Source organism: Cucumis sativus, chromosome 3 (assembly GCF_000004075.3).
Source record: "Cucumis sativus cultivar 9930 chromosome 3, Cucumber_9930_V3, whole genome shotgun sequence".
In the NCBI taxonomy this organism is placed as follows: Eukaryota; Viridiplantae; Streptophyta; class Magnoliopsida; order Cucurbitales; family Cucurbitaceae; genus Cucumis; species Cucumis sativus.
In genome coordinates this window covers 22838959-22983137 of record NC_026657.2, presented here as the reverse complement: position 1 = coordinate 22983137, position 144179 = coordinate 22838959, and the positions used below count along the sequence as shown (strand labels likewise).

Below are 144179 nucleotides of genomic sequence, written 5' to 3'. Positions count from 1 at the left end.
TTTTTTATATAATTAATGAAAATGTATTATCATGGAGTAAAAATCATATTAAAATAACAAAATATTAATGGTGCATTTTATAAAAATAAATTTTGTTAATTAAAATTTTTCAATTTTGTTTTATGAATTGTTCACCTTACAGCATTATTCAATAATATAAAGAGCAATAGGTTTGAATCCATTTATTAATTCTCCAACTCTACGATTGTTTGAAATTTTTTATTCAACTAATTTCAATAAAAACTTGCTTTAAAAAAACTATATAAATTAGACAAATTTATTAGAATTACATAGATTGAATTTAGATGATTGAAAGGATATTTTTTTTTTTCTGAAAAAACAAAAGTACTGTTTTAATGAGTTTTTTTAAAAGACGATTAAGATATCATTTTAGTACACGTACTTACAAATTTATTAGGATTCAATTTGAATGATCGTACTTTCAAATAAATTTCAAATTTAATTTCTGCATTAGTAAATCGATCCAAATCTCATTTTTTTTTTATAAACCTTCGAATTTGTTCTATTTTAATCTATAAATTCAAATCTCATTTTTTCAATAAACCTTCAAATTTGTTCTATTTTAATCTATAAACTTTTCAAAATGAGCATTTTTTTCCAATAAACTTGATTATTACCATCTAAACCTTGAAACTATTTGATTATACGAAGTCATAGTGATTTAAATTATAACCTCCATGGTCTTGACATCATTCACAATACAATAGAATTTACAAACGACCAGTTGAAGGTCATTGCAAAATAGCCGAAGTTGAAGGTCATTGCAAAATAGCCGAATGTACAATGTCAAGCAGAGGACAACTATGGTGGAGACATTGTGAATAATTTTAAAAAATTTGAAGTTTGAAACTTAATTTATAATATGAACGTAAGTAAAAAGCTTTTTTTTTCATTTGAAGTACCATATATATGCATGCAAACAAAAAATAGTAGTAAAAAACAAGATTGAAACTAAATTTATGAAATACACATACTAATTAATAAGATGAAATAAAATTATTTGAAGAAATTTTTTTATTACAAGTACCATATATATACATGAACAAAAAATAGGGAAGAATCTTTATCAAGACTAAATTTATTAAATAAATATTATAATTAGAAATATTTAAGAAAATCATTTAAGAAAAATATGTATTTAGATATACATGTAAAAAAGAAAAATAAAAACTCTGGATATAATAGTGTGCACCCAAATGCAGAGTATAATAACACAAAGTATAATAGTCTACGTCTCAAACACAAACTATTATAATCTTTAAACTATTATAAGTTAGTTGTCCTCCCAAGTGCCCCTAAAAATTCAACTAAAGATCCTAAATCATAATTGGGTAAATTGTTGTCACAAGTTTATAAAAATTAAGATTCTTAAAATATGAATGAAATGTAATTGATTTGATATTAAGAAAATATATTATCAAGCAAAAATGTTTTATCGTATAACCTAAAGGGCTTATTTTGGGGGGTTTTTAAAAATAATATAACAAATTCTAGAATATTTATAGAATAATTTCAAAACGGAAAAAGTTCACATGTCCATAATAGAAAATACTTTAAATTTGATCGTTAAACATTTTTTTTTCAAGATTCTTTATACACAATCGTTACATTTAGGTAATCAAATCTAAACGATCCTAAAAAAAATACCAAAATCTAAACTATCTTTTAAAAAAATAGTTTACATTTAATAGTTTAAATTTGGATAGCCAAATCTAAAAAAAAATTTAGTAGTCAAAACTCAATTATTTTTTTCAAAAAAAATTTATCTTTTACATTTGGTAGATTTGATCTTAAATTTGACTACCCAAATATTTTTTAAAGATTAATTGGTACATGATGATTTACCTATTTTCTAGGACATTTATTTTTCAACATCTCTTATATTTGGTAGACAATCTGAACAATCAATAGTTTGTAAAAAAATTTAAAAAGTAGATTTTTTATAATTAGTACACATTTTCAACCAAATAACTATTTAAAAAAAAATGACAGTAGAAGTAAAGAAAAAAAATGATAAAATGAATGACAAATTTGAAATACTTTGTAACAAATGTATAGCATAACCAACTCTTTAATCTTTTATGCTAATTGTTTTTAAAGTTACCTCCAAAACCTAAAAAGGGGTGTATTAATGAATTTTCTTGATAGTGAGAAAGAATTGTCACACAACACGTTATATTAAACAGAAATTCCTTTTTAACTTCTCAATTGATTTCTTTTCAAATATGTCATCAATATCTTTTTAAATATAATAATGCATAGTATTCTGAATTAAATTGGTGAGAGAGAAAAATCCCAACAACTTGTCAAATCTTTTTTCATATATTTTCTGATATCGTCAAAGATTTCTGAGATTGTCATAAGATTTGTGGCCTGACCATATGGAATGGGCAGAGAGGAGAGATTTTGATTTTATATACAACGTTAATAATATCCCTGAACAAAGCCCCCCATTTACCTAAAAGAAAAATCCCTTGGCCAACTAAGAAAATATGAATTTTGTGTTGTTAGTTATGTTAGAGCTCTATGAGTTGAGGGATGAGCTTCAAAAGGAATGAAAGCTCCCTCTCCGAGAACTGTGGTTTTTTATCCATTTCAACTTCTTCAACCTTCCCTTCTCCCTCCTCCTTCTTCCCTTCTTCTTCTTCTCCCTTCTCGATCGCCTTCGGCTTTATCATCATTTCCTCCATTGCTTCTGTGATTTCTTCCACAAGATCAACTATCACTCCCTCTACTCCCATCAAATGTTGCATGTAAACAGCTTCTGCCACATTACTGCATTTTTAAAACCAACCATTATCAATTAATGGAATTGAAATGGCTGTATTGATTCGAATCAAACATCACAACAGTTCATAATACTTACTTCAATCGTCCGTAGGTTAAGAGGGATAGTTCTGAGTCTCTAATCTTCTTAACAGTCCCTGGATTTCTAAATATTCCTTTCACTTCCGACACTATTCCCTGTAGTCCACCTTCCAGGCAAACTTTCAGAGCTTCCTCTAAAGAATTTCTCCTCACATCATCATACAATTCGGTTCCCCCATTTGTCAAGAAGAATACCTTCATCAAATACCACCCTCATTTATTAGATTATGTCATACAATATGTGATTTCTTTGAATCTTCCTACAAATTACTAGATTTGGGTAAAATGGAAAACCATGTAATTCAGCATCTCAAATAGAAAATCCAGGAAAACCTTTGTTACTCAAAGCGCTTACCGGATATGTCGCTTGTAACTTTCGGACAAGCAATGCTGCATCTGGTTGGAAAGTGGAGAAGATGATGGGTCTCTCTTTGGCATTCTCAAAGACCACCTGTAATGGATTCATAAAACAACATTAACCAAAGCTAAATTTCACTGAGAAATACGATAACAGGGGATATAATATAATCAAAGGAGAGATTCCCCCTACCTGTAATATAGTTTGAAGAACACAAGTAAGATAACCATGATCATAGACTATGTGGTCATCAAACTTTAACTCAATGTTGAACCCTATAGAAGTTTCAACTTTCTGAAAAGCTTCTTCTAAAGTGCAAAGACTATCATCTGCTTCAACATTCCAATTCACAATTTTCCCATCTTTAGTTTTTCTAAGCAAACAATTTCCCTCCTTCTGAGGATCTTGCTGGGGACCGTAATAAAGGAATTCTGAAAGGGTTAACTCTGTGATTCTTTTCTCAAAAACAGTGCCCTGAAATTCAAGATCACAACCAAACATACAAGGTTTAGCAAAAATAGAACATTTAATGGTGTAAACTAGATACAAATACTGAAGAAAATGGATAAAAGATGAGCTTACTTTGTCTACAGAGAGAATAACGTCGTCGTGAAATATAACAGGGCAATTGTCCTTTGTCACCTACAAAAATAACCACAATTCTTTAATCAAAAGCGAAAGAAAAACGAGCATATAATCAGAAGTGCATCGTAATTTGCATACGGAAAGACAGAAGTAAGAGGAATCCAATAGCATAGAGTCGACATTTCAACGGAAGAACGAGGATGAGAATATCAAGGGAAAAAAGAGAAGAAAGAGAAGAAAGAGAAGAAAGAGAAAATGGGTTAAATATGCCCCCACACAAAAGTCCCAAAAAGGCAATTGCAAGTCCAACCCGGCGGAATCGCACCGCATAAAAGACAAAACCAGAAAACTAGCGACAAACACGTAGCGCACAGATTGAGAGCAACTAATGGAAATTGTCACCGGAAAGAAACCCGACGGTCAAATCACGATGAAGACGACACAACAAGAAGGGAGATGAAAACCCAACCTGCACATCGAATTCAACGAAATCAATAGGGAATTTAGCGGCGGCATTAAACGACAAGATCGAATTCTCTTTAATGGCTCTCATTCTCCTATCCGAAGATTGCAACGCATTCATTCCGCTCCCTCTATGCCCAATCACCAAGAATTTCGAGGCTCTAAATGCTTTCTGTCCAAATTCCACACCTACCAGAAAGAAAACATGACTGGATCAACAACAAGAACGCAATAATAAAAAAAAAAAAAAAAAAAAGAAAGAAAGTAGAAGAAAATTACCTTTGGAGAATCGATTAGAGTAAAGGGCCAGAGAGGCATTGGCCGGCACCTGATCGAGGTTAGGAACGTCGGAAACATGGACGGCCTTAAGTGCCATTTTGGAAAAAGAGAGAGAGAAAGAGAGAGGAGGGACGCGGCGGCGGAGAAGGAGAAAATGAGTGGGTTGTATAGGCACAAGGCCTTTGCAATGAGCTTCAACAGTTTTGGCTATGGCGGATGAGAATGGAGAAATGAGGTATTTATGGGGATACAAACAACAAATGCAACGTTCTAAGGAAGCTGGAACTAAACGAATCTTCTTCACGAATATTCCTTCTTCCCCAACCTTTTTTTTTCTTTTTTTCTTTTTTTTAAAAAAATTATATCATTATTATTATATGCTCATTGGATATTCCACGTCCTCTAACCTCCTTCCTTCCTAAATAATTCCATGAAATTTCTTTTTTTATATTCAAATTAGTTTCAACGTCACCTTAGCATAACTATTTTATTTCATTTCATTATTTTGCATTGGATAAAGTTGAATCAACCAACAACTGAAAGCAGTTATTGTGTGTTATTAACTATCTAATCTATTTTTCTTACAAAAAATTAACTGTATAAACTATTTCTATTGGTAACAGCATTATCTAAAATATAAATCCACTCAATTAACTAATGTTATATTGTATCTAAAAAAACCAAAAAAACTAATGTCTTATTGTTCAAACCTAAACTTAGATCTACATACGTTCCTCTTTTTTTTCAAATTGTATCGAATGACCAAAACATTTAGAAAAAAGAACAGCTTATGGTATCATTTTTTTTTGCATATTGCGAATATGACAAAATTAATGATATCATACAGTTATCGTAAGACTATCATATGGTCGTTACTTTTAAATTTGATACTTTTTACAAATTTAAAAAATGTTGTAACATAGGTTCTATTATCACAACTTTTTTTATATTTTTGCAAAAGCCCTAAATAAATAATTAATGTTAAAACTTTTTATATAGGAAAATTGTCACGCCCACCCCAAATGCTACTCCTTGGTACTAGATGGGGGTGTGCACTCATCGCGCATCTCTCCATGAGATAACGTGCTACCTTACTTAGCTTGCTTCTCGTGAAGCCTTTGCCTCAACTTAGACTTTCTTGTTTTAGCGAAAATTTACAACTTTTGAACTTTGCTCCAACGACTAGTACTTTTACCTAACACCACGCAACTTTAACTCCTAGGTGAGAATCCATAAAAATAATAATGGAACATCTTACTAACATAACTACTTCTCTTTATTAACTTAACACTTTTATTAGGTTCATGTGTTTCAAATTACATTCATTTTCTCGCAGAACATAAAACTAAGGTTGACTTCTTGTCCACCTTTTCTCATACACTGCCTAACGTTGCTTTTTGTGGAGAGGTTCTCAGGAGTATAAGAACTCCAATTTTCATCCTTCTCTTTGATTCGCCAACAACTTGACTCAAGGACAATCTTTATTGCTTCCTTTTCCTGGCCCAATTCCTTCACACTAATTGTCTCCATCCCCACAACTGTGACACATCAGATGACATTTCTTGATCGGAGCTGAATCCCTCCATGTTAATGAGCACTGCGCTTATCAACCAATTTCCTAAACACAAGATAGGATGACACGACTTGCACACTGCACAAGTCACACAAGCACTCTTTTTCTTCTCACTTACTTAAGTTCTATTTCTGATTTTCATCCCTTACTTAGCTAACGCCTAACAACCAGGAGAGGAAGAACTTAAAATGTAAGTCAAAGACTTAGTGAGTGATGAGTTTAGGAAACACATTTTTGGGGAATACAACCAATCAAATATAGGTAATATCAATGCCAAATATGCAAGCATATATATATATATATCATCAACTCATCAATTCATAACACAAGCCTTTATCGCATCAAACACAACCACAACCATTATAAATAATTCCATACAATTTGCATCATCATCGAACAATCACTACTCATCATCGGGACCTGAGATTTTCCCCTGGCATGCATGGACCTAGCACACATCTCAACTAGCGTCTCGCAAGTTACTTGAAATTTCCACCAATGTCTTATAAATCATTTCTCGCCTCATTGGCTTGAGAATCTCCCCTCGCCTAGACTTTGGACACATCTCAACTAGCATCTCACGAGTTTCCTGAGATATCCACTATCGTCTTATAAATCATTTCTTGTCTCATCAATATGAGATATTCTCCCCTCGTCTAGACCTAGGACACGTCTCAACCAACGTCTCGCGAGTTTTCTGGAATATCCACCAACATCTCGTGATACATCTCATCACCACACAATACATGATCAGTATCATTACAACCGTTAGTCCAACAACACATAATGACATAACAACACAATACCATTTGAAACACAAGATTACGAAAGGATATAGTCGTACAATACTCAGCAAATACTTCTTACAAATATAAGGAACATAATATAGCACTTCAATCATTCATGAAAAATATTCACAAGGATATTCATTTCATGAAAATCATTCACCGAAATGCAATTTATTTAAATATGTGTGAGAACCACTCACAAACAAATTGTTTGTTTAACAGGATCATTAAAAAATAATCATTTATTTATAAGGATCACTCACAAATACTTGAGACTCCACTCTTTCCTTTTCTGCTTCCAGCTTCCTCTTTCAATTAGTGGCCCTCTTAATCAGCGGTTCAACCTTCAAAACTTCCTTTCGATTAATTATCAAAATGTTAGTATCTCATGCTCTTTTTTCTATTTGCCTTTGGTCCTATTTGTAGTGACATTTCATATCCATAGATCATTTTCCACACTTTACATGTGTAATCCTTTCGTTATGCCACATTATGCCGCCAACCCAAACTCCAAACTAGTCATGCAAGTCCAAAGTTAGCTACAAGTTTCTTTAAGACGCTAACCTTATCTCCTCCGAAAGCTAAAAGATAAAAATTAATTACAATAAATATTTTGTCTCTTTTCTATTTTTGATAAATTTCCTTTAATAATTATACATTCATAAAGTCAAGTAAATATAATAAAGTTTCAAAATTTTATATTTATTATTTTAAGTAGTTTGATTAATTAATTTTTTTAATACTTTAATGACTAATCAATTATAATTAATTCAAATATAAACCACACACTTCTATGATTATGGACTAAAACTACATTGGTTTTAACTTTTATCTATGAGATATTGAATTAACTTAAATATAAAAGTTTAGTTGACTATAACTCCAATTATTCGAGGAAATGCATTCAGATCAATTCATTGTATACCTTCTCTCTCGGTTGGATCAACATAAAATAAATAAATTTTAACATATGCTATCACAAAAGTAGTATAAAATATAAAGTTTAGGAATAACATTTCAACACTTTTCTCCACTAATTAAGAAAAATACTCGTGCACATAAAATTTTGTAGATTTACTTATTTTTTTAATAATGTTTTTATCATATAATAAATAAATAGTATACAATTTTTTTCTTTTTTTGTATTCATAAACTTTTAAATAGTGTAATATTTTTAAAATTTAAATGTTTTTATATTATCATCCTTTTAAGAAAAACAAATGTATAGTAGAAATAGAGAGAATTTTTGGGTGTTAGTAGTTAAATGGTCAAATGAGTATCTTATTATTGTAATATAGATAATATAACCATTTTTATTTTAAATGCTTCCTTGTACCTATCATTGATGTCACTCTCACACAAAAAAATTTATTTGTTAAAATTTTGTCTATACACTCTTTAATTTGAAACTTTAAGGAGTACGAATTTGATCATTGTATTTTACACAATCGGTAAACATTAATTTGACATCAAAATGTTGATCAAGTTTCTTACACATATATGAATAAACTAAAAAAATGGTTAATTTTGTTTATATACTAAAAAAAATTGATAATTAATTTTGATGTAATCTTTTACAATAGATTATTACATGGATTATTACAAGTGTAGAATTATTATTTTTATAAAAGTTAAAGAATGAAAAGGGATGTTTAGTGATGCATGGTTGAGAGTAATTGTAAAATGATATTAACCATTTTTGCACTAAAAAAAAAGTAATTAAACAACAATTTTAAGTGTAACATTTGGAAAGGAGATATAGAAAATGATAAAAATGATTTAATGAATTTGAAAATGACTCAGAATAATAGATCAGAAAGATGCACAAAATTTAGTAATAGAAAGTCAAAATGAATGGACATTAGAAGAGGGAAAGAATTAGGAGTAATGGGTTGATTTGGAGTTAGGTAGTAACATAAAAGAGGAGTGGATGGGGGGTGAGGCGTCGCCACGTAGGACACGACGATCACATATCCTAACGAAACGCTACTTTTTATTTAACAAGAAAACAAATAAATAAATGAATATAAATGAACGTGTACAGCAAAGCAACGACAAGGATCCAGCGCCCAATTTTGTTTTACAATTATTCCTTCTACAATATATTATCTTTCCACGTCATTATTAACGAAACCCAACGTGGCTTCCCATCCATCCTTCCTCTATCTATTCTTTTTATTCAAATATTCCAATTCATGCTTACCCTTTTTGTTTTAGAGTTTCTTCTACTGTTGAAATAATTTGGGAACATCTGGAAGAAAATCAACATATTTTTCTCTTTTTTTGTATGCATTCTCATCGGCATCCACACAGAATTTAGTATAGTTTTAAAAAGATAATTTGAGATTATAAAAAGTAACTTTTAAAAAAAAAAGAAAAAAGAAAGGGATTTTGAGGATACAGTTAGATTTGACTATTCTACCCGTCGGTGGTGAGAAAAAAGTGGCACACGAATAATAATAATTTTCTTTTAAAATAATAAAGTAACAATAAAATATGGAGTCACCTTCTTTTGAGGAAGAAAAATATAAGAGAAATCAACACGTGCTTTTGACTCCATTCATCCTTTGCTTCTCACATAAACAAAGTCCAAATTCCCTCTTTCACTTTTCAATTACTCTTCCACACCTTTACTGTTTTACATCGATTAGATGAGAGAATGTTCATGTATAAATAAGTGAGAACAACTATAATATTGATATTAGATCTTTTGGCATGATACTAAAAGTAGATAATATTATATAATTGTCAAAATATTTGGAGAGTTGTTGTTTATGAATCTATTACATTTAATGTTAGAGTTAATGAGTTATTTGTAATATTAAGAAATATGATTAAAGAAAAAACAATCAAACTATGTTACGCATTTGTAAATGTGGTCTAAGCTAAAGGAAGTTCATTTTTTTAATATGACCTCAAACTTGATCCATATCTTTTGTTCTTTGACCTAAATTAGAAGCATAACCGCAATGATAATTAAGACACATGATGATTGATAGCTTGAAGTTTGTCGTTGTTGATAGACGTCTCTTATAATTGATCAAATAAAACTTGTAAAATATCCAATGTATGCTACCTACATTACATTACATTGTAGTATAAGTGGCATGAGTGAGTTGGCTCGACAAGAAAACAAATTTAAAGGACAATATTTGGCAACGCTTCCATTCAAGAAGATCACCGGGAGGGTTGTGTAAGTTGCAATTAGTAAAATAGGATAAAAGTAAAGCGAGGTTGGGATTTGGATTAGTTCAAATTAAAGAGATATAGGCTTACGGAAATCAAATATCCACATTGTTCTTACTTGATCATAGAAGTTATTATTCGCTAAAGAGCCTCTTAGCTCATGAACTTGTGAAACCCCCAAGTTACATCCCATAATTAGTTGATTAATTACTTAATCAACCTAGATGCTCAACTAACTAGGTTGGATTAGTGTCCATATAATTAATTAAAAATTGCATTAAAGCAAGTTAATCTAGCTAAATTGATCCAACAAGTCCTAGATTACTGACCATTATTCTAAATTTGAGGGTGTGATAAAAAAATAAATAGAATAGTGAAGAAGAATTAATTGAGAGGAAAATGAGATAAAATATGATGAATTCCATAAAAAAGATGGATTACGCGATCCAAGAGTATCAAAAGACAAAGCGTTGGTTATTATGATATTTTCATGTTTTAGATGCATGATAAAGTGAAAAGAAAAAAATTGTAGAATAAAGAGCAAGCTCATGTCATTGTAAAATATTCCTCCGATGAGAATCACTATAAGACAGTCAAATTAGTGTAATATGTGAATATAAATGTCGTAAAGAAGTGCAACAACGCAATGATGTGAAGGAATTTAATGCCATTTCAGATCCCATTTACTGCTTCACACCCTCAAACTCAATGCCTATAAATAGGTATCAAGAGCTTCAGTTCAAACACAGACCTTTAGAGTTGGGACTATCTTCCCAAAGCTCCGCCAAATCTGTCATTGTCATCCTCTTTCCTTTCTCATTTCGTTGAGCTTTAGGTGAGAGATTGGAGTTTTGTGAGATCCTTTAATGGAGTTTGAAACTACCATTCCCCTAAACTTAGAATAGACAACCATGGAGCTAAAAAATGCAAGAGATTACATTATGTGAGTTAACATAGTTATCGTTCTTTCCATTTGTATTTCCTATTTTTATTGATTTATATTACAAAATTAAAGGTCAAGAGACCTAAAGTTTTAACTGTGCATGCAATTATCTTTCACTTCCATTCTAACATCTCTTTACTTATTCATATTTACGTTTTCTGTAGTATGATAGAAATGGATTTCCAAAATACTGTATTTGAAAAGTATTGAATGAATGAAATCATCATTTTGTTTAATTAGAGCCATCTTTTAACACCATAATTCTATTAGAGAGAAAGAACTAAGTATTGGTAGTTTATAACCCGTTGATAACCAAGTAACTAAAGACCTCGTCAAATAAGTCAAAAAATATTTTTAGAAATAAAATCAATTATGTCGTTTGAACTTTATCGTACATATTAGAAATACAAGTGTGTGTGACATTTAGGCGCTGAGAGGTTGTGTGTATCACCAATGCAATGAAGGTCTTGCGGTAGAGATGCTGTGGGAGGAGATTTCTGATAATAAATTGCATCTCGCGAAAGGATTATGAAATGGAAAATTCCTATGCAAGAAAGACTACGAGGCGAATGCCTACATAATTTGAGCTACTTCACCGAGAAACATTGATGTGACCCTGATGTCAGTGTTAAAATTTATGTTCTAAAACTCGTAGATTGTAAATATAATTCATTGACCGTTATTAATAAAGTGTTATTATTATATTTTCAATAAATGTTATTGATTATATTATTAGTTTTGTCATAATAACCCAAATTCAATAAACTAATATCCTAAACTGTTTGATGAGTCTTGAACAGTATGTAGAGACATACGGGGAATCGATATTTGAGATCGGCTTAAAGGGTCTATAGTATAGGGATAAAGTTGGGTACCTTATCCTGGTAACACTATGGATACGACTTTACTTTGTATTTGATACAAACACATTCGTGTAGTTGACATGTGACTGAGGGTATCTTATGCAAATGCAATAAGTTTGCATAAGATAGGACTGCGAAATAGTAACCACTGTAACTCCGTTAACTAGTTAGATTTCTATTTCATTAGGATGACCAAGGTAACTTAGTCTTAATTCTGAGTGTATTATGAACTCATGTTTGCAAGGAATTGTTCTTTGATTTATATGAGTGAGAGTGGTCAGATCGCCTATCATTTTGGGGACAGAATTGAGTGGGAAGCCGAGAACATAATTACACAAGATGGAATTCACTCATTTCGTACTTTAGGGTAAGTAGATGAGTGTTCCCTTAAATGATGTCTCCAAGACTTGAACAAATGGTCCTACCCTCTCTATGGCACGAGAGAGGTTTCTGTTTATTGCTTAGATCATAAATAGGTTGTTCATTAGAGAACCACTGATATTTAAGGATTAGAGGTAACCAAGGGGGTAAAACAGTAATTTGACCCAACTGATGTTACAAACACTCGTGAATGACTAACTTATTGTTATTGGTCTATATTCATGGACACATAAATATATCTATAGTGAGAAGAATTCAGTTGTGAGTCTTTGGTGTAGTGTACACACATTTAACGAATATTGATTAATGTGGTTAATGAGTTTAAGTCAATTAATCTCATATCATTATAACTTCTAATCTACAGAACTATTAAGTCCCCTTCCTAGCTCATAAAGGATAATGAGATTTGTTTATATTGGTTGTAATTTAAAATGTTCAAATTTACTTTGGGAATTAGTATAATGTATGGTGATACATTATAATATAAAATTTATATATTGTTATATAAATTTAATTTTGGTTATAATTTAAAATTAATTTATAGGAGATAACATATTTGAATGAATCCAAATATTAATTTAATGTGAATTGGATTCATATTAAAATTATTGGTTTTGAGAGAAACTTATATTTGAATATTCAAATTTAATTTAAGTTAAATATAAGATATTTAATTTAGCTATTAATTAATTGGAGAATTAATTAATAGTTTAGTTTTATTTTATTTTATTTTATTAAATTAATATAAAACTATAAAGATATTAGAGATATATTCATTAAATAAGATTTAAATGGAATATTAATTAAATATGATTTAATTAATTATTAACAAATTTAGGATAAGAGTTGGACAGAGATGCGTGACATTTTAAGATTGGGCCACTCCTCGTCGCCAACAAGGGTAATCATTCCGTCATGAAAAAATTTGTTGGGGAATACCTAGCTTATAAATAGAGGAGTTCAGGCTACTTAAAGTTGCTTTTTACCCTAAACTTGTTTAAGAAAGAGTTGAAGGAGTATCCAAGATCTTAAAACCTAGAATGAACTGATTCCCAGCAAATATTTCGAGGGAGCTTGGTTAAGGAACTGGCCAACAGTGAACTGTGAGTGGTTTTCCTCTTACAAATGTTTCCAAATTAAAATGATTTTCTAAAATGTGTTGAATCCTTAAATCTATCTCTTTTGAGACCATGATCATGTGGATCCTTATGCCTTCTGATTTCCAAAATACATGAAATTTTACAAAAGAATTTGACTTATGGTGAACTTCTAGACGAAAGAAATATTTTGAATACGATTCCTCTAAACCTTATGGTGCAATTGTGTTAAAATACGTGACGTGTCTTTGAGGATGTTGTCGTTGTGTGGAAAAATGGAGAACCCATGTTTCATGAAATAAGATCATCTTTGTACCCTATTGCGATGTAATGTCTTATATATCCTTGCAGTGTGATCTGGAATAAGATGATTTATTCTTGCCATGTGATCTAGAATAAAATGCCTCATTCATGTTGTGTGATCTTGAATGAGATGTCTGATACTTGTTGGGTGATCTGGTATAGAATGTCATTTGCTTACTATGTTGTTTGGCATTGGAGGGTGCATTAAGCGTAATGGAATTGATGGTATTTGCTAAATGTGTTGAGATTTCTCGACACAGTTGCAACTTGAAAAAAGAGTGACAAATACTTGAGTCGAGGAAAGGGTACAAGGACAATAGATCGAACATAATGATTTTGTGAGATGGAAATGTAGTATGAGAGAAGCATATGATGAGATATGAGTTGTGATGACTAATAAACAACATGATCTTGATAAATTGAGATGTTTAAAAATGTTTGATATTGTGAATAAATCTAAAATGCAATGGTTGACTCTTATTTTCTTAAACACTTGTTTTGACAATGGTTATTTTGCAATAGACAAATTTGATTTATCTAAAGCATTAAGAAAAGACCTTACTCACTAGACGATTAGTCTAACATTTCAAATGTTTTGTTCCCCCTTCCTTAGGTAGCTAGTGAAGGACATCCAACGTGGTAGTGACCGTTGCCTACTCGCATAGCATATAGTAGCTAGGCAAGGAAAGTTCGAGTATTGTTTGAATCATGTGTAATGATTTTGTACTAATTGTTGTAATCAATATTAAAAGTACTTGTATTGAAATATCAATAAAGCTCTTGCAATCCATCTAAGTTTAGAGTTTCGCGTTAATTTTTTTCTATTACATTTTAATTCCACTTATAAGGTTTTATATTCGTTACTTCATGGAGAACATCCCGTAGACTGCCTAGGTGATCACGTCCCCATTCCATTGCATAAAACGAACTGGGGCTGGACGTGTCAGGTTGTTTGCTTTAAGTAAAGGTTGAAACATGAATATTGCGTTTAAATTTACTTAGATAAAAGTCACATGTTTCTAACTTCAGTATTTATGTCCTAAATACTGAATAAATACGACGAAGGCATCGAGATGCTTTTGGTCTTAATTTGAAGTTAAATTTATATCACCTCCAAACAATCATTGAAATTTCATTTCACGTTATTACTATAAAATCTCGTTCCTCCCATTATTTCTAAATATGTACTAAGTTAAGTTAGTTCAATTTCATCCATACTCACTTACTATCATATCACTTGCTACAACCCACCTTAATGCACATAATAGTTTAAAAATAGGTACAGAATACTGTGAATATCATCAGATACTATACAAACATCGCATATGACAAAAGCTAAGTATTATAACCAAATTATCATAAAATTCCTATGATCAACCCAGACTTATCAAGAAAGCTGTCACACCTCGTTCCGCAAATCTGCTTGTTTATCTTGTGAAACGCGGTGCAACTTGAGCATCCCAAACGCAGTTAAATGTCAAAGACACTTGTCTTAACTTTCTTAACTTCACTTAAATGCCAAAACACATAACTTAACAACTAAACTTTAGGCGAATGGAACTTAACTCAAAACATATCAAACTTTAACTTTATTTACAAAAAGGCGTTTAATACATCAATAAACAGAAACAACTCTTAACCAAAATACAACAACAACACTTAAAACTTAAAACGCCTGACAACTTATCGCCTAACAAGCCCCAACTTCCTCTCCTCCTGACCTCAATGTTCAAATCCTAGAAGATAAATTTTGAAAGAATAATTCTAAAAGACTTAGTGAGGTTTTATTAAATCATTTTGCAATATCTTTTCGTAAACTTTATCGCATAAACAACATCAAATCATTTAATTTCGCATAAACATTTCTTTATACTTAACAAATACATTTATAACACAACAATTTCATATAAACACACAGTAGTTAACAGTCATTACTTTCGCCAAGGATCCCAAATCGTTCTCTACACTTGGTCTCATTACCTAGCGTTTGACTACTATATCAACAACGTCCGATAATAGACAAATTCGTCCTTGTTGCTCATACAACTAAGTTTTATACGTTCCTTTCAACACATAAGTCAACTTCTTCTTATCGTACACCCTATAGTGACATTGACTCTTTATGTACACATAAAAGTTAGCATTATCTCAATGAAGCAACTAATGGTTTAAAAACCAATTCATAACATTGAAATCATAATCATCAAATCAAGCTTAACATTAAAATTCATATTTGAACACATAAAATTTTCATAAAAATCTCTTTTTCAAACACATTTTCATTTGAAATCATCTTTCAAAATAGTGTAAAGAAAAATCGCAAGAAATACTCTCACTAATTGACAATCTTACATACATATATACGAATCCAATACAATTTATGTGAATAATTATAAATTGAATTAATAAATTTTTTATAAATAGTTTGAAATATAAAGAATTTGAAAATGTTAGAATTTATCTTGGTTATTATTTATCATCTAAATTTGTATTCAAAACGATAACTTTAATGAATATAAAATTTAAATTTAAATTGTTATTAAAAAAAAGATGTATTATATAACACATGTTTTATAAATATTATGAAATATAATAAATCAGAAAAAATATCTTACTAGTATTATCCAAAATTTGAATCAAAATTGTTATTATACGTATTTATTATGAATTATAAAAATAAATTATTAATTAATTGATTTCAATCTTAAAAATTTAAAAGTTATAGAAATAAATTGTCAATCAATACAAAAATTTGGTATAAATTAGATGGTGCAAATCTTATTCAACTCAAAATATCATATTTATGATATTTAGTTAATACTTTTTAAAATCCGAATGTTATTTACAAATACATTAGGTGTCAAAAACCATTGATTTCTTAAGATAATTTCCTAGCCATAAAGCATATATAAACCTCAAATACCTCACAACTAGTTGGATTTAGGTTGAGAAAGACATCTCATTTTAGGAGCTATTAGAAGCTAAAAATTTGCTAATCCATTTTCCTACTGAATTTTCCAAAAAGGATACCCAAACTCTTGATCTTTGCTACACACTCTTTCTCCTGTTGATACATTAATTAATTTAAAATAAAAACTGAACCTATTACAAATTCTCGTGTGGATGATTCTATCGTAATTCATAGTTCTATTTTTGTTTGTCACGAGGTTATTTAAGTTTATTCGAATATAATATCTAAGAGAAATTGGAAAGTAACGCAAGATTAACAATAAAATAAAATGAAAACAAAATAAATAAAATTAGCATAAATGGATAATCAGACAATTACTAATTAGCATTAGTAAACCAAATTAGTAAGATAGATCGATCATAATAAACGACTTACAAATGAAATTGAATTGAATTGCTTTTAATCACATTTAGTTACCCAACGAATATGTCACATTTCTATTATTATTTAATCCCCTAATGATAATTATTGGTTTTCAAAAGGTGGCCTTGTTTAACTTTGAAACCGAAGTATATAAACGTCGATTTCTTGAAGTGTATACGGAAAGGAAAGACTATAAACCTTGCTAGGGAAATTTACAAAGAAAGCTACCGATAAAATATGTAAATAGAAAAGTATCTGTTTTCATAGAACCTGAGCAGAAGCTTCTCTGTTGTCTGCATTTGGATTTTCACTAACTCTGTTCTCCACTCTTCTGAAAACAAGTTTTTGCTGAGGGAGTTGGCCGTTGGAGAATGCTGATACTTCCGTGTCTATTAAAATTGTGTCTTCATCTTTGAATTCTCCTTTCAATATGCCCTTCGCAATTTCGTTCTCCACATTCTGCTGTATCACACGCTTCACCGGCCTAGCCCCATAGTTCGGGTCATACCCAAGACTTCCAAGAAGTTGAATTGCTGCATCGCTCACCTCGATCTTCATCTTCTTGTCTGCAACTCTCTTTTGAACCCGTTGCAGCTGTACATGCAGGGAGATGTGGAATGATTATCGTGTAACACACAAGGAAAAAGGGAATGTAAGGCATTATCAATATGAAGAATTTACCTGTAACCGTACAATACTGCTGATTTGATCACGATCAAGAGGTTGGAAAACAATATATTCATCAACTCTGTTCATGAACTCGGGACGAAAAACCGATCTTGCAGCTTCCAGAACCCGTCGTTTTATGGTTTCGTATGTCGTTTCTGTTGTTTGTCCATCATCATCAGTGTTTAGAATATACTGTGAACCCACATTTGAAGTCATGATGATAACCGTGTTTGTAAAGCTCACAGTTCGACCTTGTGAGTCGGTTACTCGCCCGTCATCCAAAATCTGAAGGAACACATTGAACACATCAGAATGAGCCTTCTCTATCTCATCAAACAGAATGACTGCATAAGGCCTTCGGCGAACAGTCTCTGTCAACTGCCCCCCCTCCTCATAACCTACATACCCAGGTGGAGCTCCGATCAATCTTGAAACAGCGTGCTTTTCCATATATTCACTCATATCAATTCGCACAAGGGCTTCCTCTGTATTGAATAAATAGGAAGCAAGGGCCTTAGCTAGTTCTGTTTTCCCAACACCAGTTGGACCCATGAACATGAAACTAGCAATAGGACGGTTTGGATCAGAAAGACCAGCTCGTGATCTTTGAATAGCATCGGCAACAGATTTAACTGCAGGGTCCTGGCCGACAACACGTTTATGAAGTTCTTCCTCCAAATGTAGGAGCTTTTCCCTCTCGGATTGTTGAAGCTTAGATACAGGGATCCCAGTCCACTTGCTAACTATTTCAGCAATATCGCTTCCAGTTACTTCTTCTCTCAACATGGACTTTCCAGAATTCATATACTCATCTAGCTCCTTTTCTGCATCTGCAAGCTGCCGCTGCAATGAATTTAAGCTTCCGTACTTCAATTCAGCTGCTCGATTAAGATCATACTCCCTTTCAGCTTGCTGGATCTCCAAGTTTACCCTATCAATCTGCAACAATGAATGTAGAATTACTGAGCACATGAGAATCCAAAAAGAACAATTACACTTCTATAGAGTTACTGATACTTTCTTCAAACAACATACCTCCTCTTTGATTGACTGAAGACGAGTCATGACAGACTTTTCATGCTCCCATTGCTCTGTCAGCTGAGCTTGCTTCTCCTTTAAAAGAGACAACTCAGCTTCAAGGCGACTCAACCTATCTCTAGAAGCCCTGTCTGTATCATTTGTTAAAGAAAGTCTCTCCATCTCAAGCTTCAGCACTGCTCTATTGATCTCATCCAGGGCAGTAGGTTTCGAGGTAATTTCCATTTTCAGCTTGGCAGCAGCTTCATCAACAAGGTCAATGGCTGTATTTTGAAATAAATATTAGCAGCGATCATTCCACTAAACATTTTTCATGACAATATAACATGCTTGCTTACAACAATATAAAATTATTCCATTCCTCCTAAGGATTACCTTTGTCAGGTAGAAATCGTCCACTAATATATCGGTCTGAAAGAATTGCAGCTTCTACAAGGGCACTGTCGGATATGCGAACTCCATGATGCAACTCATATCTTTCGCGAAGCCCACGAAGGATAGAAATGGTATCTTCCACAGTTGGTTGATCAACATAAACCTGTTGGAATCGGCGCTCCAGTGCTGGATCCTTTTCAATGTACTTACGATACTCATCCAGTGTTGTGGCACCAATACACCGCAGCTCACCCCTACCAAGCATAGGCTTCAATAGATTGCCAGCGTCCATTGCACCGTTTGTAGCACCTAAAGGGACAACAGTTTTTTTAAGTTAAGAGAACAACCCAAAAGCTCATCTATTAAACTAGTTCCCACCATACTGGGGAAACACCATCAATACCCGAGACCCACAATAGCCTATAGCTTTCCAACTCCAAGTTCGTATAAACTACCTGCTCCAACTACAGTGTGAATTTCATCAATGAATAAGATAATCTGGCCATCTGATTCTGTAACTTCCTTCAGTACAGCCTTGAGCCTATCCTCAAATTCTCCACGATACTTTGCTCCAGCAATTAGAGCACCCATGTCAAGAGATATTAACTACAAGAAGAGAGCGAGTTATAAAGATTGAGGCAAACTGTGCCTAAGAGGAACAAAGCAATAGAACCCAAACTTATAGCAACATTAACCAAACTACACAATGAACCATCTGTGCTAAGTATTTGAACCCTCTCTATCCTAAGATCTTTCTCAGGCACTAAATCACTCACTAAAATATTGTCTTTCCTCTTCATTTCCCTTCCATTTATTTCATAACCTAATTCTATAACATGTTCCCAAACTAATTATTAATATACCCATCTAACATGTAAAATACCCTAGTAGCATTCCTAGATCTAAGAAGCACGAATGCCTTAGTTTGTTCATGTCTGACACGTGTCGAACATTTGTACACTCTGAAACTTGTTGGACCCATATCGGTCACAATAGTACACTAGATGTGTCAAACACTAGTTGTACAAAGTCAAAATAGGACCAATATTTAGTAGAAATGCATCAAACACTTCTTACATATATTAAATTAATACATATATGACAAAAATAATAAAGTCTAGAAGCAAAATAGATCAAACTAATCGCTCAAGCATATAAATGATAAATTCATTGACTATGAATTTTGTGCTTGTGTAAAAATGAAGTTTATTTTTAAAAATGTATGTTTTAATAAACACAGGGTCCTTTCTGTGTCCATATTCAACTTTCGTGTTGCCATGTCGATTTTGTGTTGTATCCATGTTTTGTGTTTGTATGATTGTATCCATCCTTCTTAGGGTCATTTTCCAACCCTTAAACACACCTTCCAATTTTCTTTTATATGCCGCAAAAGTAGGTTTGAATGATGACTACATGATGTGCAGTGGGAGAACTCGGTCCTCAGATGATGATGGATGGTAGTTTTGGCTAGTGACATGAGCTTGCCCGGTGCAGAAGGTCTCAGCATGTGCATTGGGTAAAACACAATGGCCACTACGGTTAGTTTCTTCACATGAGCCTACACCCATCTCGGATTGGGTCCCATATTTAAAACAAAGGACTGTTCAGCTTAAGACCCATCTTACAAAACCATCTGCTGCTTTACATAAAAAAGTGAGTCTCAACAAATTTCTCTGGCTTTTGTCACTTCGAAAACACATGGGCTTCAACAAATTTATTCAACCCCACCCCACCAAGTCTAAAACCCAACTTTATTCCAAAACCTTACTTCCTCTCACCATCCACGTGTCAAATAAAATACTCCATTCCCACAGGCACGCACCCAGTTCCTCATAACCTGTGCACTGGTGTCTTCACCAAATCTTCATCTCCATTTGCTAATGTGATTATCACCAGCCAAGACTTTCAGGCTTCATCTGCTACATTTCTTCTTCTATTTCCATTTTCTTCCAAACTTCCTATCCCTAGATCTCTGCCACCCTTTTCCAAACTTCAAACTTTGCATAGATGTTTATTCCACATTTTCATTTTCAGCCTCCAAATACATAATGATCAGTAATATTACCATGAAATCCCAACTTCAGCGCACTAAGTATCTTCCCTAAGCACTCATGCACGGTATGAAACTTCCAGTGGAACATTGATTGACGATCTCTCAATCAACGAATTCGCTGCTACTATTCTTTCACGCTTGAATCTGCTTTTTCCCATTCGTTCTCAGCTGAATCTGCTCCTTAGGGATTCATCTTTGATTGCATGTACAGCTGTTGTTGCAAGTAAATTAGTAATGGCCTCCGTCAGAGATTTCTCTTCTTTTTTCCATCACTCCTTGCAGTGTTTTTCTCATGTATTGGCTATCATTTCTTTGCATAAATTCAGCCTCCACTATTCTTTTCCCTTGTCCATTTGCATCCACCACTTAGTCATTGATAGGCCACAGATTACTAGAGTATACGTTCATAAGCGTGCGAAGGAGGGAGGAGGTAACACAAGTGTAATAATATAAATAATATGTAGAGACGAGTGTGTCGGCCCCATGTAATATTGTTAGTTAGATAGAAGGGGGGCTCAGGAATGAAGGTGAGGTATGTAAGCAGTTGAGGGGAGAGGGTAAGGATGTCTTTTTGCTCATTTTTGCTTGTAATTGTTCTCTGAATGAGATCCTGGAGAGGAAGGGAAGCTCTTGAGTTCCCCCTCTGTTAGTAAAATCAAGGATAAGGCCTATCAGTCGCCACCCCTTCCCCACCTAATGATCCTACAACCATTGAGAACGTCTCCACCTCTTCTCTTAATAGTGCCAATTGTCTTCTTGCTAACTTAGCAATATGGGAATTCATCATATAACCGCATTTTGATTGTTTCTCCACAATCTCCACCATTTTCTCTTCCAACAATGCAATTCTACGCTCCATCTTACCTACTGTTTTCCAAAATACTGCTCTGTACCAAAATGATAGAACCCAAATGTATCGTTCCAATTTTATCAGATGTCCCCGAAGGGGCAATAGAACCAAAATGTATAGAAAAATAAAATGATGTAAATGCTTCAAGAAAACTATGAGATTTTCTTTATTAGTTGACAAAAGAGAAGGCATGAAGCCTATTCATACACAGGACTGGTCAAATTAACTAACAGAAATAACAACCTGGACAGCTACTAATCAGCCACAAAAATAAAAATAAAAAACTTAAACATTGGCTTAACACTCCTAGAACGTTAAAGTTAAGATGTAATAATGAAAGACAAACCAAGTTTTCGAGGTACTAGGGACCTTACCCTATTGAAATCTCTCTCAAACTCTAAACCATTCGCTAAAATATTGCCAATCATCCTCGTTCCCTTTTCCTCTATTTCTAATCAAATTTTATTATTAAAAGAAAAAAAAAACTCCCTATCTAATTACAGATATACCCCTATAACAAAGAAATCTAGGGTTAGGACAATTAGGGTTTGCAATTCTGCCTTCCATCTCTACAAAAAACTAATCTACCCCTATAATATCCTCAAGAATACCCTAATATGATACCTATCACAAAGGTAATCACGAAGCCAAGAGAAAACCACCAGCATCCTTTCCCATCTAAAACAGCTATTTACTATGTGTGTGCATGTGTATGTGTATGTGTGAGGGAGAGAGGAAGAAAAAAGGTCATTTACTTACCCGCCTATTCATCAAAGCTTGAGGTACATCACCTTGAACAATTCTTTGTGCAAGCCTGTTAATATGAAATGAAAATAAATCATACAAATCCAGAAGCATATGCTGACAGGAAATTCTACACAAGCAACACAGCTTCCAATATACAATCTACAAGGAGATTAGAAGTCCAACAGAATTAAGGCTTGTGTTTCCTTTTGATACATGCTCAACTGGAAATCAAATTAATGCTAATGGTTACCCAAACAATATACCCACCCGAAGGATGAAATGCAAATACATAACTTCTAATCTACAAAAGTCAAACCAGGATTTCTTACGCCCTTATTTATTTAAAAGAAATTCTGTACAAGGTGAAACAATGCACTTACCCTTCTGAAATAGCAGTTTTTCCAACACCAGGTTCACCGATAAGCACAGGATTATTCTTTGTTCTTCTAGATAGAATCTGAATGCACCTTCTAATTTCATCATCTCTTCCAATTACAGGGTCAAGCTTACCTGATCTCGCCAATGCTGTCAGATCTTTTCCATATTTTTCAAGTGATTCATACTTGCCTTCAGGATCTGCAAGAAACCACTACCACTTTAAAACTATATACATTTTAAATCAGCGTATGCTCTTGACATGCCAACTGGTCGCCGAAAGGCACCTCGCACCATGGAACCTTTTATGAATGAGAAAAGGATATCCAATAGTATATCTTATCTAACTTCTCACTCGCATTCCAAAAGACAAAAAGAATAAGTATGCACTCACCAAGATTTATTTTTTTACAGGCTCAACTGGTATGCTAATTTCTGGTGAACAAAAGATCCCCCATTTCAATTAATCTTTCTTCAGTGATTATTTTAGTAAGCTAAAATAATCAATCCATTTTCCTATGTTTTCCTTATAGCATATTATTGAGGCTTGGTTTGCATGTAGACACAACACAACAAAAATTAAACATCAAGTTCAACAAACAACCAAGATATTTGGCATGCGCACAACAAGACCACATAAAAGTATTCAAAAGAAACTAAAAAGAGAGAGAGAAGGAAGGTGCAACCTTGGTCAATAACAGATTGGCGCCCCCTAATGGACTCAACTGCAGATTTCAAAGTTTGCAATGATATTTGAAAATCCTTAAACAATTGCTTCCCAAAGCGTTGATCATTAACGAACCCAAGAACCAAGTGCTCCACAGACACAAATGAGTCCCCATACTCTTTCTTGAATTCTCTGGCTCGCTGGATCAGTGCTTCCAAGTCACGTCCCAACATTGAACCAGCTGACTCGCCAAGGACCTAGAACAGTAAATTGAGATTCTTTAAAAATACCAACAACCTAAGCTCAAGATATTTTAGAATATAGCAACTAAAATCACATGAAAAATTCACAACCAAAAGTTAGAAGTTCACGTGTATACTCCAAGAGACCAAGACTAACATAGATATTAGATACTATAGGAATTAAGAGTTTGATACCACGATGCAATTACCTTTGGTTGGCGTTTGATGAATTTATCGGTAGCTTCCAACAGACGGGTATTGTCAACTCCAATCTTAGAAAATATCCTACGAGCCAGCCCATTCTTCTGCTCTAGTAGGGTCTTCATCAAATGCTCAGTCTCTACTATTTGATGCTTATTTTCCTTTGCTATTTCTGGTGAAGAAACAACAGCTTGCCAAGCCATTTCTGTAAATTCTTGCTGTGTAATCTGAAGTAAAACTAAACAGAATTAGTAAAGACTACAGGGTGCATCCCAACTACTCGTATAATGCATATACTGTATCAGTTTGCTATGAACAAAGCGAACTGTCAGTATTTCACGGCAACTAACGCGCTAAATAGACAACATCCACAAAACCAGTTCAGAAATGAGGCATCAGTACAAGTTCAAACCAATTAAACACCAGAAGAGGAAGTGACAAAGAATCAAATCGAATCACCACTAGAAATTATAAAAAAAAAATAATAATAATAAGTAAGGTAAAAAACTGAGCTGACCCTTCCATTTGAGGCGTCACAGCGAACAACAAGCCTCGAATTCCTCCCAAACCTCTGGCACCCAACATTTCTCTTCAACAGCAAGGGCGATTTAGGTTTCGCGGTGAGGGCAAGGGCAAGCGGCGACTTGAGAATGAGAGCGTTTGTAGTGGAAGAAATGGAAGAGGAAGAGGAATGTGAAGGAAAACGAATACCAATTGCATGAAACGGCGCAGTGGTGAAGGCCATTTCTAAAGATTAACCTCAACGACGAGAAGCGGTGCGTTGGCAGTGAAGTCCGTGGCAATAAATTTGAATTGAAGTGGAAGAGAAACAATCGCAATTGGTATTGTAGCTATGAGAATTTTGTTTCAGTTGATCATAGTGGTGAATGGGATTATTGGGGTATATGTAAGAAGAGAAGTGCAGAGCCAAGTTTGTTCGGGAAGTCTCGCGAAAACGTACTTGGACCCGAAGATTCATGAATTGAAAATATAACGCCTTTTATTGCCACAAAAATATATTATATGCATAATGCCTCTGCTTTGGAGAAAAAAAAAAAAGAAGAGGAAGATAATCAGATATATATTCTCAGCCTTCATTACGAGAATCCACCACGTGTCAAAGCAAAATGGATATGGTTGGAGCCTCGTATTGAAAAGGATTTTTCACATGAGAGTAATCTCAGGTACCGGCGAGCTTGGGGAGTGTCGAAACACTTGGGAGAAGAGGGGAAGAGAAGATGGAGATTGGGGAGTTTAAAACCAAGGTTGATGCTTCCATTCAGTACACCATGGAAAGAATGAGAATCCGAGTTGTCTTTCAACATTCTCAAGGGACACTAATGAAGGCTGTTGCAGAGGCCAAAGAGCTGACCATTGAGCTTATAGCAGCCCAACCTTACGACATTTTTGTTTGGGTTAAAAAGCGGTATATGTCATGGGGTGATCGAGAAGGATTCGAGATTCGATGCAATGAATTCTTGTTACGGAACTGTCCTATATTTTTCGTTAATGTAATACGGTAGTCCACGTTCTGGCTAATTTTCCTTCTAAGCATCGTGAGGGTGGAAGTTAGAATTGTAAATTCTTTACTTGGTTGCTTTTCGAGATTGAGCATGATGCTCATTTTTGTAACCCGATAGGTCTAAATTTGATAGACTTTTTATAACTTAATATTCTTGATACATCACTACTTATTCATTAAATCTTTAATTTTATAGAAAATAATTATTTAGACATCTCAACAAGTCCAATGCAATGAAAATTGCTTAATTTGGAGCTAAAACGAGCCAAAGCATGGAGAGTGGCAATTTTGCAATTTCTCATAAGTCAAGCGTTACCCAAACGGCAACAAAAGGGGGTAGCTACAAAGTTGGAGCAGCATTGCCGTGCCCGACTCAAAATTGTGATGCCCATGTCTATGAAGTCGAGCACCGCACGCCCGATCGTAGCACCATGATGTTAAGAACTGGCACACACGCCTTCCCTCTCTAGCCCAATCTCCTTTTGTAGTTTGAAAATTAGCACTTCATTTCTTGTTTTTACACAAACTTAGAGCCAAAATCTCTTTGTAAAATTCTTTCTACCAAATAAATAAATTTCTCTCAATTCTTCCTTAACAAATGACAACCTTCTTTGTTAATTTCTTTGGAGCTACTTTGAAATCAACCAGCAACTAAGGTACGTTCTTGGGAATGGATGTTATTGCTAATTTTTATTAAGAATGATCTTTTTGTTGCCTTTTTATTTGATTTTTGGTGGAATTCCTTTCATGCATTTGGTAAATAATTCATTATTATTGGCTTGATCACCCAATTGTGAATTGTTTTATGAATCTTTAGCATCTTATCTTATTGTCATGCATGTAGGTAATCTTGAGAAATGAGAGAAAAACAAACCTCTACCAACTCTATTACCCTTCTCAATTAGTTGTCATTCATGTAGGTAATCTCGATTCACTACTTTTTTTTCTCTGCCAAAGATGTGCGATATAATATTCATATCATATAATATTACCAAAGTGAACGTTGTTGGTTTTTTGGCCCTTAATCTCAAATTAATTTATTTTAATTATTCAATTAATTTATGTTTTGATGATAACAAATCTGATTTTTTTTATTGACAATTTTATTAATTTGAATAGACCATATCGTAGAGCTTGGAAAAATGATTCTAACGCCTCTTGAATCACCCAAATCGAAGTTCAAATGAAGAAAATATTGCTAAAAGAAGCTTAACGAAAAATACCCGAGATGGTGACGTGGCGACCAAGCATTCAATTTGAACCAATTAGAGAAAGCCACTTGGAGCAATGAAGGAGTAACAAATGTGGCTTTTTGTTATGTTTTATTGGCTTTTATAAAGAAAATGAATTTAAAAAAAAATGATTTTAATATTATTATTTTTCTTGTGTCTAACGGCTAGTTTTTTAAAAGATGAAGTTGCTTTATTGATTTCTTTTTAAACAAAGTATTTTGAAAAGACATATTATTATATTATTATTTGTATTGTGTCTAACGGCTAATTAAGTTTAAATCTCAACCATTCATTTTTCTTTTACTTATATCTAATGACCCAAATGATTTTGAATTTATCTTTCCTCTCTTTTTAAATACTTCACATTTACACAAGATCACAAAATCTTTACAATCCTCAAGCAAAAAGCCAACATTGTTATTCTCTCTAAAGCTTCCAATTTTTATTCTTTTCATCTTATTCTTGAGAGCTTCTTATTGTATTGTGAGGATTAAATTTGTGAGCTTCAAATTGTATACTCACTCTTTTAGAGAGTTTTCTTTTGTGTGATTTAAAAACTTCAACATATTGTAACGGTTGGATCCTAACCCGTGGAAAGGATCGGGTTTGCTCTTGAACCCGAAAAAGGAGCAAGAATCGGTTCGGCTCAAATCCGTGGAAAGAGTCCAAAGAAGATTTTCAATCAAAATCCCAAGAGGTGCTTGGGAAAGTGGATGTAGGTTGAGTTTAACCGAACCACTATAAAATTACGGTGTCTTCTTCTCTAACTCTTTTCTAATTATTTTTTAATTTAATTTTAGTTACATATTCTTATTGGTTGAGTTTGATTGCATACTTCCATTCATATCTTTTTATCAATCTTGTTATTTAACAAAGTTTACAAAGTTCTTTATTTAAATTTTAGAAAATATCTAATTAGTTGATTTTACTTTTTATTTGTCAAAAAGTTTATTTAAACCCTATTCACCCCCCTCTAGGGTTGCCATACCGATCCAACAAACGTAGCTTCTGTTAGCATGAGCCATAGAGCAAACTAGCATTAAATGAAGTTACTAAAAGTATTAACAGGAGTTGTTGATAAATTAGGTTATTCATCAAGAGTTAATGAAGAGGCAAGCACTTCAGGTCACTTTTGTCTTTCTCAACCGTTGAGAATGACTCGATGCAGTAGGAGGGTTGTATCACAACCTGATCATTATTAAGGATCCATTGTCCTATAAGCTGGCAAGAATGACGTAGACCAAGGACCTATGGGTCAAAGCCATGGACATATAAGGTGTAGATAGATTTGTAAGAGAAATAGAGATGCAACTGGTAAAGGCTTTTCAAGCTAGACTTGTAGCAAAATGTTCTACTCAAATAGAAGGGGTTGACTATGAGAAAGTTGCTACCACTACAAGAAAAAAGGCATCTCTTAATGCACAAAAGTGTCAACAGAAACCCCACAAAGAGTCGGCAAATTATCTGGAGATGCTTAAAGTAATTGTCGACAGAGTAGTTGGGAGAAATTCGTCAGAAGACAATCTACGGATGCCTAAAGTAGGTGTAACGACCAAACTTTCCTACTAAGTTGAAGTCATGGCCATTTAAATAAATGTAGATTTTTTTGAAATACAAGAAAATAATAAAATTAAAGGAGTTGCTTTAGATATTCGACTAAATTAAATAATCAAGTATATGAAGAGAGAATAAAATAAATAAATAAATAATTAAAATAACTACTTTGGGCTCCATATAATAAAATACTAAAAATATAATCATGGGTTCCGAAATAAAATTTTTAAAAATTGAATACTAAAAACATAAATAAAATAAGGAAGAAAACTGAACTATCTCCTATGGCGAACCACAATCACTTCTTGTCATTTGCCAGCTTACCTTTACCTTTACCTGTATAATTAAACATGTAAAAGAATGAGTATTAAATTTATACGCAGTAAGGGACCCACTATTAGTCGTGCTATGTGTTTGTTAACTAAAAATGTACCTTTTGAAAATTTATTGATCATGAAATACACATTCTTAAAAAGTCGTAGATTAAAAGGTTATATTTTGAAAACTCAACCATTAGACACACATAATATTATTCAAAATTTGAAGATTAAAAAAAAAAAGTGGTTTCCATGAGCTCCATTGTTGACATTATTAATACATCTTGAATATATTTTGTAGGTAAAAAATTCAACGACACATGTTTAGTTGATGAAATATAGGGCTCATCAAATTGTATCCAATCAATTAGTTCTATGCCTTTTAAAAATGGATAATTATAATTTAGGACTATTTTAAGAATAATAATTAAGGATATAGTGACATTTAAAAAATTGCAAATATAGCAAAACTATCGTTGTATTGTTGGCAGATTTGTATGATCTATTAATGATAGACCAATATTTACAACCTGACCTATCAATGATAGACTTCTATCATGGATAGAATTTGACAAATTTGGCTATATTTGCAATATTTTTAAAATATTGATATATACTTAATTATTTTTCATCTAACGGTTAAATTTGCAAATCCCTTTAAAATTTCTAGTTAGACTGTTTTAAAAGTAAATATTAAAATATTAATCGACAAAAAAGAAAAAATCTGACCGTTTTGACTTCGATTGTAAGTATCCTATCTTTTTTCATATTTTGTATAGCGAAATCCTTACAAAATAATGTAATAAGCACTCTAAAAAAAATATATAAAAAAAAAAGTGAAAGAAGTGAAAGAAGGAAAAAAAGTTAAATATTCTATTAGTTCTAAATTTATATTATTTAGAATGAATGAATGATAACTAATAATAGATTTTACAATAATATATATATATATATATATATATATATATATATATATATATTAATAGAAATCTATCACTTTGTATTGAAAACTACTTACAGACTTTTATTATGCATTTTAAAATTTCACCTCTAGTTGTTTTTAGTTGTTATAGTTGCTTTGGGGAAATAGATTGCATCATATTAATTTGAATTGTTTTGTTTAGTTATGGATACATCAGATGAGATGGGAGACAATAAAATAGGAGGAAGAAAGTGAGAAAATTGAGAAAGAAAAAGAAAAATATTTGTTTAAAATCCCTCTCTATATATATACAATGTTAGTTGTGTATTGTGAGTTTAATTGAATATTAATATAAAAATGTAATATCTATTAGTGTGATTGATGGCCATATAGCCACAGGTCTTTCTATTAATCATTCAACACTCATGTTATGTGTTTATAAGAAAATCACTTTTAGTTATTATGTAATCCATTTTATGTTGGTTAAAATATCTATAAATAGTGGTATTTGGTGGAGTTGGAAGATGTACCAAGGTTGGAGAAAAATGTAAAGACGTGGAGAATTAAGAGATATAAGATATAGTGTGTGTATATATATATTTATTATAATGTTGCTATTATTATTTATTTATGTTGGGCACATTTAATGCTAGCCACAACCAGCCCATTTGAAACAGAAGGGCCCAAGGCCCAACATCTACGCATGTGTAATTTGGCCCAAAATGCAAACCAGTAGACTAAACCGACAAAACCATAGAGTGGACCAAATAAAAACCGTTCACATGCCACATGAAAACATTTAAAAGGCAGTTGAAAAGAGAAGAATGAGTTAGAAGAGGTAGCAGTGGTTGAACATTAAAGAGGGCATTGAATAATAATGAGCTAAACAGAAATAGTAATGAAGCAGCTGGGATAGGCCATGAGCCATAGCTTTGCCCTTAAGGATAATAAACTACCAAAATAAAAAAGGCCATTTTTGCATTGAATAGATGATCAGATGATCAATAGCTCAGATCGAAGTTGAACGAAAATTGCAGCAATGGCGGTAGCAGCAGCAGCAGCAGCAGCACCTCAAGAACAGATGATGTCCTACTATGATCATGTCCAGAAGCGTAGGGAAGATAAGGGCTGCCTCTATGCTTTGTAAGTATATTATTTCCATTTATCTTTCTTCTAAATTCCTATCCATATATATACAAATATTTATATATAACCAAAATTTGAGATTGATTTCTTTATCAAGAAAAGAAAAATGTTATTTTGTTTCATCCCCATCCTTACCCAAAAAAAAAAAAAAAAAAGTTAAGTTTTACTTTTCTTTTTACATATTTAATGAAAAACTTCATGCCTCCTCCTAAACGTATATTCTTAAACTCTAAAAATATTTTAACTATAAACAATCAAAACTCAACTCACTGTCCCGAGAAAACCGGCCATAAGACTTTGAAAAATAAGAGAGAAATAATAGTATATATATTAGCTTATAATATATATATATATATGTTGGGTGAGTTACATTACTACCTACCGTGAAAAGTTGGGTTAATTTTGGGAGTGATTTTAACATCACAATGTTTACTTAGCCTAAACGATCTTCTACTCTTGTACCCAGCCTAAACAATCTTGTACCTATATACCTTGTCTAAACAATTTTGCTACACGATCAGTATAAACGATCTTGTACCCATGTACCCAATCTAGCTAAACGATCTTGTATCAAATCTAAACGCTCTACTAGTGATATGGATTTAAACAATGTATATACAATCGTTTAGATCATATACCAATATCGTTTAGATCATATACCGATATCGTTTAGATCTTGCGCCAAGAAGAGAAAAAGAAGATGAGAGGTGATAAAGAAGGAAGAAATTTTTGAAGAGGAAATGAAGAAATAGCAAACAAGAATAAGTGGAAAGATGAAAAAGGAAAAGTAATAATATGAAGAGGTGAATAATAAATCACAAAGAAGAAAAAAGAAAAGTGAAATGATGAATGGTCTCGCAATATTAAAATCCAACGAAGGGAAAATCTGGAATTTATAAAAAAACAATGGTGACTTCCTGGGCTTTAATTTTTTATTACACCGGTTGTCAATATTTTTTAATTTTGTTACATTTATGTAATTATCCAACCGATTTTTTAAAAATAAAAAAATCACTTTAAATTGATTTTTGAAATATGACTTTAAGTGATTTTTTTTTGTGAGGGTAAGGGAATCCCCTCTAACATTTTAAAAATAAATTAATAAAATTAGATATTTATTAAACAATTTCGACAACGTCAAACAACTTTCAATTTTTTTTGCTACTATTGTCAGCAAATTTTCGACGATCGCTTTCCGACAACCATCACCAGTAAACTCCTGACGACCATTTTTCAATGTTCGTCGTTGACAAATTTTCGATATAGTTTTTTGACGATACGATTACCTGTCAACCTCTGATCACATCTCTATTACTGTTTCTGATCACATCTCTATTACTGTTTCTTAGCCATTGCTGACGACCATTTTTTCCCTAACTGCTACCAGCCAACTACCACTTATCGAAATCATCACTGATCAATTTTCAACAACTATTGTTTAATGACAGTTGTCAAACAGCTTCCTGCAACCACTATTGCCAACCTTATATCAACCTATTTTGGCATTACCATTGATTAATTTTGGGCGATCACATTTCAGCAACTGTCGTTGAATAACTTCCAATGATCCTTTTTCAGGAAATGATTGTTTAACAATCCTTTAACAATAGTTTCTCAGCCACCTTTGACCATAATCTTTGATGACTTTTTTTCTGGCGACCTGACAGTAGCAACCTTCGACCAACCATTTTCTAGACAACAGTCGCACACAATTGTAGACAAACATTTTTTGATAGCTACCATTGACAAATATTTTTAAATCCTCTTTGTTTTGGCAACAATCATCAGACAACTTTCAACCACGTTTTTGTCAACCGTTTCTCGATGACCATTGACAACCAACTTCTAGCGACTATTTTCTCGGTAGCCGCTTCCAGCCAACCTCTAGTGATCGTTTTTTTTTTACAATCATCCTCAACCAACTTCAAATGGCTGTTTTTTGGCAATGGTGTTGATCAAATTATAGTGATTGCTTTTTGGCAATGATCGTCAATCAAATTATAGTGATTGTTTTTTACAATTGTTGTTGGTAGTGTTTGAACATTGTTTCTTGGTGACCATTCTCCAACCACTATCTTCAATGATTGTTTTCATGCGACTATCGATGGCTAACTTTGGGTGACCATATTTCCAACAATTGTTTTCGCTTCAACTGTTGAAAACTACGTTTTAGTGACTAGCGTTTGGCCAACTTCGACGACCACCTGCTAACCTATAATCACCAATTATCACCGACCACCACCGGCCACCGTTTCTAACTATAGTTTTTCAGCAATCGCTAATGGCCAATTAAAAACATGTTTAAAAACAAATGTTAAAACTAATTATAAAAAAAATATTATTATAATTAATTAGTTTAAATAGTTTTCAAATATAAAATATAATTTTAAAATTTTAAAATCAGTTTACAACCAAGCGTCTAATAATTCAAATCACTCCCAAAAGTTTAAAAACCAAACAAAAAAATAACGGTTAAAAGTCATTTCTACAAAATCTTTTGTATATAAATCTCTTCATCTAAAATCAGCTACTCCAAATATCACTTCCAAACATACCTCTTCTGATTGATGCAAAAAATTTTACTTTTATATTTCATCCACTTAATTATAGTTTAAAATATGTTTGAATTTGTTTTACAAATAATATCATCTCTACTTAATTATAGAGTTAAAAAACTTAATAATAATAATGAATATAATAGTGAAGGTTGTGACATCAAATAAATTTTAAATCAGCTATCTATATTTGTTTCGTGATGTAATTGTATAAATTGTTATACCTCTAAATTAAATATTACATTATCATTATCCTACCTAACAACCAAGTTGAGTATGACTCAATTATTGACAGCTATAATATTTGGTAACCCTCTCACTTAATATTTGACTCAACCATGAAAGAAAAAAAAGTTTAAAAAAGAAAAACTTACCTTTACATTTTATTTTCACTTTTAGTAATTTACTGTTATTATATTTTTTAAAAATTTTATATGTATTATATAAAAATCATAAAGTTGAGGACGTTGGAGTCTCTCCTTGATCTACACTAAGTCTGTTGGTTTAGTTTACCATGATTATAATTAGTATTTTCTTTCCTTGTTTGATTCATACAGTTTATTTACTTTGTGTTGCTGTTGTTGCTGCTACGAAACTTGTGAGTGTTGTGTGGATGGCGTATGTTGCTGCTGCTGATCTTAATGCATATACGTATGACCCTTTCTAACGCAGCTTAGTTCAAATCAAACAAAGTTCTTAATTTGAATTAGCCACGCATCGGTATGTTTTGTAAAATTTGTTAGATATTTTTTGGTACAATTACTTTCTAGATAGAAGATTGAACCTTCTATTTGAAAAGGAATAATGATAAGAACATGATTTTTTTTAATCTAATAAATGTTTTCAAAATGCTTAAACAAATTATATTAAACATGACTATGAGTGTTTGTGGGTTTTGTTTGGTTCGATTTTTTTATTCTAATATTTTAGATTATATTTGTCTAAAAACGACCCATTAATCAATGGAGTTTAATTAATAAGTATTTGTATAATACAATACAAAAGAAATAACAAAATTATAACAAAATTATAACAAAATTTAGATTCAAGTATAGATGAAACGTCGATATATTATTTTTACATTTTTAGTGTATTTATTATATAGTGTCTGGTGCTCCTGTATAAAATTTATAGATCCGTCACTCTTTTATACACTAATAAATTTACGAAATGACTTGTATGAAATTAGTTAGCACCTACAAATTTCAATCACATATGGCTAGCTAATTATAAACATTAGACCATTATATTAAACAAGTAACAAAACTATAAATTTACTTTTTTTTTTTTTTTTAAAGTTTTAGGAAAAATGAGAATCCATAGCTGGTTTTATAATGGTTGGTTCACCAAGGATAAAGGATATATTTTAAAATATGTCACTTCTCCTAAAACTAAAAAAATTACAAAACTAAATACCAATTTTCAAAACCTAACTCTAAATTAAGGAAATAAATAAGGGGAGGGTTGGAGAGATAATCGCTAAATTCAAACCCAATTTATTTTATTTGAGTTTATATCTGTTGTTCAAGTCTTCAAGATATATATAATTGGTATAGAACCAAAAATAGGCATATATTTTATTTTAGAGAGTTTTACGAGAGAGTATATATAAAGAGATATTCTTCAAATTGTTGTTTGACCTACCATAAATTGAAAATATGATTCATGCTCGTTTTGTTAAGTTTAATGTACAAACAAAGTAAAAATATGGTGGACCAAATAATTAACTCATTAATTGAATTAAGTTTAGTTCAAAAGAAATAATTAACACCCCCTTGTTCTAATTTGAGAACATATCATTACTTTGAACTTCTAAAGCTTTAATTTGAACATATCATTAATTTGAGTACACAAAACTATAAAGCTTTACAAAATTCTATTTGAAAATAAAATTAAAGTTCGCCACAATATAAGAAAAATATAATTATTTATTTAGTGACGTAAGTGAGCTTATAATAAAAATTCATTAATATTTTTCACCAACAAAGCATACATTTATATATATAATATCAATTGGCATATTATAAAGTGTCTCAAACTCCACAATAAGCATTGGCAGTTGAAGGGATTTTGTCACAATCATCAGTGGAAAAATAACCAAGTAATCCATAATGGTTAAAAGGGTTAAATCTCAAGGGATGTTTCTCATCCACCAATTCTTGTGGAATTTCAATAATTCCTTTGTGGTATGAAAATAGGCCAGTTGAATATCTCTCTTTGTTTCCCTCAATTATAACTCTATGAGTGGCTGAGTGAATTCTCCCATTGCTCCATGCCTAATTCATAAAATAACAATGTATATATATATTATTGATGAGATTCAACTTTATCAATTCTTACCATCCAAACAAAATATGAATTGAATTAGGAAACATTCTGCATGATACACTTTCAACTTGTTTATATTGACTTTTTATTTGATTTGATGTTTTGAACATTTAAACTTCTTGTAGTGTAATTTGGTTAATGCAGTCAGTAACTGTTGATCCAAAAACTTAATCTAGTAACTGAAGATAAATTTAACTAATAATAATATTATATCACTCAACACTATCTTCACTTGTGGGTTTAATATGAGAAGACCCCAATAAATGAAAATCAATTTTAATGAGAGAGGAAATAACATTGTCGGAGCCTAAATACATGATCTCTTTGGACAACTTACTCAGATATTGTCTTAAATAACTGATTAACTCAAAAGTTTAAAATAATGTTTAATATTATATCATTCAACCATAAGAAAAGAATTGAAGCCTAAAAAAAATGTTATTAAAATAGATATATAAAAAAAGAAAAGAAAAGAAAAAAGAAGATATTATTTAATTACCAAACAAGCATCTCCAGCCATGACCAAGAAGGAATTTGGAGAGAATTGAACTCCAAGCCATTGATCATAATTTTTTGGTTTGATTTGCAAGCCATTGACTCCATCAAATTGATGAAGAATAGTGAAGAAACTTTTGTCAGTGTGAGCTTCTGCACCAATATTCTCTTCACCCATTTTTGGAATTCTATATTTCATTGTTCTTAGGAGATAAGTGGTTGAAGCAATATGAGAATCATAGTATTTTCCCACTCCATAGCTTTCAAATACCATCCTCTTTACTAATTGCTCCATCTCTGATATCTTCTTTGAGTATGCAAATAATTTTTCACTGTCCAAATACAAATTTATTTTCATTTATGTACAAATTCAATAAACCCACATAGGAATAAAAGAAAATTTTACAAAATGGCATATGAGAAATTCTTTACAAATATATATATTAACTCTTTTTTTTCCTTTCTATTTTTTGTCTTTTTATTGTGTTTTGTTTTGAAAATTCAACTTTCAAACCCTACTTTCACTTCACTGATCTGTATTGTTTAGTCTACTTTCTACTGGCAACACTTTGAAAAACTCAAAAATTAGATTTTAAAAACTAATTTTTGTTTTTAAATTTTGATTAAGAATTTAAATATTTATTTTAGTATCAATTGAAAATGATCACATGGTTAAGAATTTGAAAGAAATCAAGAATAAATTTTGAAAAAAAAATTAAAAGCAAACTTTAAAATAATGGTTATTAAACATGATCTTAATTGATTTTCCAGAATAGAAAATCATGAGTGTATATTTAGTTTAAAAATTATTAAAGATGTAAATATACTCTAACATTAGCTGGAAAAACAGTAAAAGAGTAAAGATTCTATGATAAATAAATAAGAACAACATAATTTACACACGGCTAGAAATTAATATTTTGATCAGCAAAATCAAGAGAGTTTTTTTTTTTTATATATATATAAATTTAGTCCCAAAATAGAGAACTTTAATTTAACAAGAACAATTGAACTTAAATATATATTATATGATGAATGAATCAATGGGATGAAGAACAATTAAAAAAAAAAAAAAAACAAGAAAAAAATCAAAGATTATATAGAAAGAAAAAACATATAAGAATATCAAATACCATAAGTAATAATTACCAGAAGTGATGATTGCCAGAAGGCCATAAGAGGTTGACAAAAAACTGAACAGCTTCGTAAGATGAAGCATTTTCAATACCGAGGCTTTGATGAAGAGGAAGAACAAAGGGAGTTCTACAGTCCAAAAATCCATGGTATGGCTTATCAGAAACATTCTTTATTTTAGTTTCTAATGGCAAATCAAAAAGCTCTTTCAATCCCTTGAAAATTTCTTCATAATTATTACTATTAAGCTTTGGTGATGAAGATGAATTACAACTGCAGCTACTCTCATCATCGTCATACTCACCTAAAAAACACCCATATTCTTCAAGAGCATCTCTCACTTGCTTGCTTCTTTCTAACCATAATTTTCTGCTTTCAGGATCACTATCATCATCTTTTTTATCAACGTTGGACAATTTTATAATAGGAACTTCTAATTTTGCTAAACAATCAATTCCCATGGTATTGCCTGCCTTTGCGGCCTTTACCCAATATAGTGGTAGTATAGTTTTGTTCTTGATGGTCTCAACTAATTAGTTGCTTCTCAATTTATAACTTTTTTTTTCTTTTTTTCTTTTATTAAGTGTGACAAACTAATTATTAGAATAGATGATGAAAGGCACATTTGAAAAAACAAAATGAGATTTGATTTATTAACTTTCGATGAATCCAATTTTGGGGTTTTTTTTGGAGTTTTGCTAAAGGAATATATCCTAACTATCTATCTGAATCATAAATATTTCACAAATATTGTTTGATTGTATGAATGTTTTCAATATATGGAATTTAATGTTTGAGTTTTGATTTTTTTCTAGAATAAAAAAGATTTGTGTTTTACAATGTAAATAATTAATTGAATATCTAATTTTGTTTTACTATTAAAGGTATAAAACAAAATTAAATAATTGGAGAGAATAATAATGTAGTTGATACGAATTAAATTTGGTATTGTTTAATACTTTTTTTTGTATTAATTAATCTATCATTTAAAATTTTGTTTAAAATGATGAAACTAATGACTTTTCAACTAGTTATTCAACTTAGTACTACTCTCATTCAACCACACATAATTGCGAAGTTCTAATGAGATCGGTATGATCGCACCCTATCACATCAAATTTGGTTAAAAATTAGATATTTATATATTAAACATTATTTATTTTATTTTGTTTTAATAAGTATAAATTAATTTAGAATATTAAATAATTCTGAGTAAAATTTAATATTAAATAATTAAGATAATATAAAATATTAATGGTAAAGGTGTATTAGTTAAAAATTACTGTGTAAATAATATAAATATATTTCATTCCTTGTACTATTTATAAATTATAGCTTACTTTTAACCTATACACTTTCAACTTTGATTTTTAATTGAATACTTACTTTCATTTGCAGGCATTAGATTTCTAACACTAAAGACAAAGGGTATGATCAGATATGCAATGACTTATACGATCGTTCCATAAGAACTATGCAATTAAATGCAGTTGGAAAGAAGTATATGATAACAACAATTTAAAACCTAGAGAATAAATTGAAGCCAAATAAAAGTAAAACGTAGGGTAACAACATTTTGAAACCTATAAATCAAAAACCAATTTAGAGGGAAAAACCAATTCCTTCCAAATGACTTTTTTTTAATAGTGATTTAGAGCTAATAATAATAATAATAAAAAAGAAAAAGCTAAATGAATGAGTTAAAATCGTACCATTTAATTTATGATTTTATATATTTATATTTTGGAAAATATAAATGGTAAGAATAATAACAACAATAATACTAATATAGTAGTGTTTGTTATTATTATTGTAATTTAGTGATAATGCAGATGCTTCGAACATTATTTAATTTAATTAACTAGTTTTAAATGGAAAGGGCTATTTAAAGATGGATGATATATTACTAATTCTATAAATTTTAATTTTTGGTGGGTGTTGACTGCTGTCTTCTTTTAAAAATTTATAAATACCTGAAATTGTGCAAATTTAATTTTATATTCATTAATTATTTTAATATACCAATAGTTATCTTAAGATCAAATGAACCAACATATTCAAATCAACAAACGCTGCAACCCCGTCACTACTCAAATTAAACTAATTAGTATAATTATATGGACAAAAATATAGATCAAGCTATGAAAGTGATATATATTTCCTTCCTAATTTTTTAGATATTTTTTTATTTTAAAAAAATCAAATTAAAGACGTAAATACTTGGCAGTTTCTGGTTATAATCAATTTTTTTTTTCTTAGAGAAAATATTACTAGTCACATTGGTTGGTTGAATATAATGTTGATATATAATATGTTTTGTATATTTTTATTCGACTCTCTCACATTATTAAAAATAATGGTGGTCTTATTTTGTTTAGCATGAACTTGGTCAAAATTGGATGTGCAATTAGAAGTATCAAACACGATAATCCTGTTAAAGAAGATATGAAAGCTGCATGTTATTGGTGCTAACAAATATGGAGAGCACAATGCAATTGATCTTTGCAAACCTCTGCAAGATGGGTCTTAGAATTCAGGGAGAAAAAAGTAAGTAAGAAACACGGTTGTTGGTAGCCAAAAAATGATTAAAGGAGATAAAAGATACTGTTCATACTCAACCATATAGGGGAATTGACAAAAATAGGCCAAAAATGGGGTAGAAATAGAGTTTTAGGATTGATTGTAAAAAAGTTGAGATTTAGGATAAATTGGAGGTGAAATGACGAAAATACCCTCTTTTATTTTCCTTCCTCTTTTCTTCTTTTTCCTTTTCTTCTTTTTCCTTTTCTTCAACCCGAAGACAGAAGACTGTTCAAAAGAAAAACGTAAACTCGCATTTGAACTCTCCCGCGTTTGCAGTTACCCCCTTCAACTCTCTCCCGCCTCCGGTGAACGTTTTTCTCTTCGTCCATTTCTTCTCCACTTCCATCCATTTCTTCCACGACCCTCCGCTATATTTTCCGATTTCAACTTGTTCACCGAACGTCTCCATTTCTTCTGCACGAGTCTCTGTTTTACTTTCGACTTCATCTCCGGCGGACGCTTCTCCACTTCCATCCATTTCGATTTCAGGTTTGTTTTCACCGGACCTCTCCATTTCTTATCCACTCCTCTACATTGGCAGTGCCGTATCCATCATCTTTGAAGTCAAGTGAGTAATAAAATCTCAGTTTTTTTTTTAGAGTTAGTCTGTTGTAGCTTATTTATTATTACAGTATTCCATCTTGTTTGTTTAAGTTGTCTGTTGAGATGTGAGTTTTTTGTTTTTGGCACATTTTAGAGAAGAAATGCATGTCATATGCACACAGACATAGAGAACCGTGGGAGCCATTCTGTTTTTAGGAAGAAAAACCATTTCCTTTGCAATGTACTGTAATAATAGAAAAACCATACCTTGGAGTTTAGAACTTGAATTCGAACATATATTTGGTATCCCATATAAACTCTGCAAAGTTACCAGTACAATAGATATGTGCTAAACATGCATTCTAAAGATTGTATTCTAAAGACATTATCATAAGCTGCATTGTTGAAAGACCATTTCCTTTGCCTTGAATTTTTCCATCATCTCACACCTATCAGCACCTATCTCTCACCTTCCAAAATTTTGAGTAGAAGTCCCAATATAAGAGTGTTAACTTCCTAAACCGTTTAGAATGCATGTTTAGCTAGTCTACTAGGTGTTAAGGCTTAGGGTTAGCAATTGTATTAGACTTAGCAACTTTGCCTTGAAGTTTTCCATCATCTCTCACCTATCAGCACCTATCTCTCACCTTCCAAAATTTTGAGTAGAAGTCCCAATATAAGAGTGTAAACTTCCTAAACCGTTTAGAATGCATGTTTAGCTAGTCTACTAGGTGTTAAGGCTATAGGGTTAGCAATTGTATTAGACTTAGCAACTTTGCCTTGAAGTTTTCCATCATCTCTCACCTATCAGCACCTATCTCTCACCTTCCAAAATTTTGAGTAGAAGTCCCAATATAAGAGTGTAAACTTCCTAAACCGTTTAGAATGCATGTTTAGCTAGTCTACTAGGTGTTAAGGCTTAGGGTTAGCAATTGTATTAGACTTAGCAACTTTGCCTTGAAGTTTTCCATCATCTCTCACCTATCAGCACCTATCTCTCACCTTCCAAAATTTTGAGTAGAAGTCCCAAGATGCTAGTGCATCCATGTTAAGTAAGTCTCTTATGCAATTATATTTAATTAGTTTTTTTTTATGCAGGTTTCAGTATGGCTTCGACATCAACTAACGGTCCCATGTACAAGATTGACCCTGCTCATCATTTTCAGTCTATAGTAAGTAGTTTAGCACATTTAGAAAACAGTACGCGTACAATAAAGGCTAAATTGAAACCGGATCAATTAACCTTATTTAGAAATACAAAGTTCGGCCACTTTTTGGATCTGAATATAATCTTTAATGGGCCGCTCATCCACTACTTATTGTTAAGGGAGGTGGAAGATGAAAGGGTTGATCACATAAGTTTCAAGAAGGGGAAGTCGTGTGCAGTTTTGGAAGGAGAGAATTTAATATGATGACGGGTCTATGGAGTTCTCAACCAGAGCCTATTGATTTGGTTGGGAATAGTAGGTTGTTGGAGAAGTTCTTCGAACAAAAAAGTGTATTTATATAAGTGACTTAGAGGACACATTTGTGGAATACGAGGGGATGACGATGACGATGACATAGTTAAATTAGCTCTAGTTTACTTTATAGAGATGTCATTGTTAGGAAAAGATAGGCGGACGAAAGTGGACCGAACTTTATTTAGGATTGCAGATGATTGGACCACATTTAACAATTACGATTGGGGAGGGTTGGTTTTTGGACGTACACTTTCTGCCTTAAAACGAGCCTTGGACATGCAACATGCCAAGGGAAAGAATAAATCAACTAAGACAAAATATACTGTCATGGGATTTCCGCAGGCGTTACAGGTATGTTACTTTACTTCCTATGCACATATTTATATATACATATATCTTGGGACACTTGCTAAACTTGTTTTGTTGAACATGGAATAGGTTTGGGCATATGAGTCTATACCAACCATCACTGAATGTGGTGTACATAAAGTAAGCAACGATGCAATACCACGAATGCTGAGGTGGGTGTGCGAACTATCGCCGAAGTCTCATGTCCTACAGAGGCAGGTGTTTGACTCACCAATGGTAAGTATCAACAAACAGTAACTTACCGAATGCATGACTTTGTTCCTTTATGTTTTGACTAACTAACTACATTTCCACTTTGTAGTTCTTAATTAACGTGGTAATTGAGATGATGCCTGAAGAGGAGGAGCATCTAAGAATGTCTTCAGGGGAACTTGTTGAGAAAACTCATCCATATAACACCGTTTCTGAGAAAATGGTGATTCAAAACGACCAGGAGAAGCTAGTAATGATGACAATGACTGCAAAAAGAGTAAGAAAAAAGAAGTGGAAGTCTAAGATGAAAGAAGTTGTTCGAAAACTCAAATATCGAGTAGCGGTTCTCGAGAATGAACGTGGAAGCCTAAAATCAATGCTGTCGACTATATTGAAACACTTTAATGCCTTCTTCTCGACGCTCCCAAAACCAACGTTGTAGCAAAGCTCGAACATGTTCAAGGAATGAAGCAATAGGCAAATCTCTAGGTTCTTTCAGTATAGAATTCATGGACTCTGCTATATTTGTTGTCATCATATTATATCGTCTTCCTGGACAGTGAAAACGAGACCAACGTGTTATTCCAACATCGTTTAAATATTTTCCTGAATCATTAGGAAATGCAAGAATACTTCTCCACGCTTCTGAGAACGTTGATTCACGATATGTTCTAGATGCATTGTAAAACAAAGTAGCTATAGTGTCATTCTTGTATTTATCATTCAAATTTTGAGTCAAGTGTTGGACACAAAGTCCATGGAATGCGGAGGGAAAAACCGATGCAATACACTTAGAAAAACATGTTTTTCGATCTGTCACGAAGCCTAGATTAGGCACCTCTCCTATTGCACCTTTCAATTTCTCTAAGAACCACTGTATTGAAGCATCTGTTTCTCTGTCCACTCCAAAGGCAAGAGGATAAATTTGATTGTTACCATCCAAGCAAACAGCAACTATCAACTGACCCCGATATTTGTTCTTAAGGAATGTTCCATCCATGACTATAACCGGTCTAATGCAGTTTAAGAATCCTCGAACACATGGACCAACAGCCATAAAAAGATATTTGAAGAAACGATTATCTTCAAGTTCCATGTGAAATATTGTACCTACATTTGCAAGTTTGAGAGCTTCACCATATCTAAGCAATAGATTATATGACTCTTCAGGACACCCGCGCACTCGTTCATACGCATTTTCTCTAGCGCGCCATGCTTTTTCATAACTCATATTTATGCCATAGTCTTGCCTCATGTCTTCTATGATATCACGTGGTTTGTATAGACGACCGACTCCCTTGAACTTTGACTTTATTAATTCTCCAACAACCCAAGATTTTGCTTGCCTATGGTCACGATTCAAAACGTCAAGAGAACACGAATGAACTTTGACATACTTTTTAATCTTAAATATATTTGAATCCTTCAATCTCATCGCTCGCAGTCTCCAACCACACTTGTTGTCAATGCATCTAACAAAGAGAACCTCTTTTGTAGACTTTTTTACTACAAACTGAAAATTTTTTTTCATTGCCAAGACACTTAATCTCATTGACAAATCTTTTTTGGAAAAAAATATTTGTCCTACATCAAACTCCTCACTTGTAGAGCTTTCTTCGGACCAATCATTCATGTCTGTCTTCAACTTTTGGCTAGAAGAGCTGTAACGAACTTTAGATTTTCCTTTGCAATCTTTTGTAGGACCATCTCTATGTTGTGGGATGTCAAATGATTCACTATTCATCTCTACTGGCTCCCATGTAAAAGTCTCATCTTTCGAATCATATGACTCATATGATTCCCATATAGCCGAAGTGGTCCCTATCACGTTATCACACAAGCCAACTTCAACTTCACGAACATGACTTCATTCTCATTTAATGTATCCATTACAATTGGAGGATGAGGGTTTAAGTTATGAGCTTGGTTGCTGCCAGATACTGAATTGTAATCTTTGCTTAACACTTTTTTGCTTTGATTACTTTTAGGCTCAAATGAGACGTATAAAGGGACCTTTAATGGATTTTCACTAAGAAGATAAAACTTCAAATCACGGTCATTGCTTAACTCAAATGTAGGAGCTTCGTGTTCCACTTTTATCTCATATATGCATCTTATCATTACGTCGAACTTTGAAGGGTCAACTTCTGCAAGGTCATATAATTCTGCCTGTAAATCTTTATGTGTTATTTCTTTACTGACAACGATGCCTTTTAACATGCCTCCTTCGTATTTTCTTCGCCTCTCATCCCACATACCACCGTAACGCACTAACATGGGAATATGTGACATCCTTAAACCACCTTATACTTTTCAATTGCTGCAAAAAATGATTTGAAGTTAGCATTTGACATATCACATAAACAAAGTTTATTAAAAAACAGTAGGTAAATACTAAATAAAACGTGCATAGTCACACCCTACATGTTTACGATATTGACAGCTACAAAATGTTTAGGATATTGCGAGATACAAAAAACAATAGCTAAAAGTCACCCTAAATCAATTCATTTCAGATTAAACATTTCAATTTAAGAACCTGCAAGATGTCTGCGAGATGTTTGCGAGATGTCTACCAGATGTTTGCGAGATAAAATAATAATAATGATAAATTGCTAACATCATTTGAAACATCTATAAAGCAACCTTAAATCAACCCTAAATCAACTTGAAACAATAAAAATAATATTTGATTTATACATTTAAGATGCAAAAATATATATACATATAACACAACACAATTCAGATTCGGATTTAAAAATTAAAACAAACCACAATGCGTGAGATGTTCGCCGGAGTAGATGATGAACGACACCGGAGTAAAGCGGAAAGTTGACAAACTTTTGAGAGAGGAGAAGAATCGCAAATGAGTTTTTCTTTTTTTCTTTTCCTTTACATAATCTATGAGAAGGAGGAGAAATGCTTCTTTTTTCTTTACGTAATCTATGAGACTGCAAGAGAAGGATTCTTTTTTTTTTTTCCCTTTACGTAATCTATGAGGAGAGGAGAAAAGGCTGCCTTCGAAATTCTGTTTTTTTTCTTCAGGTGAATGACATTGAAGAGAGAGAGAGAGGGGTTGGAAAAGAAGAGAAGAGCAAATGTGAATTGAAATTAAAAGAGGGTATTTTCGTCATTTCACCTCCAATTTATCCTAAATCTCAACTTTTTTACAATCAATCCTAAAACTCTATTTCTACCCCATTTTTGGCCTATTTTTGTCAATTCCCCAACCATATACTGTTTAAAATTATGTGATAAGTTCATTTAAATTTATTTTAATGTATTTCTTTTAAGAAGATAAATTCAATCAAACATTCTACTTGTTTTCCTATTAAATCAATGGAAAACATCAAAATAAGTAATGAATTAAAGACATTAACTGAAGAGTCAACTTACCATTATCTTTTAGTAGAAATCAAATTAATATATTGTACCTTTAAATTTTGAGAGTGATTAAAGTTGATGATTAGAATCTGGACAATGAGAGAGAGGAGACCGTTCCACTCCCCGACGGCAATAAACCCATCGACGGCTAAGCATTTACACCACCTCAACAACTGATCATAACCATTTCACCTGCATTTACACATACATCTCCCTCCCACACACACACACACCTATCATCTTCTCCATATCCCATTCCTTAACTCACCTTCCTCTTTCCCCATTTTCATACAACGTAACCTTGACCAAAACCTCATTTACTATCTCTGCTTTCAACTATGTTTTCTTTCAAATAGTTTTTGCCTTACTGCCAAGTTGGAAAGCAAGAATTTACTCTGTCGCTTGATAAAAAAAAACAAGAAACATCATATTTCTGATCACTTAAATTTAGTCCCTACAAGTCATTTACAAGAGTGACAAAGATATATCAAAACCATTTTTTATATTAATGAACATAACCATCCTTTTCATCTCAATAATTGTAAGCATTGAAGTAATTGAAATGCATTTTAAAGTGAATATGAAGTTATTTAATTTACTATTAAAACAATGCAATAGTTTTGAATCATTTCCAATTTCATAACAAAAAAAAAAAAAAAATTAACATGGTCCATCATAACACACATTTTTTCATTGCCTTTAAATAGTTTGAGCATTTGTAAGAGATTGGTTTTATCTTTGACCATGACAATGACAATCATAATTGTGTCAAAGTGTTTGATCAAGTTACATTTCAATTTTCTGATTTTCTTAACAATAGTTTATTTTAAATTTTTATGGAGTGGTCATCTAGATTACCGTGTTTGTTTTGTCATATTGTAAGATACTCTAACATCTAAAGATTTTCAGATGCTTGAATGATGAAGTGCATTTTGAAACATTTGGATGTACACCTAAAACATGTATTTTAAAAAAATATTACATTTTTGTCCATTTTATTGTTTACTTCCCACACACATGTGCACATATATATATATATAATATACATTGATCTTGGTTTTGCATAATATAATTAAAATAAGTAGTGAACAAGATATTCAAATTTAAATTTAAATTAATATTTATTTTATAAAAAATGTTAAATCATGATATTATTTTGTTGACATAAATAACATATAAAAATAATAGAAAATGTATTAATTTAAATATAAAAAACTCAAATTGGTAAACAAAAAAGAATGTATATATATATATGGTCTTTTAGTTTCTATCATGAATATGTTCTTCATTTAATCTGTGTTTTCAAATTAGTCATTTTGGTATTTGAGGCTTGAATATTAGGTATGTTTAAATTAAAGGTCCTTCATTTTCATCATCTCTCTTTCCTTTCTGTTTTGCAATTTTTTTTTTCCATCCCCTTTTTCTTTTCTTTTCCTCTCTTTTTCTGTTGTTGTGTAGTTTTTTTTCAAACTGTTATTTGGTTTAAGATCGTATATCAAATATAAAAAATCTATTTTTTTCAAGCTATTATTTGTTTGTTTCAAATATAAAAGATCGTGAAAAAAATAGTTGGAATATTAGATTGCGAAATCTAAATGATCATCTACTAAAATAGCCAAATCTAAACAACCATGTTTCAAATATAAACGATCGTATATCAAATCTAAAGGATAGTTTTCCAAATATAAACGAGTACCCAAAAATTTTGAAAAAATTCGTTGAGATCTAACAACTCAAATATAAACAATCGTGTACCAAAAAATTATGAAAAAAATCGTTTAGATTTAGAATTGATCGTTTCTCAAATCTAAACAACCAAATCTAAACGACCGTATAGAAAAGAATAGTCAAATGTAAATGATCGTTTTCCAAATATTTTACGCACGACAATTAATCAGCATATTTTTTAAATTTCTCATTGTGGGCCTTTGGGCTTTTTTCATTTTTTGAAATTGTTTTATACAATGTAAATATTATGTCGTTATATTTTTTGAAAGACTCATTTTTTTTCTTCTGTTTTTTTTTCAAAAAACGAAATCTCTCACATTATCTCCCAACTCTCCCACCCTTTGTTTATTTATTTTATTCAAATTGGAATCGTGAGGGTATCAGAAAAGAACATCGAGTAGAATAAAAGAAATAAAATAAAATTCATGACAGATTGATGTTAACGTTCATGATAAGATAAGATAAAATAAACTAATAAAATAAAATAAGTACTATATATAAAAAAAATAAACTAAATGAAATGAAATTGTACATAAATATTTTTCCAATCATTCATAAATATTTTGGCAATCAATGGTAAACTACCCCAACTTTATTTGGGCCTTCCTCTTTAACATTGCTAAAGTTTTAGTATTATATTTTGTATATATTTCTAAACTGTGAGGCAAAATTATGTTTAACCCCTAGATTTTTTAATATAAAATCTTGAAACTAATGAAACAGATTAATATATATATATATATATATATGATTTCAAAAGATAACCTTTAGAATTAGATTCAATGAAATAATAATTATAAAATATTGTTTTACAAAAAAATATTACCTAAAAATTCATATGTATATTTTACAATAACTCAATCATGTGAACAAAGTGCTTGAACGGCCAATTTTGCATATGGGTATGCAACCTTGCTCAATTTGAATAAATTTGGAGATATATCAATTGAACAATTTTTCATACCAATGCAAGCCTTTTCCACTATTATAGTAGTACTCTTTGTCACATCCCACAAGCCTGACTGAAATGAACCACATTTTCCTTCTGGATGTCCATAGCTAGCAAATTGGATTTCGGAGATGACATGCCCTCCTTGGCATGATAACTCTAAGGTGCTTCCTTCATTAGCATTTCCACATATAGTTCCAATAGTGATGGTTTGAACTGACACCATTTGGGGATTTCCTCCAATTTCTTCAAATAAAATTAATGTGTTTATGCTATCATTCATAAACGATCGTGGAATGTGATACCATCTTTGAGAGGAATTTCCACAGTTTCTAACACATTTGTTAGGGTTATATGAACCTTTGTAGTCACAAGTTTCACTGCAACTATCGTTACTAGCAATGAAAGAAGGCCAAAATCGCCCTATGCTTCGTCCATTTACCCAAGCTTGACCTTTTCCCATTCCTTGCATGTCCAATACTACTGGGTCAGTTCCTGAAGGGGTTTTAAAGGTAGCTTTAAACCATGTCATTCTTCTTCCAATAGATTTTTTATTTAGTGTGCTCCATTTCGTTCTATTTGAGAACATTGGGTTATAAAGTTGCTTTCTTTCTCCATTTAATCCAACCTTATAAGACCATAAATTTGATGACAAATCAGTTGTAACATTTCCATCACCAATTAAATAAATAGGACCTCCATCAATTCCTGTTGGCACTGTGTCATAAAATGCATCATAATTCTTTAGTCCGACTGTGGCACTCAAAAGGGTTATAGTATTGGTTCCTAATTTCAATTGAATAGGTTTCTCAAACACAAAACTTTGTCCATTGCTCCCCCATTGTGATCCAATGTATCTTCTATTTATGAAAGCATGAAGCACGTGACCTTTTGTATTCACTTGGAGCGTCAAATTTTGAAGTGAAGATGTCGTATTGGAGTTAACATTTGTCATATACCACAAGTAGTCGCTGGAATCAATAGTAGCCCCTTTTTGTTCCAAAAGAAGGTTTGCCTTAAATGTGCCATATCCTTGTAGAGTGTCTCTCATGGGCTCTGAAGCCCAATTCCAGGAGAGTTTTGCATTTTCCTTCTCATTTTGCTTCTTAAAAAATAGAGATGTTTGAGAACTAACCTTTGCAGTGTTGAAAATCTCTTTGTTGCAACCATCAAGAATGCTCACAGACCAAGCTGGTAAAAAATATTTTCTATCCCCCAACATGTCTACAATAGCATCATTGTTTTCATCAGCATTACTCAAAAAACAGAATTTCTCTCCAGTTTCTAAGTTAGAGAATTTCGTAAATGTTACAGAGCTACCAAAGTCCTGGTCTGAGCGGGTGCTGTTAGTGAGAATCTTCTCTCCCAATTTGATTGATGCATGAAGTTGTTTAAGATGTCCCCATTTCGGTTGATTCAAGTTTCCATATTCATCAAGTGGGGCATCATAATCATAGGACGTAGTGATAAATGGACCTCCTGATGTTCTTCCAAAGTTGGTGCCTCCATGATACATGTAATAATTGTTAAGTATGCCACCGGATTGAAAAAATCTTGCCACCGAAAATGCCACATCTTCTGCAGTTCTATGAGGGTCTTTGTCACCCCATTTCTTAAACCATCCTACCCAATTTTCAGTAAACATTTTTGGGCTGTTAGGATTATTAGGAGTAAAGTTATCACAGTAGAATCCATTACATGTGTTGATGATAGGTTGTGGTGCATCGCTTTGTTGGCACATGATCCATGGAATGCCAATATTTAGAGATTCAGCCATTTGAGCGCACCAATTGATGTATGTTTTTCCTGCTTCTCCATACGGTGTCATCACATTTCCATACTCATTCTCAATTTGAGCTAATATTATTGGTCCTCCTTGTGATGCAAAGAGGTTGGCTTGTTTACACATATTAACTATTTTTGTCGTGAAAGTCTGCATTTCATTCTTGTAGACTTGATTATTTGTACGTAGTTGGATTCCAGGCATATTGTGCAACCATAGTGGAAAGCCTCCGTAGTTCCATTCAGCACACACATAGGGACCGATTCTCATAACTACATAAAGTCCAGCCTCTTGGATAAGCTGAAAATATTTGATAAAATTTAGATGTCCAGAGAAATCGTATTTTCGTCGATGAGGCTCATGGCGATCCCAAAAAATGTATGTCTCAATTGCATCAAGTCCACCATCTTTAGCCTTTTGAATAAGATCAGGCCACATCTCTTCTGTGCTGCGCGGATAATGAATTGAACCTGAGAAGATAATGCGACGTTCACCGTTGATAATTATGGCATTTGAATCATAGGAGACATTATTTCCTATACAAAAGGACAAGCATGCCAAAGTGGCAGCAAGGTCAAGAAGAAGCCATTGAAACAACTTAAACATCTTTAAATTCAAATTGTTTGTTTAGTTTATTTGATTTGTTCAAGTCAGTGTTTTTTATATAGAGAACCCTGACGATAAGGTGAGAGTTATTTGCAATCTATATTTGCAAATAGGTTTGTTGATGACAATTTTAAAATATAGAAAAGATACGAATGAATTTTCCTGGCAAAAGTATGTCCTCATAATCCTAATCAGTTTATGGTTTCTAAACATAGAAAAATTATATGCAAACCAACTTTTACTGGCAAATTAAACCTTATTATATACTTAACTAACAAGAAAATAAATTGTCAGCATGGATTTGATATTTATTTAAAATTTCAAAACATCCTTGCTGACTTCTCTAAGATGGACGTGTACTGATCATAGTTATTCAGGGGTTATATAGGCCTTCATCAGTTGAACTGTGTGGTATAGAATTAATATGAGGGTGAGTTATAGGAAGTTTGTGCTAATTGAACTGCAAAGTTAAGGAATTAAGTTGAGGTGTCTAACCCTTCAATTTTATACATATTTTGTTAAATTTATAATAATCAATTCAGATGTTAATTATATATTCTCCATTCTTTTTAAATAAAAACCATTGTACTTGGTGTACATATATAAAGTATACTCTTTTAACTTTCACATTCGTGGAATGCATGAACTTAATATGCACACAAAGAAAAAGTTGGTCATCAAGGAGTTGATTGGCTTTTTATGGCATATTTATGTCAAACCCCAGGTTTAAAGTTTTAAATTAGGATGATACTATTTAATTATTTTTAATGTTTATGCATGGAATAGGATTTTTAAATTATAAAACAGTCCACAGAAGTCAATTTGACAATTTTGGAAATCACTTTTTTAGATGTTTTATATTAGATTAATATTTTGAGTTTATTTAGATCATTTTAGTTTGATCAGTTGATTTTTTTATGCTTTAGTGGCCGAAAAGATTAATCAATTATTACTAAAGTACAAACTATTTTAGGGTTGTTACTCATGATATATTAAATGAATTGAAATAGAAATTTATTCTTAAAAAAGTTGAAATAGAAATTGGATTAATTTACAACAACTATATATAATTAATGGACTAATCAAGAACTAGTTGTGGTTGTCTTAGTCTATTGATCTAATTAACTATAATTTATAATTAATTAATTAACTAAACTACAATGTTATTGTGGATCCATTGGTATGGTGGTAGTTGGAATGATTTACAGGTTCGTTTATGCAAACAAGCCAATTTTTTAAGACAAGAGCGTGATTGAAGTAGCTTAAGACTAATGCTTCTCCATTTTTGGTACTTTATAGTCACAAACAATTTATTTCATGCCTAAGACCTAAAGTTAAAAATAATGAAACAAAAATTAAAAGAATAAGAAAATAATTAAATTTAACGAATAAGTATTATCCTAATTTAAAGAAATGTTTTTTTTATTATTATATATAAAGCATTAATTCTAAATTTAGTATTTTTAAAATAAAATTAAAAAAAAAAAGATTGAAAACAAAGCCCAATTCCATTATATTTTCCAAAAGGGTTCCAACAAAAAAGCTTAACCTCATTTTCCTAATATTTTCCAAAACAACACTTTCTAACTAATTGTTCTTCAAAATTAAACAACACTAATTATCCAATTCACCCTTCTTTTGCTCTTCAATCTTTATTGTCCTTTTTTACATTTTTTACTTTTTTTTATTTTTTTCCTAAATATATATATATATAAAAGTGTACCAAAAATAGCCAAATCTAAACTATTGTATACAAATATCTTTTAAAAAAACTATTTAGATTTTAGTAATATCTTTTAAAAAAACTATTTAGATTTTAGTAGCCAAATTTAAACAATCAAATCTAAATATGACCGTGTACTAAATCAAAATGATTTACCAAAAAAATCTTGAAAAACAATTGTTGAGATTTGACTATCCAAATTTAAACGATCAAATCTAAAAGAACATGGATTAAATATACTAAAGTACCAACTAAGTTATTACTAAAGTACAAACTATTTTAGTAATCCTTTAGATTTAATTACCAAAAAAATCTTCGAAAAAAAATAGTTACAATTTGGCTAGCCAAATTTAAACATTAAATCTACACAAAAGAATAGTCAAATCTAAACGATCGTGTATCAAAGAATATTGAAGAAAAAACCAAATTTAAACAACCAAGTCTAAAGGATCGCTTACCAAATATACTACACGTTGGGTTCAATTAATCATGGGCAATTTTTGTACTTCACATTGTGGGCTTGTGGGCTTTTTCTGTTTTCAAAATTGTTCTATACAGTTTAATTATTTTACCGTTTATCCTTTCTTATTTTGTTTATCTCATTCAAGTTTTCTCTCTATTTGATCTCTCTCTATGTCCATCCTTTCTTATTTCATTCATCTCATTCAAGTTTTCCAATGATTCCATATTTGTTTCATATTCTTAATTTTGTTTATGAAATTGTGAACTATAGAATGTCGGTGAAGTTTTTCGATTAAGAAAATTTACAATGAATGAAGTATATATGTCACATGCTTTCTTTCTATTTTGCATTTTTTTTCACTTTCTATTTCTTTCATTTTCTTCATATATACGACGTACTTTACAAATTTATGATTTACAATCATTATATTACATCCACTTTGTATTGTTTTTCATATATCGAAAGTTAATTTGATAAATTCTTTCCGTGTCAAAAAAAATGATTTTAGTTTAAATAGAACAATATATAATCGTATATATTTCAAATAATATTGTATAGTGATATAATGATTATATTACATCCATTTTCAATGGATGCATATGTATGTCTTAAATAATACATGTATATATTTTAAATAATAATGTACATTATTGATATAATTATATTACATCAATGGGTGATTGCATATGTATGTTGGAAAATTGCCAAAAATGGAACACATTTCACCGTGTTAGGGATTTTTCGGATTACTTTTTTAAAAACAAAAATTTTAGGACAAATTTGAGCTTTCTAGCAGGCCACAAAATTATATTAAAAAAATGAAATTTAAACACTTTTAATAGAACAAAAGGTTTAAAATAAAAATATGTTTGAATACATTTTCTCCAAACTACATGTCTAATTTGTTTGATTTGAACTGTTTCTATTAAGGTTAATTAGTATATAATATAACTATTAATCCAATTATATATATAGAAAGATATCTTAAGTAATTTTAGTTTATAAATCAATTTAGAGTTAGTTGTTAGAGTTGGTCATTGAAGAATATTGACAGAATTGTTCATTAAAGACGATTATCAACATTGGGTGTCATAGGTTGGTAGTTGTCTAAAGTTGAACGATAGGAGATAATTGCTAGATTCTAATAGTTGGAAGTGGTACTCAACAATGATTGTCACTAGAGAGTTGGTCGTCATGAATGGTGAGTAGAATCATTAACAAGATTTGAGGGAGAGAGAAAGAGAGGAAAATGAAGTTTCTTATTAACGTTCAAACTTCAATAAAAATAGTTATTCTAAAAAAGCAGCATGAATAGCTTCAAAGCACATTCTTGTTTTCTAGTGCTTAAAAAAAACATGAACGTTGCCAAATGGAACTTGAGTCGTTTGTACTTCTTATGTCAAAATGAATATCTAGATCTCTCTTCATCTTTTCTTTTCCATAGTAGGGGAGGGAAAAACCATTCAAACTCAAAACTTAAAATTTTATTGATGATAAACATGTATTCAAATACAAATCATATATACCCTTCATATTAGCTAGCTACAAAACAAATATACTAACTATGTTATCATTAACTTTTACAACGATATCCAAAATCTTTTACTTATACAAGCCTATACACAATTCCCCCAATAAAAGCAAATGAAATTATCACCTTCTTTGGAAATTAAAAATACTGATAGAGATGGCAAATGCAAAGGCAAAAAGAACGCCAAATCCAACAACTACAGAAACAGAAATGTCTAGAAAATCATGTCTAAAATCAAAGTAAAATCTCACAAATTCTTCCACTGTTTCACCAGTTTCAAGCACATCTTTCACATCTCCAAATTGTGAAGCCACTAATCCATATAATGTCCAAGCCACAGGGCAAATCCAATAATACCATATCCACCACACTGGAATCCTCTGTCAGTTCAAAGAACAACAAAACAAAACAAGTTAACAACCAAGTCTTAACAATTTTACACCGGTACGGAAAAAAAAAAACACAAAGCTGTAAATGAAACGTACCGGTTTCGGGACTACGAATCCTGAAAATAAATTCCACAATGCAAAGAAAGCAAAGGAGAGAATTGAAGCAATGTGATGATTTGGTGTCATTGCCACAGCCATCATCCCATAAAATGTGAAGTAGAGCAAAGTGAAGTTCATGATGAAAAAATACCAAAGGAATTTTGCAACAGTCCATTCAAATCCAATCATTGAGTACACTATGACAGTGTAAATCATTGCTTGGACCAATACATATGGGAGTTCAATCAGCACCTGTACATATGAGATGGAGTTATTGTTTCTTATATGTTAAACATGGATAAAGAGTTTGAATTGGAACAATATCGTTACCATTGCAAATGCGTACGGTAAGGCCGAGTACATTCCTGCTGCTCTTTCGCGATAAAATGTGGTTCGTTCTACGGCGACCACTGGTTGTACAGAGAAAGCATTCTGAACTCCCAAGAACAGAGTTGCCGTATACATTGATCCCATAGCATTGAATAGATCTTGCTGCCTTTTCCTTCATTACACAACTCAATGTTCAGTTCTCATTTCATTACAAGTTTCGTCCCATAACTTCTTGTATTATATTTCTGATTCTTAAACAGTAACGTCTTTCCATTTTCCACAATTTTAAAAGTGGTATAGTAAGTGTCGCAAAAAAAATTTACCTTTTGGAACCAAGATCCCAAAACATTGTTCCGAACATCAGCGCAATGATGATTGTAAAGAGTAATCTCACTGCCGAGTATGATGGGTTTCGCCAGTTAGACCAATGTTGCTTCCATAAACAAGCTACAAATTGTGTGTAAAGTGATCGCGAGTATTTCGTTGGGAAATATAGGTCTTTCGAATCTGGAGTCGGGCGACTCAATTCTTCGATAAGCATCTTGTTTCTCCTGTTCAACAATTTCAAAAACATCGATAGAATGTTAACAAATTTTCAAAACCATTTGTTGAGCACGATGTCTATGCATACTGATGAATTACCTATAAAGTTCTGAATTTTTGTACAAATCAGTGAAGTCAACCCCTAAAGCTAATTCCTGTGCTGGGGAAGTTACTTCTAACATCCATGTGGCAGGGTTGTACTGATCCTTTATTTGAGCAACTCCTTTGATTTCCTTGAGAATAAAGATGCAATTGTATCAAAGTTTATAAATAAAAGGTAAAAAGGAAAAAGTACTTTCAGAGTATTAATAAGACTTGGTAATCTTACCTCAAAGTACTTTATTAGATGAAAAGAATGGCGACCCAATGGACCAACATATATTTCTTGCCCTCCTGGTTTCATCAAGAACAGCTGCAAGAAATAGCTCAAATTAGAGCTTTAATCATCGTGCTCTTTGGAATTAGGTCCAGTTTGTTATAATCTCATCTGTTTTTAAGTTTTGGTTTTTGAAAATGAAGTTTATAACTTATAAACACTACCTCCATCTTTGGATTTCTTTGTTTCATTATATACCGTTGAAGAGGTGTTTTAAATTATAAGCAACGTTATGAAAAAAACAGGTTTGTTTTTGTTCTTAGAATTCACCTCATCAAAAGCTTCGAAGATGTCAATGCTTGGCTGATGAATGGTGCACACGACAGTTCTTCCAGTATCCACTGTGTTTCGAACTGTTCGCATGACGATGGCTGCAGCTCTAGCATCAAGTCCTGAGGTCGGCTCATCCATGAATATTATGGATGGATTTGCCACAAGCTCGACTGCAATTGTGAGTCGCTTCCGTTGCTCAGTTGAGAGACCGCTTTGTCCTGGCAACCCAACTAAAGCATTCCTCAACGTCTTCAATTCTACAAGTTCCATAACTTCTTCAATGAACATCTGTTTTCATTCATTTCAATAGAAAAAAAACAAAAAGGCACAAGCAGAGGATTACTCAAGGAACGCAATTCAAGACATACCTAACTTCAATAGAGATTGGCATAGTTCAACTTACCTTTCTAGTTTCGGAATCCACATTACGAGGCAAACGCAGCCATGCCGAGTAGAGCAAGGATTCGTAGACGGTAACATGAGGAGAATGGATGTCATTTTGTTCACAATAACCTGAGATTCTAGCAAATGTTTCCTGCTTCTTGGGATAACCAGATATTTTGATGTTTCCTTCAATGTAACCTCCTGTTTTTCTGCCAGCTAACACATCCATTAGTGTTGTCTTACCAGCACCACTCACTCCCATAAGAGCAGTTAAAACACCTGGCCTGAAAACCCCACTTATATCCTTTAGTAGCACCAATTTATCTTCTACAATGCCTTGATTTCTCATCTCCTACAAAAACCCCATCTCACATCATCAGGATAACAAAGTAATATACTTTAATCTATGTTTTACCTTCTCAATTTTTCTAAGGTAGTTCAACATTTTTCAGTTCCAAGTTCGGTATATACATAACAAATCGATCTAAGTTGACAGATGCTGGGAAATTGCGACCCAAGTTCTATGTTCACTAGATCAGGGGATGATTTTGAGTATACAAGTTATGAGGAGATATTTAAAGCTTTGTTATCCAAAACAATGGTATAGTTTGATTTTGATCAAAGTTACCTTCGGCATGTCAACAGAGTATGTGATATCTTCAAATGCAATTGAATGTTGCTCAAATGGAAGAATCATTCCTGTTCTTCTTTGGGTATTGCCTTGAAAATTCATTTCATTCTCTGAAATTAGTACAAAGCCCCATCAATTGATTACGAAATCTTTTCTAAAGAAAGATCATGAAAACCATGATAAAGGAATGTCAAGAAAACAAGTGTGGTTTTCTTATACAAAATGGTTAAGGAACAGGGACAGGGCTAACATATAACTTTGAAGTTATAACTTTTTCATACCTCTTTTGTCACCAACGTCAATGCTTTCTGTTTCCCCTGATTTAACAGCTTGACTCGTCCTAAATGCTACAAAATCAAAACTAAGATGTTATATGAAGCTCTTTCTTATGCAAATATATGAATATATATGTTATAAAGTCATATTGAGGTCGAGATAATTACGGTCGAGAAATGCCAATGCCAAAGTGAAGAAGAAGTTGAACAAAAACACATAACCAAGCAATGCTCCTGCACCAATCCAAAACCAATATGCATTTGGGAAGAATCCACGTGACTTCATAACTATAAGTCCTAATGCTTCCTGAAGAAAAAACCCATAAATTTTACTAAGAACGTGATTTTAAAGTATAGAAGAAACTCATGCAACAAATTAAACCATTCCAAGAACAGAATTCTAAGACTTACTCCCCAATTCTTTCCAAGAAACTCATTTACAACAACAGCATTTTGAGCATACATTATTGGTGATATCCAGTAGCCCCATGTCCACCATTTCTTAATGTCCTCTGCAAAAAAAAAAAAAACCAAATAAGATCGAAATCCACAAAATGGCTTTATTTCATATGGCTAAATTACGTGTTAGGATTTTGAATTTTGGAGGATGTCTAATGGGTCTTACCACTCTTACCAAACACTTTGAACTTTCAGTTTTGTATCAAATAGACAGCCTAAACTTTAAAGTTGTATAGTAGGTTGGTTAGAATTTTTTTAACGTTCTCCAAAAGTTCAACAGTCTATTAAACACAACAAAGATTTAAATGTGGAGACACTTGTTAAATACAAACATGAAAGTTTGTTTACAATGATTAGTAGGGTCGTACCTCGAGACAAGACAAAACCACCAAGTGCATAAAGGGTCAGGAGCGCAAAAGAACCGACCGTGTTTGCAACAACCATATTCCGACACAATGCGGCGATGAATCGGAATAGAGCAGAAGCCATTTGATTGACAAGTAAAAGCACCAAGAATTGCTTGAAAAACCTACAGCGTTTATGTATTTATTAAGAGAAGGAACATAATAATGACAAAAATAGAAAGAACACACTTGTATTTTCTAACCTCTCAATATTTGGATCAAATCCAATGCCATAGTAAGTGATTCCAACCCACAAAGCAACTTCGATAAAAGTAATGGGAATCTTGAGGATCCAATTAGGAAGAGAATAGGCCCATGAAGGATAGAATAAGAGATCTCTTTGCTTGTAAAAATTAGGAAGCTTAATTGTGGTTAATGATAGCTCTGATAATCCATTAAACATAACCATAATAACTGAGAAGAACAGAGCACCAGTGTATATTCCTCCATCCACAATGGTATCGTGGTGCATCTCTGTTCTTAGGAACACACTCATTGTAATTAGAGCCATTACCAATAGCTGGAAATTCCAAACACATCATGTTAGATGCATTGTAATTGTCTCCTACTCATATATATTAAATCACTTCTAAACTCAAAAGCTAAAAACTCAATATCCTACAAGTGTATTAACATTTTTCAATTTTGTCATTCTTGAGCAATGTAATCCTAATTCACTAAGGATTATGTCGTGCAATAATACAAACACATCATTAACCAAGTTTAGCATATCTACTATCTACCAAAGTCTAATTAAACTGGAAACTTTGAATAGAATAGATTGAAAATGTTAAATAATAGTCTTCAAGATTATTCAAGAAGTTTCTTACAAATCTAATTCTTAGCCATTGAATCGCGCACTTTGTCCAAGATTAAATGTGTAGTCCTTAGATCTTTTACATAATCCAGTGTCAATTTGTAACCATATTAGATGTTTTACATTGTTCAAGGTCAATATAGAACAATCGGCTTTGTTCGATGACCAAGTTTCTCTGGACTACAAATAGGTGGAGACTCATTATTTGCAAACCATCCCAAATCAAAAATGAGAAAACTTGATAAAATGGAGAGAATTTTTTCTTATAAGAGAGTTTCTTTATCCTTTCTTTTAAGAATGAAAATTTGAGTAACGAACTCCGCAGAAAAATTCTTCTTACATGTTTTTCACCCAAGTTACAATATATGTTGTTCTTTCTGGTCCATTCTTCTTCATTATTAGATAGCAAAATCAATTAATCTTCAATCTATGCTTATCCATGTTGTATCAGTTAATCATAAACTTTCAATTTCATCAACTTAAGTCTCAAACTTGACAAATTATATTATTTTGTCCTAACGAGATCACATAATCGAGGGTGTAAATTGACACCATTATTCAAGTTAGAACAAGGAAAACACATTGACAATAAAAATAATAAAAATAAAACAGTTATTACCTGAAAGAATTTGAAAATGTAGACAAATGAGTTTCTCTTCATAAGTAGAATCTCTCTGGAGAAACAAGCTTTTAAGAGTTGTCTCTTTCCAACACCATATTTGTGGGTTGTTAAAGCAGCTCTATGGCTCTTAGATTTATCAAAAGGAATGGCAAGTTCATCTCCAAGTTTTCTCCCAACATGGAATGATTGAAATGCTTCAGAAAATTCAAATGGAGTAACGAAGTTGTATGCCTCATCCTTGTTTTTCCAATATTGTTCTTGATCTTTCTTCGATGTCACCTGCATATAATCAATAGTAGGATTGAGTGCGATCATTTGAATCTTAATGTTGTTTGTCAAAGACATAATATCTTAATCAATGTAGTTATCATATGTAATTTTACACCGTTTAGGTAAATCCATTTTAGTTTTCAACCTTGGTTGTGTCAATTTGAATCCTTAAGCTTTCAAAATTATAAATCTAGTCCGTGGTCGACTTTTTAGAGGAGGAAAAAAGTTACCTCTTGAAGAAAATCAGCCACTCCCTTTCTTTCCGGACAAACAAACCCCATAGATTCAAAAAAGTGAAGCACTCGATCACGAGGACCTTGATAAACAATATGCCCATCCGAAAGAAGAATTATGTCATCAAAAAGCTCATATGTCTCTGGTGCTGGTTGCAAGAGTGAAATCACTGTTGTTGCCTTAAGTATGTGTACACATTGCTTCAATGAATTCACTATTTGAAACGTCGTCGAGCTATCAAGTCCGGTCGATATTTCATCCATGAATAAAGCCCTCGCTGGCCCAACTAACATCTCACCTGTGTATAATTTCATTTTAATACAAAAAAAAAAACTTTATTCAGTCCGTTCGACAATCATTTTATGTTATTCTTCTTTTGCTTTCAAAACCTTTCAAGATTTGAATGAACTCAGTTTAATTACCTGTAGTCACTCGCTTTCTTTGTCCTCCGGATATTCCCCTTATCATTTCGTCGCCAACCATTACATCAGCACATCCTTCCAATCCCAAAATCTATATGATAATTCATAAACATGTTCATTTTAAAACTTTCAATTTAATCTCTTATATATATATGTTGTAATATGAAAAATGAGATTAAAAATATATTTATTACCTTCAGGATATAATCTGTCACCATACTTTCTTCTTGACCTTCTGTTGCAGCAGCCTGAATGATTAAAATTCCTCATGTAATTAAAATTAGTAACACTAATATTTTTTAAATCAAACAACCAAATATATGAAAATAATATATAGTGTGTGTTTAAAACTCCTGTTTTGGCATATTAATTATGTTTGCTTCTTTAAAATGAATCAACTGATCAATAAGCTTCATTTTTTAAAAACTTTCCTTCCAAATAATTAATACAGATTAATAACGACTAACCTTCATGAAAGTATCAATATTAGGATCAGGCTTTATATTTGCTGCACACTCTCTCCTTGACAACTCTGCCAACATGTCTGCAAAAGTATATATATAGCCTATTTAACAATCTATACCTTTTTTTCTTCATTGACACTTTTTATTTTTTATTTTTGGGTTTTTAAAAACTTAACCGCTTACAAATTCTAAACATTTATTTTTGTATGTTTGTATTTTTTACTATGATTTATAAAAAGTGATCGTTTTGGTCCATTTTATTTTCAAGGCATCCAAATGACTTCTTTAGAGTTAAAAGGACTAAAATAAACCAAAAATCAAAATTATTAACATCAAAGTAGTATTTAGTATTCATATATTCGATGAGTCCAAATTTAAAAATTTAAAAACGACAAATGTATGTTTTTTGAAAAGCATATATAAAACAAAATCATTATCAAACTGAGCATATATAGACATATTAAATTCAAAGCTAACCGTGGCGTGAGCCGACACCCTGACACCGAGCAGCAAAAGCTAAAGTTTCTCGGACAGTCATTTCTCCAATATGAAGATCATATTGACTAATGTAGGCAGCAGTTCTCTGGGGTACAAATTCATTCATTCCATGCCCATTGTAGGTTACTCTTCCAGTTGTCTAAAATGCAAAATAGTTTTTGGATCAAACACTACAACTATATGAATAAAATGAATTGTATAAAAGTTTAGGGGGAGGGGGAAATGAAATATCATAAAATGTAATAGAAATAATAAAGAAGTTTAGGGTAGATATAATATTTATACTCTTATGTTAGGATCAAGCTTTCCTGCCAGTGCTAATAAAAGAGTGGTTTTTCCCGAGCTAGGAGGACCCAGCAGCAGTGTCATTCTGCCAAAAATAATTAAAACAACCCAATAAAGTTCTCTATCTTTATAAATACTTTTTAACCATCTCTTCTATCATTTCTTTTAAATATATTGTTTAACATATATATGTCTTAAATAAACTTCAAACCAACCCAAAAAAGTCAAAGCTACTTGCAATACCATTTGATCATATTTTGGTTTTTCTATTTTTCAAACTGTTCATACTGATCCACTTATTTCTTTTGTTAACTAATTTTGTTCAGAAAAAAGTGGACAAAATTACCATAAAATTAGAGTACGTAGAGACAGTAACTCGTAAATTTGGAAGTAATTAATTTTAATTTTCCCTACCTTCCAGGCTTGATAATTCCACTGACATTATGAAGGATTTTTATAGGCTTCTTTCCACTGGAAAACATATGAAGGTAACTCAAGAAACCCTTTGGAAATAAAAGCCAACCCATATCAGCCAAAATAAATAACATCCTTAATTAAGATTTATGAAATGATAATTAAATATTGATTAATTAATTTACTATAACAACTTTACCTCAACCATATTGAGTGTGAAATTAAGAAGTGTTGGCAAAGCTCTTGTTCCCACGTAACCATCTGCTTCAATACTCAAATGCTCAAACCGAACCTCTATTGTTGGAACTTCGATTCCAACTCTTGAAAATTTTAAACAAATAATTAAACCATATGAATTTTAGTCTTTTAAAATCAGCACCTAAATAATATAAAAAATAGACGTAAAAGAGATCGATACACATATATACATGGTTCTCTAATAATACCTCGTACTTAATTGTTCGTTCGTAGCGTCAAATAACTAGTTTGAGATACTTTAATTTTTATTTTAAAAATAATTTGAACGAAAAGTTAAATAATTTAAAATATTTAATGCATCCATCACCTTTTAAGGTTTGTGACCAAAACAATTTTGTAGAGATTAGAGAGAGTAGACTTTTGTTTTCTGCGGGTCAAAAACTTAAAAGCTAAACTATGAAAAATATTCTTTTTATCTTTTATTTGTTTAAATAAACAAAAAATACTCTTACATTTTGAAGTCACAAATATTATCCTTTCATTTTTTGTAAATGTGGAAAAGTAGAAACTATTTATAATTTAAAAAAGAAAATTTGGGACCAATAAATATGGCCATGACGACTACTACATCATTTCATCAATTCCCATCAAGATTTTGAAGAATTTTTACTCAATGCGTTTTTTTTTTAACCTTATGAAAATATAAAAGTAATATATTTTTAACTTTTGAACTTATTGAGTTTTTTTTTTTCAAACGAAGAAAGTGAAGAATTTGTTTTTCACAGATTAGACACTCCATGAAAATTCAACGGAGTAGTTTAATAAAGGAAAAAGATAAACTAAATTACAAAAAAGATCTTCTAACTTTGCCATTCATTTCAAGAGTGCTTTTAAGTATATAATACGAAAGATACAATATTATTATCTTTTTAAAAATTTGAAAACGAAACTAACATTAACATAAATTATTATCTTCAACCATCCATAAACATAAATTCATTGACGGAAGATGAGGGGCCGTACGTCTTGATAGAAAGAAAATGGGAAAAAAGAAAAAAGGAAATTTTACCTATCAAGACGATCCTGCAACTTGATCAAGAACTTTTCATTATCTTGTTCACCAACTTGGAGTAACATTTCAATCAAATTCTTCCTATCTTGAAACCCAAGCTTAAGAATATCAACTTCATTAGCTTCGCCATTCAAAGTCGTAACCAAACCTTTCCTCAAACGTCTGAAAGTTGGAAGCTTTTCAATGGCTGCCCATTTAAGTGCTTCTTCATCATCTTCTTCCCGTAATGAAGATCTTGAAAATCCATCCATTATTGATCTAAAACTTCCATTGCTTCTAAATGAACTCCCATTTCCCAAATCCATTTTTTCTCTTCTAATAAATTCTTCAACTTTTCATTGGTTGTTAATTCAAAATACCATAGACAAGAAGTTTCATTTCTTTTAATTCTTGGGGTTTTATAAAGGGGATGCTACAGCTTTATAGGAAGAGAGAATCGAAGATGAAGATTTTATTTAGGAAAAGAAATGGCAGAAACCAGCATTTAATGAAATTTCGTTTATTAGAAAAATATAAACGTGCAAAGTCGTTTATATTTTACACGTTTTATACAAAAAAGTGTGGAAGGAAAGTTGTCTCAAAGTTTAAAAATCCATTTCCATCAATATTTCTAAAAATATTATAAAGATTAAATCTAGATTATTAAATAAATAGTTTGTGATTTTTTTTTTCCCCGTTCCCCAGCAAATCTCAATTTCTTTGTATATGAGATAAAACTGTTTCGGGTTTATATGCTCTAATACCAATTTAATTAAATTAGACTATTATTTATTATTTTTATTTTTCATACATTTTTCTATGATATAATACAGATATCGATTCATATATTTTAATTTAATATCAGAATTTAAATTTAATAATCTTAACTTGTACTATGGTGGTAAAAAAAATTCATATTACCTTCACATTGTTTTTTATATAATTCATAAATTAAAATAATATATCATCAATATTCATGTCAAATATATGGAAGAGAAATAAGTATTGCAATATAGTACTAGAAATTTTTTGTGTTAGAATATGGTTGCAACTTTTTTTTGGCTTTCACTATGCTTTACAAGATTTTTGCCTTTTTCATACTTTATTATGAAAAGTTTCAATTTTGTGTTTGGACATGTATTTATGAAAATTTATGTGAGTTTGTTACATTAATTTAATTTATATATGATACATATGTATATATAATCTAGCTTAATTATAGAAACTAATTAATTACAGAAGAATTACTTTAATTCATGGTAGAGTTTTTTTTATCACATGATACATACTATATCACTGTGGTTAAAATCGAAAATCAAATCAACAATAAATCGAGTCGGTTAGAAAGTGAGTGACATGGTTTTTGTTTAATATATCATTAAAAGGAGAAAAAATTAAATTAACTATCATTATTCTTACCAATCATACTTGAAATGTATAATATATTTTTCAGTATTTAGAAAGACTATTATTGAATTTTTGAAAGTTGAAGTGATCAAAGAAAATGTAATAGAATGAAAAGAAAATGATAACTAAAAAATGTTTTAAATCTAATAATAATATTCAATTTCTGTTTTTACGGTTGTTGATTTCCACATTCATATACTAATTAACTTTATTAATTAGCTTTTTGATTAAAAACAAATAAACACGAGGAGATAATAAATTGGGTTTTTCTTTTATTATTTATACTAAAAAGTATAGAAGGAAAATTTATGATTATTTTATTTAGAAACAATGTCATAAAGTCTATTCAATAGTATTCCATGAATGAGCAAATTAAAAGATTTGTTAATATAGATGCATGTGCTTGCACGTAGAGTTTATAAAATATAAAATATCTATCCTCCCATAAAAGTTGCTTTCAAAAAAATATCATCCCCTGATCTCAACTTAATCATATATGAAATATTCAATTTTGAGAAATATTACTAAAGCATAAATAATCTTTAAAAATTTTCATCTTTTACAATTCACACCCTTTTAAATGTTTTTATAGTTTTTATTGATAATTCCTAATCAAGAACAAACCTTAGAAGATATGATACCACGTGTTCAGTTATTTAACTTGAATCATATATCTTACTTTTACGTTCTTATTCAATATGTTCTTAAGTCATGAGTCTAATCTTTTTTTTTCCCAAATAAGTTCACCTAAGGTGCCTAAACTTTATCACGCGGGACCCCAAAAACATATAAACTATTCGCCCTTAACGTATGCATTTAATTATATTTATTCAATAAAAGCCTAACATTTCAATCTAAAAAGCCAAAGTTGATAGAGTTTGAGAGGACTAAAAGTAATAGGTTTGCCTTCATTTTTGTAAATTTTGAAATGCTAACAAATTGATGAAGGTTGAAAACTTAAGGTTTTTAAAGAGTTGGAGAGATTTTAAAACATGTTGGGCATGAGAAAGAGTGTAAATGATCAATTGTGATTGATGAAAACTTTGAGGGCTTTTCCTCTTTACCATTTTGCATTATTGTTGATCAACTCTTTACTTAGGATTGTAGCCCATACAAAATTAAGTTTGTTGTGATAGCAAAGTATAATCAATTATATTGTTAAAATAAATTTTATTAAAAAAAAAAGGGTCATAACAAATTAATTATTTTTTATTATAATAAAATTGTGAGTAGTCATTAACATGTCTTCCAATTAAACTGCAATCTGTTGTTTATGATGTACTAAATGTTATAATAATTATAAAAAGTAATTTAATACATCTATTGATATGAATATATTTTAAATTTATTTAAAATATTAAGAAATATCTTAATTATCAAACAGCCAAGACAACATTGACTTCAAATACTAATAGCTTGGATATATGTATCCAACACACATGTGACAATCTTAAAAATTATTGATAACAATAAACAATTTATCAAATGGAAAAAATTTGAATTAATCATGTTTTTTATTTCATCGATTGAAGACTTTGGACTAAAGGAATCTAAAGATGTTTGTGTTGATATATCCTCTATTTCCGACGATTGTAAGAAGTAAAATATTTATAAAATAGAGTAAAATTTCATACATTATAATGATAGACATTAATAAAAATTTATAGAGATTTCGATCAATATCTATCAATAAAGTATCAATATCTATCAATACTTATCAATGTAATTTATAGACGGTTATCCTTGACATCTCTGAACGAGTCTTTTTTCTTAGTGTTGCAAACGAAGAACTCCTAGCTCCTTTTTTTTTTTTTTTTGTTGTAAGTTCTTTTGACGTCTCTGAAAGAGTCTTATCTTCTTTTTATTCTCTAGCATTAGAAGGAGTCTTTTACTGTTGGGAGTCAAACAATTATGAAAGTCTTAGGCCTTATCATGTTCATGAAGATGAGAGAGCATTACACCCCTCGTGCTCAAGTGATCTATGTTATCTTATTATGTTTAAATTGAAAGTTATGACTCATCATATCTCTTGTCGACTTCCAAAAGCGAATCATTAATAGAATCTAATTTTTTTTAATTGTTATGTCATTTATAATAATTTAAATTTTAATATGTTTGTATAATATAATACCTCTAATCCTTGATAGCAGGGTTAATTAGTTGGCTTATTGGTGGAATATAAGTCAAGGAATAGGAATGAAATTATATTGATTATCTCAATTGGTGATATCCTAATTGCCACTGAGAATTGATTCTCTTAGACTCTAATTAATATCTTTGGACACTAACTAAATTGTTTTAGATATCTACCATTTTTCCCTCACTTATAAATAAGGCTAGTTTAGACTAACCCATTTGAGTGATTGTGAAACAATATTCCAAATCTTTTCAAAATGATTTATTTTTAAATTAAATACTTAAAAATATATTCCAAATACACTTAAACACCCCTACTTTTTTAATTAATTATTTTTCTATGCTTTCCCGCCCATTATTATTATTTCTAGTAATTTAGCTTCTGATTAAAAAAAAAAAAAACTTTTTCATCATCCATTTAAATTCTCATTCTGATTGGTTTCATGTCAATTGATTCCTTTACGATTCTATGTCATTCCAAGTACCTAATAAAAAAATGATACTAATATATAATCTTTTTGTTTTTATTATGACATTTGGAATAAAGAAAGCTAAAAATGATTGTCAATTATGTGTTGATCTTTTGTTATTCACAACTAGTACAACTAGATATTAGATGTCACTTATATATATATATATATAATTTATAAGATATAATATATAAGGATAATATAAAAAGAATGTTCTTTTAGATATACGTTGAAAAACCCTCAAACCTGTTGAAGTTACAATTATGTTCTAAACAAGTTGAGAATTTTTTTTTTGAGAAACTCTTTATGGTTGGTAGTTTTATTTTTTCAAATCTCTAAAATAATTAATCAGAAGTAACTATTAAAGAAGAGCTTATATTACCCAACTAGGAACCATCCTTATATTGAAATAACTTCTCCAAAAAGTATCAACCTTTTTAAAGTATAATTGTAACCATTTTTTTGTGTTTTATCTAAACCAATGTGAATTATAATTTGTCAGAATGAATATATGCAAAATCATATAAGTAATTTTTCATACAAAAATAGGTTGAACAAAGTGTAGTAAAATTTTGAGCATTATTAATTTCATACAACTCAGATACAAATCTACCGTTGATAAACGGTCTATCAATATTTATCAGTGATAGAAAAAGATAGAAACTTACCTATAAGTGAAAATAGAGGTTGTTAGAAGTTTATCAATGTCTATTAGTGATAGAAATTGATCATACAAGTATATTATTGATAGAAGTGGATAAAAATAACATGAGAGTAATCCATTGGATGTTTTATTTTGTTTTCTTTGTTATTTTTTGAAAATTTTCTTATATGTAAAAGCATGTCTAGCATTAGACGTAGTATGCAAGGCACACGTAGATAAGAAAGTGACAAATGAATAGCCCACATCTACCATAAATGTTATGCAATAAATGGGTTATGGCAAGAAAGAACCCATAACAAACAATATGTTCACCGACATTATCTTCCCTATTTCCTCTTTCAAATTCTAACTATTTGAATATGGCTATAGCTTAGTATGAATTGATACCACTGTGAATGAATGATCCGTAGTTTATTATACTTTGCTTTCTTGTACTGCCTCGATGTATACATATCACACCTTCAATTCAAATTAATTGCATTCACAATCTCTCATTTCAATCCAAAATTCATTGCATCATTCATGCATGGTCTGAATTGTTTTAATATATTTTTCACCAATCATTCAAGCTAGATTTTGACTCGATTCAGTTAAAATTGACCAATTTTCAATGTTTTTATTTATTGGATTTATTTTTGTATTTTAGAGAGTTGTTAGGTTGGTAGGTTATAAATTACAACTTTATATCTCATTTCAAATTGAAGAATTCTCTCATTTCTTTTTTTCTTTTCTTTATTCTTGGATTAATAACAAGTATGGAAGAGTTCTACTAGATCCAGTTAGTTCAAGAATATTGCAATTTTACCGAAGTTTAGTTATGTATGGCATTCTATTGAGACAATCATTAATGTAGTCAGCTTATGTTCATGATGATTATCTTCAAGACATCACTTATAATTGATAAGAAGGGTAGCTCGATTAAATTTAGTCTACAAAGATTTATTTCTGATTTATTTTCATATCTAGATGTTGTTGCATCATTTGGCTTACATTTGAATTTGAATATATTATAAGTTAGGTGTATTAGTTGTAATTGAAGGTGTAATGAGTTTGTTAGTATTTTGAGATTCATTTTTCCAAGAATATATTTAATTATGTGCCGTAATTAATATGTAATAGCATATGTAGATACCGTATTTTGTCCTATATTTATTTATTATAAAAGAAAAAAGAAAAAGAAAAAGAAATTAAATTTGAATTTGAATTTGAATTTGAATTTGAATCTTAAATTTATATTTTAAAAAAAACAATAATAATAATAATAAATACATTTAAAAATAAATAATAAAAATAAAAATAAAAGGTTTGATTTCCTTCCTATTTTTTCTCAACCATCCCTTTTTCTTCGTCATCACTCTCCCACTTTCTCCCACTCTATCACTTTCTCCCACTCTCCCACTTTCTTCCTATTTCTCTGTAGTCGTCTGCACTTCATCTCGTGATCTAAAAAAAAACAATGGAGTTTGCCCTATAAAAAGGAAAGAGGAAAAAAGAAAAGGGGAGGATCTTTTTTTTTATTACTGGAGGATTTAGAAAGAGGTGAAGAGTGAAAGAAGATCAAAAGAATAACCTTTGGCATTGAAGGGCAGACCTGCTGGTAAGTTTTTTTTCTTTTTCCTCTTTTTTATTCTTATTCTTGTTTAATGATTTTTTTTTTTCTTCTTGTTTGATATACTGCTTTTAATTATGAACTATCGTGTTCATCATTTTACCATCATTTAACATGTTAATTTTATTATTTGTATCTTTCTTAATACTGAGCATTCTACCTTCCATTCTATATTAAATTTTTTATTTTTTATTTTTAAATATTGAACATTCTGTTCTGTGTTAATTTCTTTTTTAATTGTTGGGTATCCATTCTGTGTATCCATTATGTATATCCATTCTGTGTTAATTTTTAAATATTGAGCATTCTGTTATGTGTTAATTTATTTTTAATTGTTGGGTATCCATTCTGTATATCCATTCTGTGTTAATTTTTAAATATTGAGCATTCTGTTATGTGTTAATTTTCTTTTATTATTGGGCATCCATTCTGTGTTAATTTCTTTTTAATTAATTAGCATCATATATTTGTATTTGGATACTCATTCTTCATTGACACCCATTTTACAGTTAATTACTTATATCCATATGGCATGCCTTAATAATTATGCATAATTAATCAATTAGCCTTTTGTATTTGGTAATACTCATTCTTCATTGGCATCCATTTTACAGTTTTTGTTAATTACTTTATCCATGTATCCATATGGCATACTCTGTTAATAATTACTGTTATCCATATATTATCCATGTTAATAATTATGCATGATATAATTAAATTTTGGCAACAACCATTTTTCATTTGGCCTATTAATTAATTAGCAACTTGTATGTGACATTTTCATTCCCTCATTCTAATTATTTGCATGATGTATTAATTAATCAGTATGCATATGTGGCTATAATTATTTGATATTTATTTTGGTGTGATTATTTATTCGCAATATTATTTATTTGCATATTGGGCCAAACCTACTTTGGCATTCAACTATTAATTATTATTTGATATCCATTTGGCCTCGTTTAATTATGCATTAATCAATTATTTTGCATCCTGCATTAATCAATTATTTTGCATCATTTTGAATTAATTAATTATGTTGCATATGTTGTATTAATTAATTATCTTGCATCCTACATTAATATCTTTTACATTTTGCATATATTACCAATGTATTTATTTTATCTCAGCATATTACACCTAAGTATTTTTCAAATTTCATAATGTTTTGTCATTATTATTATTTTTTTTATAATAATGTTAAATAGTATTGTTTATTTTATGGATTTTATAATTTAAAATCCATAAATACATGAAATTTTTCCGTTTGAAATTTAATTAATAGATTATTTTTTTTAAATTAACACATTTCATATTTTTAAATGAGACTGAGTAGTATTTTCTATGAATTTATTAATTCTAGATATATGAAATTTTTCATTAAACACCTATGATAGAGATTAAAATATCAAGTGTTGGTATCTTAATATTCTTAAGGTGAATAAAAATATTTTAAAACAAAAATAAACTTAATTTTTCTAATGGCTCCTATGCCACTCATAATCATCAATTCATGCTTAGGTTTTACTTTCTTCGATATGAATTGATAAACATGGGACATTTAAACAAAACCTAAATAAAAATTTTATTTTGTGAATCTTTATAATTTAATTTAAAAGATAAAATTGGATAACCATTTTTTTGGGTGTTGTAGGGTGCTAACACCTTCCCTACACATAACTGACTCCCGAACTTAAATCTCTGAGCAGACCATTTTTTTTCTTTCTTTTTTTTGGGTGACCAATCACACCTTAATATGATTGGTGGCGACTCCAAAATTATTTATTAAAATAAAATAAACGGGGAGGTCGGCCGCTCCGCGTAGCGATCACGTCGCGACAGCTTGGCGACTCCACTGGGGACATTGCAATGTGTAAGAGAGTCAAGCCAGCACATTCTTATCTTTTATTCTTATTATATTATAATATGTTGGTTCACTTAATTATTTGTTTTTTTATTGATTCATATGTAATATTCTGTACTATGTTATTGATACATTTTTTTTATGCCAGCATGCATTTACACACACTCACAAGCCCTCTACCCGGGCCACAACCTTATAGGACTAGAATTGAGGATGGAGTAGTGTTGACTTTCGAAGGGTTTCGACTCTCGTGTAGGCACATGAAAAATCCTCGCTCAGATTAATTCTTTTGTTATTTCTTAAATAACATTAGAAAGTTTGAGGGCCTTTTAACTTATAAGTGTTTAGATGATACCAACACCATGTCATTTTCTTTTTGACATATTTTATCCAAAAGTCAACTATTCAAATTATTTTTACTTATTTATTTTAATAAAGTTTCACATTTTCCTAAAATTTTAAATAATACATATTTCATTTAAAAAAAAAATTCAATAATAGTATTTTCTATATTATTATTATTTTGAGTTTGATATTTAAATTTTATTTATCTTAGTTCCCTAGAAATTGGGTCATTTGGCTTCATGCATACTTTAAAGAAAGTAATGTTTACATTGTATAGGTACATGAAAACCTTTATATTTTCTAAAATTAACTAAATATTAAAAAACAATTAAGCTAAAGTACATAAAATTCTTGTTTCTTTTCTTTTCATGTTTTTTCTTTCTTTTTTATTTTTGATTTTTGATTTTTAATTTTTAATTTTTAATCTTTAATTTTTTCTTTCTCTTTCTTCCCTTTCTCTTTAGTCTTCAAAGTTTTCAAAATAATCAAAGTAAAACATAGCTCACCCTACTCCAATTCATCATCCTTACAATACGATGCATAAAAGTCGAATCATGGAAGAACAAGATAAAGACATGGATAAAATGAGACAAGATATTAATAGTCTTGGGAAACAAGTTTCAAAAATACTGGAATTGCTTTCAATAGGAAAAGGAAAAGTCGTCATAGAAACAGCACAATCAAGCAATCTAGTTCAAGACACCGATGATCCCATTTATCCCCCAGGATTTACGCCACGCCACATGAACGCTACACAGTCTCAAACTGCTCAACACTATGTTGCTATAAATCCACTTTTTGATGTTCCACCTCCTGTCCCAGACATAGAACAATTGGAAGCTCAGGCTAAAATTCAAGACATGGGGCAAAATGAAAACACTCCGGCTAAGCAAAAACTAGATGTTTTGGAAGAAAGATTGCGAGCAATTGAAGGGACTGATGTTTATGGAAATATAGATGCAACACAGTTGTGTTTAGTACCGGGTTTGATCATTCCAACAAAGTTTAAAGTTCCAGAATTTGACAAATATGATGGATCATCATGTCCAAGGAGTCATCTTATAATGTATTGTAGAAAGATGGCAGCGCATATTGGTAATGATAAATTGTTGATCCATTGCTTTCAGGACAGTTTGACTGGTCCAGCTACTCGATGATATATTCAATTAGATAATGCACACATTCATGTTTGGAAGGATTTAGCTGATGCATTTCTAAAGCAATACAAACATAATATTGATATGGCTCCAGATCGTTTAGACTTACAACGGATGGAGAAGAAAAGTTCAGAAAGCTTTAAAGAATATGCTCAACGATGGAGAGATATAGCCGCAGATGTTCAACCACCATTAACAGACAAAGAAATGACATTTATGTTTATGAATACTTTGCGGGCGCCGTTCTATGATCGAATGATTGGTAATGCTACAACCAATTTTTCTGACATTATTGTTATTGGTGAAAGAATTGAATATGGGATAAAACATGGGAGGTTAATAGAGACTTCAGCTGAGTATGGTGGATTAAAGAAAGGAGCAACACCTAAGAAGAAAGAAGGTGAGGTTCATGCAATTGGTTTTCCTAATTTAGGGAACCACAAATCAACTTTTGGCCAAAGAAAACATGACCAAAGTTTTCCTTCATATATAAGCAATGTTACTCATATCCCTTATAACAACTATGTACCAACCCACTCTCCCTCTGGAGCCCCAAAACTTGTAAATTCAAACTTTTCTCGACCGTTTGTACAAGGTCAGGGTAGCAAGACCAACTCAGAAACATTTCGATTTGACCCAATTCCTATGACATATACAGAGCTTTTACCTCAGCTAGTTCATAATCGACAGTTAGCTCCTATCCCAATAAATCCTATACAACCTCCTTATCCAAAATGGTATGATCCAAATGCTCGATGTGATTATCATGCCGGAGGAGTGGGACACTCAACTGAAAATTGTTTAGCTTTGAAAAGGAAGGTGCAATCTTTAATTAATGCTGGATGGTTGAGCTTCAAAAAAGCTGGTGAGAAGCCGGATGTCAACAACAATCCACTTCCTAATCATGAAAATTCAAAAGTGAATGCGATAGATTGTTTTGTTGGAAAGTGTAAAAATGAAGTTCATGAGATAAAGATGCCTATGGAAACACTTTTTGAAGGTCTTTTTGAAGCAGGATATGTTAGTTTGGAGTATTTAGACCCCAATATAAGATACGAAGGATACGATGAAGGCAAACGTTGTATATTCCATCAAGGAGTTGCAGGCCACCCTATCCAACGATGTTGTACATTTAGATCTAAAGTACAACAATTTATGGATTCGAAGATACTCACAGTATACGAAGGACAAGGAAAAGATGAGATGAAAGACAATAAAATATGTACATTAATGGGTGAAGTTGCAAAAAAGGAAAATCCCTTTTTACCAAGGCCTTTGACAGTCTTTTATCAAGAAAATCGTAATAAATCAAGTTCTTGCAATCCTAAACAACTCATTGTCGAAGTACCGAGTCCTTTCAAATTTAAGGATTTGAAAGCGGTGCCATGGCGGTATGATTGCCAAGTCATTACAGGTCCTTCAGTTGATAATATTACAGGAATCAGCGGGATAACTCGAAGTGGAAGATGTTATAAACCAGATAATTTAACAGCTCCTTCAAGTAGTTTAACATTGGGGCAAGGGAGGAAAAGTGAGAAAAGAAATGTGAATGAACATGACAAAGAGCATGATGTAGAGATGTCTGTTACAGATGAGGCAGCAAACGAATTCTTGAAAATAGTAAAACAAAGTGAGTATAAGATCATAGAGCAAATGCATAATACTCCAGCTCGAATTTCTTTATTATCTTTGTTTTTAAATTCAGAGCCTCATCGCAAAGTGCTACTAGATATTTTGAATAAGGCACATGTTGGACATGACATTTCAGTGGAAAAGTTCAGCAGAATTATTGGAAACATTACGTCTTCAAATTCTATAGTCTTCACGGATGATGAAATTCCCCCTGAAGGTTTAGGCCATATAAAAGCACTGCATATTCAAGTGAAGTACAAGGATTATGTTATAGCAAGAGTTTTAGTGGATAACGGTTCAGCTCTTAATATAATGCCTAAATCTACACTATTAAAGCTCCCAGTGGACATGTCATACATCAAATCAAGTACTATGGTAGTGAGAGCTTTTGATGGATCACGAAGAGAAGTAATTGGTGACATTGAATTACCAATCAAAAATTGGCCCATGTACTTTCAATATAGTCTTTCAAGTAATGGAGATAACACCTACTTACAGCTTTTTGTTAGGTCGTCCTTGGATTCACTCTGCAGGAGTGGTGCCATCTACATTGCATCAAAAATTGAAATTTATTGTTGGGAGTAAGATGATTTGTTTAATGGGAGAGGAAGATTTTCTGATAACAAAACCGATATCAACCCCATATGTGGAGGCAACAGAAGAAGCTTTAGAGTGTTCTTTTCGCTCTTTTGAAATTGCTCATGCAACTATGATGGAAGCAACTGCAGGTGAAGTAATAAAGTCACACATGCCTAAAGTTACGACAAAAAGGATGATGAGAAGTGGAGGATATGGTTTGAATCAAAGCTTGGAAACACTTCTAAATACACCAAGCAATGAAGGGAGATTTGGTTTGGGTTATATGCCAAACGTATATGATAAAATTAGGCTTCAAAAAGAAAAGAAGAAAAGGTGTTTGGAAAAGCAAGGGATGATGGTGTTTGATCCAAGTCTAAAATTTATACCAGCATTATATGATACTTTCAAGAGTGCTGGTATAAGTTACTCATCACGTGACTCTGATTCAAAACATTGTTTGTTAACAAAGATGGAGAGTTTATCAATTGCAGCAGTGGCACAAGAAGCATCATTTGAAGATGAAACAGTTTATGCATGTCCACCTAATTTTGAGCTTAACAATTGGGATGTTGTAGACCTACCTACATTTTCTGGAGATTTTCAAGAGTAATGATTAAACTTTTATTTGTTTTAATTTTCTAGTTGGTTCTACTTAAGGCCACAGTATTTTGTTTGCTTTACAAAATGGAATGTACTTTTTTTTTTTCCTCTTTCTTGTTATTTAATGAAATTTTCGCATTTTCCTTTCATTCTTTCTAATTTCTTCTTCTCTCTGCTTTCTTTCTTGCATCTTGCAAATTAAACACAAAAGTCCAAACTTTTTCATAGACAACATTCATAAGAACGAAGATGTTAGTAATTCCAGTTCTACCCTTGATACCTTAATATACACTATGGAATCTGACAAAGAGAGTGACGATGAAAATGCTGGGAGAATATCCTCAGAACTGTTAAGATTAGTAGAAGAAGAAGATAAGGTCTTAGGTCCTCACCAAGAGCTAGTTGAAGTAATCAATTTGGGTTCTCAGGAGGAATCAAAAGAGGTAAAAATTGGCACATCAATGACCAGTGAAACTCGAAAAAAAATAATCAATTTGTTACGTGAGTACTCAGATATTTTTGCTTGGAGTTATCAGGATATGCCGGGGTTAAATACGGATATTGTAGTACATCGTGTTCCTTTGAAGCCAGAATGCAATCCAGTAAGACAAAAGCTACGTAAAATGAAGCCTGATATATTGATTAAAAAAAGAGGAAGTACAAAAACAAATTGAAGCAGGATTCCTCATAGTCTCCAAATATCCTGAATGGGTGGCAAATATTGTTCCAGTACCTAAAAAAGACGGAAAAGTGAGAATGTGTGTGGACTATAGAGATTTAAATCGAGCTAGTCCAAAAGATAACTTCCCTTTACCTCACATCGACATGTTGGTGGATAACACTGCAGGATATTCAACTTTCTCCTTCATGGATGGTTTCTCAGGATATAATCAAATCAAAATGGCTGAAGAAGATAGAGAAAAAACAACATTCATTACCCTTTGGGGAACATTTTGCTACAAAGTAATGCCTTTTGGTTTGAAAAATGCCGGGGCAACATATCAGCGAGCAATGGTTACACTTTTTCATGATATGATGCATAAGGAAATAGAGGTGTATGTTGATGATATGATTGCAAAATCCAAGGCAAATGAAGATCATACAACTATACTTCAAAAATTATTCGATCGGTTGAGAAAGTATCAATTGAAATTAAATCCATCCAAATGTACATTTGGGGCAACCTCGGGAAAACTGTTGGGATTCATTGTCAGTGAAGAAGGGATCAAAGTAGACCCAGATAAAGTGAAGGCTATCATGGACATGCCATCCCCTGAAACGGAAAAAGAAGTTCGAGCCTTTCTTGGAAGACTGAATTACATATCCAGATTTATCTCACATTTGACCCCAACTTGCGAACCAATCTTCAAGCTTTTACGTAAAAATAATCCAGGAAAATGGAATGAGGATTGTGAAGAAGCTTTCAACAAAATTAAGCAATATCTACAAAGCCCACCTGTATTGATACCTCCAGCTCCAGGACGGCCGTTAATCCTATACTTGACGGTTTTAGAAGGTTCTATGGGTGGTGTTCTAGGACAACATGACTTATCAGGAAAGAAAGAGCATGCTATTTATTATTTAAGCAAAAAATTCACCGATTATGAGTCGAAATACTCAATGTTAGAGCGAACTTGTTGTGCTTTGGTATGGACCGCTCACCGTTTGAGGCAATATATGTTATATCATACGACATGGCTTATTTCAAAAATGGATCCAATAAAATACATTTTTGAGAAACCGTCATTATCTGGTAGAATTGCAAAGTGGCAAGTTTTGTTGTCAGAGTATGATATTGTTTATGTTACTAAAAAAGCAATAAAGGGAAGTGCGCTTGCTGATCATTTAGCTGCCCAACCAGTAGCAGATTACGAGCCAATGAGCGTTGATTTTCCTGATGAAAACATATTTTTAGTTGAAAATGATGCTACGGATCATGAGACTTGGATTATGCTTTTTGATGGTGCCTCAAATGAGTTGGGACATGGGATTGGAGTTGTACTAATTTCCCCAAAAGGAAAGGTATTTCCCCTAACAGCTAAGTTATGTTTTGAATGCACTCACAATATCGCTGAATATGAAGCTTGTATTATGGGACTTCAAGCAGCAATCGACATGAGTGTTAAAAAGTTGAAAGTTTTGGGTGACTCAATGCTAGTAATACATCAAGTCAAGGAAGAATGGGAAACAAGAGATGCTAAATTGGTTCCTTATAGCCAATACATTGCAAAATTATCTCAAAATTTTGAGAAAATTTCATTTGACCATGTTCATAGGGAAGACAATCGAATGGCAGATGCATTAGCCACCCTGGCAGTCATGTTTAATCTTAATCTTGAGTATGAGCTTTATCCAATCCAAATTACGAAAAGAGATGCGCCGGCATATTGCATGAATATTGAAAATGACAACAAGCCATGGTATTTTGATATCAAGCAATACATAAAGTGTAGAGAATATCCATATGGAGCTTCAAAGAATGACAAACGCACAATAAGAAGGTTGGCCATGAACTTTTTCTTAAGTGGTGAAGTTCTTTATAAAAGAAACCATGATATGGTACTCCTTCGGTGTGTTGATGTGGAAGAAGCAAAACAAATTATGATAGAAATTCATGAAGGAATATGTGGAACACATGCTAACGGACATACTATGGCCAGACAAATACTTAGATCTGGTTATTATTGGACAACGATGGAATCAGACTGCATAAAATATGCAAGAGAATGTAAAAAGTGTCAAATTTATATGGATAGGATTCATGCAGCAGCATCTCCATTGCATGTCTTGTCAGCACCATGGCCATTTTCTTTGTGGGGAATTGATGTTATTGGACCCATTGATCCTAAAGCCTCAAATGGTCATCGTTTTATTCTTGTAGCCATTGATTACTTCACTAAATGGATAGAGGCGGCATCTTACTGCAATGTTACAAGAGGAGTGGTACTCAATTATAAAAGAGTTGATCTGTCGTTATGGTCTACCAGAGGGTATTATTACAGATAATGCCAAGAACCTTAATAACAAAATGATGGACGAACTTTGTGAGAAATTCAAGATCAATCACAGAAATTCGACTCCATATCGCCCCAAGATGAATGGGGCAGTTGAAGCAGCCAACAAAAATATTAAAAGAATTATTGAGAAGATGACAACAACATACAAAGATTGGCATGAAATACTACCGTTTGCATTGCATGGATATCGCACATCAGTTCGTACTTCAACAGGGGCAACACCATTTTCTTTGGTTTATGGTATGGAAGCTGTCCTACCTTTAGAAGTTGAGATACCTTCATTGAGAGTTCTCATGGAAGCTAAGTTAGATGAAGCTGAATGGATAAGAGGTCGTTATGAGCAGTTGAATTTCATTGAAGAAAAACGTTTGACAGCATTAAGTCATGGACAACTTTACCAAAAAAGACTAATGCGAGCATACAATAAAAAGGTACACCCTCGAAGTTTTCGAGAAGGAGATTTAGTGTTAAAAAGGATACTTCCATTTCTAAAGGACCATCGAGGAAAATGGACTCCTAATTATGAAGGTCCGTTCGTGGTAAAAAAGGCATTTTCAGGAGGAGCTTTACTTTTAACCAATATGGATGGTGTTGAGTTAAAAAATCCGGTGAATTCAGATTATGTTCGAAGATACTATGCGTGAGCCCTTTTCATAGAAAACTTCGTAGTGTTGAAAGAAGTCGGGGGTATTTCTAGGAAACTTACATTTAGTTCCTAGAATGTTATTTCCATTTGTATAAACTTCCCCTTATCTCCTCTCTTTGTACTCCTATTCCAAGAATCGTTGTTATCTTTTCATTTCTTATCATATATATCAAACACTTCTTTATTTGTCAATCCTTTCTTTCATCCTTTTTAAATGCCATCAAAGTAGAGTAAACATCCATTATTCATTAGCCCATTTGTTCTATCTATTTGTTAATTAATAAAGATTCAGTACGACTTATTGTATTTGCAAACCAAGTAAAAGCCATGATTTTCTCTTGTTAAGACTTAAGAAATGTAGGCGTTTACAAGTCCAGACACATTTCTCTATGATTGTGAGTTGTTGTAATTGGAAGTCTACATCCTAAAGGATTCATGTTTTGTGAAGTCCAAAACTAAAACAATATTATGTTTTTACAACATAGTACAATCTATCGCAGTTGGATTCATTTGTTTTGATACGAAGAGAGGCGAGTTCGACAGCTTAAAAAATTCTCGTGATATATGTCTTATTCTATCCTATGACGACAATGCTCATAAATTGTTAATGGTATTGGTAAAATGGAGTAGTGAGCTATTTATTCCTTTGAAAAGCACAATATATTTAAATTAAATTTCAAATAAGTTTTAAAAGAATGATGAGTCCACTTTATAAAACCTAGTCCTAGAGCTAAGGTTGATGTTTTTTTTTTATATAAAAAAAAAATTTGGTTAAATCGAGCCCAGATATGAAGCTGAGGCCGAAGCCTGTCTATCAGGTCCTTTCTCATTTATCAAACCTAGTCCTAAAGCTAAGGTTGATGTTGTTTTTTTTTTTTTAAAAAAAAAATTTTGGTTAAATCGAGCTCAGATATGAAGCTGAGGCCGAAGCCTGTCTATCAGGTCTTTTCTCATTTATCAAACCTAGTCCTAGAGCTAAGGTTGATGTTTTTTTTTTATATAAAAAAAATTTGGTTAAATCGAGCCCAGATATGAAGCTGAGGCCGAAGCCTGTCTATCAGGTCCTTTCTCATTTATCAAACCTAGTCCTAGAGCTAAGGTTGATGTTGTTTTTTTTTAAAAAAAATTTGGTTAAATCGAGCCCAGATATGAAGCTGAGGCCGAAGCCTGTCTATCAGGTCCTTTCTCATTTATCAAACCTAGTCCTAGAGCTAAGGTTGATGTTTTTTTTTTTTTTTTTTTTTTTTTTTTTTTTCTCTCTCTAAAATAAAAAAGATCGGCCAAATACTTTATCTATTTCTTTGTCCACCTTTAAATATTTACAGGATGGACAAAGGGGGGCAAACTGTAGATACCGTATTTTGTCCTATATTTATTTATTATAAAAGAAAAAAGAAAAAGAAAAAGAAATTAAATTTGAATTTGAATTTGAATTTGAATTTGAATCTTAAATTTATATTTTAAAAAAACAATAATAATAATAATAAATACATTTAAAAATAAATAATAAAAATAAAAATAAAGGTTTGATTTCCTTCCTATTTTTTCTCAACCATCCCTTTTTCTTCGTCATCACTCTCCCACTTTCTCCCACTCTATCACTTTCTCCCACTCTCCCACTTTCTTCCTATTTCTCTGTAGTCTGCACTTCATCTCGTGATCTAAAAAAAAACAATGGAGTTTGCCCTATAAAAAGGAAAGAGGAAAAAAGAAAAGGGGAGGATCTTTTTTTTTATTACTGGAGGATTTAGAAAGAGGTGAAGAGTGAAAGAAGATCAAAAGAATAACCTTTGGCATTGAAGGGCAGACCTGCTGGTAAGTTTTTTTTCTTTTTCCTCTTTTTTATTCTTATTCTTGTTTAATGATTTTTTTTTTCTTCTTGTTTGATATACTGCTTTTAATTATGAACTATCGTGTTCATCATTTTACCATCATTTAACATGTTAATTTTATTATTTGTATCTTTCTTAATACTGAGCATTCTACCTTCCATTCTATATTAAATTTTTTATTTTTTATTTTTAAATATTGAACATTCTGTTCTGTGTTAATTTCTTTTTTAATTGTTGGGTATCCATTCTGTGTATCCATTATGTATATCCATTCTGTGTTAATTTTTAAATATTGAGCATTCTGTTATGTGTTAATTTATTTTTAATTGTTGGGTATCCATTCTGTATATCCATTCTGTGTTAATTTTTAAATATTGAGCATTCTGTTATGTGTTAATTTTCTTTTATTATTGGGCATCCATTCTGTGTTAATTTCTTTTTAATTAATTAGCATCATATATTTGTATTTGGATACTCATTCTTCATTGACACCCATTTTACAGTTAATTACTTATATCCATATGGCATGCCTTAATAATTATGCATAATTAATCAATTAGCCTTTTGTATTTGGTAATACTCATTCTTCATTGGCATCCATTTTACAGTTTTTGTTAATTACTTTATCCATGTATCCATATGGCATACTCTGTTAATAATTACTGTTATCCATATATTATCCATGTTAATAATTATGCATGATATAATTAAATTTTGGCAACAACCATTTTTCATTTGGCCTATTAATTAATTAGCAACTTGTATGTGACATTTTCATTCCCTCATTCTAATTATTTGCATGATGTATTAATTAATCAGTATGCATATGTGGCTATAATTATTTGATATTTATTTTGGTGTGATTATTTATTCGCAATATTATTTATTTGCATATTGGGCCAAACCTACTTTGGCATTCAACTATTAATTATTATTTGATATCCATTTGGCCTCGTTTAATTATGCATTAATCAATTATTTTGCATCCTGCATTAATCAATTATTTTGCATCATTTTGAATTAATTAATTATGTTGCATATGTTGTATTAATTAATTATCTTGCATCCTACATTAATATCTTTTACATTTTGCATATATTACCAATGTATTTATTTTATCTCAGCATATTACACCTAAGTATTTTTCAAATTTCATAATGTTTTGTCATTGTTATTATTTTTTTTATAATAATGTAAATTGGAGAAAAAGTATTGTTTTTTATGGATTTTATAATATATTAACGACAATAAATCATCAATGACAATCCAGATGAAGAAACAAGTTTCTTCTTCTTTCTTAGTTCCTTTCCAGAATTTTTAATACAACTATTGCACATCTGAAAAACTTCCTAGGAATGGATTGATGTTCAAGCCATATTAGTGCTGTGTGAAACTGAACGTGTACCATATATGACCATGAAAATATGAAAATATGAGGTACATAGAAATCTGATCCATTACACATTGGTTGAAATCTAATATCTACACTTTTCATGAATGCCAACGCAGCACCTGATGTCCATAGGGTGAATAGTATATATTTGCATGATACTAACCTCCGGAGCCATCCAACGATATGTTCCAGTTTCGGCAGTCATCACACCAGATTGAGCTAGCACTCTAGCAACACCAAAATCAGCTACCTTGATAACCTGTCAAACATTTTGGTTTAATATCGGTCTGGAATAGAGAACAAACTGATGAAAAGTTAATTAAATGAAAATAAAAAGATAAAGGAAGCACACTTAAGAAAGCGACCCCAGGAATAACTTAGCTAGAATTGATATTAGCTACTCTGCAAAATCAAATAATGATTGTGCCTATAGATATTTATTGTATAAAAGAAAAATCATTGGAATCAAAAAGTACTTCAGAGCCTACAGTGGAGAGCAATGGCATTAAAATTTTAATGTGTCAACTTTTAAATATTTAACGGCTCAATCTTGCACCTACCCTACTTTTACCCAAAATAACTTCCTAAAATTGATGAGTTTTACATTGACTGTACTTTTAATGCTCGTGTAACATTACATTTTAGTGTTGAAAGGATTCAGGGTTGACCAAGAAAAACAATAATTGGTTACATTACACTGTTCACTCTCAATTACGCATAGCTGCAAAGATTGGTACAGTACTTTTCATTATTCTGTTATCGACATTAAAAGGGTCATATTCATATAAATCATTGAGAATTAGACAGGTATATGGTATTGATCATAAAGATAAAAGTGGCCAATAAAGACAAAGTATTGCATGGAAAAGACTAGAAGTATTGTCTTTAGATCTATCCAGAAATCAACATGATTCTGTAAGCAGCAGATCAATGGTTATGAAATGAAGATACATAATATTGCCATCAACTTGAATACCAGTAAGCATGCTTTTAAAACTAATAGGAAACAGAAGAGCGTGTCAAAATGACTTGGTAAGTTAATAAGCACGTCTTATTGATCAACTCACGAAGTAAATGCAAAAGTTTTATTTTTCTTACCCCATATTCATCCATCAAAAGATTTGCAGCTTTTAGATCTCTATGGATGATATTCTTTTGATGCAAATAGTCCATTCCCTTCGACACATCAACTGCCACTCTTAGTAAGGAAGGAAAACTAAGAACGCCCTTTTAAAGGATGCTGGTATGTTCTTGTTATTTACTGTTCTTGCTTTCATTTCATATTGTAGCTGTATCTTTTGGCTATATACATAAATAAAGAATCACAGGGTGCTATCTCTATTTAGCCATTGTTGAGTGTTTTATTAGAAAGTGGGTTAGAATCCTGACATAATGTAACACCTTTTGGCGATAAGACAGCCAAACTAGCAAACTATGAAATTGCGATAATCACTTTTATAAGAAGAAAATATATACAAGAGACAAAGATAGCGAGAGATGTAACATCAAATTCCATTACTTCTGTAATATGAAAATCTAGCGCAATAATCAATAGTTCGTGATAGACATTACATGTACGAGACGGACGTCAATTGCAGGTCGAGTAGCAGGATCATGTGCCATATAGAGAAGATTTTTGTGCATGAGAGCATCTTCAGCCCTCTCTACATTGACGTCCATAGCATACCTTTGACAGTATATTTCCACAATAGTCATATCAAAAGGTCATAGTAATTCTAAGACGGCAAAATAACACTAACTGAACAGATTTGAACCAAGTCTCACATTGACCACACACGACCTTGTACATATCGCTTTCAAGCTTCTTAAAAATTTTCAAGAGTTTTAATTACATGAAGTTTTTGGCTATATCTAATTATAATTTCGAGTGGACATATTTCGTAATCTATGTTTCGAGACTTCAAAATTTCCATTTCTGTCTAATAATATCTTGAACAAACAAGTACAGTATTGATTTTGCCTAGTGAAGCTAGTATATATTTTTTATAAAACAAAAACACAGACGGGCACACGAACACAATGATACAAACATTATAGAAGAATTACTGCTTCAAGCCACAAATTATTTTTCCTTTTCCTTCAGAACCACATCTAAGAAGTATAGCATCAAGAAGGACAAATCAACATAACATAAAAATAAAGATAAACTTTTCCTCTTCATCAATCCTGCTCCAATTTCCTCGTGATCAAAGCGTCGTAAAACGTAATTGATCAGCATAACTCAAGAAAAATATATTTTCTCAAATCGGATTGCATTAGCGAAAAATTACACCGTCGTTAAAGCGACAGTGTACAACGATACAAGAAGACGGAGAAAACACGATGAACGGATTCAGATTCCAAGTAAGCAAAGAGGCGAAAAAGGTTTCAGCCATAGCCATGACATCTCCTTTGGCCTTGATTTTCCTAATTCGAACGAACAAAAATCAACCAAAATGCTTCATTGAGGCATTTCATCAAACACATTGTAAGCTACCAAAATGTTTCATCACCAACCTACACAAATTCTTGAAAACAAAGAAAATAATTTTAAAGATTGCAAAGAAATCGGCACTAACAAACAATTGGAATGACGCCATCAAAAATAATTATGAAAATTTTGGTGAAGATTTTACAATCAAAGAATTCCATGGCTTAATATGGACTGATGTTCATATCTTTGGTAAAGCAAAATCTACCCTTAAAAAAATTCAATCAAAACTAGTGTTTCTCAACAAATAAGTTTTAATACAGAGACAGAACAACAAAAAGAAAGAAATGGAAAGGAAGAAATGAAAGGAAGAAGAAAGAAGAAGAAGAATTAGAGACAGTAACAAAACCTAACCTTAGTAAATGTCTCCGACGTCGACGGCGGGCGCTTGGTTCCAAAGATGGACAGTGGGCGATGATTGGCAGTGACAGACAACGTTGGGAGACGGTCGACGACATTTTCAGAGATCGACGGTGGTTGTTTGTCGGATGGTCTGGTCGGCGGAGTGAGGGTCGAAGAGGAAGACGATTTAGAGAAGGGCGTGTGAGTTTTGTCTTTTTTGGAATATAAAATTAAGTTATATTTTAATAAATTTAAATAAATCAATTACTTAATGTTTTTAACTTTAATGACATCAAATAACTGTCATAGAAAGGTAGAATCCGAAAACAACGTTTTTTCCCGCCAAAAACGCGTGTTTTGACATTCTACGACAGTTTTTTCTTCCCTCTCTTTAGTTTGGGTTGCATTGAACTGTCATAGAAACTAGTTTTTCTTCTAGTGTGTTCATATATATGTATATGTATGTACATGATAAAAAAAACTGAAAACTTAATTAAAATAAATATACTTTTAAATGATATTGTAAACTTGAAATTTGAACGTTTATAACATATATATATATATATATCTCATTGTACCACTACTACAAAAACAGACTCTCTTGACGTTTTTAAACTGTCAAGAGACGGCTCTCTTGACGGTTTTAAAAACGTCGTTGAAGCCAGCGTCAAGAAAGGCAAAGTTCTTGACGGTTGATTAAACGTCAAGAATAGTGAACGTTGACGTTTTATAAACGTCAAATATACTTATGTTCATGACGTTTTAGAACCGTCAAAACTGGTATTGTTTATGACATTTTAAAACCGTCAAGAATGAACTGATTTATGACATTTTAAACCCGTCAAGAATTTTAATATTCATGACATTTTAAAACTGTCAAGAATGTAATTGTTCTTGACATTTGTCAATCGTCGAAAATGCAATTGTTCACGATAGTTTAAAACCGTCAAGCTTGCAATTGTTCATGACATTTTAAAACCGTCAAGCATTTTTTATTTTTTTTTAAAAAAAAGAAATTGTAATTGAATTATGTTGTAATGGAAATATGATTGTCCTGTAATTGTCCAGCAACAGTTTCATAGATATTTGATATTCATCAAATATAGTTTCAAATCTCAAACATATATAAATAAAACCATTCACTATATATATTCAATTCAAAGATTTTACATATACATAATGAAATAGGCTTTACATTAGACTTCATATGGCATTTACATTGGCATGAATCCAAATCAACTTACAAAGTCACAAAACATGCTAGCTATAACAATAATCAAAAGTATATACGAATGAACCCCTCCCTCCCCCCCCTCCATATGAACAATTCAAAAGAATTATCGGCTAAAGTTTCTATACATAAAGTTTAAGGTCATAAAGAAGCGGCACAACAAAAAATTTCCTACTTCAAAATCACAAAATATTGGTCATAATCATATGTAAGAACCCAAAAAGTCAGATAACTCAACTCGCACCTCGTCTAGTTCTGCCTGTGAGTATGATCTTCGTGTATCAATCTATAAACATGCAAAATAAATTAAATGAATTAACTGACTATACAAATAAACCAATTAACTCACAAAACCAATAGTTTGATATATAAACATACCGCATCGGATATGACAATGCTTCCCTAGTCACAATTTCTCTCAAATACCTCATCACGTAGTATCCACACTCAGTACTCCCGACTTGTAGTGGACACTATATAAAAGCAACAAATTTGAATAACAAAGTAATCCTAATTGCTAGTAGTCTACAAAAATATAATGACTTTAAAAGTTGATACTTGCCTTTACTATTCGCCAGAAAGTTTGTTTTCTACTTTTTTTAATGTTCTTTTGTGACTGAAACATCGCTATTGCTCTGTTTTGACAAGATAAGATTGAACAAATAGTTTATATATTGTGTACATGCATATAAGAATCAACACTAAATGAAATACTAGATTAACTTACGTGTCAGTGACGTATCTTATAGTTGACTTCGATGTTGTCCTTAGTGAGTCGAGGTAAAATATTGTATCATCATACGCATTTATGGCCAGCAGTGCCCAATGACCCCTAATTATACAAAAATTAGTACTAGTTTTTTGCAATGCAAGTAATAAAATAACTTGACTTACCCAGGATTAAAAGGAGCAAGAACTATTTCGTTAATCTTTGAGACCATCAATCTACTGCATAAGTTTCGAACTTGAGATTCTTGCGAGTGTCCGACAGAGGTGAGGGATGGATCTACAAAGACGTACTGTATATTTTCCTTCGAACCAATAACATATGAATACAAGTACCTACAAAATATTATAAACTTGTAAACGAGATACATAAATTTAGATCTAAAGAAATGAAATTGACTTACGTCATATAGGCCACCAATGTAAATGCTTTGACCTCATTCATGTTACAAAGATCAATGATGTCCTCTCGGAGAACAGAAGTCTTTCGACTAACACCAAAAATCCCAACAGGTAGTGGAATAGTGATACTATAATCTTTCTCCATTATCTTCTCAGCGTATCTGAGAATCAACTTCATTCCCATTGGCAAAACTGACGTCGATTCACAGACAGACCTCTCTTTCCTTAGGCATTTTTATTAAGGCTCTCTCCTAATTCAAGAAAAACATTCACTTTCAATACGATATGAATATTAAGAATTTGAGTTTATTAGAGGATCGATTGCATACCTTAAATATGTCCAACTCTACTTTGTCGTCATTTACATTTATCTCCTCCACCTCTTTCCCTTCGATTGTATCCATCAACTTACTCTTCCCTTTGATTATTTTCATCGAGTCACTCTCTTCTAAGATATTTGGCTTTGAACAGCTACCATGTCCAAATAATGGTCTAGACAAGTTTGAGTGGATATGTGCTTCTAATTCGCTTACACACCTTCGAAGTTCTTCATTCTCAAGTATAATCTCATCCTCACGTTTAGATGTTTTTTTACAGAATGAAAGTAATTGGTAGGAGTAACATACCCACCGACCCCACGAACACGACCGTGATGCTCTTTTGTACCCAATGCTTGGGTTAACACATCGTTAGAAGAGTGTCCTTTTTGAGACGATGAAGACGTATTCATTGAAATCTCATCCTAAAACAAAAAACCAATCTACGTTATAGAAATGTGTAAACAAAACCAATCTAGTTCAAATGTTCAATATACAAAAAGTCTTACAATTTTATGGACAACTTGTTGAACGTCGTCGTTCTCATACTCCCCTTTTTTGTTAACTCGAGCCTTCTTCCACATGATGGCTCGATCCAACTCTTGTTGATTTGAACCTTCCTTTTTCTACATTTCAATTCCATAATAAGATTAGAACAACCTTTGATAAAGTTTGATAAACTTAATAAATTAGTTCTTACCATTTCCTCGATAAGATTGGCATAACCCTTCCTCGAAATCCTATGGTTATACTTGTTCTTAGATCGTCTATCTTGTTGCAGAAGTCTTTTTTCCTATTTTTCAAAAATATTGTTAGTGAGAAAGTAACACACAATCTAAACCTTACAAATATATTTGTTATTGAGAAAGTAACATACCTGAAAAGTTTCACACAATCTAGACCTTACAAATTCTGCCCAATGATGTTGATCAATGAATGAATACTTTTCTGGTGGAACTTGTAGGAGTTGTGGTTCATCCTTATGTGGCATAATATATTTTGTTGTTAGCCAACACTTAAACTGACGAAACGAAATGCCAGCAGTTTGGATAATATTTTTCCTAGATCTTGGATCAATGACGAATGCGGCCTAAATATTTAAAAGTGATTAATAAAGTATACATCATGAACATTATCAATATAAGCACATTGAAATTATATATATACCTCAACCGTACTGAATATTTTATCTTTCAGCTCTACCGGCACACTTTTCCAGGATGAATATGTGATCGGGACATGATAATGTGTCGCAGATCCTATGAAAGACTTCAACTTTGCTCCATTCTCACCAATGGGTACTCCGTCTTCATTGTACATCACCACCTTCTTCTCTCCCAAACTTCTAATGCGAGTGACATCGAACATAATAGTTGGTCCTCGTGGTCTACATATCTGCTTTGGGGTTTCATTTTCAACACCAGCTTCTTCATCACTAAAGTTATCCATGTGATGTATGAATCAAAGGCTGCCAATCAAAATGAAGAAACAATTAGCATAGTATACAAGTTTTAAACAAAATTAAAAACTGATCAATTAATTGAGATGAATGAGCATAATAAACGAATGGTACTATTAGTTTGAGAACAGTAAAACTAAACCTTATAATATTATGTAGGTATCCATGTGCCTTCACAATCTGCTCGTACGTATGTTAAGATGTTGTCATCCAAGTCATTATTTAAGTCAACATCTGGCATACCATTGGGTATTCCTTCACACTGTAGTATTGTATCACCAAGTTCATCGTTGTTATATCTATCTTCAAAGTCTCTTTGTGGTGGAGTAAGCACAACTGACCATCTAACATCGCTTGGATCCTCAACATAAAAAACTTGTTTTGCTTGACTTGCTAGTATGAAGGAGTCTGACTTGTGTCCTACTCTATTCAAATCAACTAAAACATAGCCAAGTTCATCAATCCGAACACCGCCATTGTTTTGAACCCAATCACATTTAAACACAGGAACATTAAACGTATTATAATTCAGTTCCCATATCTCTTGTATGACTCCATAAAATGACATATCTCCGATGACCGGATTTTTATCTTTAGAACTAGACACTTGCATTGTTTTTGCAACTAAGCTAACTCCACTGTTTTGTACACTTCGTTCTTTATCACAAGATTGTGTGTGATAGCGACATCCATTGATTGCATAACCACTATATCTAATAACAAAAGGATGAGGGCCATGAGCAATCCATCGTAAGTTATCTGAAACTCCAGCATTTCCAACTTCAAGCTCAGTTGATACCTAACATGATAATTCTTATTTAAAATTGGACACATAACATGTGTAACTAAATTACTATGTTCAGCACTATACCTCTTCCCGTAGCCAATGTATAAAAGTTCGATTATGTTCCTCTTGAAGCCATTTTGATTTCTAGACTTATTCCGATATTGTAGTTGCAGTTCAAAGCCTTCATATGTTTTCTTTGTAGTCATCAATTCAAACATTGTAATATAGTTAGATTAAGTATATAAAAGTGAATAAAACAATCAAGAAAGCAAGAAAAACTTACTCTGTATATGGTTGGACATCGACTGTATTTTCCAAAACATATTGATGAGCTTGATGTAGAAGTTCTTGTTGAGGTTTGAAAGGAACTCCCATGGACAATGGTCTACCAATGTTTGAAGTATCTAAATGGTCTTGTGACTTGCGAGTCCCAAGTCCAATGGGATCTACTCCAGATAAGAAATCAGTACAAAATTCAACAGCTTCTTCTATTAAATAACTTTCAGCAATACAACCTTCTGGACGATATCTATTCCTCACAGAGTTTTTAATGACCTTCATGAATCTTTCAAAGGGATACATCCATCGAAGATATATAGGGCCACAAAGTTTGACTTCTCTAACTATGTGTACTGTGAGATGAATCATGATTGTGAAGAATGAAGGGGGAAAATACTTTTCAAACAAACACAATGTTACCACAATATCTTCTTCCAACTTGTCTAGTTGTTGTACGTCTAATACCTTGTTGCATACAGAATTGAAAAAACGCACAACCTAGTTATAGCATAACGAACATGTTTCGGTAGCACTGATCTTATCGCAATGGGAAACAACTGTTGTATGAGCACATGACAATCATGAGATTTTAAACTATTAAGTTTTAAATCTGTCATTGACACAAGGTTTCTAATATTGGAAGAGTAACCTTCAGGAACCTTTATTTCAGACAAAGTCTTCAAAACACATCGTTTTTCATCCTTTGTAAGAGTATAACACGCGGGCGGAATGAATATTTTCTTTTCACTGCTGATAGGGGCAAGCTCTGGTCGAAGTTTTAGATCAACTAAATCGCGTCTAGCATTCAATCCATCCTTACTTTTCCCAGGAATATCAAGAAGTGTACCTAAGATATTCATGCAAACATTTTTTTCAATGTGCATCACATCTAAACAATGTCTAACATGAAGATCCTTCCAGTATGGCAACTCAAAAAAAGAAGATAATCTATTCCAACAAATTTTGTCACTTCTGTTCATCAACCGTTTCTTATGGTTCTTCTTCCCTCTAGAAAATTCAAGATCTTTCAATTTTAAATACACATCCTCCCCAGAAAGTGGCTCTGGAATTGTATCAAGTTCTTTTTTACCATTGAATGACTTCTTTTGTCGTCGATACGGATGATTTCGTGCCAAAAATCTACGATGTCCAAGGTATGCCATTTTCTTCCCATACTTTAACCTTATAGAATTTGTATTATCTCCACAAATTGGGCATGCTTTATACCCTTTCACACAACATCCACTAAGGTTACCATATGCAGGAAAATCATTGATTGTCCACAACAAAACTGACCTTAAGTTGAATGGTTCTTCTCGATAAGCATCATAACATTCAACACCACTTTCCCATAAAAGTTTTAAATCTTCAATTAGTGGTGCTAAGTATATGCCTATGTCATCCCCCGGTTGTTTTGGTCCTGAAATTAGCATTGATAGCATCATGTACTTTCTTTTCATATACAACTATGGTGGAAGATTGTAAATAACCATCACTACCGGCCAACAACTGTATTTAGAATTCATGTCACCATGAGGATTTACTCCATCTGCTGACAATGCTAAACGAAGATTTCTGGGTTCAGAACCGAAGTCTGGCCATTTCATGTCTACTAACTTCCATGCTGGAGAGTCTGCTGGATGTCGTAACTTACCATCATTAATTCTTTCAGTAGAATGCCAAGTCAAGTTTTCAGCACATTCAATGCTTCTGAATAGCCTTTTAAATCGTGGAATGATTGGAAAGTACCATATCACTTTAGAGGGAATTTGCTTTCTCCTTTCATTTGTATCCTTGACGTTTTTCCACCTTGATTGACCACATTCAGGACATTCAATTGCATTAGCAAATTCTTTTCTATAGAGACAACAATTATTCGGGCATGCATGAATCTTTTCGTATTCCATTCCTAATGCACCTAATGTTTTCTTTGCTTCATACAATGAATTCGGGAGCTCATTGGTAGTAGGCAGAATTTCCTTCAAAGTTTCAAGTAATTCTGAAAAACTAGTATCACTCCATCCATACCTAACTTTTAAATTATACAATTTGACTAGAGTAGACAACTTTGTGTACTTTTTGCATCCTTCGTACAATGGTTTTTCAGCATCAATAAGCAACTTCTCAAATTCAGTTGGGTCTTTTGAATACTCCTCATGAGCAACTTCAATCATTTCTTTTACACTTCCAACATCATGATCTTCACATGTATGGATGTCAAACTTTGAAGATTCATCATAGAAGGATGAGTTAGGAAGGTCTTCCCCATGCCAAAACCAAATTTTATAACTTTCATCAATACCATTAACATACAAGTGATCTCACCATTAACATACAAGTGATCTCTAACACCCTTTCTACTATGTTTTTCACAATTCACACATTTCAAACAAGGACAACGAATATAGGAGCTAGTTGTATTAGAAAATCCAAATTTGATGAAGTTTTCCACACCCAACTCATAATCTTTAGACAATCTACTCTTGTGCATCCAAGATTTATCCATCATTGTAAATCTAATGAGAAATAAAGTTATTGTCACTATTGATAATTAAAGTGGAAGGACAAACTTAAAAACACCTAATCTTCAACAAACTACAACAATTGATCACTGTCAAACAATTGGAAACGCAAAATAATGTCAAACTCATACAAAGAATGACTCAGAAAATCAGAAAATCAGAAAAGTACAAGTACAAGTTTCATGCTTGGAGTAATTAACACAACAGGTCCAAATGTCGTTTCTAATGTGGTATCATTTTCAAAGATAAAGACTGATCCTATTAGCTCAGAAGATAGGCAGGGAGGTTCCTCTCCATAAATTGAAGGCTCAAACTTGCATTATAAATAAACAGTTATTAAACCAACTAAGCCGGGATGGTTCCATCATGATTTTCTCCAGTACCATTAATTGAATATTAGAGCAATTTGCATTATAAATAAACAATTACTAAACCAATATTCGTTAACATCTAAAGAATGTACACAAGGTAACGCCCCAGACTTCAATTTCCTTCAACGGGTAAGATAGAAAAACAAGTGATAATCAAATTGAAAGCAAAAGAAACACAGAAGAAAGAAGTAATTGGTTTTACAAAAAAAAAACAAGTGATAATTTTGACTACAAGTAAGTAAAATTGAAAAGAAGAAGAAAGAAGTAGATTAGGAAAAATGTTAGAGCCGAAAATTAAAATTCAATACCTTCTCAGTATAAGCAATAACAGGAGCTTCCCTTTTACACAGAAATTGGAGACAAATGGAGGTTTTCCGGTAGAACAAGTCTGAATGTGTTACGCGTTTTCGAACAAAGAAGGTGAATAGAGGGAGCTGTGCAAGAACGATGAATAGGGACCGTAGGCTTTATCTCGTGAATGACCGATGGCTCACGCTTATGTACGAGTTTCGAATGGTGAATGGTGAACGGTGAATGGTGAACGATGAACTGAACGGTGAATGAACGAAGGGAGAACGATGAACGGTGGAAGCTTGAGAATGGTGAAAGCTTGAGAACGGTGAAAGGGGAGAACGACGAACGACGAATGCAAAAGGGGAGAAGCTTCCCTTCAAACGCGGGACAAATTAGGTTTTACAGAAGAGAAAATGTACTTAAATGAAACGACGTCGTTTTACGATTAAATTCTTGACGTTTTTGAAAAACGTCAAGAAATTTTAAATTCTTGACGTTTAAGAAACGTCAAACATGTCGAATTCATACGCTTCTTGACGTTTTAAGAACGTCAAAAAATTAATAGATATTTCTTGATGTTTTAAAAACGTCAAGGAAAAATTTATTTTACTTGACGTTTAATAAACGTCAAGAATGATGTTTCAGAAAAATTCTTGACGTTTTTTATTAAAAATGAAATCTTTCTTGACGTTTTTCGAAAAAAACGTCAAGAAAGGAAAACTGCAAACGTTAAGAGAACCTGTTTTTGTAGTAGTGTACCATGAATGAAAATTTGCCTAAATTATGAAGAGATGAAAAAGAAAAAAAAAAAAGATCATCCACCAATCCCAACTTTGGTCTAATCCATATTTTTTGAATGGGTTAGATTGACTCTCGTATATTAAATCGATATAATTTATTTTTAATTTACATCTGTTCTAATTTTCCTCAAACTTAACTCAACTCATGTATACTCCTTATTTGACAAGTCAAGAGCATGAGTTTGGGTTTGGCCCCCTCTCTTTCTCTTTCGTTTTTCATAGTCTAATTGCCTTTAAATAATTTGCTTCATGTTGTCGGTTATATGCCTCTGAAATTGCCATATAACACACACATGGACTCCACCATATTGAATACAATAGTTTTCAAATCTATTTAATTTATATATTGTTGTAAACTTTTTCTACTAAGGGTTAGATTGAAATTGTTATAGCTTTTCTAATTGTGAGATTCCTTCACATTTCATGTACTAATTATACTCTTCCTAACTATAAGAATATTAGTAAACATTAAACAATCACTTACACTCCTCTAATTACGTTAAAACTCCTAAACTTCAATCGTTTTTTTTTTATTTTTTAATGAATACCACTTCACTTAATGAACTAAGTCAGCTTCTCAAAATCAACCATAACAAAAACTTCACAATTACAAATGATTGACGCATTTTTGTTTTTGGTACCAATACAAGATAATATTGTTCGAATATGCTCCTAACTTAACACCAAGAACGAATATGCTCGATAACTTAACACTAAAAACAGTACAATAATCTCTTAAATATGTACATAAAAAAAACAACAACAACAACGTCCCAAAACAAATTCTGTACAGCCCAAAAAAGAAAAGAAAACCATGAAGAAATTAATTAAATGGGTAGGATTTTCTATATTTATAAGAAATGTACAAAGTCAGGAATGGGTAGGACAACAGACTATTGATATGAATAACAGAATTAGAGTGATAACCAAAGGTACAAAATGATAAATGTGACAGGAAACAACTGTCCCTTAAAAAAATATTGTGAAGATGAAATCTGTAACCAATAAAACTTGAGACATGAGATAAAGTAATATACATATTATAATATTTGAAAAACGATGGTTGTGTAAGGTATATGTATGTTTGTATGTTTGTATGTGTGTGTGTGTGAAGGGATGAGTAGAGTATGGGCTTATCTATACTCAGAGCTACTTTCAAGATGCTTCTACTTGAATGTAATATACATATTATAATATTTTTGGGTTCAAAACCAATTCCAAAATGTAGCTTTTAGGGCATATTAGGAGTAATTGAAGTGATTTAAAATTATCTATCATTTTTAAAATCCCTCCAAAGTCATAGTTGAATAAGTTTTGTTTGTAGAGCATTCTACTTCATGAATAGAGTAATTATATACGCAACTATACTATCCAAATGAAACAAGTTCAATGTTTTCTATAAGAATGGGTTTTCTTCTACAAAATATATCACCAACATACAGTTGGAAAAGGAAAAGGATTGCATTTACTTCAAATTGTAGACCAAAAGGCCTAATTTGAAGTTTTTTCATTTTGGTGAATAAAACATGGTGTTGAAAATGATTGACAATTAAAGTATACATGAAATTGAACTCTTTCTTGGCCACAAACATCTTATTTAAAAATAAACAAATATGTTTTTCGAAACTATAAAAATGTATTTGTATTTTTCTAAAATAAATATATCATAAGTCACTCAAACTATATTCTCTATTATTCTAAAAAATATATATCATAACATCTAATTTACTTATTATAATTTCAATAATAAACTCAAAATTAGTCCTCAAGGATCATTTATAGTTCAATTTTGCTTTGAATATTTTTACTATATTTGGTTCACTTTTAATTGAATGTTGTAATATTTTTATAGTTTATTAAATTTACTCAAAAACAAATAACTTAATTAAATATTTGTTGCAATTAATCCTTAAATGTTTAAGTTTGTTTCTATTTTGGATCACTCGTACCGGTAAAAATGACAAAATAATAGAGTACAATTTGGAAAATAGCAAATTTTAAAAATAATTTGATTTTTAGCAAAGTCGTAGTTTTTTTTTACAAATTTTCAACCAATTTTACCCCTTATAGTCTGCAACTCATTTTTTTTTCAGTTATAGTATATTTGTGTCGCGTAAACTAAGATAATATAACACATAAAGTGTATTTTCATATCATTCAATTTTATAATAATATTAAATAGATATTTATGTTTTGGATTGATCTCATTTAACCAATATATATAGGTTAGATTCATGCCTTCAATTTGTACACTTTAAATCAAATGCTTAACAAATTATTTTTAATAATATCTATTTATTTCACATTATTTAATTCACACCATAAAATCATTGATAATATTATTCCTTCAAGGTACGTTTCATCACTTTTGCTTAAGGAGGCCAAATATCATATATAGTGTATTTGCAAACTACAATCAGTTTGGAAAAATATTAACTATGATATTTTCAGGATTGACAAGATTTTCCCAATATCTCTATATGCGTATAATTCATAATAAATTTTTAGTATTTCAATCAAATTGATTAACATTTATTTATTTAATTCATAAAAGATGTTTAATAAAGATTCCCCTAAAAAATTACTAAAAGATTTTCAACCATTACTTATTCATTAGATTTCATAATATTTTGAATTCAAATATTATGAAATATAATACCTAAAATAATGACAATCACTTACTCAATATTTTTCGTAAGATTTATATTTTAAATTATTTAAAAAATTATGAGATAATAAATAGTACGCAGGGTTAATATAAAAAATGGTTATGAGAATTTCAATCATTTTCGAGTCATTATATTACATCCTTACAATCATGCTAATTATGATTATACACTTATTTTGGTTGATTTTTATTAAAAAATTAATTTATTGTGCCTCTTGTATAAAATAATTATTTTTTCAGCTTGTATTTTTTAATTACGTTAATATTTATATTTATTTTAATTAGACATTTTATTTCGTTTGTGACGTTTTATTTCTAATCATCCTTGTTATATATGCATATCTGAATCAAGAAGTATAATATGTGTTCATACATTTTTATGTAGGATAATATATGTTTTACCGATACAGTGTATTTGCATGATACAAATAATGAGACCAAATACCATACAATCACAGATATAGTGTATTTGCAAACTGAAACCAATTTTGAAAAATATGAACTAATTTATGATATTTTTGGGATTGACAAGATTTTTTCAATATATCCTAAATATATGCCTATAATTCATAACCAATTTTCGGATTTTTAATATTTAAATCAAATTAGTTAACATTTATTTATTTAATTCATAAAACTTATGTTTAATAAATATTTCTCCCCATTCTTCACGCACTTTCTATTTCTTTCTCCTAATTTGTAAAACTCAAAATCTTCAAAGAGCCTTCGCTTCTTTAATGAGAACGTTGTAAAGGGTAGAAAGCTCCTACAAGATCCAGTCTGGAGTGTCAGGTCCATGTGATTTATCCGACTCTAAAACGAAGGCACAATTCAATATGCGACTTTGAGAAGAAAGAATTTGAGTTCTAAAAGACAAAGAAGCGGAGCAGGAATAATCGGGATCGCAACACCTTTCTAAGTAGAGTTCAAGATAAAGATATGTAGTTTTTCAGAGGAGAAATTTTCAACTATTTCTCAATCTAATCCCTAAAAGAATGGCAATCACTAATTTAAATTTGAATTTGTTATATTTTATTATATACAATATTTTCAAATTTGTTATATTTTAAACCATTTATTAAATTAGACATAATATATATTTTTAATAAGAGAATTTGAATTTTAATATATATTTTTAATAACAATTTGAATTTATAATTTATAATTTAATTATGTTTAAATGACATTTTTGCAATTATTTGAATCTTCATCTTTTAGGTTTTATTAGAGAAAAGAAAAGAAGGAGAGTGAGAGAAAGGGCAACCGACCAAATACAAACACAATGAGAGAGATAAAATTTTTCTTCCAAACAAGAGAGGATAAGAGCTCAAGTGAATCTTGAATGTATGAAGAACTTGAAGAACTCACTGATTTGAGTGGACGAACTCACGGATGTATACAAGTTTTGAATTATATGGTATAATTTCATGATTTTATCTTTATTATAATATAAATAATGCTCCCCTTTTGAATTATTTTATAAATTGATGGTTTCAAATGATTTTTAAACTTTCTTTAGGGTTTCGAATGAAAAAAGAAAGTAAGCAGCTGAAATCCAAGGGAAAAAATGATCACTTGCAGATATTTTAAATTTTGAGCTTCCCATTAATACAAACATTCTAATCTTTATGTTTTTTGGGGGAAATTTCTATGTGGCATATGTATGTTATTTCAATTACAATGTATTTGAGGTTTATGTGAACAATTGTATTTTACATATTTGTTAGAGGCATTTGAGGGATTGTTTCATTTATTTATTTTTCTAATTTTTATGTTTTGCTATTTTAACAATTTAAATTTATTTTTGCTATTTTGTCAAAGTAAAAGTCATAATTTGTCATTCTTCTTGACAACCCTTTGGATTAAATACAAATATGCATCAACTTAAGGATACATTTTGCTATATTTCAAAACAATAACTTGATGACAATTATACTGTGAGAGAAGGTTAGCTAACGATGATCACTAAAAGAATAGTGACAAGAGGTTGATCGGAGACAAATCACCGAAAAAGGTTGTTGAAAGTTGATTGAAGACAGTTGTCAAAAAGCGTTTGTTAGAGGATGGTCGACAGTTGTTGCAAACAAATGGTAAAAGAAAGTTGACCATTGGTAGTTGTAAAAAGCAGTTGCCAGAAAAATGGTGATCACGTGAGGTTTGCCAACAACAATCAACAATGGCCGATAGTGCATTAGGGACAATCACTAAAAAATGGTCACTGAAAGTTGGTTGGCAACGATTGCCGAAAAATAATCATAAAAAAATGGTGACAAAAGGCTGTAAGTGGCGGTCGTTGAAAAATGGTAGTTGGAAGTTAGCAAGTGTCGAACATCAATAAAATGTCTGTCAAAAATTGGTCAACTGTGGTTGTCGGAAATGGATCAACAATGGTTGTCGAAAAAACGGTTCGCGAAAGTTGGTCGTCAGCATTTGATGGACAACAATAACAAAAAAACGATAGCCAAAGCAAGTTCACCAATGACGATTGACGATAACTGAGAAATAGTAACACGAAGTTTTGCCTATGATGATTGTCTGAAAGCGGTTGTCGAGGTTGGTTGTAAGCGTGGGAAAAACGGTAGATAATAATTGAATGTTGGCTAACGACAGTTAGTCGGCAGAGATGATTGTCAGAGATTGGCCAACGAGGTTTGCTAGAGGTGTGGTGGCCTTATTTTTAAATTAATCACTTGAAAGTGCAATCTAAACACAAAAAATGAAAATGAGAGTTCTTATGAATAATAAAACTAAAAAAATATGGCAAAAATAATTAAATGAGTCGAATGAAATTTGGTATATTTTGTAAAGAATTTGAATATTGGGCTGTTTCTCACTATTTCTTACTATGATTTGGATGAGACCAAATTTAAAAGAAAGTTAGGGTCTATAATTCATTTTTAAAAGAAAAAAGAAAAAATGATTACCAAAGGAGCATGCCATTTTTGTTTTTCGTGTGAATGTGAGAAATGACATTATGTACGATAGGTGTTGCTAAATTAATGTATATATTTTCCATCTAACATTAATGTCAATTCTTTTTAATTTTCCCATCAAATCCTACAACGTGAAACATTCAATTTTCTCAAATCTTTTCTTCACCACAATTTCTTTTCCAACGAATCTTTTGCTTTAATTACTATCATTTTCCTCGTGGAAAAGTTTGTATTTCAATTTCTAACACTCTATTTCTAATCAAATCTAATTTTCTATTTCTATCATTTTCAATTATCAAACATTTTTTCTTATTGGTTTTATGTTTTACGATCTCATTTTTGTTTGTTATTAATTATTCACATTTTGTAATGCTTCTCCAATTTTCAATAATCTTAATTACATTCAAAACTCTAAAAACAACCGTGGTTGAAGAGGAAATAATAAGCAAATGAATGTGGCCTACTATTTTTTAGAGGTTTTGTTAATATAATTGAGAAATTTTGAATTCGGGTAAGCCAATCAAAGTAGTACTTGAACTACGACCTTTGACCCAAAACCATAATAATAAATATGGTTTTAATTAAAAGGTTTACCAAACTATGTGTGAACACTCGTGTCTTTTCAATCCTTGCATTAAATTTCTGAATATACTAATGTCAAAGAAAGCATAATATAAGGATAATTGGTAAGTAATATAATTATAAACAAACTTAATTTAGTAGAAAAAGAAAACAATAATGGTAAGTCGCAGTTGAGTGTTGTAAATGTTAGGTGAAGGAGTTAAATATAATCTTCTAAAAACAGTAAAAGATGAGGATTGAATCACTACCTAATTAAGATATAAAGCCTACGTAAGGAAGGGGAGGAGAGAATAATTAGGCCATTTGGCCCAACTCCCTCCTTCCTTGTTACTTTTTCAGTAGGATTGAACATGGCCTTAATTCATTACCTTAATTTTTCTTCCAACTTGCTTAGTGTGGTGGAAAGTGTTATTTTCATTCCAAAGAAGTTCTGACTTTATTTGTAAAATGGTGCAAATTTCTCCTAATTGCAAGACTTTGTCCATTGGTTTTCTTCCCTTTCCTTCAGGACTATAATATTTACACTATTGATTTATGGACTATGTTGTAAATCTTACCTTTACAACTCTAATGTTTTTATTTAATTTTTCTTTCTTTTAGATGCCATTGCTAGCTAATTGTTAACAAATAAATTTAATTTTGGTGAAACTCTACAAGTTTGGTCTAACTTTAGAAGAGGGCAAATGAAGATATTAAACTGTTTCTAATCTTGTAGCAGTAACATTTTGTTTAGTCTACATATGAAAGAGGGTACATGTCGTCCCTTGTTAGATTTGTGTAACATGAAGGTTAAAATAGAAGATAATGGTATTAGATTTAGTTATATATGTAGTCTTTGTGGTTGTCGTATAGCAAACTTGTATTGATTCTTTTACAGATGGAAAAGGTAGTCATGAGTATTATTTAGAGGAAGTACGTACAAAATTGTGTTGTTAACTACAAAGGTGATCATAGAGTACTAGTTTCAATTACATAAAAGTTAGCCATCTAGGTTAGCTACTGTAGAAAAGCAAGAGGCAAAATATTGAATCCAAACCATAAATTTTGCAACTCCAAACATCCCAACTCTGACCACATCTTCAATCAATGTCAATGGAAAACTTAAGTTTATTAAGATTGATCCGGAAGGAGATGGGATCAATTTTGAAGGAGACCCAAACCTAATTTTAAATCAACAATTGCATTATCAGAATGTTAGTAAATGAAACGAAACATCCCAGTAAAAGAGGTTAGAAAGTCGTTGTGTTATAGCTGACACTCAAAGACGTGAGATTCTTTTTCTGTTTATATTCTGAATTTTCATAAATATAATAAACGGTTAAAATATTTACAAAGTGTGTAACAGAATAAATTCTTTTATAAAACTCTTCATTTTTTAAAAAGTATTAATCTCTTTTTATGTAATTTTTTAAAATATTTATATTTGCTCTTCTTTTCTATATTCTTTCTTTTGTCGTTTTTTTCTTCTTCTACAATTGTTTTTTTATTTTTTTTCAAATTGTTATTTGATTAAGATCGTGTACCAAAATCTAAATCATTCGGTATCAAAGAATATTTAAAAATCATTTAGATTTTGGTAGCAAAATTTAAACGATCAAATATAAATGATCATGAAACAAGAAAAATCTAAACGATTGTTGTTTAAATATATTACGCGTCCTTGAATGACAATTAATCATCGGTCCATAGATTTGTAAATTGTTGTACAATGTAAATATTTGGTGGTTTTTGTTATATTTTTAAAAATACATTTTTTTTTTTTTTTTGTTAAAGGAGCACTTTGGATGAATTCATAAATATATAACCATACTGCATTTAATGCATATTTTAAGTTCATGAATTCCATATGGATTAAATTCTCTGAAAAATCATTCACATCCATCTGAATCTCACTTTAATTTCATAGCTGCAAAATCCAAATCAATAACGAATTGAACCTATCTTTTCTATATGAAATTAAATATTTTCGCCATATTAACATAATATACATTTTTTGTTTTTTCATTCCATCTATTGTCTTCATATTGCTTACCAAACATGCCATAAAATTATGTTATTTTATCCAATTTTTCTACAAAGTATAATAAATTAAAAGGAGTTTGTGGGAGGAGAGATTATATTCCTTCATCAACAGCCATGATATAACTAACAATTTCTGTAGAGAGTGTACCTTAAATTTAAATTCAATAGTTATTATGAACAAATAAATTATTGAATTCACATATCAAACCATTTCATCAACAATCAAATAAATAATTTATTTTATCTTTATTTTATCACATATCAATTTATAATCATAAGATTTGAGTCACATATCAATTTAAACTTTAAACTAGTAATGGTGTTAATTTAAACCTTACTAATAACTTTCAATTGAAAACTCTTATCTTTCTTAAAAGTATTGATTTAAACAATGAAGGTTTACAAAGTGTATCCAAATAATAAAATATATTGAAAGATTTAAATTGATACAATCGTTAGTGTTCACACGAGGTTTCGAAGAAATGTATTTCGTGCAATTGAACTTTGTATATTGATTGATATAGCAGATACAATCTCTAATATTTACTTATTTGATGCTTTTTTCTCGAATACAAGCTAAAACTTATAACTTTTTTATCTTTGATCTTCAGGATGTTGTAGTTGCAAGTCGATTTAAACTTCGATCTTCTGGAATTCGAGGAAAGTTTAATCTTCCAAGTCTTCAATCTTCCAGAAGTTGTTAATCTCAGGGTTGATACGAACTTGCACGTCTTGAGAGAGCTTGTAGAAGTCTGAATCTTCAATTCTTCAAAGTTTCAATTCTTCCTTCAACCAAATACCCCTCAAATGAATGGCAAAAGTCTTTATTTATAGAGAAATTTTGTGGGCTTTTAGGTGGGCATGGGTCCATTTACTTGTCGGGCTTGTTCTTGGACCAATTTGTCTGTTGGGCTTGGACTCATTTGCTTTATTGGACCACATCGAGTTTCGACTTGACTAATCTACTTATTGGATTTGAATTGGGTTTTATTGAGTAAACTTAATTATCAAAATTCAATAAAAATATAATTATCAAATATTTGTTATGATGATGTGGCATGATTTAATTGGTCGAAATTTCTTGCTCATTAGTTTGGAGTTTAAATTAATATAACTTTCAAAATTGAAAATTTAAATGGATATAATTATTAGTTTATTTAATATACTTAAACTAAATTAATATTTTCATTTTTTTTAGACCTAGGCTGTCTTCTATTTCATATCCAATACATTATTGAATATTGGGTCAACAATAACTTTGAGGCTGAAGTGATAAATAGGCCCAATCCAAGTTGGAGGATCCTAAAGAAAAGAAAAAGAAAGTTGTAGTGAGTGAGAAACTAATAAATTGGTGAAGATGTTTGAACAAATTGTGAGTAGTGGGAGAATGAATCTCTAATTTTGAGGTTCATAGGGATGCTATCATGAGATTAAGGTTTTTTTTTTTGTTTTTTAAAGATGAGACAAAGGTACTTTTGGCCATAGAAAAGGTATATTTAATTATGTTAAAAAAAAATTGTTATCACATGTATATGTAAAAATGTACATAACTTTTCTGTTTATCTTTTTTAAGAAAACTTCTCGTTACTTATCGTACATTTGGAAACTTTTACAAATGTTTCAAAACTATTATTGAAGTAGAAATTCTTTAAAGTTTGGAGCAAAAATAAGATATGAAATAGTGTGGCAGCGACCTAAAAAGAAAAAGATTATACTTCTCCTAATTGATACCTTGACTAGGTTGCGATAAAATATATCTTTAATTTAAACATTGATTAGGTGACTGATTTGAAAAAAATATAAATAGGTATGATGATGTAAAGTTGTTTAGATATATTGTACTTCTTGTTTGGAGGTTAATGTTTAAATTGTAATGATAACCCCAGATTTGTTGTCTAAAAAAATCACAAATAATATTAGGGTCCTGGTAATGGTTGAAGTTAAGTTTGAAATTTGAGTTTTGTGTATTGAAAAAGAGGACCATCATGAAATGGGCCCAAATACAAAACCCAATTTAATTATTGTGGGCCATTCTAAATAATAGCCGTTGCCATTACCATCATACGCACCGTTTCAGCAACGTGACAATAGAATTTGAAACCCATTAATAAACCGATATTAAATCCGAATTCGACCGTTGGATTCTTTTTGATACCTAAAAGAAAAAGAAAAAAAAGGAAAACAGTATCTTATTATCTCTTCTAACGCTCCTCTGTCAGTTTCTTCATCTCAGCTCAATTTTAAGCGAAGAAGAAGAAGAAGAAGAAGAAGAAGAAGATTGAAGATAATGGCCGACAATTGCTTGTTTAGTGAAGTAGAAATGGCGATCGATGAAGCTGTCGGCCACCCGCAAGCTTATGCCAAGCTCTGCCGCGATCGACAAGCTGGATTGTACACTCATGGTCCTCCTTTCACCTTCACGCCTTATAGTCTCAAGAAACGAGAGGTACAGTACAAATTAAACTTTTCTACGCTAAATTGACCAAGAATTGACTCAACTGAGGTTTTAGTGTGTGCTGATTGAATTGTTCGATCGAACATTTTAGGGATTGACCTCTTTCTGTCATTTTGGGGGAAATTTTATATCATCACTCCTTAGTTCCTTTCTAATTGGCAATTTTCACTTCAAATTTTCCATTTCTGGAGGGAATGTTTTGATATTATGACGTGAATTCCGCAAGGAAATGAAATCAACTGAATTGAGATTTTAGTGCTGTGTTGTTCGAATTGTTCGATTTAACATTTTAGGGATTGAGTTCTTTCTGTTATTTTTTAGGATATTGTATATGATTACTCCTTAGTTTCTTTCTAATTGGCTTTTGTGGATATCCGAACAATTTCTCTTCAAAATTTCTATTTCTAATTGGCTTTTGATATTATGATGTCAATTCAGCAAGGAAATGGAATCTCCTAATCGATCTCAAACTATTTCAAGTCTATAGAACTTTAGCAATGTTTGCAGAAACCGAAACTTCTCATTTTGAGTTTCATTGTTGGCTTAAATTGTGCTGGATATAGTGAAAATGATGCGATTTCTCGTATCTTCAAACAAATTTTACTCTGTTTGTCGTATTCCAGATATCCTTAGGCATAGATCAAGATATCAATTTCATTATATTGATTGTTTCTGTATTCAGACCGCAACAGCACGAGAACTTGATAAGTTGTTTCCAATTATAAATCCAAAGGCAAAGCCTACTACGAAGCCTAAGCTTTTTGTGAGTCTCTTATGGAAGCAACTCAATCATCTCGGGTAAATAGCTGAATTTCCATATCTAAATTTTCTAAAATCTTTTGTATTTGCTTGTTTAAAATCAGCTGATTTCTTCTATACCAGGAATGCTGGCTTTGATCCTGCAGTAATTCGAGTTGACCATTACGGCAATGTTCTGTATTATCATGCTGATTCTGCTTCACCACTTGCTTGGGATATTGATCATTGGTTTCCCTGCTCAAGTATACTTCAAATTTTGTTCTAAATTCGTCGACTTCTTTATTTTTTTGTCTCTCCTTTTCTTATTGTTTTTTTGCTGTAACACAGGAGGAGGACTGACTGTTCCAAGCAATTTACGGATACTACAATGGCAAGCCTGCAAGAGGAAGCATCACAAGTTAGAGTTCTTGGTCCCTTGGTGGGATTTTCAATTAGGTATCTCTGTAAACCAGTTTCTATCAATCTTTGCTTCATCCAACTCAGATTTCAGGTAGGTTTGCATTAAGTTTCTTGATTGATGTTTATTTGAGTTCATGAATGATAAGGTGGTGATGTATGTTTGTATTTTCATGATGTATTGATGGCAGGCGTAGAGCATTTTCTTTTTTGTTCTTTGAAGGCGAAAATGAAGAGCTGAATACTTCACAGACAGTTGAATCTCACTCTTTTCCACAACATTTTGTGGAAGCCAAAGAGCGACTCGGCTTTGCTCCAGCTGCCATCGTTTTATCTCGAAGAGAATGTTATGATTCTTCATCACCTTTGAGATCATTGGACTACAATAGGCAACCAAGACCAAGTATCCCTATAGTTGGTTAGTTTTATGAAATTCTTCTCATTCTTTATCTCTTGCTCTTGGGGTTAAATTTTGATTTCATACTAGAAATTTAAATATAAATCAGTCAAATTCGATAACTTTTAAATTCCATCTCTAATATCAGCTGCACGAAAAGTGAAACCTGAACTTCTTAAAGAGAATGAAAACCCGGACTTCATTGCAAACCCTTACCAAGCCATTGTCATGGCCAGAGATTCCCTTAGACAAAGAGATGAAAGGGCAAAGCTGAAGGCTGAAATACAGAGAGTGGATGGTGAAGTGAATGATATGAAGCTAAATAATGAAGAAGAGAAGCTCACAATTCAGGACTTGGAACTGAAATTAATTAAGCATAAACGAAGAGCAGAGAAATGTAGGCGATTAGCAGAGGCACAATCATCTCATAAGACAATGCTGGAGAAGATGATCCGGGATACCATGCACCAGTAAGATTATAAAACTTAATTGCACGTTTTGTGAAAACCAACATGTAAAGCTTGGATTATTGTCCAAATAGACTTAAGCTTGGCAATGTGATTGTTTTTCTTGTAGGAGTGTTATTTACAAGGAGCAGTTGAGGCTAAACCAAGCAGCGAGTAATGCGCTAATGGCCCGGCTTGAAGCACAGAAGGCAATTTGTAATGCTGCCGAGAAGGATCTCTACCAAAAATATAGACAGAGAGATGAGCTGGAGAAACAGTTGAGGCCTGAACACGATCAGGCTCGAAAAAGATTAAGAATGGACAAAATGCTATTGGAAGAAACAGACTCTAAAACTCCAACTTTCTTTTTGCCAGGAATCAAGCCAAAGACACCTACACACAAAGAGCTCAGACTATTTCTAGAGGAAGAACAAAGAGCTTCTGAATGTGGTTTGTCTCAAAATGGAGAGCAGAACCAAAAGGAAAGTGATGTGGCCATGGAGAAGCCTGGTGAACATGAGAACAGCAAAGCAATTGTTCCATTAGCGGAAGAAAGCTTAATTACTCAAAGGTTTCAAAACCTAGAAATAGGAGAAGCAAAGAGACACGACATGCTGCTATTCCCTTTCATGCAAGAGTCAGATGTCGAAGAAGAAGAAGAAGACGAAGAGAGTAGAAAACAACGAGGGAAAGGAAACATTGAGAAGTGGCTTCAAATGCTGTTGGATGAGAACCAAGAAGATGCACGTCTCCAAAATGAAGATGAAAGCAGCAGAAGCACAAAAATGAATGCAAATTCCCCACAGAAGGAGGTCGATGTCTCGACGACTACAGAAGAGAAAAACAACAAAGAGACGGGTGATAAAGAACGTACTGTTGAAGAGAAAGACAGGATTGACAGCAAAAGCGAAAAAGACGTGAACATTGAAGAGAGTGAAAAGAAAGAGCAGAGTGGAAAGGAAATAAAATTCACAAGATCAGACAGTGCAAGGATATTTAGGAGAATCCCATCATCACCATCTCTGATCTTAGGGATGAAAAGGGGAGTAGACTGTATGGGAAAGAAACCAATGGTAAGTGGGGACGACAACGTCGATGTTGAAGATCATGCTTCGAGAAACAGCTTTATCAAATCTTCTATCAAGACACTCAAGAAGGCAGTTATTAGGACATGAAACTTCCCTGTTTCGATTATGCCAGTGTTGTCTGTATGAGAATGTCCATAAGTTCTTTTTTTTCTTTTTTTTCCCTTTTGTTATTCTGGGTGTTGTTGGTTACTTGCAAAACCAATAAATCACTGCATTTAGGCGCTCAATGCAAAAGATTCACCTCATTTTTTTTCTTGGTTATGTTTGTAATATAAGGCTTTTTGGTGTGATATAAATACTCTAAATTTATTTATTTATTTTAACAACTAAACAACACTGTCTTTTATCCATAGTTATGCATTTTCCTTTTGAGTTATGTCTTCTTTTTCCTTTTTTTTTTTAGGGAAACCAAAACAAAAGTCTGCCTATTTCCAGCAAGACGACGCTAGAGTTTCTGACAATAACAATTCAATAAAATTACAAAACCAAGGAAAGTTAATACCCCAACTATCCCTTCTTCCACGTACATGAACACAGCTATTCCAATCGTGACGTAGAAAGCGAAAATTAACTGCAAACTATGGACAAGTTAACTTAAAATTTAAATAAAGTGAATTCAAGTTCATCTGAGACAAATTCACACGTAGGGCTTGGGAAAAAAGCAGCTAAGTCTCCCAAATCAGAAAAGTCAAGTAAATTCTGACAGCTTTTTTACAAACAAGAAAAGATTAAAAATTAAATAAACAATTTGGTCGACATTAAATAAAAGGCAGACAGTTCAAAAAGAATTCTAATTCGTGTAAATAAAACAAAAACAAGATATCTTTGGCCAAATTTCAAAAGAATAAAAAATTTCAACCTGGGATAGATAGAACTACAAATAAAACTGGCGGGGATTCACCACCATTATATATAAAATGCGATTACAAATACGGTACAAGCGCCATTGAATTTATATTGAGAAAGAAAAAAGATATTCTGGAAAAAGTCAGATCATCACATTCTGTCTTTGGCTACCTTTATTTCTATGAAACTAAAACAAAATTCTAACCCAAACAAACCAAATTCTCGATGTTTGTTTGAATTAGCGACTGAAAGAACAAATCTAAGCGTTTGTGGGTGCTGAGGTTTCAGATGAACTGCTTGCAGAATCACCTGTTGTCGGGTTCAAAGGCGAGCGACTCGCAAGGGAGCCATTGTCACCGTCGTTCTGCAACACGACTGGGATCTTCACGGCTGATCTTTCCAACTCCTTCTCGAGCTCTTCTTCCCGACGCAGTGCACTGAATTGGCTGTCTAATGATCTAGCTGCTCCTAACCATGCCAGCACTATAACCAACAGGACACCTCCAAGGTATGGAGTCGAGTTTGCAAGAGATCCGAATGTCAAAATCATGAACTGTTGAATGAGAGCGCCTCCAGACTTCCCCAACGGGTTGCAGACGACATCAATGGCAGCCTTCCCTTTAACCTGAAACACAAGAATTTGTCACACAGAGCCATCGAGAAATGAATTCTCAAATGATGGTTTAGACAATTTAGTACGAACAAGTTGTGAAATTAGCATACCTTGGTATCCTCATCCAGAGGAATGTAAGCCATTTCTTTGCAAGGATCAAACAAACTGTACTTGGCACTCTTGCTGAAGATGTTTTGCATAGCACCCACATAAACAGCAGCAAGAAGAGGAGTTAAGCCGAACTGTGTAAGCATTGGGGCTATCGGGCCTCCAAACAAGATCAATGAAAAGAAAGCAACTCCAGTGACGAGGAGCACTGTGGGCGTAATGTTGGCTGCTACTCCCCATCCGTATTTGTTGAATATATATTGACTTAGCAACATCATTACGAATGTCACAATTCCAGTAGCGGTTGAGAAATCACCCATGAAAGAGGAGTATTCATTCGGGCTCGGAAACTGCACAGTTGGATAAAGATATTATTTATAGAGCGCAACAAGCTGATTGCTAGACAGACATTCCAATGTAAAATGCAACAAACCTGTGCTTTGAGCTTTGATTTCCATGTAACCTCAACGAGATTGATACTGATGCCGTACGCAACCACCAGAGTGGCAAGATCCCGAATATATCTTGAAGAAGCCAAGAATTTCAAGCTCTCCATTGTCCCCATGTTAACCTTTGCCTGTAAATTAATACAAGAATCATAAATATTCAGAATCATTTGTCAAAAAAGACAATATTATGGCTATGCATTGGTTTGTCGACAATAGAATCTTTGGCTCCAAACCATATGGGGAAGCCAAGGGTTCATACCAATGGCATTCTTATAACTATATATATACCATTAGGACCTAAAGACGTTACCTTCTTCTTCTTGCTGCGAGTGGGAAGAGCGGCAAATTTATTCACCCACCAATACAGGAAACAGATAGCAAGTCCCATACCCACCACGATACTCATCATTGCTTTCAGAGATATTGCCCAACCATCAACTCCGGGACCCAAGTGTTTCCTCATATTCGAGAAATACTTCACCGTTCTGCCTGAGAAAATGAGGGCAACATTTGCACCAAGTCCGAATAGGGGATAGAACTTTTTGGCTTCGTCAACAGTAGTTATCTGCAGGAAAATGGCAATCAAAGAAGAGAAATTAATGAGGTAATCCTCCGAAACTTGCTATTTTGGCCACACAGATTCCATAAAACCTATCCATACATGATCAAAACATAAGCTCAAGAACTAAACGAATACCAGCAGACTCGTAGCAAGGATTAGTCTATGGGAGAAAACCAATATTTTTCACTTAAACACAAATGCAACAGAACTAATTCATTTCCATTTCATTCCATTTCACAGATCCTCAACCTCATCATACACTCAAAACATATTTCACAAAGCACACCATGTGAAGCCATGGGAACCAACCGAAGCAAAAACTAGCATCCAGAAGAAACAAACAAGAGTCGTCATTCAATAATATTCAACATCCAACACACACTCGAACAAGATCGAAATCATCAGCAGCAGTCAACAACCCAAAAACCAAATCATCATAAATCACAAAACGAATAAGAATCAAATGATAAAGCTTTTGAAATTATACCTGATTGGCAAATCCCCAGAACAGAACGGAAACCACAACACTTCCCCACAGCTCAGCCATCACATAAAACAAACAGAAGCTCCAAATCCTCATAATAGCCAGAGGGCCAAGGAACCTCGGGCCAAGAGCGTTGAGAAGCTTATCAGCAAAAGCTTGAGGATGAATATAATTGCTGAGAGGATATAAAAGAAACCCAAAAGCCCCAAAAAAGGCAATGAATGGAACAATAACAGTGTAGAACAGAGCCTGTCTAGGCAACACATTAGCCATCTTGGTATACAACAACATGAAACCAACAGCCATAGGTAAATTAACCCAAGTCTTCAAAAATGGAATAATCTCAGCACTGCTACCTTTAGCAGTCACAACCAAAACATCCTTAGTATCTCTAAGAATCGTATAATTAAAAAGGATGCAAAAGAACATAAGCCCAAGAGGGACAATCTTTTTAAGGGTTTCAACCTCAATCCCCAAAAATTTCGGGGTATCAATTTCACCAAACCCCGACTGACCATCGGAATCCGCCGCCGGAGCTGCCGCAGCTTCAGCCCTACAGATTAAAGAAACTCGTTCTTTAGAAAAGAAGGAAGGTTTTTTTGATACAAATCCTTGAAATCGTTGAAACCCATTTGAGGAAAGAGAAAAGCCAGAAAGATTTCGAGGATTTGTAGATAAAATCCTTTGTCTGAGGCCATGAGAAGGTAAGAAAGTCCTGGTTTTGGGGTTTGGGGGAAGAGAAAGAAGCCCTTTGCTCTGCAAAACGGCCTCCATGTCTCTCTTTGATCCCTATTGAAAAAACCAACAATTGATTGGGATTTCAAAAAGAGAGCATAAGAGAGACACAGACAAGGAGATAAAAGATAGGGAAGGGAAGGGAAGGGAAGAAGGAAGATAAGAAAGAAGATAGAAAAGAAATGAAATTTCCTTCTCCAGAGGATGGCTGAACATACAAATATCTTTATTTATATACAAAGAAGAGAAGAAATCAAAAACCCTCAATTTTTTTTGTTTCAAACAAACAAACAGACAGAGAGCCAAAAAAGAAAAAATTCAAAGGAATAATATTAAAAGAAAAAAAGTTTCAAACAAGTGGGTTAAATTTACGGTCGGAGAACTTGGTGGGATTATGTGGGAAAAGAAAAAGGAGAAATTTTTGGATTTGTTATCATCATTTTAAAGCCTAATTTGTAAACTCAGTCCATGAATTTGGTTCCTTTCTGTTCGGGTCTCAAAACTCAGTCTATGTTTAGCCCTTACCATGTCCTCTCTTTATTACATCACATCTTAACTTTCTCAGTTCCTTTAACCATATATCATATATTCTTTCTTCAAAATTACACATTTAATTTTTACCACTCCACTCTTAATTCATTGCACTAATTCGTATCATCAATTTTTCAACTCTATTATATCTAATTTTTTTGTAGACATACATATAGATTAAACAACAACAAGCACCTCACAACTTACACACACCAACTAATAACAATAACCCTAGAAACAAAATATCTCATGTTCAAAAGAAGAAACAAAACACACTAGTAAATTTAAATAAGAAATTGGTTCAATAATTTATGGTATTTTGTTGGTTGGATTCACTCATGACTGAATATTGTTGTTTTAGTTTAACCTAAAACCATCAAGAAATGACAATGTGTTAAAGTTGATAAGTTGAGTTCTTATGACACTTTCTATTTGCTCTTTTAGAAAACAAATTAGCAAATTAAGTTCCCACATCTAAAATTTTATACATAATAATGGAATATTGGCATCATTAAGCTATGGGAAAACTTCAAAAAAAAATAACCAATAAATTTTAGTTAATGATTTTGCAATGCTCATTTAATACCAAATTTGTTTGGAAAAAGAAAAGTAAATGATTTCCTTTTTCTTTTTTTTTTTTGTCTTCATTCCTTTCTTAGGCTAAAGTAGACTAATTTATGGTTCAACCTTATTTAAATAAATTCTTGAAAGCACAAAGGGTTAGGAAGAATTCATTAAGTTCAATTTTGTCATTAAAGTTTTAAACAACATTTTTAATTTCCATATTTTGAGAAAATATTTTAATAACAAAATTCCAAATTTATCCCTTATGTCCGGTAAGAATATAATTATATTTTGAAAAAACAAAGAAAAAGTTTTTCTTTAATTTCTCTCACTCTATGTTTTATTATTATTTTGTTTGGTTGAATTGCAAAGCAAGAAGGGAGGGGGGATGAAAAAGAGGAAATTAGTGTAAAATTTGTATTAAGACGATATTTATTTTGAAGAATTGGGAGTTGGTGATTAAAGTGCCACGCTCCCTCACTCCTTTTTTTCCCTTTTTCTTTGTTTCCAATTAGATATTTACTTAGAAAACGATGCAATGTTGTTGTTTTTGTTTCTGTCCACCAAAAAGTGCATCTCATTTCTTTCTTCATCTTTTTCTTTTTTTAATAAAATTTCCTTCTATTTTGCATTTTCTATATATATATATATATAGTAAAAGTTTTAGCGAAAGAGAAGAGTTCATAAATACCCTCACGGCTTTCTAAAACACACCTCAACTTTAATTCCTTCTTTTTCAGGATCGGTCTAAAAAATTGGACAAATCTCAAAAAGTTAATGAGTATAAACAGATGGAAGGGGAGAAATATTTTAGCTCCATTTTACCCTTTTATTTCATAACTTTTTAGTTTTAGTTTCGTGACAATTTTCTCATTTATATAGATTTAATATTTATATCATTTTTATTATAACATTCTTTCGAAGAATATTTTTCTTCCTCAATATCCTCTGGAGTACATAATGTGTCAATCACTACAAATAATATTCTTCTCCCTCTTTATCTATTTTGTTGTTGATTTTTTAACAAGGCCATCAAGGCATATCGGGCTTCAAAGTTGTGGATCTTGGAACAAAGTTAACGGTGTCAAAATATTCGACTAAATAGCGTAAAATTCTCACCACAACACTTATTTAAAATAAACTCTACAAATTGTAAACAAATACTCCCACAATGAATCATAAAACCTCCAAAAATGAAGAATAAATAATTGGGCGGAAGGAGAAGAAAAGCACCTCAATCAATCACAAAATATCCAAAACATGAGGTACTAAAAATTTTATACACTACAAGAAAGGGGGCTCTCTTGACGCATAAAATCTTCGGGAGATATATGAAAAGTGTCGGAAAAGGCTTTTCCGACACATAAATATACGTCGGACACAAGTAAAAAAAAATGTATCGGAAGAGGAACTCCCGACGCACAACATGTGTGCATCAGAAGTTCCTAAACAATTTCTGACGTTGTATGAACGTCGAGGATGCTATCAATATAGCGTTGGAAGATGTCTAGTGCGTCGGGAGTTCCTCTATTTGTTTTAAAAAAATATCATCCATTAATTCCTAAATTCAAATTCAAAATTTGAAATTCAAACTCAACTTCAACACTTTAACCTCAATTACAACACTTCAATCTCAACATTCAACACTTCAATCTCAACTTTAACACTTCAAATTCAAATTCAAATTCCTAAAACCTACAACTAATTCAAAATCCTAACACACACTTCAAATTCAATTTCAATATTAAAACCTACAACTAATTCAAAAAAATTAAATACTAAAACTAATTTGAAATCTAAAATCTAAAACCTAAAACTAATTTGAAATCTAAATACTAAAACTAATTAACTAAAACAAAACAATAACTAAACTAAACCACTTACCAACGGCGACGGAGACGACAACGGCAACGGGGACGACAATGCCCTCTTCTTCTCGATCTCCCTCTCAGTATCCCTCTCCCTTTCTCGGTTTTCTTTCTCTTTTCTGTTTCCATTCTGTAAAGAATGGAGTTAAAAAAGACAGAGAATTCCCAACGCACAACGAAAGCGTTGGGAATAGCACCCTATTCCCGACGCGATTAGTGACACGTCGGAAATTCCTAAACCCATTTTCGACGCGATTAGTGATACGTCGAAAATTCCTAAACCCATTTTCGACGTGATTAGTGATACGTCGGAAATCCCTAAACATATTTCCAACGTTGTTGACACCACGTTGGAGGAAGGCGTAACGTACAATTAATGATCTGCCCTTCCTCCGACGCAACACTATGTTGGAAATCCCTGACCTATTCCCGACGTCGCTGCCACCGCGTCGAAGGAAGACGTAACGTACAATTAATGATCTGCCCTTCCTCCGACGCAACACTGTAGATGTTGGAAATCCCTGACCTATTCCCGACGTCGCTGCCACCGCGTTGGAGGAAGACGTAGCGTACAATTAATGATCTGCCCTTCCTCCAACGCAACACTGTAGATGTCGGGAATAGATACCCATTTTTCGACACACCTGACACCATGTCGGAGGAAGACCAATTAATTGTCTGTCTCTTCCGACGCTACACTTTCCACGTTAGAAATAGAGATTCATTTTCCGACGTACCTAGCACCATGTCAAAGGAATCCTAAACCATTCCAGCTAGTTTTGACGCTAATGTGTCTGTGTCAGGGGGAATGCCTTCCCCCGACGTGCACCAAGATGCGTTGGAAAACACCGACTTCTACCAACGTCATGTTTTCTGACAATTTTTTTTGCGTCCGAAAACTCTCAATTTGACCTACATCTTTAATAAGCTTTAGACGTAAAGAAATGTATGTTCACCCTATATATTTGGTCAACAAAATCTGATGGAAGCTTTCTATATATATGTCAGAAAAATTCAAACCTCGCATCACCTTTTAACCACACTTAATATATTTATTTAACCACACTTCTTCCTTGTTTCCTATTTTCGTATTCATATGCTCAATTATACATCATATTTGAAAGTGACCCAGCCGGTGGGGTGGAGAGAGTGCTTACGTAGTTAGCCGGGTGTGGTTTGGCAGACACAGCAACCACCTTTCTTTCTCTTTTTTTTTTTTTTTTCTCTTTCTTTAATGCGATTAATAATATTAACTTAAAACATAATTAATTAATTAATTAATTAATTAAGCTGAATGAGTACACGTGTCAGCATAGAGTCACATTGATAGTGAACACAAGTGGCTTCCTCCTTTATCTTTCTATTCCCCTTCCCTCCATATTATTATTTCTTCACTTTCCAATGCCTACTTAATTAAATAATGTAATCGGTCTTCGGTGGATATGCATCAAATATTTTCATCTTTTAATATTAATATGACGTACGCATTCAGAATTCCTTTTTCCTTTCTTTTCTTTTTTTTTTTCATTCATCTTATCTCTTTCATCATTCTCCAACTGCCTTTTTCCACTTCTTTTTTAAATAATATCTATTCATTAATTCTCTTTTTTTCTTCTATGGATTATTGTATCTTCCTGTAATTATTTTCAATTCTTCTACTTCATCAAATATTCTTCCCTTCCAAATCGTGATTTAAAAATATTTGATGAAGTATCCACAATCGTGACTTAAATGCATGCCAAAAATGTAACCAACACTAAACTATTCAACAATCAATCCACAAATACAACAAAACTTCTTGAAACAAATAATTTAACCCATCATAATTTCATACACTAAATTTGAGATATTACAATTGATTTGGGCAGATGTTTTTCAACACCAATATTTCTAATTTTTTTTTTGGAATAATTTATCTAAAGTCAACAGAAAAACTGTACAATAGTGTTTAACACACACTTTTAATGCTCCAATAGGAGAGGTTCAAAATACATGTAATAAGTTTTAAGTTTTTTTTCTTTCTTCTCTTAGAATATTTGCTTCATCTCAAATCTAGGTCAAGGAGTCAAATTGAACTAACACCTACGTTCTTTCCCCTACAAGTATCTCTCTCACATGCTCCAACAACTACAGTTAACCTAGCCTTGATTAGGCTTCTAATCTGGACCGCGACAAGAAATCAGAGCATTCTCAACGTCAAAAATAACGTCGGGGGCAAAGAGTTTGTCAGCCTATCATTTTCAACGCTACTTGACAAGCGTCAATGTTAGAGCCTAATTCCGATCTATACGTTTAGACATTGGGAATGATCCACCATTTTGAGTTATTTTATTTTATTTTTAAATTAAACGTCGGGAATTTGTACACTTTCTCTGACGTCTACATTGACCGCATCGAGAAAAACTAAATAACTATTTAATTGTTTAATTTTCCATGATGTCATCAAGTGAAATGTTGGGGATAGTTCCAACCAATCTTGATGTCGTTGATCCCTTATCTATTTCAGTTATGTGTTCATAGAACACAAAACTTAAAATGAAACGAAGGAAAAGAGGAAGAGGCCGAGAGAGAGAGAGGTCATCTGTTGTCGTCTACCATCCACTCCGTCGTTGGCGCTAGGGTTCTCCACCACTCACCGTCCTCCCGCCGTCTTCATATTTGGCCGCCACCGCCCTACATCAATTTTTTTAATTTTTTTTATTTATTTTAAAGTTAAAAATTGTATGTTTTGAATGAATATATATTCAAATTAAAGTTGATTGAAATTTGTTAATAGAAATTGTTTAAAGTTTAGGATTGAAATTTGTTATAGGTTTATGGTTGAAATTGTTTGAAATTTAAGAATGAAATTGTAGGTATAAAATGTATATTGAAATTAATTGTAGGTTTATGTTTTAAATTGTTGAAATTTAGGTTGGAATTGAGATTGTTATAGTTTTAGGGTTGAATTGTTGTAGCTATCCTGGGGCTATGGTTTATGAAAACAGTATAATATGCATGCTCTATTTAGCACTTCACTAGCTCAATCTTGACTCAATTATGTCAAAATCTTAGTCGAGACTGAGGAAAGATTAAACCTCTTTTTTCAAATTCGATTAAATTAGGGTGAGACACGCTTCAAACTATTTCAATTTGGTAGCCTTTAGATGAATTGAATCTTACTTTAATTTAATAAATTTTCAAGTGGAAAAAGTAGGTAGAACATGCATAAGAAAATTGGTACTTGGTGAATGTAAAAAGAAATATATTATTATTTGGAGACATTGGAATTTGGATAGTAATCCATATAAAAAGAAACAAAACACAAATATGAATGTCCATATTTTAATTAATAAAAAAGAGAGTATATATATTATTATAAAAACAAAATAAGTAATAGTTTTCATTGGAAAGGGAAGTAAGTAGACAAGGAAATCAAATTCACAAGAAACTATATCCCTTATTATTATTATTATTATAATTTTGTAATCTTAAAAATGGATGAATTTATTAGGGAAGAAAACAAATAAAAATTGGAAGAGAGATTGCTTTGGGGAAACCTGTATCTCGTGCTTGCAAGCTAAAGGCAGCAACCCCACACGCTCACCATATTTGAACGCAAACTCAATTCCTCTTTTATCTCTCCATCTCCAACTACTTTCCTTTTCTTTTTTCCTTTCCTATTTATTCATCAACTAACTTTCAACACTTTATCTATTACAATCCCTTTGTTTTCATCCATATATTCTTAATCCTCTTTCTATCACTATTTTTTTATTATGAAAAAGTTCAATTGATGATACTTTTATAATAGTATCATTATTTTTTATCTCTTTTGTGTCAAAATAAAAATTTAGAGTGGTTCTATGTATTGGCATCAATAGGTATGATGTTAATATAAATAAAAATGAAAGTCTTATAAACATTGTAATTATTTTAAAATATATAGCTAGCATCCAAAAAAACTTAAGAAGAAAAGATGAAAAGGATAAAGCCTCATTTGAAAAGTACGTAGAGGAAGTAGAAGGTGAAAAGCAAATATTCATGATCACTAACACTAACAAGGACTGTTATTATTCCGATTTAGAGGAATTAATTAGATAGTATGAAAATGAGATTCCGAGTAATGTGGATTGGTCAAATTAAAAGTGTTTTTCCAAGTTTCGTGGTGCTTACAAAATTGAATTTGCAATCAAACTTCAACATTAGATTGTCAAATACGGCTCCTTTTTTTTGGATCCTTTAACTCAAACACCGGCCGTCTTAAGAAAGAAATGCCTTCCTCATGCCATCTCTCTCTCTATATATATATTTTAAATGTATATAATGGTTGTCTTCACCTAAACTTATTTCAACTTCGAATTATAATTAGAGAAATTATATTAGATCACCAAAACATGCATATTGTAAATATCATTTATTTTTACATTTTTTTAATAACCTTGCTAATGTAAAACACCTATAAATATGCAAAGGTGTTCTCTATCAAAAGCTCGCTTTTGGACATATTCATACTTCCATGTAAAAGAGAGAAAGAGAGAAAAAGAGTGATTTTGTAACTCATCTTCAATAAGAAAAAGAGATCATTCCTCGTGGATGTAGGCTTCTATTTGCCGAACCACGTAAAAAACTGTGTTGCATCTCTTCTCTACTCTCTATTCTTCATTCTACTGTAATAAATCTACTCAACAAAGCCACCAATAATTTCCATTAGGGTTTGAAACAGAGAGAAAACGTAGAGGAAGAAGAAGAAAAAAAGAAAGGTAATTACATTTCTCTATTTCCCCTTTCTTTTCCTAATTTTCTTTTCTTTCCTTTTTTGCAACATGCAAAAATAATAATTTCTCTTCTTCACGCGTGTACGGCTGCAAGTTAGACCTACATGTCTCCTTCTCCTCCATGCTTTCTTTCATCCTGCACTAATAGAGGCCTAAACCAAAATTATACCTTTAGGCCCAACAAATTGGTATCAGAGCAAGGTTCTTGAAATTCAAGAAACTCAATCTTTGAGAAAATTAAAGAAAGACAGACCTGAAAATGGCTATAGCAAGAGTAGAAATTGAGAAGTTTGATGGAAAGGGAGACTTTGCATTATGGAAAGCAAAGATCAAAGCCTTGCTTGGACAGCAAAAGTCTCATAAAGCCCTTTTAGATCCTTCAGAACTTCCAACAACCCTCACAGCAACACAAAAAGAAGAAATGAAATTAAATGCCTATGGAACACTAATACTAAACCTTAGTGACAACATAATTAGGCAAGTTCTAGAAGAAGAAACAGCATATAAAGTTTGGATGAAACTAGAAAGCCTATATGCCTCTAAAGATCTCCCAAACAAAATGTACCTAAGGGAAAAAAATTTCACATATAGAATGGATCCTTCTAAAACCTTATCTGAAAACTTAGATGAATTCAAGAAAATAGTTTCAGATTTTAAAACCCTTGAGGACAAACTAAGTGATGAAAATGAGGCATTGTCCTTTTAAATTCTTTACCCGAGGCATACAAAGAAGTAAAAAATGCTCTAAAATATGGAAGAGACTCAGTAAAAACAGATGTCATAATATCAGCTCTAAGAACTAGAGAATTAGAAATACATTCATCACACAAAGAAAATCATAGTGGTGATGGATTGTTTGTCAGAGGTAAATCCCAAAACAATCAAAGTAAAAACAGTAACAAATCCTTTTCTAATGAAGACAAGAAAGGAAAACAGAAAAAGAAATGTAAATAAGGTAAAAAGAAGGGACACCTCATACAAGAATGTTTTTTCCTTAAAAGAAAGAATCAAGAAAAAGAAAAAGATTCTAAAGGGAAACAACCAGAAGTCTCTATAGTAGAAAGCTCTTTTACCTACACAGATGCCTTGGCATCAACCTTAGACCAAGCCAACCATGTCAACCCCTTAGGAAAACATGATTGGGTCGTAGACTCAGGATGCACCTACCATATGACACCTTTTAGAGCATGGTTCAATACCTATAGAGAGATCAGTGGAGAATCTGTGTTCATAGGGAATAATAATGAATGTAACATTGCTGGAATTGGATCAGTTACCATGAAACTAAAAGATAAGACTGTAAAACTCCTTAGAAATGTAAGACATGTTCCTCACCTTAAAAGAAATTTAATCTCCCTAAGAATGTTAGACTCTCTAGGGTGTGAATATAAAGGAAAATGTGGAGTTTTCCAAGTGTTTATGGGATCTAAGTTAGTCTTGGTTGGGGAAAAGGTAAATGATTTGTTCATAATAAAAGGAGTAGAAATGATAGAGGAGGCAAATACAGTTTTATCTCTAAACCTAATAGAAGTTGATATTTGGCATAAAAGATTGTCCCACATTAGTCAGAAGGGTCTTGAGGCACTATCTAAACAGGGCATTCTGCCTCAAGACATATGCAGCAAGTTGTCCTTTTGTGAACACTGTGTACTAGGCAAAACAAGAAAACAAAACTTCACCAAAGCACAACACACAACAAGAGGAATCCTAGACTACATCCATTTGGATCTATGGGGTCCTGCATCCACTCCAAGCCTAAGTGGCTCAAGGTATTTTCTATCTTTTACTGATGATTTTTCTAGAAAAAGTTGGATTTGTTTCTTATAAACTAAAGATCAAGTTTTTGAAAAACTTAAAGAATGGAAACTAATGATATAAAAACAAACTGATAAAAATGTTAGATATCTTAGAACTGACAATGGTTTGGAGTTTTGTGGAGAGTTGTTTAATAACTTTTGCAGGCAAAGTGGAATAACAAGACACAAAACAGTGACCTACACACCCCAACAAAACAGAGTGGCAGAAAGACTAAACAAAACTATAATGGAAAGGGTAAGGTGTCTATTATCAGATGTCATCCTAAAAGAAAAGTTTTGGGCTGAAGCTGCTGCCTATGTTATGCACACGTTGAACAGAAGCCCTCATACCTCCTTAGGTCTCCTAACACCTGAGAAAAAGTGATCCAAACACCCACCAAGTCTAAGTGACCTTAAAGTGTTCGGATGTGTAGGGTATGCTCACCAAAATAAAGGGAAACTAAAGGTCAGGGCTGCTAAGTGTATGTTTATTGGTTTCACAGAAGGGGTAAAGGGTTTCAAGTTGTGGCATCCTACTAACAAGAGGTTTATAATCAGTAGGGATGTTCTTTTTAGAGAATAAAAAATGTTTATGCAAGGTAAAAGCAGCACTGAAGGGAACTTTGATGACACACAATCCTATACTACTCAGATTGAGGTGGAGAATACAGGAAAAAGTGTTCAACCTACTGAGGAACCTACAGCTATTGAACAAGAACAAGTGGAGAACTTAAGTGAAGAACAAGATGAAATGCTTGAAGAACAACCTGACTTGAGCCAATATTCCCTAGCAAGAGACAGACAAAGAAGGATAATTGTCCCTCCAGCCAGGTATGCTGAATCTAATTACATAAGTTTTGTTTTGAATGCTACTGTAGTTCCTAATGATTCAGAACCAAGTTCCTTTGATGAAGCTGTGAACAGTAGCAATGCAAGACAGTGGATTGAAGCTATGAATGAAGAAATAAATTCACTAAATGTGAATGATACTTGGACACTAGCTTCTCTACTAAAGGATGCAACCAATAGCATCTAAGTGGATTTTCAAACTCAAAGAAGGAATTACTAAAAACTCGCAACCAAGGTACAAGGCAAGGCTGGTAGCAAAGGGTTTCACTCAAAGAGAAGGTATTGACTATTCTGAAATCTTCTCCCCTGTAGTTAAACAAACCTCTATTAGACTTCTCCTATCCCTAGTTGCTCAAAACAACCTAGAACTGGATCAACTTGATGTAAAAACAACTTTTCTCCATGACTATCTAGAAGAGACAATCTATATGGTTCAACCTAAGGGTTATGAGGTTCAAGGTAAGGAAGACCTCTATTATTTACTAAAGAAGTCTATATATGGGTTAAAACAATCTCCTAGATGTTGGTATAGAAGATTTGATGATTTCATTACTAGTTTAGGTTTTCAAAAAAGTTCCTATGATATGTGTGTTTATATATAAACACAACAACCTACAAAGACAAGGTCTACTTGCTACTCAATGTGGATGATATGCTCCTTGCAGGAAGCTCTAAAGAAGACCTGGTACATGTAAAAAATCTTTTAAGTAAATAATTTGACATGAAAGACTTAAGGGAATCTAAGAAGATCCTAGGTATAGACATCATTAGAGATAGGGACCAATCTACACTGAGCATAAACCAAACATCCTACTGTGAAAAAGTGATAAGAAGATTCAACCTCACTAATGCTAGACCAGTTACTCTCCCTATTGCTCATCATTTTAAGCTATCAGCTGTCAATTCCCCTAGTGAAACTGATATAGAACACAAGCTACAAATGAAAAATGTTCCTTACAGTCAAGCAGTGGGAAGTTTAATGTACCTAATGATCTCTACAAGACCTGATCTATCCTATTCAGCAAGCCTAGTCAGCAAATATATGGCTAATTCTGGAAGAAGACACTGGGAAGCTACTAAATGGATAATCAGATACTTAATTTGGTCAAAGAATGCTAGATTGAACTACCAAAGGACCACTGAAATAGAACTAGAACTAATAGGATATGTAGACTCAGACTTTGCTGGTGACAGTGATAAAAGGAGAAGCCTAACCGGTTACGTTTTTCTCTACGGTCGTAATCTAATAAGTTGGAAAGCAATCCTACAATCCATTGTTGCTCTCTCAACTACCGAAGCAGAATATATTGCACTATCAGAAGGTGTAAAAGAGAGATTATGGCTTAAAGGATTGATGAGGGACTTTGGAATCAAATAGTCGATTGTTAAAATCTTTTATGACAACCAAAGTGCCATTCGCCTATCCAAAAATCCTCAATACCACAGCCGAACAAAGCACATAGACATAAAATATCACTTCATACGAGAGAAAATTGAAGCTGGAGAAATTCAAGTATTGAAAGTTCATACCTCTGAGAACGCCGCTGATATGCTCACTAAGTCGGTCTCAACATTGAAGCTTCAGAAGTGCTTCGAACTGATAGGTTTCGACCTACCTGAAAAAGGATAGATCAGAAGACAAAGATTAAGTGGAAGGATCTAAAAGTTTTCTTAAGTTGGATTCAGGTGGAGATTGTTAAAACAAATGAATTCCAACACATTTATTTTTACATTTTTTTAATAACTTTGCTAATGTAAAACACCTATAAATATACAAAGGTGTTCTCTATCAAAAGCTCACTTTTGGACATATTCATACTTCCATGTAAAAGAGAGAGAGAGAAAAAGAGTGATTTTGTAACTCATATTCAATAAGAAAAAGAGATCCTTCCTCGTGGATGTAGGCTTCTATTTGCCAAACCACGTAAAAAACTGTGTTGCATCTCTTCTCTACTCTCCATTCTTCATTCTACTGTAATAAATCTACTCAACAAAGCCACCAATAATTTTCATTAGGGTTTGAAAGAGAGAGAAAACGTAGAGGAAGAAGAAAAAAAAAAAGGTAATTACATTTCTCTATTTCCCCTTTCTTTTCCTAATTTTCTTTTCTTTCCTTGCTTCAGATGCCTAAATTTGATGAAGACCACTATGATCGACTAACTCCGATGTCCAACTTTTTTTACACCCATCCTATATGATCAATAACTTTGATGGCCAATTCCAACAAAGACCACCATCGACTCCCTATTTTGACGTTGACTACTTCGGTAAACTAACCCTAATGACTATGGTGACCAAAGCTCCAACGATCACTTTCAACAACTAGTATATGATGTTTAATAATCTTATTTTGTAGTAATTTGAGATTAATTATTAAAAACACTTCGAGAATAACAAATTAGATAAGCATGTGGAACGTTTGAAAATATAAAGACTAAATGAAAACTATATTCAAACTATAGAAACAAAAAAAAAGTATTTTTCTCTTTGTTTATATACACACAAGAGTGTTTGTGTTTTGAAGTTTAGTTCTTGAAAAGGAAATTAATTAAATGGTGTTGGAGATACCTTAAATAATTATACGGACTGTTAAAAAATTGTTTTGAGCTCAAAACCATTTTGTTGATTTCCATTTCAGAACCAGAGGACATGACATGGTTTGTAATGAAAGTAGATGTTGCATCCAATTGTGGGTTATGAGAGGGTTATTGAGAACCTACCGTCTTTCCACCACATATTTATGTTGGTTAAAAAGTTGTGTTAGATTACATATTGATGTTTTTGTTAGACCTTTATGTGTATTCTTTCTTAAAATGAACCTTCTCAACTGAGGTGTTGCATGTATCCCTTTTTCACCCGTCTATATACCTCTTGTCTAGCAAGTACATTTTCACCTCTTTTTTTTTTATTATTCTTACAAATTTTTAAAATTATTTCCCTGTTTTTGGTATTGTTGTTTATTTGTTATAAATTACAGATTAGGTTTAGAGGTATATCACTTCTCTTTCCTCACTGTGTTTGCTTGAAATCATTCCTTTATTTGTTATATTTTAAATAATGAGTTGTTTACTATTTTTGTTTATATGGCAGATCAAATCTTAAATGGATGTATAATGGAAGGTATTTAATTTCTTTATAAAAAGAAATACAGGATCTCCCTATTCATTACGTCCGACTCCTATACGAACATGTATTTATGCGTCAAGAGATCATTTTGTATACATCTTTAGACAATTTTGATCCTGATTTTTTTTTTTGTTGTAGTGTAGACTCTTTTGACATAGGATTTCTTTAATTACCTCTTTCTTTACAATTTACTTTCTGACAATTGAAATCAACTTCAAAATCCCCTTTTGATTAGTTTTTTTTTTTAGGAATCAATGTTCTCTAAGTTCTACTTGAACTTACCACTAAGAAGACTAGTGCTTGGTGTGTTATTCGATAATTTATTTGACACGAATTTAGACATATCGTCTACCAATTATTAAACAAAATATCAAAATTTGCATCTTTTTGTAAGAAAAGATATTCAAAATTGAATCTAATATATCGATTAACTTTTAAAAAAAGTAGAATACTTTAGAGAACCTAACCCACCAAACTCAAACAAAAACTTATTAGACAAAACTTAAAAGTTCAAGAATGGGTTACACACTTTTGAAAAGTTTAAGAACTAAATAGATATGATAAATGGTTGATGCTCATCATATTTGATTTTATATTATTTGAGTTATGTCGATGTAAACTTCAATTGTAATTCTCATTTCTTTGGTAAGAGATGTTTTATCTCCAAGTTGATTGTCGATTAGCATCATACTGTCAAAATTACTCAAATCAACGCCACGCTTTAAATATACCACGTCTACTTATATGTATATATAAAATCTCCATGTTGATTCTATATTTCTCTACAAAGTGCAAAATAAAATATTTTACTAAAATTTGATAAAAGTAGTACATTTTTTGTTTTTATTTTCAAAAGTACCATATTGTTTTTAATTCGTAAAACTGTTTTTCTTGGTCAATCTTGTACAAAATCAACCACCGAGATTTCCTAAAATATTAAAAAAAATTCAACTTATAGATTGTTTTAATTTTACGGATGCATCTCAGTAGGCAGAACGAGATTCTACAATGTTTCAAATCTTCTCAAATTTTATTTAATATTTTTTTCATGTTTTCAAAAAAATTATTCAAACATTTCCAAATGTTAGGTAATTGTAATTTTTGCTATTTGCCAAAATTTTCAACTATTTCTTATAAATTATCATTTTTTTCTTAATTTCATTATCTTTTTTTAATAATTATGTTGTCATAACTTCAAACTAGAACGGTGAGAGTTTGGGAAAGAGGAAAATAAGAAAGAATTAGCAGGAGAAACAATGCCGTTGATGAGAAGTGGAAGAATTGATTGAGCAAAAGCAACAAAAAAGAAAGGAATATTTGGGGTGTGGCTGAGTTTGAAGAAGATAAAAATTAGAAAAAGAAAAAAAAAGAAAATTGAAATTAGAAGAAAAAGTCCATTAACACCCTTTTAAATTTCACAAATAATTAACGATATCAGATGGCTATCGAACTATTATCGAAAGGTCATATGTTTTTAAATTTGCTACTTTTGTAATTTATAAAATGGGGTGAAGTTGACGACATTATCATTTTTCATAAATGGTAATTTACCAAACAAAAAAGAAGTTGAAAAATTGGAAAAAGTAACAAAAATTAGTATAAGAGTATGTTTGAAGGTGTAAAGTGATAGACTACATAAATAAGGCCAGGTTAGGAGAAGTTAATATTTAGAATTTTATTTAAAAATATTTATTAATTGATTACTTGAATAATAATAAAAGTAATATATAATAAAGCAATGAAATATCTGCATATGGATATCATTAGTTATTATTATCCCATTTTTGGATGGATGCAAATTCCTTGAACCACTCTCATTAATTTCCTCCAAAAGGATTATTGTCTTTTTTGTCTTCCCAAGGAATCAAAGTGGTGCACTAAGGGTTGTTATGAATACACGTTGCAAGAAATGGTATAATGTTTTTAAAATCTATCAAATTGAGGGTTCAAAATCCATCATTTGATGACACAATAAATTTTACTTTATAATTTGTGGGTAAGATTGAGAGAAGTAATTGTGTGAGTTAAACTATTTTAAGTTTTGAAGATGTGTGTTTGATTTATCAAAATAGGTATTCATTCAAATGGAAGATCCATTATACTATACACAACCTTCACTCTTCAGGCACATTCAAATCCCTCCATTTCTTTTCATTTTTTATTTCTCTACTCAAATAACACATCTTTAAACTCTATACTTAAAAACGGAATGTACAAATTAAAATAGATTATTTTTTTTTCAAATCCATTCAACAATAAATAAAATGAAGATATTTAAAAAATAAAGTTGAAGTAATTGTTTAGTCATGTAATTATTAGGAATAAACTATTTATTAGTATATAGTATGACACAAATAGTAGTTTATATTTTATCAAATCTATAAATAATTTTAACATTTTTTTTAAAGATAATTAAGTCCACTTTAGAATTGAAAATGGAAGTTGAACCATTTTTTATTAATTTTTACAAAATTGTTTTTAGTCACGTGTCCAAATTATTTATAAGTTATTTGTTTTAAGCTTTTTTTTATATAGTCATATTCATCATTCTTTGTTTAGTTTCTTTGGAATTTCAAAAGGCTATAAAATATTGGTAGACATATTTATGACATGCAAATTAAAAACATTGTGGCATGCTTAAGTGTGTGCTTCTTTTCCTTCTTCTTTGTTTCTTCAATTTGTTATTCCATTTCTCTTAGTTTGATCCAAAATAAATATAATAATTGTTTAGAGCTATCAAAATAATCGTATCTAAGTTGATGTTAAATTATGGTGTCGATTTCTTAGTTAAGATTTGATTGGTTTGTATTGTTGAGAATGATTATAATTGTTCTTTCTATATATATTAAAGTTTGTTTTAATTTATTCTTCTTTCCAAAAACTCTAGATTTTCTTCTAATTCCTCTAAACAATCATTTTCCTTTTGATTCCATTTTTAACTACGGCTAGTGCATTTATGAGTTAAAAAGGTTGTGTTAACCTTAGGGAGCAATCGGGATAAGCGATTTAGCATCTAGGTCGCTCGAATTTTGCTTTCAAGACAGTGTTTAGACACGACACAACTATGATCAACCTTTGATTTTTCAACTATTTGAAAGCAAAATTATGAGGATCAAATTTGGAAAATTAATTTTTAAAGAAAAAAAACCTAGTCTGTGCTATCGCTTACATCACAGATTACATCAAGAAGATAAAAGCCATTGTCCCAGAAGAAAAAGTGACGGCCATCTTATCAAAAAGCTTAATAATTGAATACACCGGCAGAACAACGATTGTTGATCAAACAGTGTTTTCACTTTATTGATCCGATTTTTCATCAGTGATTCGCACGATCCACCAAGCGAGGAGGAAGAACAACGACATTGTTGGACGTTTTGGATCATTATGATCTCGATCTCAAAAGGTGAAATGAAGAGCCAAAAAGAGAAGCGAAAGCGAGGGAAATGAACAATGGGCGATGGGAGACAGACATGCATAGAGACTGAATTTTGGTGTTAGTTTGGTGAGACGACAACGTATTCACACTCAAGAGAGGGACATATGTGCTGACAAGCTTCGCCGAAAGTGATAAGCTAATCCTTCAACATTTTCTTTTCTCTTTCAGACAAATATTATTCAATTGGAAACCAATTGATTTTGCCCTTGGTTCAATTGCGTTATATTTTTGGCGTTTTTCAGCAGCAAATCCATTCATTAGTTTAAAATATAGAGTTTTGATTTGATTAATAGTGGGTCCTTTTTTTCTGAGGAAAATGTGCTGAAATGTTCTTCTTTCCCACACACAGTAAGGGTTTACTTGGGTTTTGGTCGAGATTTGGGAATGATCAAGGAAGCCGGCTATGACATAATCAATTTTCAAGAGTTCTCAAGCAATTACTTGTGCCGCATTTGATCATTTCTGGGTATCACCGTAATTAAGGACATTTAGCAATAATCTATCATCGTAATTAAGGTCATTTAGCAATAATCTAGGAATACATTATTGTAATTAGAATATTTTGATCCTTTCCTTATAGGTTATCCAATTAAGTGTATATGTACCATTGTATTCTTTATTTTACATAACAAATCAATAAGATCTAGCAAATTCCCATAATACTCATCATGGTATCAGAGCCAAAACTCTAGATTTACTGTACTCGCCGCCGTCGTCGCCGCCGGAAAAACTCTACCGTGAAGCTCACACAGCAGCAAATCTTCGTCAACACCGCAACCCAGCCGCGAACTCCAGATCTCCCCTCGGTCAATCTTCCTGCTGCAACCTCCTGCCGTGAAGTCAACACCGTAACCCAACCGCGAACGCCAGATCTCCCATTGGTCAATCTTCTTGCTGCAACATCCTGCCGTGAAGTCAATACCGCAACCCAGCCGCGAACGCCAGATCTGCCGTGAAGTCAATAAATTACATTCGCCATTGATCTGCCTGTAAATCAGATCTGACGCGATCGCCTCCGTCCAAAAATCCACGCGTAGGTCTCCTGCAGATCAGACGAACCCAGACGATTGCGCGTCAGCCTCGCCTTCGCCTGCATCAGTTCGCAACTCCGATTTCGTCCGATAATCAGATCAGACGCGTTCATCCCCGTCCGATAACCCAAGTCCGACGAACCCAGCTCCAATTTCGTCTGATAATCAACTACGATCTCATCCGATTCACTCTCAGCTCCGATTCACTCTTAGTTTTGATTCACATCCGTTTTCATCCGAGTCAGTTCGCAGATCCGATCCAAGTTTTGTCTTCATTCACATCAGATCTGAAGACATCCTGTCGTGAAGACACTTACCTGTTGGTAACCCACTGCCGTGAAGTAACAGAGTTCCAGTGAAATCCCATCCGCGAACTCCAGTCTCGAACCCCAGATCTAAAGAAATAACGACGAACCAGCAGCAAATCTTCGTCAACAACCAATATTCTGTGAACCAGCAACAGTTAATTATCTTTAGATGGAGAAACATGAAATTGCTCGTCCCATTAGCACCATTCTCGATGGAACTAATTATATTACTTGGGCCCACCAAATGAGGAGTTTTTTGATAGGACGAAAGTTATGGTGTATCGCTACTGGAGATATCACTAAACCAGTCAAACCTACTCCTCCGATGGACACCACTGAAAATATTGATACAGACCCATCTGAAGTCACTGTTCAAGAAACGACTGCAGAAACCGACAAATACATTGAACGTCTTGAGGATTGGGATAGCAAAAACCATCAGATCATCACTTGGTTGGGTAACACCTCTATTCCAGCAATTCACACACAATTTGATGATGCATTTGATACGGCAAAAGAACTCTGGGATTTTCTGTCCACACGTTTTCAGTCTATTGGACTTGCTCACTATTACCAATTGCACTCTCGACTTATTAGTCTAAATCAGGAGGGAGGACAATCTGTGAACGAGTATCTTGCAACTCTTCAACCAATCTGGACTCAGTTAGATCAGGCAAAAATCAAACCGGAGCATATTCGCCTCATCAAAGTTCTTATGGGTCTTCGCCCAGAGTATGAATCAGTCCGTGCTGCATTGTTACATCGTAACCCTCTGCCGACTCTTGATGCTGCCATTCAAGAAATCTTATTTGAGGAAAAACGCCTTGGCATTGTTTCCTCTCTGCCCTCTGATGTCGCTCTTGCAACCACCCATTCACGATCGGCTAATGAGTCTATTTTCTGCAAAAATTGCAAACTTCATGGTCATAAGTTCGCTAATTGTCCTACTATTGAGTGCAGGTATTGCCACAAACGAGGTCATATATTGGACAACTGTCCCACCCGCCCACCCCGCCCTCCTGGAGCTCCATATAAACCCAAGTCCTCCACTAAATACAGTTCTCCACCTATTGTTGCTGCTGCTACCTCATCTGATATCACCACACCTCAGAATTTTCAGTTAAATGATCTTCATGACTTACTGAAACAGGTGATCTCTTCCAACTCTACTGCTCTTGCCGTCACTCTAGGTACATCTTGGCTCCTTGATTCAGCTTGTTGCAATCATATGACTGCTGACATTTCATTATTATCCTCACCTATTCATGTTCAATCTCTTCCTCAATTCAATTCACTCTGCTGATGGTAATACATATGCTATCTCTCACGTTGGTACTGTTAACACACCCACCATAAAACTGTCAAACACCTATCATGTTCCAAAACTCACATTCAACCTAGCTTCTGTTGGCCAACTTTGTGATCTCGGACTAACTGTTATCTTTTCTTCTCATGGGTGTCAGGTTCAGGATTCTCAAACGGGGCAAGTGATTGGTACGGGACGGAAGGTGGGACGATTATTTGAGCTTACATATCTTCAGCAATCTCCTGAGTTTCCACCTATCTCTGCACCAGTCACTGATACCACTATATATCAGTGGCACCTTCGTCTAGGTCATGCATCCTCTGATAAACTTCGTAATTTAGTTTCTACTGGTAATTTGAATAATGTCTCAAAATTCAGTCATTTTGATTGCTTAAATTGCAAACTTGCAAAACAACCTGCTTTATCATTTCCTAATTCCACCTCTCTATGTAATAAGCCTTTTGACCTTATTCATTCTGACATTTGGGGTCCTGCTCCTTGTACTACCGTTAATGGTTATCGATACTTTGTCTTATTTATTGATGACTATTCTCGTTTTACTTGGATTTACTTTCTTAAACATCGCTCTTCCTTATATCAAATATATGTTGATTTTGCAAATATGATTCACACACAATTCTCCAGCAAAATTAAAATCTTTCGAACTGATAATGCGATGGAATATAAGGACTCTCTCTTCTTTCCTTCCTTGCCCAGCAAGGCACTCTGATTCAACGCTCCTGTCCTCACACCTCTCAGCAAAATGGAAGAGCTGAACGCAAACATCGTCACATTCTTGACTCTGTTCGCGCTCAGCTTCTATCTGCTGCTTGTCCAGAAAAATTCTGGGGCGAGGCTGCCCTCACCTCTGTCTATGTCATCAATCGTCTTCCTTCAAAAGTCACTAAAAATGTTTCTCCCTTTGAAAGACTATACGGTACTTCCCCTTCTTACTCCAATCTAAAAATTTTTGGTTGTGCATGTTTCGTATTATTACATCCTCATGAACATACCAAACTTGAACCACGTGCACGTCTATGTTGCTTCTTGGGTTATGGTACTGAACATAAAGGATTTCGTTGTTGGGACCCCATCTCTCAACGATTACGTATATCTCGTCATGTCACCTTTTGGGAACATCGTATGTTTTCTAGTCTTTCTTCATTCCATGAATCTCTTTCAAGTTCTCACCCATTCTTCACCGATCCTTCTATTGACCTTTTTCCCTCACTTGACTCAACACCTGACACTACACCTTGCATGTTACCTATACCTGAGCCCACTCAATCGGACCATATTTCTGCACTCCCGGATCTTCCATCTGCCCCTCTTGAGGAACCTGAATCTGCACCAATCCGACGATCTACACGGGTAAGAGAAATTCCCTCTCATCTTAAAGATTACCATTGTTTCTCCACTATCATGTCTTTAGTTGAACCTTCCTCGTATAAGGAAGCCAGCACTAACCCATTATGGCAGCAAGCAATGAATGAAGAACTTCAAGCCTTAGAAAAGACTCATACTTGGGAGTATGTGGACTTACCTCCTGGAAAGAAACCTATTGGCTGTAAATGGATCTTTAAAATCAAAACGCACTCTGATGGCTCTATAGAACGATACAAAGCACGACTTGTAGCCAAAGGTTACTCTCAAGAATATGGCATTGATTATGAAGAAACGTTTGCTCCAGTAGCTCGAATGACGTCTGTTCGTAGTCTTTTAGCCATTGCAGCTGCAAAACAGTGGCCCCTCTTACAAATGGATGTTAAAAATGCATTTCTCAATGGAACTCTATCTGAAGAAGTCTATATGAAACCACCACCTGGTACTACTCCGCCACATCAGAAAGTATGTCTTCTTCGACGAGCTCTCTATGGTCTCAAACAGGCTCCTCGAGCCTGGTTTGCAACTTTTAGCTCCACTATTACTCAACTTGGGTTCACTTCCAGCCCTCATGATTCAGCCTTGTTCACCCGCCAGACACCTAATGGTATTGTACTCCTTCTTTTATATGTTGATGACATGATTATTACAGGCGATGACCCTCAAGCTATATCTGAATTGCAATGCTACCTGGGAAAGCACTTTGAGATGAAGGATTTAGGACCTCTCAGTTATTTCCTTGGCCTTGAGATCACCTCCGTGTCTGATGGTTATTACTTATCTCAAGCTAAATATGCTTCTGACCTACTCAGTCGATCTGGTATTACTGATTCTACAACATCCTCAACACCTCTGGATCCAAATGTTCGACTTACTCCTTATGATGGTGTTCCCCTTGACGATCCTACTTTGTACCGGCAACTTGTTGGTAGCTTGATTTACTTAACTGTAACTCGCCCTGATATTGCGTTCGCAGTTCACATAGTCAGTCAATTCATGGCCGCTCCTCGTACTATTCATTTCACTGCTGTCCTTCGGATTCTTCGCTACATTAAAGGCACTTTGGGTCATGGTCTCCACTTCTCCTCACAGTCTTCTCTGGTTCTCTCTGGATTCTCTGATGCTGATTGGGCAGGAGATCCTACTGATAGAAGATCCACCACTGGCTATTGTTTTTATTTAGGTGATGCTCTTATCTCCTGACGCAGCAAGAAACAATCTGTTGTTTCCCGGTCTAGCACTAAGTCTGAATATCGTGCTCTAGCTGATGCCACTTCAGAATTATTATGGCTTCGTTGGCTTCTTACTGATATGGGAGCCCCACAAACATCATCTTCTACTCTCCATTGTGATAATCACAGTCCCATTCAGATTGCACACAATGATGTATTTCATGAACGAACAAAGCACATAGAGAACGATTGTCATTTTGTCCGTCATCATCTTCAAAGCAACACTCTCCATCTTCAATCTATCTCTACCATTGATCAACCTGCAGATATCTTCACCAAAGCTCTCCATTCTCCTCGTTTCACTCTGTTACTTCACAAACTCAAGGTGGTTTCTACTCTACCAACTTGAGTTTGAGGGAGGGTATCACCGTAATTAAGGACATTTAGCAATAATCTATCATCGTAATTAAGGTCATTTAGCAATAATCTAGGAATACATTATTGTAATTAGAATATTTTTATCCTTTCCTTATAGGTTATCCAATTAAGTGTATATGTACCATTGTATTCTTTATTTTACATAACAAATCAATAAGATCTAGCAAATTCCCATAATATTCATCACTGGGCATGATCGATTTTTGTGGTATCTCTTTCTGCAGTTTTCTTTCAATTGAGAATGTTAGGAATTTGGTGCACAAGTTGGTTTTGTTTACAACATTGAGTTTGCAAAGTCTATGCATGTGTTTGTTTTATGTGCATATAAACAAAATTTTCAAAATATAATATTATTTATATTTCAATATTTCAAGGATGAATTTTATTATGAATTTATTAAGTCATCCAATGGAGGGCATGATTCAAGAGACTTGAAAAAGGAAAACTCAAATGAGTAAAGAACTAATTTATGTTGATTGTCATTTATGTTTGTGATAGAGAGAGTCTAATTAAATTCTGCCAATTTACATGATGGTAATAAAATTTATTTTGGTTTGGTGGCTCTATTATATAAATGTTTCAATGTAAACCATGGTGATTTGAATTGGCGGATTATTCCAAAAAAATATAGTATAAGAATTTAACTAGTTTATTTCTATGTTATATGGGAGGATGTTATTTCATATATATATATATATGACAATCATATACTATAACATTTAGTTTGACAATTTTATATTATAGTAACGAATGCAATCGTAATTAGTATATGCATTCTTGGATTAAAATAAGTTATGACATGAATTGTGCATCAAACTAGAAGCATAAATTCAATTAAACAAGGTGATCATATATACCTTAAAATAGAGTTTTGTGAACTAAAAGGATTTGTTCGAACAAACCTTTTTATTTAGGATTTGACCAAAATAGCATATATTGTGTGTTCAAAAAGGATTTTGTGATCATATAATTCATAAAATTCTTTCCCCTAAAAAATAATAAGTATTGTTGAACTTTAAATATGTTATGCATCTAAATATTTAGAAGTGTGGGGGTGTTTAACCAATATAGCATATCTTGTGTGTTCAAGAAATCTATGGTATGATTGAAAACTTTTGACTATGTATATATATTGATTATGCTCGTAATAGTGTTGCACATAGACTTATATATTTAAATCAACTTATGAATTTTGAGATGCTATTATGATCTACTTGAGCATGTCTATTTAGCATGTTAGCATGAGTAGAAATATATGTCATATTTGACGGAGTTATGCATGAATTATGTCATGAATTGTTGCATAATTTGGTTATTAATTTTCATGGAGTTGAAAGTATTACTATTACTTTTAATCAAGTTTGGCCATACAAAATTATTTGCTAGTTGTCGCCACGTGCTCGAGACGACGCGGAGCGGCCGACATCCTCAAAAGAGCTAGTTTTAAGATAAAATAGAAGTCGCCACCAATCTTTTTTACGGTGTGATTGGACACCAAAATAAAGTAAACAAAAAAAATGGTCTGCGAAAAAATTGAGTTGAGTTCGGGAGTCATTTGTGTGTGGGGAATGTATTAGCACCTCACAACACCCATTTAAAAAACAGTGGCTAAATTTCAAATCTTAAATTGAAAATATTTTTTAATTTAATTTTAAACTAATGTCTTATTTTACCCCTCATTACTCCAATGTTTGAAACAATGATCTCATAAAATAAGTGGAATAATATTTCATTAATTAATACTACATATTTAAGGAAAGTTTCTCACCTTAAGAAGATGAGAAATTATTACCATTTCTCAAAATCTATCCTAGGCTAGTCTTTGAATAAAGATTTTTTTAAAAGGATTAATTAAATTCATTTTTTCTTGGGATCAAATCTCGGACTTCCAAAGATATTGATCCCTCAACTCAAGAATCTAGAAATAACGGACCTCCAGAAACCTTACCTTAAGAATCTAGAAATAACGGACTTCTAGAAAGTTCTAGATTTCATCATATGATTTTTTTTTAAGGAAAACGGTATAAGTTTTTAGAAAAGATTAGTTTAGGAAATCTTATGAAATCATATGTTAAATTTTGAAGGTTTTAAAAAAACATAAAACATTTATAGCATTAGAGTCAAATTTGCTAAATGATTTTTTTTAAAAAAATCTTTTATTTAAAACATAAACAATTTTAAATTGGAAGGATTTCAAAACATTAAAAAATTTAAATACAAAGAGTTATAAGTGGATATGACAATAATTATGATATAGCAATGTGAATAGTAAAAGAAAAGAAACATAATAACAATAAAAAAAATGAGGAAAGAAACAAAAAATAAAAAGGAATAAACAAAGAAAGAAATAATAATAATAATAAGTAGAAGAAGGAAAACAACAAGTAAAAAGAAAAAGAGCCCTAATAGTAATAAAATATAATATAATAATAAATGATAATAATAATAATAATAATGGTGATAAGGATAATGATAATTATAAAATTTTCTCTATGTTCTTTATCTCTATATTTTAGAGAAAAGAAAATAAAGATTAAGAGTTAGATTAAAAAGAGTAATAAAATACGGATAAATAAAAAAAACATTTGTCTTATGTCATTTTCTTTCTAGTTCAGCAATGAGGTTTAATTTGCTTAAGATAAATTTTTTTAAAAATATAGAGACAATAAGGTAATGAAAAGAATAATAGAAACGCATCTTTTGCAGAGTTTTTTTTTCTTTTTTTTTTTGCAGAGATTCACTCTAAAAATTTTCTCTAAGCACTCTTTCTATAAAAAAATTCTCTAAGAAACTTTCTCCAAAGAATTTTTGTAAGAAATTCTCTTTCAAAGATTTTTTTTGTTTAAGAAACTGTCCACTTTTCCAAATGACAAAAGTTCCTATTATAGATACGGGTCATACCATAAATTAGGAAAAAATAATCAAAATTTGATATTATATTAATAAGGTAAATTTCATTTTCCTAAAATAAATAAACTAAATTAAATGAGATTTTGTAAAACTAATAAATAAATAAAATGGATATTTAAAAAAAATATTGAAAATTAATTTTCTTTTTTTCCTAAAATGATATAAAATAAGTCAAAATTGATATTAGAAGATTTTATTTAAAACATACCCATTTATTTTTTTTCCTAAAATAGTACAAATAAGATAAATGTGATATTAAAATATTTTATTTAAAATAAATTGATTTATTTTTATTTCCTAAAATAATAAAAATGGGATATCAATAATATATGTTATTACTAATTTTTTTTATCTTTTTTTTCAAAAATAAATAAATAAAAGTTTAGTCATTATTACTAATATTATTTTTAGAGAAAATTATTGGTATGATAAAAATAGGTAGCTTCACTAGTAATATGAATATATGCAGATTCATTATTTATGAACCTCATAGGACCTCACGCAAGTTCAAGATATTGTCAAAACTATCAAATTATGTGACATTCTCTTAAGGCATGGGGACTTATACCCTAAGTTGTCTCTAAAAGTGGTATTAGAGTCTTGTTGTCCTTTGTTTAGCCTTGTTGATATAATCCTAGGGTCGAACAAAGGTGTAGTGGAACCTTAAAGAATAGTTACGATATTATCCATGGTTGAGCTCTATTGAATATGCAATATGCTCTAAATAAGAGTTAAATGGATGAATGTTTATTTTAGGAGAGGTTCATTTGGAACTTTGTTCCAGGGGAGGATCGTTGAAAGTCCCACATTAGATAAGGAAACTGATCATAAGTACATATGAGAAACTTTAGACTTATGGAAAGTATTTTGAATCAAACGTGGAACTTAGAATGTTTTGATTCTTATTCTCATATGACTAAATTAGCCACCGAAGAGCGCCTTAAAAGCTTTTGTATCTGTATGTGGCCTTCTAATTCATCATGTAAAGATGATATTCCTCACTGGTAACTTGGAAGAGTCAAATTTTTTTATGGTCTTTAGCTAGTTTCTAAAAGTTTAATGAGAAAAACTTTAACAACAATTTAGTAAACAATGTCTTGTGAAGTGAATTGCTGATATATGTGTTTACTAAAAGTTACTTGGAGTTGATTGTGTGGCGATATGTTTGTACATTGGTGTAATTTATGTGATACAAACATAAATGTTAGTAATGCTATAAAGTTATCACATTTTGAAGTGAAAGATTTATGTGAGACTAAATGTGATGCACTGAGTATTATTGAGAATGTTTGATTTATATCAATCACACACCGAATGCTATTAAAGAAATTTGATATTTTAATGATGCTCTAATAAGAACATCTTATGATGCTCGTATGAGCCTTAAGGAAAATAAATGAGATGATGTTTCTCAATCTGAATATGCAAGGATTATAGAAATTACTATGTTTTGAATAAACTGTACAAGATGTGTTATTGCATATGTTGTAAGAAGATTGAGTACATGTATACATATAATCCTGATTAAGATTATTTTACTGCTCTTCGTCACTTATTAAGATATCTTAAGGTTACAATAGATTTTGGTTTGTACTTTAATTATTGTCTACCATACCTAGAGAGGTAATATATGCAAACTAGGTAACTTAGAATGACGAAGTAAGCTTTAACAGTGGATACATGTTCTTAATTAATGAAGAATGTACCATTATATGGAGACATGAGTATGAATGATATAGAAGCCTAATGAGAGATGTCCCATTGTGGGGGGCTCTATACCAGTATAATTTTATTGAGATTCATACCCTGTTATTGAGATTGCTAAGAATAGTATGTTATGGCAATAGAAGGTATATTCCCCTTAATATAAAGTTGTGAAATGATAGTTGAATGAAAGAATTATCTTCTCGAAGTATGTAAGATCTGAGGAACTTTGTAAATCAGCTCTCCAAAGGCCTAACAAGGAGAGTAATTCTAGGATTTTCAACAAGTATGAGATTCAAACATTTGATGGTTCATAGCCCTTTATTTGGGTGGTCTATTGCGATAGACTTGATGGTCCATGACCCTTTATTTTGCGGTATATTGCGATAGACTTGATGGTCTATAGAGCCTTATTTGGATGGTCTACTGCGGTAGGCTTAATGGTCCATAGCCACGTGTGGGCAATCCTTAAATGGATTTGATGGATGAAATTAAAACCTTTGAAAAATTCCATGGCCTTTCTTGGGGTGGTCCTGGTATGGACTTGAAGGATAATTGGAAAATCTTCATAGCTCAGTTTTGAGTGGTTTGTCTTTGACATACTTGATGAAGTTGATCTTGATATGAACTAGATCTGAAGCCTTCATAGCTCAGTTTTGAGTGGCCTATTGTGATAGACTTGATGAAGCAATAAATATGACTGTGAAGGTGTAGCCGTCTTCTATGAAAAAGTTTAAGGATCTTTTTCTAGAGCTTTCACGTTGACCTGCGGTTCTATGTGCATGGCCTTAAATAGCACAATTTTGAGTGGTCTATTGCAATAGACTTTATTGCGGAATCAATGGAAATTTAAGAAGTAAAACGTGTTGTGGAGGTCTCAATCGTTGTTATCGAAAGTTCAAAAGGCAATTAACTTACTTTCGATGATTTGGATTGTTGTCCCACCTCACTACGCATCAATTCAAATCGAAAGATATTGATGTTTAAGTTTATGCTACTTCTTTCTTTGCTCAGAGAAAATTCTTCCTTTTTAACTATAATGCAATGATAGTCATTCGTGGGGGATTGTTGGGAATGACCATCATTGTAGTGTTTTCTAATTGATATTTCAATTGGAAGTTGATAGTTATTATTATTTAATTTATTTTATAATTCTAATAATTATTCTTTCTATATATATATATATATATTACGTAAAGAAAGTTTGTTCAGGGCGTTAATTTATTCTTCTTTCCAAAAATCCTAGATTTTCCTCTAATTCCTCTAAGCAATCATTTTCCTTTTGATTCCATTCTTAACTACAACGAGCGCACGCATGAGTTAAGAAAGTTGTGTTAACATTGGGGAGCAATCGACATAAGTGATTTAGCACCGAGGTCGCGCCGAATTTTGCATGCTTTCAAGGCAATGTTTCAACACGGCACAACTATGATCAACATTTAATTTTCCAACAAGCGTTACTCCGATCTAATTAAGAACTACATTTAATTTTCCAACAAGCGTTACTCCGATCTAATTAAGAACTATGATTAAAAAGTTGCATAGGAAAACACTATATAATATTTGAATACATAGATATTCTCTATTTAATAAAACTTTTTAGCAATAACTTTCAAACAAACCTCTTATTCTAAACAAAATTTCTTCGGATATTTCTTTTATGTTTTATATTGGCAGAAAATGAGGAAGTTATTAACCATATAAAATAGTTGGCCTTTTCCAACCTACCTTTCAAAATGAATTGCATTGTGTTGTACTCAAAGTAGCCTTCTTTTAGGAATAACTACATTTTAGAAAATAAAAAATACGTCTAAATACACCTGTATCTATTGGGTGAGAGTTTTTTTTTTTTTAATGTCAATTAGGGTTCATTTGATAACGTTTTTGTTTCATGTTTTCTATTTATTGTTCTTTATTTCTCGTTTCTCGTTTCTTCTTCTGTTTTAGAAGAAACAAAACTATATTTGATAACTATTCTTGTTTTCTTTAGAAACATAGATTTATTTGGTAATCGTTTCTTGTTTCTTGTTTCTTATGTTATTTTTCCTGACATTTCCGCTTATTTTTAGTTTAAATATAATTTAATTAGGAGTTTTTTCAAAACAATTTGTTATATATTCAAAGTGTTTCAATTAACGTCAACTTACTCAACTGTGTGAAACACTATAAACAAATAATTGTAAATTCAATTTCAAAACACTTTCATAACTGAGTTTTTTTCCTTAGAATAAGATGTGTTCGAGTTGGTCATTAGAGTACTAGCTAGAGTTGCTTGTTAGATATAATTGACACAGTTGGTTGATAAGTTTGGTCACTAGAGCTGAGCATCGAAGGTGGTCATTGTTGGATGTTTGTTTGAGGTGCATAGTTCGTCATCAAATCATCAAAAATCATTGTCAACAAACAACTTCATACATCAATCAAGCTTGGAGAAAAATACTCACTAATAGCTCCTGCTCATACCAAAACTTTAGTATAGTTTTGTAACTTTAATGAAATTCTCTAACTCAACAACATGAGAGCTAGAGGTTTTGCTTTTTGAGTAATACTGATTGAAAAATGATGCCACTATAGATTTGCAAGTAAGTGAATAGTATTTTGTACTAGTTTGGTCAATAAGCATTCTTGATGATTGCAACAAGGAGGTTTACAATACTACAAAGTTTAATTCTCAAACATCTATGTTTGTGAATGAGCAAAATGAGAAGGAAAATGCACAACTTTCATGGACTTGAGTTCTAGAGTCCATGAAAGACATACTACAAAGAAATGGTAAATTTAAGAAAAACATTCTTTTGAAACAAAAAGAAATCACTTATAATTTTAGCGACTACTTATGGTACATGACAAATTTTGACACTAATACAACCTCTTCTTTTCAAAATGTGACTCTTCGAGTGAATACAAATGGTCATGTTCTTCATGCTTTTACAAATAGAAGGTATATTTGATCACACTAGGAGAGTAATGGCCAGAGTCTTGTGTTTGAGAAATCCATTATATTAAAACCATGAACCAATTTCATATACAAGTATTTTAAGTCTCACAGTTGGATTGAAGAACTATGATGCATTTTATGCCACAATATCGACAGGAATTGATGGTGGTCCTATTTATCTAATTGGAAATGGAAATATGACAACAAATTTATCATCAAATTTGTGGACTTATAAAGTTGGATTAAATGGAGAAATAAAGCAGTTTTACAATCCAATGTTCTAAGAGAAAATAATGTAGAACTAACTTTAAAACTTCTTCAGAAATGACCGACCTGATGGTATTAGACAAAAGTCAAGCTTGAGTAAATGGGCAAATCATAGGTCAATTTTGGCATTATTATATATATATATATATATATATATTACAAAGGTATTGTAATATATAGGTGCATATGACCCTAGAAAATGGATTGAAAATTGTGAAAATCCTTCACAAAGATGGTATCACATTCCAAGATCATTTCTTTTCGATGACCAAAACACATTGATTTTACTTGAAGAAATTGGTGGAAGTTCTCAACAAGTGTATTCAAATTATTACCATAGGAACTATATGTGGAAATGCTAACGAAGGTAGTACGCTAGAGTTGTCTTGTCAAGAAGAACATATCATCTCTGAAATTCAATTTGCTAGTTATGGAGATCCAAAGTTAAAATGTGGTTTATTTAAGCCAGACTTATGTGATGTAACAAACAATGCTCTTTTGGTAGAAAAAGCATGCATTGGTATGGACAATTGTTCAATTGATGTATATGCAGATGTCTTTGGATTAGACAATGCTATAAATCTATTTGCAAGGTTGGTCGTCCAAGCGCTTTGTTCAAAGAATTCAAAGAATTAAGTATAATGTAATATATATTTAAGCAC

General features: G+C 32.1%; 13 protein-coding genes, 3 long non-coding RNA genes and 1 other non-coding gene across 17 annotated transcripts; 5 read left to right on the top strand and 12 right to left on the bottom strand.

Moving 5' to 3' along the window:
• Nucleotides 1–2314: 2314 nt before the first annotated feature.
• Nucleotides 2315–4795, bottom strand: LOC101216746 (glycerophosphodiester phosphodiesterase GDPD1, chloroplastic). The gene is made up of 7 exons (XM_004147953.3): nt 4574–4795; nt 4302–4483; nt 3830–3889; nt 3440–3721; nt 3245–3340; nt 2888–3084; nt 2315–2796 (listed from the first exon to the last, which is right to left on the bottom strand). Exons 1-7 carry the CDS (start codon nt 4668–4670, stop codon nt 2538–2540), a joined length of 1173 nt encoding a protein of 390 aa, XP_004148001.1. The 5' UTR covers nt 4671–4795; the 3' UTR covers nt 2315–2537.
• Nucleotides 4796–17049: 12254 nt separating this feature from the next.
• Nucleotides 17050–25535, bottom strand: LOC101216507 (chaperone protein ClpB3, chloroplastic). The gene is made up of 10 exons (XM_004147952.3): nt 24776–25535; nt 24267–24485; nt 23835–24072; nt 23154–23349; nt 22786–22840; nt 19579–19729; nt 19124–19432; nt 18746–19011; nt 17723–18649; nt 17050–17635 (listed from the first exon to the last, which is right to left on the bottom strand). Exons 1-10 carry the CDS (start codon nt 25001–25003, stop codon nt 17303–17305), a joined length of 2922 nt encoding a protein of 973 aa, XP_004148000.1. The 5' UTR covers nt 25004–25535; the 3' UTR covers nt 17050–17302.
• Nucleotides 25536–30627: 5092 nt separating this feature from the next.
• On the top strand, nt 30628–34370 carry LOC105434912. Its single transcript, XR_004215070.1, has 2 exons — nt 30628–30948; nt 34064–34370. It is a non-coding gene; the product is annotated as an uncharacterized LOC105434912 (transcript).
• Nucleotides 34371–35347: 977 nt separating this feature from the next.
• Nucleotides 35348–38142, bottom strand: LOC101221480 (probable 2-oxoglutarate-dependent dioxygenase AOP1). Its single transcript, XM_011653241.2, has 3 exons — nt 37479–38142; nt 36334–36661; nt 35348–35782 (listed from the first exon to the last, which is right to left on the bottom strand). The coding sequence occupies exons 1-3, from the start codon at nt 37922–37924 to the stop codon at nt 35540–35542; spliced, it is 1017 nt and encodes a 338-aa protein (XP_011651543.2). The 5' UTR covers nt 37925–38142; the 3' UTR covers nt 35348–35539.
• Nucleotides 38143–40448: 2306 nt separating this feature from the next.
• On the top strand, nt 40449–42984 carry LOC116402454. The gene is made up of 6 exons (XM_031881703.1): nt 40449–40614; nt 41688–41761; nt 42395–42403; nt 42491–42637; nt 42723–42890; nt 42955–42984. Exons 2-6 carry the CDS (start codon nt 41696–41698, stop codon nt 42982–42984), a joined length of 420 nt encoding a protein of 139 aa, XP_031737563.1. The 5' UTR covers nt 40449–40614; nt 41688–41695.
• Nucleotides 42985–42986: 2 nt separating this feature from the next.
• LOC116402453 lies at nt 42987–44357 on the bottom strand. Its single transcript, XM_031881702.1, has one exon. The coding sequence runs from the start codon at nt 44355–44357 to the stop codon at nt 42987–42989; it is 1371 nt and encodes a 456-aa protein (XP_031737562.1).
• A 4225-nt stretch (nt 44358–48582) lies between these two features.
• LOC105435107 (beta-galactosidase-like) lies at nt 48583–57140 on the bottom strand. Its single transcript, XM_011654506.2, has 3 exons — nt 57120–57140; nt 52111–52152; nt 48583–50988 (listed from the first exon to the last, which is right to left on the bottom strand). The coding sequence occupies exon 3, from the start codon at nt 50893–50895 to the stop codon at nt 48583–48585; it is 2313 nt and encodes a 770-aa protein (XP_011652808.2). The 5' UTR covers nt 50896–50988; nt 52111–52152; nt 57120–57140.
• Nucleotides 54712–64646, bottom strand: LOC101221244 (pleiotropic drug resistance protein 1). The gene is made up of 24 exons (XM_031883432.1): nt 64237–64646; nt 63169–63289; nt 62970–63058; nt 62556–62640; nt 62250–62409; nt 61776–61852; nt 61503–61556; nt 61309–61399; nt 60883–61184; nt 60380–60661; nt 59147–59463; nt 58908–59068; nt 58492–58592; nt 58249–58387; nt 58087–58152; nt 57803–57915; nt 57194–57526; nt 56788–57078; nt 56470–56553; nt 56241–56374; nt 55922–56149; nt 55599–55770; nt 55266–55520; nt 54712–55160 (listed from the first exon to the last, which is right to left on the bottom strand). Exons 1-24 carry the CDS (start codon nt 64542–64544, stop codon nt 54903–54905), a joined length of 4221 nt encoding a protein of 1406 aa, XP_031739292.1. The 5' UTR covers nt 64545–64646; the 3' UTR covers nt 54712–54902.
• Nucleotides 64647–73267: 8621 nt separating this feature from the next.
• LOC116402452 lies at nt 73268–80342 on the top strand. Its single transcript, XM_031881701.1, is given in 5 exon segments — nt 73268–75937; nt 75939–76652; nt 76858–77327; nt 77329–79635; nt 79637–80342. Coding segments are annotated over 5 exon segments (6867 nt in total).
• Nucleotides 80343–83553: 3211 nt separating this feature from the next.
• Nucleotides 83554–86596, bottom strand: LOC116402857. Its single transcript, XR_004215524.1, has 3 exons — nt 86415–86596; nt 84668–86097; nt 83554–83828 (listed from the first exon to the last, which is right to left on the bottom strand). It is a non-coding gene; the product is annotated as an uncharacterized LOC116402857 (long non-coding RNA).
• Nucleotides 86597–87882: 1286 nt separating this feature from the next.
• LOC116402451 lies at nt 87883–88945 on the bottom strand. The gene is made up of 6 exons (XM_031881700.1): nt 88764–88945; nt 88528–88695; nt 88361–88465; nt 88196–88268; nt 88012–88106; nt 87883–87919 (listed from the first exon to the last, which is right to left on the bottom strand). The coding sequence occupies exons 1-6, from the start codon at nt 88943–88945 to the stop codon at nt 87883–87885; spliced, it is 660 nt and encodes a 219-aa protein (XP_031737560.1).
• A 1450-nt stretch (nt 88946–90395) lies between these two features.
• Nucleotides 90396–90866, bottom strand: LOC116402827. The gene is made up of 2 exons (XR_004215479.1): nt 90680–90866; nt 90396–90546 (listed from the first exon to the last, which is right to left on the bottom strand). It is a non-coding gene; the product is annotated as an uncharacterized LOC116402827 (long non-coding RNA).
• Nucleotides 90867–91161: 295 nt separating this feature from the next.
• Nucleotides 91162–94109, bottom strand: LOC101205266. The gene is made up of 5 exons (XM_031881699.1): nt 93917–94109; nt 93135–93803; nt 92069–93023; nt 91608–91853; nt 91162–91336 (listed from the first exon to the last, which is right to left on the bottom strand). Exons 1-5 carry the CDS (start codon nt 94107–94109, stop codon nt 91162–91164), a joined length of 2238 nt encoding a protein of 745 aa, XP_031737559.1.
• Nucleotides 94110–105941: 11832 nt separating this feature from the next.
• Nucleotides 105942–109684, top strand: LOC101221010 (titin homolog). The gene is made up of 7 exons (XM_011653239.2): nt 105942–106241; nt 106933–107048; nt 107133–107251; nt 107337–107499; nt 107597–107823; nt 107951–108272; nt 108379–109684. The coding sequence occupies exons 1-7, from the start codon at nt 106083–106085 to the stop codon at nt 109421–109423; spliced, it is 2151 nt and encodes a 716-aa protein (XP_011651541.1). The 5' UTR covers nt 105942–106082; the 3' UTR covers nt 109424–109684.
• Nucleotides 109685–110177: 493 nt separating this feature from the next.
• On the bottom strand, nt 110178–113412 carry LOC101216023 (plastidic ATP/ADP-transporter). Its single transcript, XM_004147951.3, has 5 exons — nt 112402–113412; nt 111663–111917; nt 111337–111480; nt 110906–111253; nt 110178–110807 (listed from the first exon to the last, which is right to left on the bottom strand). The coding sequence occupies exons 1-5, from the start codon at nt 113170–113172 to the stop codon at nt 110442–110444; spliced, it is 1884 nt and encodes a 627-aa protein (XP_004147999.1). The 5' UTR covers nt 113173–113412; the 3' UTR covers nt 110178–110441.
• A 7211-nt stretch (nt 113413–120623) lies between these two features.
• On the bottom strand, nt 120624–122910 carry LOC116402654. Its single transcript, XR_004215117.1, has 2 exons — nt 121107–122910; nt 120624–121022 (listed from the first exon to the last, which is right to left on the bottom strand). It is a non-coding gene; the product is annotated as an uncharacterized LOC116402654 (long non-coding RNA).
• A 1309-nt stretch (nt 122911–124219) lies between these two features.
• On the top strand, nt 124220–124876 carry LOC116402450 (secreted RxLR effector protein 161-like). The gene has a single exon (XM_031881698.1). The coding sequence runs from the start codon at nt 124220–124222 to the stop codon at nt 124874–124876; it is 657 nt and encodes a 218-aa protein (XP_031737558.1).
• Nucleotides 124877–144179: the final 19303 nt, after the last annotated feature.

What these genes read in the sequence shown, in the direction of transcription:
- LOC101216746 (XM_004147953.3), bottom strand. Translation starts at nt 4,670, where the DNA reads ATGGCACTTAAGGCCGTCCATGTTTCCGACGTTCCTAACCTCGATCAG. An exon ending in CTCTAATCGATTCTCCAAAG is followed by an intron (nt 4,484 to 4,573) that starts GTAATTTTCTTC and finishes TCTTTCTGGTAG; the next exon opens with GTGTGGAATTTGGACAGAAA. An exon ending in TTCTTCAAACTATATTACAG is followed by an intron (nt 3,341 to 3,439) that starts GTAGGGGGAATC and finishes AATCCATTACAG; the next exon opens with GTGGTCTTTGAGAATGCCAA.
- LOC101216507 (XM_004147952.3), bottom strand. Translation starts at nt 25,003, where the DNA reads ATGGCCTTCACCACTGCGCCGTTTCATGCAATTGGTATTCGTTTTCCT. An exon ending in TCATCAAACGCCAACCAAAG is followed by an intron (nt 24,073 to 24,266) that starts GTAATTGCATCG and finishes TTACTGTTCTAG; the next exon opens with GTCCTTGGCGAGTCAGCTGG. An exon ending in ACGATTTCTACCTGACAAAG is followed by an intron (nt 19,012 to 19,123) that starts GTAATCCTTAGG and finishes TTCAAAATACAG; the next exon opens with CCATTGACCTTGTTGATGAA.
- LOC101221480 (XM_011653241.2), bottom strand. Translation starts at nt 37,924, where the DNA reads ATGGGAATTGATTGTTTAGCAAAATTAGAAGTTCCTATTATAAAATTG. An exon ending in TCTGGCAATCATCACTTCTG is followed by an intron (nt 36,662 to 37,478) that starts GTAATTATTACT and finishes GTATTTGGACAG; the next exon opens with TGAAAAATTATTTGCATACT. An exon ending in TGGCTGGAGATGCTTGTTTG is followed by an intron (nt 35,783 to 36,333) that starts GTAATTAAATAA and finishes TTTATGAATTAG; the next exon opens with GCATGGAGCAATGGGAGAAT.
- LOC116402454 (XM_031881703.1), top strand. Translation starts at nt 41,696, where the DNA reads ATGGCTTCGACATCAACTAACGGTCCCATGTACAAGATTGACCCTGCT. An exon ending in AGGTGTTTGACTCACCAATG is followed by an intron (nt 42,638 to 42,722) that starts GTAAGTATCAAC and finishes TCCACTTTGTAG; the next exon opens with TTCTTAATTAACGTGGTAAT. An exon ending in TGACAATGACTGCAAAAAGA is followed by an intron (nt 42,891 to 42,954) that starts GTAAGAAAAAAG and finishes AATATCGAGTAG; the next exon opens with CGGTTCTCGAGAATGAACGT.
- LOC116402453 (XM_031881702.1), bottom strand. Translation starts at nt 44,357, where the DNA reads ATGAATAGTGAATCATTTGACATCCCACAACATAGAGATGGTCCTACA.
- LOC105435107 (XM_011654506.2), bottom strand. Translation starts at nt 50,895, where the DNA reads ATGTGGCCTGATCTTATTCAAAAGGCTAAAGATGGTGGACTTGATGCA.
- LOC101221244 (XM_031883432.1), bottom strand. Translation starts at nt 64,544, where the DNA reads ATGGATTTGGGAAATGGGAGTTCATTTAGAAGCAATGGAAGTTTTAGA. An exon ending in TGGGATCTTGGTTCCAAAAG is followed by an intron (nt 55,771 to 55,921) that starts GTAAATTTTTTT and finishes TGTGTAATGAAG; the next exon opens with GAAAAGGCAGCAAGATCTAT. An exon ending in TACCGTACGCATTTGCAATG is followed by an intron (nt 55,521 to 55,598) that starts GTAACGATATTG and finishes TCATATGTACAG; the next exon opens with GTGCTGATTGAACTCCCATA.
- LOC116402451 (XM_031881700.1), bottom strand. Translation starts at nt 88,945, where the DNA reads ATGGGAATGAAGTTGATTCTCAGATACGCTGAGAAGATAATGGAGAAA. An exon ending in ACATTGGTGGCCTATATGAC is followed by an intron (nt 88,696 to 88,763) that starts GTAAGTCAATTT and finishes AATATTTTGTAG; the next exon opens with GTACTTGTATTCATATGTTA. An exon ending in GCATTGTCATATCCGATGCG is followed by an intron (nt 87,920 to 88,011) that starts GTATGTTTATAT and finishes GCATGTTTATAG; the next exon opens with ATTGATACACGAAGATCATA.
- LOC101205266 (XM_031881699.1), bottom strand. Translation starts at nt 94,109, where the DNA reads ATGGATAAATCTTGGATGCACAAGAGTAGATTGTCTAAAGATTATGAG. An exon ending in TCAATTCTGTATGCAACAAG is followed by an intron (nt 91,854 to 92,068) that starts GTATTAGACGTA and finishes TGTGAGGAATAG; the next exon opens with ATATCGTCCAGAAGGTTGTA. An exon ending in GATGTCCAACCATATACAGA is followed by an intron (nt 91,337 to 91,607) that starts GTAAGTTTTTCT and finishes TTATCATGTTAG; the next exon opens with GTATCAACTGAGCTTGAAGT.
- LOC101221010 (XM_011653239.2), top strand. Translation starts at nt 106,083, where the DNA reads ATGGCCGACAATTGCTTGTTTAGTGAAGTAGAAATGGCGATCGATGAA. An exon ending in TCATTGGTTTCCCTGCTCAA is followed by an intron (nt 107,252 to 107,336) that starts GTATACTTCAAA and finishes GCTGTAACACAG; the next exon opens with GAGGAGGACTGACTGTTCCA. An exon ending in ATCCGGGATACCATGCACCA is followed by an intron (nt 108,273 to 108,378) that starts GTAAGATTATAA and finishes TTTTTCTTGTAG; the next exon opens with GAGTGTTATTTACAAGGAGC.
- LOC101216023 (XM_004147951.3), bottom strand. Translation starts at nt 113,172, where the DNA reads ATGGAGGCCGTTTTGCAGAGCAAAGGGCTTCTTTCTCTTCCCCCAAAC. An exon ending in AATCAAAGCTCAAAGCACAG is followed by an intron (nt 111,254 to 111,336) that starts GTTTGTTGCATT and finishes CCAACTGTGCAG; the next exon opens with TTTCCGAGCCCGAATGAATA. An exon ending in CTCTGGATGAGGATACCAAG is followed by an intron (nt 110,808 to 110,905) that starts GTATGCTAATTT and finishes CTTGTGTTTCAG; the next exon opens with GTTAAAGGGAAGGCTGCCAT.
- LOC116402450 (XM_031881698.1), top strand. Translation starts at nt 124,220, where the DNA reads ATGAAAGACTTAAGGGAATCTAAGAAGATCCTAGGTATAGACATCATT.